Below are 118,911 nucleotides of genomic sequence, written 5' to 3'. Positions count from 1 at the left end.
CAAGGGCAAGTCTGGGCAGAGAGGGGAGGTCTTTTAGGCAGTCATTTCTGGTGGACTATTTTGGACGTGCAGGAATGTTACCTGATGTATCCAGGGGTCTTGGAGACCCAATTCCTGTCTCTAACTGCCTGCCTTATGTCCCCCTTGAGTGATGTGATCCCCATAAATCTCTATGGGAAGTTGAGGGACAGGAGATCTCTTCTTCTGTATCTGCTTCCTGCTGAATGTGGCAGTTGTCCCGACCTACTGGGGATTCACACGACTCTCATTCTATCTGATCTTAGATAAGGGGGAGGGGTCTCAGGATGATCCAACTAGAGGACCATGTTGACCGACTTGGTCAGGAAGTCTTGGTGGGGCATCGCTTGTATCCCCACCACCCCTAGATGAGAAAAGACAGATTTTAAACTGAGTTAGAAGTGTTGGCCCAAGAAGCAGGATTCAAAGCCACTGACACAGGGTGATTGCGGGGTGAAAAATTATTCAGCTTCATGGAGCCTGGCCTTTCTTCTGGTTTAACCGGTCATTCAGTTATCGTTCACCTGGGAGCTAGGCCTGGAAAGAGTGCTGTGATACAATGCCTGTAGTCAACAGACATTAATCACAAGCTTTAGAGTAATTACCTAAAGCAGGGGGTAGGAGAGTTCTATGATTCAGGTTAAAAACAATCTATTATTTATGATTAAGAAACTGATTTGATAAATGATTATAACCAGGGACTATAGAGCCAAAACACTAGTGAAAAGAAAACAGAGTTTCTATAGTGAGAAGCCCTTTCATTTGGCATGTATCAAAACCATTTTAAAAAATTTAGCAAAACCAGGAAAAACATATAGGAAAAAGTTCACCTGCAAGCCAAAAACTCAGAGATAACCACCAATATTTGGTGAATTAATCTCCACTTTGTTTTTCTGTTGATTTTTGCCCCGCACCAATATGTCCGTTTCCTTAGTTGTGATCTTGCTGTTGATATAGATTTGATTCATACTTTTTTAAAAATTAGTTTCAGGTGAACAAAGCAACATAATAGTTAGACATGTAAACCCCTCATAAAGTGGTAACCCCCCTCTCCCAAGCTACTACCCCTCTGACATCTTATATAGCTGTTACAATACCACATAGACTATCTTCCTTATATTATACTCCACATCCCGTGACTATATATACCTATATATTTAGTTGTACTTAACATTTAATATTCTTCTTCAGCTCTTCAGGTGTATAGCACATTGGTCAGGCATCTACACAGTCTATGACGTGATCCCCCTGATAAGCCCAGTGCTCATCTGGCACCTTACATGATCTTTACAACATTGTTGATTATATTTCCCATACTGTATTAACTATCAATTTGTGTTTCTTAATATCTTCACCTTTTTCACCCTGTCCCCAACCCCATTCCCATCTATCACCCTGATAGATCTAGTACCTATCTGGCACCATACCTAGTTATTACAATATTGTTGACTATATTCCTTATGGTATACCTTACATCCCCATGACTACTTTATAACAACCAATTTGTACTTCTTAATCCCTTCCCCTTTCACCCATCCTTAACTCCCCTCCCCCCCATCTTAAAGAATCCCTCTAAGATTCCTTGTATTACTGGTTTGGTGGTGATGAACTCCTTCAGCTTTTTCTTATCTGGGAAGCTCCTTTTCTGTCCTTCAATTCTAAATGACAGCCTTGCTGGGTAGAGCAATCTTGGTTGTACGTCATTGCTTTTCATCACTTGGAATATTTCCTGCCACTCCCTTCTTGCCTGCAAAGTTTCTGTTGAGAAATCAGCTGACAGTCTTATGGGGGCTCCCTTTTAGGTAACTAACTGCTTTTCTCTTGCTGCTTTTAAGCTTCTTTTTTTGTCTTTAAGTTTTGGCATTTTAATTATGATGTGTCTTGGTGTTGGCCTCTTTGGCCTCTTTGGGTTTGTCTTGTTTGGGACTCTGTGTGCTTCCTGGGCTTGTATGTCCATTTCCTTCACCAGGTTAGGGAAGTTTTCTGTCATTATTTCTTCAAATAGGTTTTCAATTCCTTGCTCTCTCTCTCTTCTCCTTCTGGTACCCCTATAATGCGAATGTTGGTACGCTTGATATTGTCCCGGAGGCCCCTTAAACTCTCCTCAAATTTTTGGATTCTTTTTTTCTTTTTTGCTGTTGTGGTTGAGTGTTTTCCACTCCCTTATCTTCTACATCGCTGGTTGTGTTGGGTCGGGTTTTCCTGCAGGCCCCCCGCTAAGAGCTCCATTCCCCCTTATTGGAGCTGTCTCTCTCCATCCCCTTATCGGAGATGTCTCCACGGGCAGTATCGTTAGAGGCCTCCCTGTCAAAACAGTGTTGAAGAAACACAGCTGTTAGGGACGGACATCCTAGCACCCTGGCCAGATTTAACCAATCCCTAGTGTCGCAATGGCAATAGCGCAAATCTCCCCCAAACCCGGAGGCCTAACTCTATAAAACAAAGCGCCTGACCCCGGGAAGTGCTCAGTTCTTTGGGAACAATCCCGCTGAGCCCGCCAGCGTAATAAAGCTGTGTTCTCCCTGATCTCTGCGTGCCGCTTGAGTCTCTGGGTCCTCGTCATTTTTCCGCAACAGTTGGATCCTCTGCTTCATCTAGTCTACTGTTGATTTCCTGTAATATATTCTTTGTTTCCATAATTTCCTTTATTTCTGACTGTAATATATTCTTTGTTTCCTTTATTTCTGACTGGTTCTTTTTTACGGTTTCCATCTCCATTTTTATGAGATCATTGAGCATTCTTATAACCAGTGTTTGGAACTCTGCGTTTGATAGATTGCTTTTCTCCGTTTCCCTTAGTTCTTTTTTCTGGAGCTTTGTTCCATTCTTTCATTTAGGACATGTTTCTTTGTCTCCTCATTTTGGCTGCCTCCCTGTGTTTGTTTCTATGTATTAGGTAGGACTGATATGTCTTCTGGTCTTAGTAAAGTGGCCTTATGTAGTAGGTTTGATGTGGGGTTCAGTCTTTCTGGTCACCTGAGCCACGCATTCCAGGTGTGTTTCTTGTGTGGGTTGTGTGTGCTCTCCTCTTGTAGTTGAGCCGTGATTGATAATTACACATCAATGTGAGGGGCTGCCCCTCGGGCTCACTGGTTGTGAGGACTGGCCTTGACTACAGTGGAAGAATTGTTGTGCAGGGGCTGACCCTACAGAGCAGGATCTGCCTCAGCAGGACTCTGGTGTCTGCCCAATCGCCCCTTGGCTGTGTCGTACTTGTAGGTGGCTACGTGATGCTCTAGCTCATTTTGAAGCTGGCCACCACTAGGGGTGCCAGCCCCAGGACCACCTTGGAGGGGATCCACTGTAGGTCAAGTTCAGCCACAGCCCGTGCCCCACCCGGGGCCACCTAGTGGGAGGAGCACCTGTGAGTGCAACCGCACTGTCTCACTCAGTCAAAATCTCTGCTGTTTTTCACAACCAAAAATTATGGGGACTTCTCTCCCCAGCACTGGAATCCTGGGCTGGGGTGGGGCTGGTATCTCTCACTCCTTTAGGGGATGGGGGAAACCCCACAGCTGAAACAGACCTCCCGATCTTTAATGGTCACACATGGGTGTGGGACCAACCCGTTCCGAGTCTCTGACCTTCCTACCAGTCTGGAGGTGGCTTCTTCTGCACATCCTTAGTTGAAAGGCTTCAGCTCAGCTTGATTTTAGGTGATTCTCAATAATGGTTGTTTGACAGATTAGTTGTAATTTTGATGCGGTTGTGAGAGAAGGTAAACACAGCATTTACCTACTGTGCACACTCTTTGGTTGTCTCTGAATCAAATTTTTTTTTTTTTTTTTTTTTTAAAGATTTTATTGAAGGGAACAGGACTTTATTCCAAGTCAAGTTGTCCTTTCAACCTTAGTTGTGGAGGGTGCCGTTCAGCTTCAAGTTGTTGAACTTTCAGTCTTAGTTGTGGAGGTCGTAGCTCAGCTCCAGGTCTAGTTGCCATTTCTAGTTGCAGGGGACACAGCCCACCATCCCTTGCGGAAGTCCAACCGGCAACCTTGTGGTTGAGAGGACGCGCTCCAACCAACTGAGCCATCCGGGGAGCCATCTGGGAGCTCCATGGCAGCTCAGCTCAAGGTGCCCTGTTCAATTTTAGTTGCAGGGGGCTGCCCACCATAAGGGACTTGAGGAATCGAACCGGCAACCTTGTGGTTGAGAAGCCCACTGGCCCATGTGGGAATCGAACCGGCAGCCTTCAGAATTAGGAGCATGGAGCTCTAACTGCCTGAGCCACCGGGCTGGCCCTGAACCATACTTTCTAAACTTAGATTTTTGTGGACGAAACAGGGGCCACATACTAAACCTGACAAGCTCAGGGGAGGCCTGCATGGTAGGACCTACAAACTCAGAGACCAAAATTAACCACATAGGATGGTCTGAACATGAAAATTCCTAACTAGAAGTGGGTCAAGGCCAGTAGTCACATCATTGACCTGTAACTTCCTTGACAAAGGTCAATCTTTACTTTAAGTGAGACTGCCTACTGTATTTTTTGCATCTAAGATAACATGCCCTTGGAATGTCAGAGTAATCCCTTTTTCTGGACCCCACAGGATACAACCTGTCACACCAGAGCAGGAAACTACAGAATCCCTCAGTGTTATTCTTGTCCCCTGATTACCATCTCTTTGTGCTGTAAAATGCTAACTATTAACTACCCTGTACCTACCAATGTAAAGAAAGTATCTATCTCTCCAATTTACTTTTTATCCAATCCCAGAGATTTCCTCACTTAGCTTTCTTCCACCCCCTTAGTCCACCACCAATGGATTTCATGTAACCCTCTTCCTTTGATTCTAATGTATAAAATAATTTGTAAAACCACCATTTTCTGGAGCATTTTCTCAATCCTTTGAGATTTTGCTTCCTGGCAATTGTCATCAGTTTGGCTCAAATAAACTTTTATACATTTTCTCTTAGGCTGGATTTTTTGGTCAACAATTTTATGTCATTAAACCTTCACAAACCCTATTTGAATAGCTGGCTCAAATTCTAGAAGACCAAAGTAGTCTGATTTGTGTCCTTCGGGCCCTGACTTTGAATGCGAGGTTGGAAGACAGCAGGGTACCCAGTGCTAGAGTAGGGCACACTGGGGTTACCACTGTACCCTGGTACATTCTTGCTGCTTAGTTTCTCAACGTAAAGATTGCTGGGTGATTCTTATAACTATCTCTAGCTGTCTGTTTTTAAGCCAATGTGTGTGTCTTTCAGGCCTCATGGGCCTGCAGAGATGGCCTCATGCTGAATATTTTGTGTTTTAATCACAGGACGCCACACTCCATTATTTTGATTGTATGACCTTCCACACAGCTATCTCTGCCACTGTAACAGTGATCCTATACCTTTCATTTTGAGATTTAAACCTCTGATGTAATTCGATTTGACAGTATTGAATCAAAAGTCCCAGAAAGGCTTGGGACTCTTTGAAAGTTTCTTTTCTTCTTCTCTTTGCTCCCCCATCACAAACTCTGTTTGCTATGTATTTACTATGCACACCCATCAGTTCCAATGGTTCTGTTTACTTCAGGCTGAGTGCATGCTAGGCCTGGTGACTTGGGAGAGGTTTTTGCATTTGTATGGGATCCGCTCCTAACCCTGAAGCATACCAGACTCTGGGAAGGGCCTTTCCTTCCTGCCTGACCAACTTCTCCTTTCCTTGGTTCTGCCCCTCCTTACTGCCTATAAAACCTGTTGGCGGTATTAAGAGCCGGAAGGTAGTCTTTGTGATAAGGAGTCCATTGTCTTCCCTTAATGCTGGCATGTTGGAATAAACCTGCTTTTCTTTCCACCAACCTCGGCCGAGTTTTGGCTTTTGTGCAGTGAGCAGCCAGACCTTTTGCCTGGTAACATTAGGACTCCCTACTTGTGTGTTTAGACACTTAAAAATTACTCCATTAATATATACTTACTATAGACAAATTAGGCATAAGAAGAAAAATGAGCATAAATAAGCATAAATGAAATGAAATTCATCCTTAAGCATGCCACCCATATTGTTAATATTTTGCTTTAGAGTTTTCCAGACTCTTTCAATGCTCATTTTAAAATCTGCACTGTTTTAGCAAAGCTACTTTGCATTGTGTTTTGTAACTCGCTTTGTAAAAATACTCAACAAATATAATTATCATACTCGCATGTCAATAAATTCCTTCCGTATAATTCCCTCCACTTTCTGGACTTTTAAACCAAGAGCAATAAATAGGCCACAGGGGTGGTGTAGAGGTAGCCTTTAAGAAATAAACCAAAGAAACTCATTTAAACATAGTTTTGGTGGTTGCCCAGAACTCCTTCTAAGAAACGTCAGATGGCTTTAAAAGAGCCTTTTACTTGTACCCATAGAAGGCAGTCTAAGGAATTACTGCAACCACTTAAAATGAGGGGCTGTGTGAAGGGTCAAGGAATAGCTCCCAGACTCGTTGAGAATGTCCATCAGTGTGACAGAGCCCAATCAGTGGGCTGATTTTCTTACTTACTTATTTTCAGTTACAGTTGACATTCAGTATTACTTTATATTAATTTTCTGTGTACAGCATAGTGGTTACTCATTTGTATAATCAGTGATCTCCCTGATTAGTCTAGTACCCACCTGGCACCATACATAGTTATTACAATATTATTGATGATATTTCCTATGCTTTACTTTACATCCCTGTGACTATTTTGTAACTACCAATTTGTATTTCTTAATCTCTTCACTTTTTCACTCAGCCCCCCAACCCCACTCTCCTCTGGCAGCCATCAGTTTTTTTCTGTATCAATGAGTCTGTTTCTGTTTTGTTTGTTCATTGATTTTGTTCTTTAGATTCCACTGGCAGATTTTCTTGAATAAAAGCAAATGTAGGATTTATAAAAGAAAGAGAAGAGAAAGCCAGTTTTGAAACAGTGAGTCTTTTTTCTCCTGGGTAAGCTGCTCGGCTGGAGGCTGTCACAAGCGTAGGTCTGGGGTCTTCATTGGATGGTGGGCTGAGCCCATCAGGAAACGATCCAGTCATTTCTGGTTTCTCCAAAAAATCTGTGAGCCAGGAAGCATGCTGTAACTCTGTAATACTTGCAAAATTCGGGTGTGTCAGCACAGTTTTCCTCATCACAATTCTTCAGAAATAGTATGTAACCTTTTGCTTTTCACTCAAGTTGACAATCAAAGCAATAGAACAGTGTGAACAAAAAAGGGGATATGCAATAAAACTGACAAGTTCAGGGGACTACATGGTCAGTCCGACAAACTCAGTGACAGAAAGTAACCATACAGGGTTGTCTGATCACAAAATCCTAAGTGGGCAGGCTACCGTGGGTAGTCATGCCCCAGCCCTATATCTTCTGTAGCAAAGGTCAGTGTTTACCTCAAGTGAGCTCTCTCCATTGTCTTTGTGCATCTAGGATAGCACACTTTGACATATCAGAGTAATCTTCTCCAGATCCCTGGAAGGGGCAACCTCTAGCACTAGATCAGGAGACCATCAGAGCACGAAACCACAAGAGACCCTCATTGTTATCTCTTCCCACATACCATATCCATGTGCTGTAAATGTTAATTATTGAGGGAGGCTGGTTAGCTCAATTGATTAGAGTGAGATGCTCGCAACACTAGGTTGCTGGTTCGATCCCCACATGGTCCAGCTGCGCCCTCCACAACTAAATTGAAACAACTATTTGACTTGGAGCTGATGGGTCCTGGAAAAACACACTTAAAATAAATAAAAGTTAACAAAAATGTTGATTATTAACTATCCTATACCCACCAACGTCAACATAAAAGTATGTCTCTCTCCACTTTGCTTTTTATCCAATCCTGGAGATCCCCTGCTTTATTTTCTCTCGACCCCTTAATCTACCCTTAAGGGTAATCAATGATTCCCCTTAATGGAATCAGTGAATTCCATGCACTTCCTTTGATTCTAACGTATAAAATAAACTGCAAAACTGCCATTCTCTGGAGCATTTGAGATCTTGCTCCCCAGGATATGTCATCAGTTTGGCTCAAATAAACTCATAAAAATTCTCTATAGGTTTGGATGTTTCTTATGTCAGCAACAGAATTCATCAGTTTCTTTTGTTTCTTACAAACAAAACAATTTCAAATTGTAGAAATACAATTTATTTTAGCATATTGATCTTGTATCTTGCAATCTTGCTAAACTCACTTAACAGTTCTAGTAGTTTATTTTGTAGAGTCCATTGGATTTTCCCCACAGATATCATGTCATTGTGAATAATGAAAATATTACTTCTTCCTTGGCAAGCTTGATTACTTTTCTGACCTTGTTGCACTGGCTAGAACCTCTAGTACAATGCTGACTACAAGTGGTGACAGTGGACATCCCTGAGTAGACATCCTTGTTCCTGATCTTTGGAGGAAAGCTTTCAGTCTCATCACACATTGAGTGTGATGGTAGCCCTTCATAGGGTTAAGTCACTTCTCTTCCTAGTTTCCTGAGAGTTGTATTTTTTTTTAAATCAAGAATGGATATTAGATTTTGTCAAATGCTTCTTCTGCATCTACTGGGATGATCATATGGTTTTTCTTTTTAGTCTATTGATATGACAAATTACATTGATTGATTTTTCAAATGTTGACCTGGCCTTTATCAGTACCATGTTTCCCCGAAAATAAGACCTAGCTGGACAATCAGCTCTAATGCGTCTTTTGGAGCAAAAATTAATATAAGATATAATATAATATAATATAATATAATAAATACCGGATCTTGTAGTAAAATAAGACCGGGTCTTATATTAATTTTTGCTCCAAAAGATGCATTAGAGCTGATTGTCCGGCTAGGTCTTATTTTCGGGGAAACATGGTAGCTGAAGTCATCTGGGCCACTTATTGGTTTCCTTTTTAATTGCCTGGCTCTCCCTTGTGTGTAAACTTTTGGGTCCCTAGGCCACACAGAGAGTGCTGCTCCATAACCCAGCTCCCACACCCCAGCTTTATTAAGGTATGATAGACAATTAAAAGTTGTATATATTTAAGGTACATTGTGATGTTTTGATATATGCATACAATGTGAAATAATCACCATAATCAAGCTAATTAACACCTCCATCACCTCACATAGTTACGTGTGTGTGGTGAGAACACTTAAGATCTAGTCTCTTAGCAAACTTCAAGTATACAATACAGTATTATTAACTATAGTCACTATGCTACATCTTATAACTGGAAGTTTGTATTCTTTGAGCAATCTCCCTCCACTTACCCTACCCTCAGCACCCGGCAAGCACTCTCTGCTTCTGAGGTGACTTTTTTAGATTCAACACATAAGTGAGAACATTTAGTATTTGTCTTCTGCGTCTGACTTATTCCACTTAGCACAATGTCCTCCAGGTTCATCAATGTCACAAATGGCAAGATTTTCTTCTTCTTCTTTTTTTTTAAGGAGAGCACAGCTCAGTGGCTTATGCGGGGATCGAACCGGAAACCTTGGTGTTGTGAGCACCACACTCTAACCACATGAGTTAACTGGCCACCCAAGATTTTCTTATTTTAAAAGGCTGAATAATATTCCGTTATATGCAGATCACATTTTCTTTATCCATTCATCTATTGATAGACACTTAGGTTGTTTACGTATCGTGGTTATTGTGAATAATGCTGTAATGAACTTGGGAGTGAAGATATCTTTGAGATACTGATTATGCTTCCTCTGGGTATATACCTGGATGTGGGATCATAAGCCGGCTTCAGGCAGAGCCAAGGTAGCTGTGTCACTGTTGGATGATGAGTGAATTGCCCAACACAGCTCTCATTGTGGTCACCAGTGACCTCCATGCAGCTAAAGCCATATGGGTACTTTTCAGTCCTCATCTTTCTCTGAAGCATTAACACACTGGACTTGAATTATAATACCACATCCGGTTCCCTCCCACCTCCTGAGCCTTGGTGTTTGTTTGACTCTCCTCCTCTGCTTCCAACTACAGGGCCTGGGCCTGTTTTTCTCATACCCAGTCTCTCCCTATGTCACTCCACCCACTGCCATAGTTGTGATAAGAAAACAAAATTCTGATGTGTTCTAAACAAAATTACAGCGGGCATGAAAGTAAGAGAAAGAGACAGAGCAGCTTGCCTGTTAATAGCTGGGGCACCTGACAAGACTGCTGACACTCCTGAATGTGTGCTGGAGCTTTGAATTGTTACAGGAGTCTTGGTTCTTCTTGCTGACGCAGTGAAGAATCAATGGTCAGCAAGCTGATTAATATGCAAGTGAGACAGATTAGTTAGCATGTTATTAGGTAGACAGGAAGGTCCCTGTTAGAATAAGCAAAAGGCAGCCATATTCTGAAACTCCAGCTTCTGGAATGTCTCCTTCACTACAGGACAAAGATACGAAAATACGCCTTGAGGTTAATAAATTATCTCAAATCCCTTTTGGCCAGACAAAGGAGCAGATCTGATAGATAGGAATGGGTTATTTCATTAATCCCTAAAGGGTGGGCAAACAGGACAAACCTGATAGATGAATTCCATTAGAAGTGTCTAGCCCCCTTCCCCAAGCAGGCAAGGGAAGGTGTAAAAGTAAGAACTTTTGCTTCAGAACCGGTCGAGACTCCCTCTCATTCCGAGAGCTGTGACTCTTTACTCTTTACTTTTAATAAACTACCCTCTTTTAAAATTCCTTGCCTCTCCTTAGTCCATGTGTCCATTTTTCAGCTTCATGAGACACGATCCTCGCACTCACTCACTCAAATATCCCCTACATCATTTGGGGACTCACAGAGAAATATTCCTACAACACAAGCAGGGTTTATTATATGCTCTCAGGGAAGAGAACGGTATCTAGCCAAGGTTGAAGAGAGAGGTCTAAGCCTCCGGTATTAGTGATATGTTCTCAGGGAAGAGACTGGGTCTAGCTGATGTAGGGGAGAAGGAAAGAGAGAGAGAGAGAGGGAGAGAGAGGGAGAGAGAGAGAGAAAGGGGGGGAGAGTGAGGTCCAGAGTGCTCAAGGGCCAGAGAGAAAGATAGAGCCCTTGTCCCAAGGGCTTACAGTTTGCTGGGTAGGGGAGGGAGTTACACATTGAATTGGCTAGAAAAGCTGGTACATGCTCTTCAGCGGGAGGGCATGATCTCCTAAGATGGGTGGAGGTCTGTTGACTCAGATCCTTATCTTGCTCCAGACCACCTCTTGTCATCTGTTATTGTAAAGCAGTTAATCTGTTGTCATCTGTTGTTGGAGGCAGTTAATCAAAGCTAGTTATGAGCTTTTTCTGTAGGCACTATGGACCCCCTCCCACCCCTCCTCCTCCTATATTTTCTAACTTCTACCAACAGAATCATCCTTCAGACATCTATTAAGTGACCACTAGATGGGCCTGCCATCCTGCATGTGCGTGAACTTTCAGGACTGTTGCCTGTAACCAATCCAAAGTGTAAGGGTGACACTGTATCTTCTATTTTGAGATTTAAACCTGTAGTGTAATTCAATTTAACAGTGTAGTTTAATTTGGGACTTTTTGAAAGTTTTTCTTTTCTTTGCTCTTCTTCCCACCAAACCTTAATGACTCTGTTTACTATACATTTTCTATGCACACCAGTTTCAGTGGTTTTGTTTACTCCATACCAGTTTGGGATGATTCCAGATCATATGCATACCAGGCTCAAGGACACTGGTTCCTCAAGGAAACCTGTGGGACACTGACTTGAAAGAAGCTTTTACATATGCATAAGATCTACTCCTAAACTTGAAACAAACCAGCCTCTGGCAAGCGCCTTATTCCAGGAATTACTTGACCAACTTCTCTTTCCCTTGGTTCTGCCCCTCCTTACTGCCTAGAAAACCTTTGTTCAGTACTAAGAGCGGGAAGGCAATGTTTGTGATTAAGGAGTCCACTGTCTTCCCTTAATGCTGGCATTCTGGAATAAACCTGCTTTTCTTTCTACCAACCTGATTTTTGGCCTAGTGCACGTGCAGCCAGATCCTGTTTGTCACGGTAACAAAGTAATAAAGATTTCTTCCTTATGGACTCTGCAACTATCCTAGAACTGCCCTTGTACCCTTCACCTTTGCACCCTTCACCTTATCCCATCCCTCCCTGATCTGTAGCCAGTATAAATTCTTCCAAAACAACTTAAACGTTTCTTCCCACTACTTGATGTATAAAAGAATCCATCAACTCCAGGACGGTGGAAGTGTTGTCTTCTCATCTAGCGCTGCTACTGGTGGTACGGGCTGTATGCCCCAGGACTTGGTCCTACATGGCCCAATAAACCCTTTTGTTTAAAAATGCTTTCAGCCATGGAAGTAAAGCTTTTGGTTTAACAGCTGCAAATACGATGAACACCTTTCGTTTTTATCTCCAGACCACATCTCTCACGTGGCTTCTTCTTTCATGTCCACTCCTTGTCTCTCCCGCCCACAAGCTCCAGTTGTAACCTCAACGCATGCCCTCCAGATTGCCCAATCAGCTCCCCCGGGGTCCTGTTTCTCAGGCTCTCAGGAAATGGTGCCAGCATGTTCCTGGCTGTTCAACCCACATGCTGTTCCCCCCCCCCCCCCCCCCCCCCCCCGCAGCTACAGACACCACCATTCTTGCCATCACCTCTCCGATGGATAGCGGACGCGCACCATCTGGTCAGGACCCCTGTGTCCCCTCCAGCCAGCACCAGAAAGAAGTCTGTTTCTTCTGTGCTTACTCTGTTGCAGAAACACGGCAAGGACAGAGAAACTCAAGCGGCACGCAGAGATCAGGGAGAACACAGCTTTATTACGCCAGCGGGCTCAGCGGAATCCTTCCCAAAAGACTGAGTTCCTAGCAAGGTTTTGAGCAGGTTTTTATGGGTTGGGGACTTCCTGGAGTTGGGCAAGGGGTAGGTGTCGTCTGGTGATTGGCTCAAGGTGTGGCTTCGAGGGGGTTATGCGGAAGTGGGCTGGGACTTAGGCTGGGGACTTCTTTCTCCGCTGGGGCCACCATTGTAGCTCAGTTCCACATGGCAGGGAACCATTTTAGGTCAGTTTCTTCATCATGTCCCCCCTATTGATGATCGTAAGTAGTAACAACTTAGAGATCATCTATTAGCTAAGAGGACGATAACCCCATAGGGCAAGGATCAGGGCTGTAGCCCGATGGGTGACGGAGGTCTCTATGAAAAGTAAGTACGAGAAGGTTGGGTGGCCAGCGAATTTTTCCCAGCAGCCTGAGGGACAGGAAAGGGAGGTCGTGACTCCTTCTCGGGGAAGAGATAATATGAGAAAAAGCCAAATCATGGTTGCTGACTAAGACAGGTTAGAGAGAGGAGGCAAGCATCCCAGAACAGAAAGTAGAGCCCTAACAGTCCCTTTTCCAGTGGTGACAAGCTCAGGGGGAAGGATGCAATGAGACCAGCAAAGGGTAGAAACAACAGGAGTCCAATAGCAGAGAAGACGGAGGCAGGGCAGACGACGGCGAGGCTCATCTGGGCTGTTTCTTGAGGATCAGACGCAGTGGACAGGCCAGACAGTCCAGGCGTCAGTCTCTGGCTGGACTCCTTTAACCTCGGTGTGATGGATCCACGGGACAATGCCTGAAACTTTAAGAGCGGTGGGAGTAACAAGTACGACAGTGTGAGGGCCTGTCCACTGGGGTCGGAGGAGCTCACGCTTCCAATCTTTGACCCAGACTTGGTCTCCCGGGGTAAAGGGGTGTACCGGGGCCCCGAGAGAAATGGGGGCCCTTTCCAGAATGTAAGCACGTACATCTTGCCTAGCGCAGCCATCTGGTTTTGGAGGCTAGAGAACCCCAGCTGGCGAATGTTGCCAGGGAGACGTGTTAGCAGGGGAGGGGGCCACCTGAACATAATTTCGAAGGGAGAGAATCCAGATTTGCCAGGGGTGCAGCGCACCTGAAGGATGGCTAGCGGTAGGAGGTCCACCCACCCTAGGGAGGTCCCCTGATGGAGTTTAGCCAATGTCTCCTTGAGGGAGTTCATGTGTTCAACTTTCCCTGAGCTTTGTGGTCTGTAAGCTGTATGGAGCCTCCAGTTGATGCCCGTAGCTCTGGCTACCATCTGGAGAAGCCCTGCTATGAAGGTTGGCCCATTGTCACTGTGTATGGAAAGTGGAATCCCATAACGGGGAATAATTTCCCTGAGGAGGACCTTAGCTACTTCATGGCTTTTTTCAGTCCGAGTGGGGAAAGCTTCGACCCACCCAGAGTAGGTACAGACCAAGACCAGTAAATATCTTGTCATGTCGGTGAAGTCGACTTCGAGGTCCTCAAAAGGTGCGGCACCGCTTCTCTGAATCCCAGGGATGGGGTTCTTTGCACAAGTGAGGCAGTTACTTGAGGACCTAGCAGGGCTGGGATGAAGAGTCTTCCATCAGGCAGTTGTCATCACCCTTGTGGCAATCTGGTGGCCCCTTCTGACTTTTCCCATCTGAGTTTTTCTTTTGTGTACTGTGGGAGGGACGTGGTGGTACTGTCAGTGACCAAGAGTAGCTCACTAAGGCTTCCCATCGCCACTGATTTGGCTGTGGTGTTGGTGAGCCTGTTCCCGACTGCTGAGGGCTCATTGCCCCGCTGGTGGCCCCGACAATGGATAACCGCAACCTGTTGGGGAAGCCAAATGGCTTATAGGAGTTTAAGGATTTGTTTATTTTTAATAGTGTTTCACTGCGCGGTCAGAAGGCCTCTTTCTTTGTATATAGCCCCATGGATATGGACAGTAGCAAAGGCATACCGAGAGTCAGTGTAGACGTTGACTTTTCGGCCCTTGGATAGAGTAAGGGCTCTTATTAGTGCCCATAGTTCTGCCCGTTGGGTCGACCATCCCGATGGAAGTGCCCCTGCCTCGAGTACCTTGTCTGTGGTGGTTATTGTGTAACCCGCGTTACGTTTTCTGTCCCTCAGGAAGCTGCTGCTGTCAGTATACAGAGTAAGGTCCGGGTTAGGGTGTGGGCTGTCCCGGAGGTCGGGTCTGGTGGCATAGACCTTGTTGATAACTTCTATACAGTCATGTTTTGGATCCCCTTTCTCGGTTGGCAAGAAAGTGGCTGGGTTCAGGGCGTGCACAGTTTCTAACGAGATCCGAGGGTTTTCCAGGAGTAGCCCCTGATACTGAGTCAGCCGTGCATTTGACAGCCATCAGGGTCCTTGACTGTTCATTAAGGTGGTGACCTAGTGGTGTACTTTAACTATGAGTCTTTGGCCTAAGGTGTCTCTGCAGAGCTGGGCTTTCTTCCAGGAGACTCTATATCCCATTTCAGCTAAGTGGGACAGGAGTGTCTGCGTTGTGGTTTGGCACTTGGTCTCGGTGGCACAGGCTAGGAGCAGATCATCCACATATTGCAATAGAGTGCAGCGGTATTCTTCTTGAGGGAAGGTGGCTAAATCTGAGGCTAGCACTTCCCCAAAGAGGGTTGGGGAGTTTTTGAAGCCCTGTGGGAGCCGAGTCCATGTCAGCTGGAGCTGCTGGCCAGTATCAGGTTCAGTCCATTCAAAGGTGAGCAGTGATTGGCTCTGGGGTGCCAACCGAATGCAGAAAAATGCATCTTTCAGGTCCAGGCAGGTGAACCATCCGGACTCTGGGGGCAGCTGACTGAGGAGAGTATACGGATTTGGGACTACGGGGTGTAGGGAGACTGTGGCTTGGTTTACCACTCTTAAATCTTGTACTGGCCTGTGTTCTCCATTAGGCTTCCTTACCAGCAGGAGGGGCATATTCCATGGCGACTGGCACTCTACAAGTATCCCTGCTGCTCTGAGATGGGCGAGGTGTTTTTGAATCCCTGCCTGAGCTTCCCTGGAGATGGGGTATTGGCGTAGCCATTGGCGTTGAGCCCCAGATCTCAGTTCCACCAAAACTGGGGCCTTATGTTTTGCTAGCCCAGGAGGGTTATCTTCAGCCCAAACCTCCAGGAAATCGGCCCTGTATGCTTCCGGGTTCTGTTCTACACTGCCGGTCCCGTAAAGCCTCTATCCTTTTTCCCTCGGGATGGTGATAGACAGAATAAATCCTTCCACTGGAGGCTGCAGAGACATGGTGGCTTGGCCTGATGGTTCGAAGGAGATTTGGGCCCCTAATTTGGTAAGGAGGTCATGCCCCAGGAGGGGAATTGGACAGTCCGGTAAATAGAGGAACTCATGTGACACAGTGTGTCCTCCCAATTTACAAGTCCGAGCCTGGCAGTATGGTTGGCTCTTAGCTTGATCCCCGCTGGCTCCCATTATGGTGACTCTGCGATCCCTGAGCGGTGCCACTGGCGTGGTGACTACTGAGAGTTCTGCTCCAGTATCTACCATAAAAGTCACTGTTTGGCCCCTACATCTAAGTCAACTGTGGGCTCGTGAGGGCTGAGTTCGAACGAGCCCTATCCTCTTTAGTCCGCCTCAATTCCCGCTAATCCTATGAAGCCAGGCTCTGGGCTGATTGGGTTGAGACCACGGGGAGGCCGGGGCTGGAAGCAGAGTGTCTGGAAGCGGCGGGGCCGCGCCAGCCATTGGCCATGTTGCGTAGGGAGGTAGTGGTGGCTTTTTGTTGGGGTCCCCCTGGTAAATGGCCTTAGCCATGTCTTTCTGGGCGTGGCCTCTTGGGTTCCGTGCAATGTAGATCCTGGACTGTCCCTTACTATTGAAGCAGAACTGTACCCAAGGAGGAAAGTTTTGGGCTATTTCCAACCACGAGTTAATGTAAGGGAACTGGTCTGGATGTCCTGGGGTCCCGGTGACAACTACGTAGACTCAGCGAATCGTGGGGAGGTCAAGAATGCCTTCTGGGAGCCATCTCACGTCAAAACCTGGCCACTCCATCTCACATAAAGCGCAGAAACGTCTGGGGGTCATTTTGACCCCATAGTCGCCTCTGAAACCTTTTCTGAAATTCTTTAACATGCAACCTAGAACTGTGGGCTTCCTGTGTTTCCCTCCCATGATGTTCGGTGTTGCGCGGACAAGGGAAGGGTTTCAATCAGGCGCCCACCTGGCCGTTTCCCTTGTGGGAGTTTAGGGTGCATCTTGGCTAAGGTGTGCCTGTATAAACCCCGGGCCAGGTCGCACCCAGAGAGTGTGAATCACCGTTATGCCTGACGACGCTACCACCGAAACACAGGTTGTGGCTCACTCGGGTTCTGTAGCCGACAGGCCATGGATCCACACAGAATCCTATTTGGGACCAAGCACACACACACTCATTCAGGGAGGAAAGACGCCCTCCCCCGGAACGGCCCCAACTGGAGTCCGAAGTGGGACTCAGCAGGAGGTCATCAGGCTCCCCTTCTGTCACATGGGAAAAGACTGACTTGGACAGTGGCCCCGGGGCTTACCTGGTCTGATGGGAGGATCCGGCTGGTTGTCTCCTGTCCCTCTCAGCAGGTCCAGCTGGGGAGGCGCGGGCTGCGGTCACCCGGGGAAGATCCGGTTCGGGGTCCGCCGAAATCAGCGGGGCGCGCCTATACCCTTCTCGGGTTCCCTGTCGCTCCGCGGCCTGCCTCTTGCCCCACACCGGTGGCACAAGGGGCCAACGCGGTTGGGTTTCCCAGTCAGGGAACCAAATGTTGCAGAAAAACGGCAAGGACCGAGAAACTCAAGCAGCACACAGAGATCAGGGAGAACACAGCTTTATTACGCCAGCAGGCTCAGCGGAATCCTACCCAAAAGACTGAGCCCCTAGCAAGGTTTTGAGCAGGTTTTTATGGGTTGGGCACTTCCTGGAGTTGGGGAAGGGGTAGGTGTCCTCTGGTGATTGGCTCAAGTTGTGGCTTGGAGGGGGTTATGTGGAAGTGGGCTGGGGCTTAGGCTGGGGACTTCTCTCTCCGCTGGGGCCACCATTTTAGCTCAGTTCCATGTGGCAGGGAACCAATTTAAGGTCAGTTTCCCCATCAATGCCACTAACAAAGCCCAAAGGGACATGTGGACAAAGCCCAGAATTTGCAGTGAGAAATAAAACAGAATAGACGTTCGTGGTGGGTGCTAGGCAACAAGGGGAAACCAGAAGGTAATAAATAGGTAAGCACCCACCCTTTGGGACCTCTCGCCTGGATTTTTGCAAGAGGGTGTGTGGACACTTAGTCCCTCCACACCTAGTGGGCAATTTCCTAGCTCAAAAACATTTTTCATAATACACAGTCAATCATTTAGATTAAAGCATTCTTAGTTATGCTTATAATATAGTTATGTTCATAACATGGTCATGACCGAATCACACAGGCTCTGCAGTCGCAACTTGAGGGCTTTACCTAATTCTGAGGGTTCTACCCAATTCTACTGCGGTCAGGCTGAGGGAGCCTTTGCTGTTTGGCGCCCTCTCCTGCCAACAGGCTGTGGTTGCAACCTTGGAACTGAGGCGGGAAGGTTCTCTTTCCCTGGGGTTAGTGAATAACAGTTAGGGGGGCTGTGAACCTGGATGGGAAAAAATAACAGAACTAATCATTTTCCTAATCACTAATGGAAATTGAGTCTTTATGAATACAGGAGAATTAATGGATCCTGTGACTTCATTGCTAATAGAAACCACAGATGTTTTTACAACACATCATAGTTGTAGATAATTTTTACTATCATTTATGTGCCTTTGTCCTTAAAAATTATAGTAATTATTAGATAAGCTGTTAGATCTTGTTATTTAGTGAGTTAATAAAATAGCACATTGATTGTGATATGGCAAATTGATTTATAAAAAAAATTTGGTAACTATTTCAATAGAATTTGATTCATTTTTAATCTTATGTATTTGGTACTTACAAAAACATTATTCTGAATGGGTTACTCGCTTTTGCCAGATTGCCCAAGGGACCTATGGCCCCCAAAGTGTAGAGACTCTTGGAAATTGTGCAACAGATTTATGGGTCAAAGGTGGAACAGGGCCGCAGGGAAAAAAGGAAGGAAGAAATGAGGGAAAACAGAGAGAAGATGAAATCATTCTTAACAAAAGGTGCAGCTACAGCTAATTGTAATGGATTATAACATTATTAGCATTGCAGGCAGGGAAAAATCTCCACCCCCTGTGTCACCATGTGTATAGAGCATATAAAATGTATTTATATATATATATATATGTTGGATTGAGGTTTGCAAAACAAGTTGTTTACTAGTAGGGACAGGACTATGGCCACATACGTGTGAGACTGATAAAAGTGAAAGTAAACGCGTTTATGTTTACAGCATATACCTAGAAGTAAACATTTATATTTATGTGTGAAACTGAGCATAACAAAATTGAGTGGTAAATACGTTCACCAAAACAACTTCTGGTTATCTCCTAAGAGGTAAACAAGTCCAAGGAAAAGAGGATAAAAGCAGAACTCCAGAAAAAAGCCGTGAGAAGTCTGACTGGGCACCAGGGCTAAGACCCTCTGCGAGGTGCAAACCATGATGATACTCCAGGACTCTCCGAAGCTCTTCCTTGCAAGACCCACTTGCCTCAGACCCATTGTTGGGCCCTGTCGTCTCTCCCAGACAAGGGACCTTCTCCATCCTGACTGACTCTGGGACTCGGTTCGTTATTCAATTCTATTCTATTCTGTGTAACCTTCTGTACTGACCAGAGCATTGGCCTCTGGAGGGACATTAGTTCCCAAACAGAGCTGTTGTTACTCACTCTATCTGAACCTGTGTGTCAGGACTTTGTTCCCTACTCATGTCATGAGTACCACACAGGGACGTAGGGCCCTGCTGAGGGGTTAATGTCCCCTAGAATTTCAGGAAGAGACTGAAATATGGTGACTGACCTTACAGACGTTTGCAATACCATGACAGTTCCTGCAAGGGAATCCCACCTCCTCATGGGAAGGAGTCGTTATCAACAGCTAGGACCAGTCCTGGGAACACCTATGACACCATCCCTGAATATTTTGAGCCCTTATTCATATATAGTCCTAAATTTTCTTTGTTCTGGGGTGCAGTCGCTCTCTTCCTGGCCCTGTTCAATCCTGCATATTGGGAATACAGGTCTCACAATTTGCTAACTTTTTGCAACGATGTTGCTACAAGGGATTATTCATTATGAATTTGTACCAGCTGGATAAACAGTTAACCAAGTTTATTACTTGGAAGTGCTAGAAAGTCTGCATGAAAAAGTTAGATGGACCTGAACTTTTCACGAACTATTCATGGCTCTTTCATCATGACAATGCACCAGCTCCGATGGCACTGTCTGTGAAGGAGTTTTTAGCCAGTAAACAAATAACTGTATTGGAACACCCTCCCTACTCACCTGATCTGGCCCCCAATGACTTCTTTCTTTACCCAAAGATAAAGGAAATATTGAAAGGAAGACCTTTTAATGACATTCAGGACATCAAGGGTAATACAACAACAGCTCTGATGGCCATTCCAGAAAAAGAGTTCCAAAATTGCTTTGAAGGGTAGACTAGGCGCTGTCGTCAGTGCATAGCTTCCCAAGGGTGGTACTTCGAAGGTGATTCTAATTATATTCAACAATGAGGTATGTAGCACTTTTTCTAGGATGAGTTCTCAAACTTAATTGGCAGGCCTCATATACCACATTTTGTTTACCCATTCATCAGTTGATGCACATGTGGGTTGTTTCCACTTTTGGGCTATTATGAATAGTACTACTGTGACCATTTTGTGTACAAGTTTTTATATGAACATATGTTTTCAGTTCTCTTGGATGTGTACCTAGGAGTGGAAACTTAAGGAGTGGAATTGCTGGGGTGTAGCTTTTTGGTATAGCAAAGTCAAACTTACAACCTAGCAATTGCACTCTTACTATTTATTTATATGAAATTTCCAGAAAAGGCACATCAATAGAGACAGAAAGCAGAAAAGTGGTTATCTGGGCCTGAGGGAAAGCCCGGATTGACTGCAAATGGGCATGCAGGAACATTTCATGTTAATAGAACTGTTCTAAAAGTGGATTGTGGTTATGGCTGCAGAACTGTACATTGACTAAAAAAATCATTGAACTATATACTTACAATAAGTGAATTTTATTGCCTGTAAATTATATTTCAAAAAAGCTGTTATAAAATGCTAAAACATAAAAACACGATACAGCAAAGAGACAGTGTTTTCCAGGGAATGACACCGGTGACAATTGCAGTGTGCAAAATTATTCCAGTGACCCAGAGGCATACTTAATGTTTGTGTGATTTTAATATAGCGTTAGAGATATGTATGTAACCTGCACCTTTTGATAGTATTACTTGCAATGAAGCTAACAGTTATTTATGTAATAAAGATGTGGGTATGTTTAAAGACATGTCAAGTAGATGAAGGAGGTAAGAGACTATGGAAAGATGGGAGAAGCTGAGCTGGGAGTGATGGAAGTCACCCAATCCAAAATTGCCAAAATGGAGAACATGTCAAGGGATAGGCTGAAAAACAAATGAAATGCGCATATCACAGAAATGATGATGCATAAAACGATCCACTTTGTGATGGAAATAATTGCACCCTCCCAATAATGTGTCTGCATGAAGTGCCCATGTATGTTGGTGTATTCGTGTGTGATGTGTGAAGTATTGGGGGAGGACTTGGGGAGAACTTTCACCTTTTATTTTCTATGTATCTGTCTTGTTACATAATAAAATAAACACGGTTGTTATGAGCACTCAGGGTTGCAGAACAGTTGCTGCACTAAGAGTGTGTGTGTGACTCCCTGGCAGCGCCACCTTGGGCGAGACCAGCCCCGCACGCACTGTGGGAATATCTCAAGTTGGGCATCACCCAGAGGTCCCAGGGGCCTCATCTGTCGTGTGGATGATGGTGGTGCCTTCCTTACTGCGCGGTGAGGACGGTTAGAGGAATGAGTACATATGAGGGTTGTTGAAAGGCTTACGGAACCAGCAGGTGCTCCAGGGCAGGCTGTTTGAGACCCTGGGGACAAGCAGGAAGGGAAGGAAAAAGAAGGACCCTGCTTTCCAGCACTGAAGGTCAGAGAGGGCGGCGGGGATGAGGAGCAACCGGAAGACACAATGTGCAGCCCAACAAGGATGGAGAGCGCAGTGATGGAGGGGGCGGGGAGGACACCTGGGGTCTGACCGCAGGAAGCACCGGGAGGAGCAAGATGACAGTGGAAGGCAAAAGGTGGACGTGGGGGGTGGCGGGGAGGGGCGCGGCGGCCAGAACCAGGGGAGGCTGGGCTGACGTTGGTGTATATCATCAGCAACAATGACAGTAAGGAAAAAATACAAAATACGAGTGCTGGGCGTTGGCCCGTTTCCCGCAGCCTAAGCTTCTGTTTTTCTGTGAACTGATAGAGCATATGTAACGCAGATGGCCTACAGCCCCGCACCCTGGAGGCTGTTTTGGAAGCTCCCTAGGTGGGACGCGGCCGGGGATAGTTGAGGTCATCCAGATTCCTTCCGGAACCGGCTGCTCAGGCCTCAGGCTCCCCGCCCAGCGCCTCCCTCCAGGGCTCGTTAACGCGAAAGTTTCTAACGAGCAAGCTGCCCGAGGAGGCGCAAGTCCCTCGGGTCCTCAGGTCACTCCGGCAAGCAGGCGAGCTGGTTGGCTGCTCTGGGGAGAGGCCCCGAGCGCCGGCGGGCTTGGAGCCAGGTAGGTGTCCTCGGCGACGGCTCCGGGGAGACCTGCCAGGGCTCGGGCGCCGCTGTCCCCACTGCAGGAGCAGGAACTGCCCCTTTCTGCTGGCCCCTTCCTCTGCTGGATCGACGTTCCTTCAGGAAAGCCTGCTTGGCCCGGCGCCCTCCTCCAGCACTTCTCCCCTGGATGGACTATGTAACTGGGTCGCTACCCAGGTCATCTCCTTTCAGGGCTGTCTGGGGATGGTCTTGGCGTATTCTGTTGGTCCCCCAAACCTACCTGTATGTAAATACTCTGTGCCGTATAGGGCAGGATGAAGCCATGTCAAGAGAAGGACAGAGGGTGCTGAGGGGGTTGGGGGTGGTGGTGGTAATGTTTTCCACCTGGGGACTCTAGGCAGCTTTCTGGAGAAGGTTTCAGACCAGCTCCCCATATACCCACTTCATCTGATCCAAGGCATGCGGTTCCTTGCAATTTCTTTTGGGCAAGGGCCATTGTGAGAAGGACCTGAGAGGGCTGAGGTCTCCTGTGGAAAGCCTTTAGCTTAGCACAGAGGCAGCGCCCCAGCCTTGGAGGTTTCACAGGTCGCCTCCTGTGTCAGGCCCCCCAGGGAACCAGGTTGGCTTGGTCTCTGCCCATCTGGAAATCCTGTGGATTAAGACCCAAGGCTGCATGGGCTTAGCAGGCCGTGAGGACCAGCCCTGAGCATGGTGTGGGGACCTGCTCAGTAGCCTGAGCCACCCATGGCCATCTGGCTGAGCCTGTTGTCACATCTGTAACATGAGAGGGTGGAATGAGGTGCTCTCCGAAGGTCCCTTCTGGCTCTGAAATCCCCCACTGTCATGGTGTTTCTAATGTCCTTGCTGAGTATCTGCCCATCATTACAGTGAGTTAAGGCCGAGATAAAGAGCCCGTTTTCTGGACTTCCCTTAGTACAGTTGGAGGTGGCCCCTGTGTCATGTAAGGAGGTGCCCACCACCAAATGCCTCCCAAGTACCCCTTATAGCATTGTTCTCCTTCCCACCGAGTTGACCCTTGAGCAGGAGTTCAGAGAAGGAGCTGCCTGTCATCAGAGCTGTTCCAAACAATGGCTCCCGTGCCTGGGTTGGGACAAAGCCAGCGATTGTCTCAGAAGGACCCACAGGAGCGTCCCTGAAACAGGGAGGACCGGAGGAGACTGCATCCCACCCACTCCAGTCAGGACAGAATCGAGGTCAGTTTACTAGAAAAGTCCTTCTCATCAGCCAGTCCTCAAAGGCAAGAATTCAAGGAGCGGAAGCGCAGATGAATGGTGTAAAGTGCCGTGGTGGACAGGAAGGGGCTCGGATGTTGTGTTTCCGATACCCAGTGGGGACGGCCTCCAGTTTTCACACGCTGGGCTGACCATGGACCACCTCCCTCCTCCAGTTTCAGGGGGCTTCTTTTCTGGATTTTATCTTGATGTCTTTCCTTCCTGAACACCTGCCTCCAGGCCCTGGTTAAAAAACACACGCTTGGGACTTCAGGACTTCAGGCCCAGAGCTAATCAGACTCTGCTAATCAGACTCCTCAGTTCATTTCTGTTCGGGATTGGCCCTTCCCTAGTCTTTAAATTTATTCATTTCATTAAGTTCAATTATTTGTTCTCTGGTAGGCCTATGGCCCACTTACTTCCCTTTCCATTTCTTTCTTTCTTTTCCTTTTTATTGGGGAAGGGGAACAGGACTTGTTTTCTTTAATTGAGGAACAGTGTGTACTTCCAGGATTTTCTCCAAGTCAAGGTGTTATCCTTTCAATCGTAGTTGTGGAGGGCGCAGCTCAGCTCCAGGTCCAGTTGCTGTTGTTAGTTGCAGGGGCCGGAGCCCACCATCCCTTGCGGGAGTCGAGGAGTCGAACCGGCAACCTTGTGGTTGACAGCCCACTGGCCCATGTGGGAATCCAACCAGCAGCCTTCGGCATTAGGAGCAGGGAGCTCTGACCGCCTGAGCCCCCGGGCGGCCACCCCCGTTCCACTTCTGATGTGTTAGCAGGAGTGTCCGCTGGCCCAGGGAGCCAGGATTTGGACCGTGTGAATGGCGTTGCGCCTTCAGCCTCATCCCCTTTCCCTCTTCCCTGTCTGTGTCTTCCCACTCATCCATGTGGCTGTCCCCCCGAAGTGTCGCTGAACATCCTGGCCTGCCCCACCCTGGAGGATTTCTTGGGGCTGTGTACCCAAGAGAGAGCTTGCTGGTGTTGGCTGCCCTCTCCTCGCTGCCTATGATGAAGTCCTAGGCCACGCTTATTCTTCCAGACCTGACTTTCCAACATCTGGTTCCAGCCCTCGGTCCCAGTAGGCCGTGTCTCCCACACATTCAGAACCTCAGCCGACTGGTCACGCACCTCTCACCTCACCATTCCCCTGCACAGCATTCCCTAGAATGCTGCCACCTGTCGGGCCCCTCATATGTGATTGGCCAAAGCCTCTAGCCCTTCTGAGCTCAGGGACTCTCAGAGACCAAAGCCTTTGTCAACTCCCCTCACACCATCACCCGGCTGCAGTGGTCTTCCTGGGCTGGAGAGTATGAGATGCTGACGGCAAGAATAATACTCACTTAATTTTGTTGTATAATATGTAAAGTGTAGTGTGGGAGCCTCAGGTGCCAGCTCAGGACCACACACAGAAAGAACCAACCAAATGAGACTTTTCTGGATGACCCTGTAGGTGGGTGCTGCTGGGAGTTTAATTTGCCTGCTCCATTGAAACACCCAGAGTTGTCCCACCCAGGTGGTCCTAGGTGCAGGTCCCCAGTCCTGTGGACCTCTGACAGCTACCTCAGTGGGTTTTCAGGAGGTACGTGGACACACCACAGTCCTAGGCCACTCAAGAATGGTGGTGGCTGTTGGGTAGAGAGGAGTACCTCACTCAGTCTGTTAGTGCACCCTGGGTCACCTTTGGCAGCTTCCCCATTCCAGCCCCCTCCTTGCCAGCTTACCCTGGCCAGGCTTTGGTCTGGTGTTCGAGGTCCACATAATCGCAACATTCTCTCTGCCTACACATGTTCTTCACTACCCTCCAAGCCCCACCACACCCCTCCTCATCAGTGTGCCTTCGCTCAGATTACTACCAACCGCAAGAACTAACCCCTAGTCATGCTGCGTGAGGGTTCTGTGCTTCACAGACTTTACTTATTTTACTGTCACAACAACTTTCTGAAGTAGGTACTATCATCCCATTTACAGATGAGGACACTGAGGCTCAGAGAGGCTAGGACACTTGTCAAGGGCAGCACATAGGAAGAATAGAACAGTCTGGACTCCCTTCTCTTCTCTGTCCCATTAGATCTATTTGGATCTCTTTTTCCAGGCCCAGCTCAAATCTCTATGAAAATTTCCCTGGCCATTTCAGACCAACGTGATGGCACAATGTCACATTTTAATAATAGCTAAAGCCACCACCATCGTCCTATTTTTTGTGTCTAATCTTACCTTCACCTTTTTGAGGAAATGGCCCATGCCTTATATTTCTTTCTTTTTTTTTAAATGGAATGTATTTGACATATAACATTGTGTGAATTTAAGCTGTACAACCTGTTAATTTAACACATATTTATATTTTGCAATATGTATATTGTAATACAATTGCCGTTATAGCTATAATAAGCACCTCTGTCACGTTACATTATTATGATTTCTTTTTAGTGGTTAGAATAATTAAGTTCTAGTTTCTTAGCAAGTTTGAGGATTGTACTGTTAACACAATATTGTTGTCTATATTCACTATACTGTGAATTAGCTCTTTAGGACTTTTTCACTACTCGCTGCAAGTTTGTGCTCTCAAACAACATCAGTCTTATTCAATGCTTCCCACCCCACAACGTGGTAAGAAAAACATGGGGTTTTATAAAACGAGAGAGTCATTGAGGAAAGGTGGAAGCAGGACTTACTTTAGACTGTGTGAGAGCAAGGTGATCTTTTGTGGGAAGCCCCTTAGCCATTTTGGCGAACACAAAAGGGCGGGGCATTTCTTAAATATTCCTGTTTTTAGGCAATGGAAGGCTCAAGGCTCCTGAACTATCTCATCTAGTCAGTCTCAGGGATTTAAAGGGCATCTGGACTCTGAGTTAAAAAAAATTAACCCAAATTTGGAAAGTAAAGCTGGAGGCTGAATGACATCCTTTTGATGTCATTGTTCCACAGACTCACCCAAGGATTATAAATACTCTAGAGTCTAGAATATATCTATGTGTGACTTTGCTATTTACTCATTGATTAGAGCCTAGGCGCTGTGAGTTTCCATCATTAATATGTAAATTTCTGTCTGATGACAAAAATAATCCCCAAGATTTAATGTATTGCCTGCAGGACAGTAAACAGTTCTGTTCCTGACCTACCATGTTTCCCCAAAAATAAGACCTAGTCAGGCAATCAGCTCTAATGCGTCTTTTGGAGCAAAAATTAACATAAGACCCAGTCTTAGTTTACTATAACACCAGGTCTTTATAATATAATATAGTATAATATATATAATATTATATAATACTGGGTCTTATATTAATTTTTTGCTCCAATAGATGCATTAGAGCTGATTGTCCGGCTAGGTCTTATTTTCGGGGAAACACGGTAGCAGTCTTTTTTTCTTATCATGTTTGATAGCAGCTTCTTTTATTGGTTACAAAACCTAAGCCCATATATAAAATTAGGAACACATTTAGATGACTCTTTTGAAAGAATGTTTTAGTCTTTTTTAACTGAGTTAAATAAAAATAAAAAACAATGCAATTTTTCAACACTCTTTTGAAAACTTAAAAGTGCAGCTATGTACTTAGTTTCCTTTATCTATGAAATGGCGCAATTCCAATTCCAAACTGATGAGGTTCCAACAAGTTGAATCCAACAAATGCACACATACTTTTGCAGGACTTGATGCTAACCTTCACCTATGTTAGTTTGCGCTTAAAACAAAAGGAAATGGGAATCGGCATAAGGGAGGCCCAATTTAATCTCAATGTTTGCAAAAATTAAAATGTAACTGTCAGTAAGTGTGAGGAGTCCAAAAAAACTAAACTGGAAGGGGTACAGTTCACAATATCAAGATTTGGAATTTAAGGGTTTCACTGAAGTTTGTGACCTCAATAATCTTTGACTTTGTTATCCCTATTTTTAGTGAACGCCACATAGTTTCAAAAATTTAGATGACAGTGTCTAAACAGGATGCAGTTACATATAAAATTTTAACTCAAAATTTGAATAAAGAACAAAAGGTTCCATGCACTTTAACTCAATTTTATGTGTGCAAGAGTTGAAACATCTGAGCCACCTTAAAGACAAATTGATTCTAAAATTTATAAAACCCATAAATATTCAGAGGCCAAACCGCTATATTAAAACAGATTCTCTAGCAAGTAAAAATCTTGCAGTTTAAATATATGCTTCCATCCACTTTAGATATAAGACAAAAGTCACTCTTTAAAGTGGCTCCACCTTGGCAGGTATATCTGTAATGAACGCACACTTGCTACGTGTTGTTTGTCAGCGAAAATGCCCCAGCTGATTCACAAAGCTCTCATATCACCTGTCTCATCTTCATCACAGTAAATACACCCCCTCTCAGATAACTATGCTAGTTTAGATTTTCTATCTCTTAACATCAATGCACTGGAAAATTATACCCAGTAAACAATAGCAACAAAACCATTTCTGTCATAGCACAAGTTATTCAGCTTAAAAAACAGCAAATTCATGTTCTTTCAATAATAACTGGGTCAGAGAATTTACCCAAAGCAGTGACTACAACTACATAACAATACCAGATTTTGCAGAAGTGCTTAAAGACCACTGCAAATCAGGTTTATGTGAAATGACTGCATATGCCTTGTCAGAATCTCTTAATATGTGAATATGCGTTTAGAGTAAGAGCTGAATTAACTTTCCCAATACTCAAGGAAGTTTTATGATGCTTCTAAATAGTGCTGGTTTGTTGGTAACCACGTTATCAAAAGCATGGGTTACTAAGTAAAAAACATTTTGAGCCTAAATTACAGTAAATGTGAAAGCTCCACAGTTTAAACCCAATAGAAATCAACCATATCCAATTATCAATTTAAAATGAAAAATATTAACTCCTGAAAACTAAAATCAAGATTTTCTTTTTTTAACACCACCACAGGGTACTTTAGACCTTGCTTTTTGTTGCTGTTGTTATTGTTGTTTTGTTTTTTCCTTTATAGTCAGGGACTCTCGCTTTCAACTTAAACAGAAGTTCAAGTCCGTAACAGGTTGCAGTGCAGGCAAAATACCATGCACAACATTTGATTATTTCAGAACAGCAGGAACACACAGGCTGAAGTGTGTGGTCAAATTGGGCTTGCCATTCTCAAAAATTAGGTATTACAGCGAACAATTGCCATCCACAGCTAAACTTCTTCCTCCAACCCTGGTTTCTGAGGCAGATAAGAAACAGATCAATTCCTGGTACAGTTTTTATTTTTATTTTTTAAAGATTTTACTGGGGAAAGGGAACAGGACTTTATTGGGGAACAGTGTACACTTCCAGGTCTTTTTCCAAGTCAAGTTGTTGTCCTTTCAATCTTAGTTGTGGAGGGCACAGCTCAGCTCCAGGTGCAGTTGCCATTGTTAATTGCAGGGGGCACAGCCCACCATCCCTTTGCGGGAGTCGAACTGGCAACCTTGTGGTTAAGAGCCAGCGCTCCAACCAACTGAGCCATCCAGGAGCTCAGCAGCAGCTCAGCTCAAGGTGCTGTGTTCAATCTTAGTTGCAGGGGTCACTGCCCACCATCCCTGTGGGACTCGAGGAGTTGAACTGGCAACCTTGTGGTTGAGAGCCCACTGGCCCATGTGGGAATCAAACATCAGTCTTCGGAGTTAGGAGCACAGAGCTACAACTGCCTGAGCAACGGGGCCAGCCCTAATGAGTCCTTCTTAATCCCTTCCCTGTTTACCTATCCTTAACCCCCCTCCCATCTTAAAGAATTCCTCTAAGATTCCTTGTAATACTGGTTTGGTGGTGATGAACTCCTTCAGCCTTTTCTTGTCTGGGAAGCTCCTTATCTGTCCTTCAATTCTAAATAACAGCCTTGCTGGGTAGCGCAATCTCGGTTGTACGTTGTTGCTTTTCATCACTTGGAATATTTCCTGCCACTCCCTTCTTGCCTGCAAAGTTTCTGTTGAGAAATCAGATGACAGTCTTATGGGAACTCCTTTGTAGGTAACTAACTGCTTTTCTCTTGCTGCTTTTAAGATTCTTTCTTTGTCTTTAAGCTTGGGCATATTAATTATGATGTGTCTTGGTGTTGGCCTCTTTGGGTTTATCTTATTTGGGACTCTGTGTGCCTTCCTAGGCTTGTATGTCCATTTTCTTCACCAGGTTAGGGAAGTTTTCTGTCATTATTTCTTCAAATAGGTTTTCAATTCCTTGCTCTCTCTCTCTTCTCCTTCTGGTACCCCTATACTGAGAACGTTGGTATGCTTGATAGTGTCCCAGAGGCCTCTAAGGCAGTTTTTGAAGGTGGTAAACTGCTGCCTTCTCAGACCACTGGTGCTCTGACAATAAACGCTTATTCTATGATTCGACTCCTGTGTTGGTCTATTGGCTAAGCGGCTCAGGCAGCATGAGCCCCAGACTCGGTTGTTCTTCGGTTTCAGCCCCACCCAGATCCATGACCAGGGGTGTGAGCCGCTTGAGTTGTGTCCCTAGAGGAGGGAGCACAGCTGACTCGTGCCTGACAAGACATGCCCAAGTGTCCTTGTCACCAATAAAACCCAGGTATGATGTTGAGAAGGTTTTCTACAGGAACAAATTGCTGTTCCTATGGCCTTCAGTCCATCTTGGCCATATCAAGACTCAACCAAACCACTGAACAAGTCAATTTGTTAGCATTAAGTGTCAGAGTGAACATCTAATGGATGACAGGAAGTGGAGCCCAGCCAGTGATTGGGAGCCTTGTGCTCAGTTGATGCCGTGTACTTTTCTGTACTCAATCATTGCTTTTCTTTTGTTCCTTCAACAAATAGTGACTGAGCCCTGTGGAAATAAATGAAGACCAGCAAATGAGAAAAGCAAAGTCCATTTATTCAGAGCTTGCTCTAGCAAGCGAGCCAGTCACTGTCACTGGCATTTTGCCAGACTCAAAGGCAGGCACAGGAGTGGGAAAGCTTTAGAGTGGAAAAAAGGGAAGCTTCAGGCATGCCCTGATTGAGGCAGTTGGTATGGGGAAACAGAGGTGAGCTAGCTAAAAGTGGGGTGATCTATTAGGGTTCATATTTGTACATATTTGACTTTCTCTGGTTGGTTCTAAATTGAAATTGGGGACAAAAATTAGGGAAGCTGTTAGTAACCAAGTCCTGGCCATTTGGGGCCTATTATTACAGAAGTTATTGTTTAGCTTCCTAGATTGTTACTAAAAATAGCACTCTGACTTCCTACAAATTTGACTTGGAGCAGGCTGGCTTCCTGGGCTGTTTATTGTAGGTAAACAGCTTGCTGCAGGTGGTGGGTCAGAATTCTGTGTTTGCACATAGCCATCCATTGCCTGTATATTCAGTCTCTCAGCGCCTATAAATGTGAATATCACACTGCTGATGACATATATGAGAGTTCCTAAGAGAGCAGATCCTAAGAGTTCTCATAACAAGGAAAATAGTTTTTTCTTTTTCTTTTGTATCTATATGAGATGATAGATGTTAACTAAACATATTGTGGTAATCATTTCACCATATATGGAAATAAAATCATTATGCTGTACACCTTAAAGTTATATAGTAGTATATGTCAACTATATCTCAATACAACTGGAAAAAAGAACACTGGTCATAAAGAAGTTTCTCAAAACACTAAAAAGAAAGAAAGAAAATGTGGTTATGTATACACAATGGAATACTATTCAGCCATTTAAAAAGAAGGAAATCCTGTCATTTGTGACAATGTGAATGAACCTTAAGAGTATTATGCTAAGTGAAGTAATTCAGACAGAGGAAGACAAATACCGTATGATCTCACTTATATGTGGAATCTAAAAAAAATTAAACTCATAGAGAAGAGATCAGATTTATAGTTGACAGAGGTTGGGGGTGGCGGGTGGGGGACCTGGGTGAAGGTGTTCAAAAATTATACGATAAATGAGTTATGGGGATGCAATGTATATGTTGACTATAGTTAACAACACTGTTATATTTGTTATATAGTTCAATATAGTTATAATTGAAAGTTGCTAAGAGAATAGACTTTAAGAGTTCTCATGACAAAGAAAAAAACCGTACTGTGAGGTGATAGATGTTAACTAAACATTGTGGTAATCATTTCTCAATATAGACATGTGTTCAATCATGTTGTATGCTAGAAACTTATACAATGTTGTATGTCAATTATATCTCAATAAAACTGGAAAAAAAGAAAAATGAAAAAGATTAAAGAAATAGAGTTTCAAAAATATGTGAATATAAATGACTGACTTTTGAATGGTCAAATACTATACATCCTTGGAATAAACTCCACTATTTGTGATGGATTTTCCTTCTATATTGCTGGATTCTATTTGCTAACATTTTGTTTAGGATTTCTACTTCTGTTCATGTGGGAACGTGGCCTGTAGTTTGTCTTTCTTGTAATATCCTTGTCAGATTATTATATCATGGTGAAGTTGGTCTAATAAAATGAGTTGGGTAGCGTTTTATCTTTTTTTTTATTGTCTGAAAGATTTTGTTTGAGATTGGTATTATAAACGTCTGGAAGAATCACCAGTGAAAATTTCTGTGCCTTTCTAATACATGCTTTCAATGCTATAAAATTTCTTCTAGAGCAGGCCCCGTGCCTCAGGTGGTTGGAGCTCCGTGCTTCTAACTCCAAAGGCAGCCAGTTCGATTCCCACATGGGCCAGTGGGCTCTCAACCACAAGGTTGTTGGTTCAACTTCTCGAGTCCCACAAGGGATGATGGGCAGCGCCACCTGCAACTAAGATTGAATATGGCACCTTGAGCTGAGCTGCCGCTGAGCTCCCGGATAGCTCAGTTGGTTGGAGTGCGTCCTCTCAACCACAAGGTTGGTGGTTGGACTCCCACAAGGGATGGTGGGCTGCGTCCCCTGCAACTAGCAACGGCAACTGGACCTGGAGCTGAGCTGCGCCCTCCACAACTAAGACTGTAGGGACAACGGCTTGACTTGGGAAAAAGTCCTGGAAGTGCACACTGTTTCCCAATAAAGTCCTGTTCCCTTTCCCCAATAAAAAATTCATTAAAAAAAAAAAGTATTAAAAAAAATTTCTTTTAAGTGCAATGATTGCTGCCTTTTACCAATGTAGTTTTTTTTTTTTTTTTTTTTGTCATTTGGTCAAAAATAACTTCCATTGTAGTTTCTTCTTTGACCATGGGTTATTTCAAACTGTAATCCTTAAATTTCCAATTAACCAATTATCTTCTAGGTGTTTCATTGCTATTAGTGAGGGTCCCCAAATTAGAAAGGGACCTCCATTTGAGGGTTGGCCTGGGTGAACTGAAGCTGACACATAACATCTTACGCATCCACACCTGTGAGGCGGTAAGATCGGAGGAGGGGAGAGGAGAAGCATGCTATAGGTCAAGCCAGACAGAAGGGGCAGGAAGCTCCTTACCCTGGATGCTGAGCAGCAAAGCCAGTCTGGTCAACCCTGGTCATGCTTAGTATGAGCTCTTTGAGATGGGTGTCTGCTCAGATATTAGCTTAGTGCTCCAGGCTAGTGAGGACACCAAATCCTGTGCTATCACCAGGGTAATTAATGCCTCCAGTGGCTCTACAGGATAGACTTGGCTGAGTCATGAAGTCTGTATATATTGCCTTTCAAGTCCGTGAAAACCTCCCCCACAGTTACCAGTTTAACTGAGTCACCATCTCCACTAACCTGTACAATTTCAGTAGCTTCCCACTTGGTTATTCTCCTTCACCCCCTGCCTTTTTTGCCCCTTGCCAATCCATGTTGCCACACTGCAGCCATGTTGATATTTTAAAAATGAAGATCAGACCCTATCATGCCCTCAGGTATACTATTATCTCATTGCTGTTATAATAGATTACCACATACTTGATGACTTAACACAACACGTATTTATTCTCTTACAGTTCTGGAGGTCAGAAGTCCATAATTAGTTTAATTGGTTTAAAGTCACGATGTCAGCAGGCTGTATGGAGACTCTGAGAATCCTTGCCTTTTCCATCTTCTAATGGCCACCACATTTTTTTGGTTCATGGCCCCTTCCTCCATCTTCAAAGCCAGCAGCATAGCGTCTTCATATGGCTCTCTGCTTCCATTGTCTTATCTCCTTCTTTTATAGTCAAATCTCCCTTTTCCCTCTCATGATTCTGTTTAGAACCCAGGATAATCTCCTCATCTCATAATCCTTATCTTAAGCAACATCTTCAATGTCCTCTTTGCTATTTATATTAGTTTCCTGGGGAAAAAGTAGCATGAACTAAGGCAGCTTAAATGACAGATGTTATTTGTGTCAGTTCTGGACTGACACCAAAATCAAGGTGTCTGAGGGCCATGAGGAAGACTGTTCCAGGTTTTTCCCCTGGCTTCTGATAGATTCAGGCATTTTTTGGCTTTTAGGTGGTGTTTCCCAGGTGTCTCTTCACATCATCTTCCCTCTGAGTATGTCTGTTTCTGTGTCCAAATTTCCCTTTTTGATAAGGATATCAGTTATATTGGATAAAGTCTTGCTCTGTGACCTCATCTTAACTTATGTATCATCTACAAAGACCCTATTTCCCAGTTAAGTTCACATTCACAGGGATTGGGGGTGCTTCAACATATCTTCTTCATGATTTTGTTTATAAGAACATAGTCAAAAGAACATATTTACAAAAGGTTCAATAAACTTAAGTAGAAGACACACATAAGAATACCTAGTAAATAAGACAACGTAATGAAGAATTTGTTCATAAAAATGTTTTATGTTCAATAATCCATTCCTGGGCGGCCGGATGACTCAGTTGGTTAGAGCACAAGCTCTGAGCAACAGGATTGCCAGTTCAATTCCCACATGGGCCAGTGAGCTGCGCCCTCCACAACTAGATTGAAGACAACAACTTGAGCTGAGCAGCCACTGAGCTGTCAAGGGGCGGCTGGATGGCTCAGTTGGTTAGAATGCGTGCTCTTAATAACAAGGTTGCCGGTTCGATGGTGGGCTGTGCCCCCTGCAACTAGATTGAAAATGGCGACTGGACTTGGAGCTGAGCTGTGCCCTGCACAACTAAGATTGAAAGACAACAACTTGACTTGGAGCTGATGGGTCCTGGGAAAAACACACTGTTCCTCTTCCCCAATAAAATCTTAAAAAGAAAAATCCATTCCTTTGAATCTATTCTTCTATGTTTCAGTCACCCTTCTATCCTTCAGTGTCTAATGCTATAGTTGGGGGCTGAAGCAAAAGCACAGTAAACTTTCTTCAAATGTCACAGTTACCGGAAGTATAAATTTATCATTGCAGATGTAAAATGCTGGAAAGATGATTTCAGAAGCTGTTAATTTATATACAAAAATAATTGCTATGAACTTTTAAATAGTGAAATGACAGTGAAAATAAATGGATAGTTAATATGAATATTAACAGAAAATATTAGAGTGTTCATTATCTACTTAATATTAGAAGAACATTCTATATTTTTCTTTAGTTTCTAAAATTACTTTTTAAATTTATTTTTCAGTTACAGTTGACATACAATATTATATTAATTTGAGACATAATGATTAGACATTTATATACCTTAGAAAGTAATCACCCCAATAAGCCTAGTATCCATTTGGCACCACACATAATTATTACAATATTATTGACTGTATTCCCTATGCTATAATTTACATCCCCGTGACTGTTTTTAATTTGTACTTCTTAATCCTTTTACCTTTCCCACCATCTCCCTAATCACCATCCCATCTGGCAAATGTTCAGTTTTTAGAACATTCTATATTTTCCACAAGTATTTATAAATATTTAAGTACAAGGGAGGAAAATAAAGATTAGCATTTATAACATTATGCAAAATAAACTTTACTGTGTTTAATATTTAATTGTTTAATGTCATTTAGGCTGTGAATCATTCAAAAAAGAAGCCTATTTGGGAATTTTCTTCATCTCCCAAGAATTCTTGAACTCACTCACTTCACCTCACTCTCCAGGCTACCTCACTCATCTCAGCCACCATCAAGGGTGAATTTAACTAAAAAATAAATTTCCAGAAGTGGAATTTCTGGGCCTAGCAATGCATTTTTTCATTTGGGGAGATAGTGCCAAATTACTACAAAGGATGTGAGGGCACCTGTTTCTCCAGCAGAGCCCAGACAGAGCAGTCACCTGGGGCAGGGCAGTCACCCAAGGTGAGGATGGGGTGAGGGGCATGTGATGCTTCCTCTGTGGGACTCCAAGATCTGTGCAGCACATAAGTGTCTGGGGACTTCGACGTCTGCCATGCTCCACTGGAACTGAGGCTGCAGCTTCACCATAGGGGGGTAGTCCCATAGGCAGAGAGGTTTATGGATTTATTTATGGGAGATCAGGTGGGGATTAATGCATCAAGTGATTTTCAGGGGCCAAGTACCATGGGAAACTCCCTAATATTCCTTGTCTGATATCACCTCTGTCTTGGCAGGAGTGATGATCAGAGTGGTAAGAATTACGGTTCTCCATTCACCCCCTTTTTATTTCTCAGGTCTGGACACCGTTCCCTCTAGTCAGGGCAAGACATCAGCATTGGAAGACCCTAGAGAAGTCCAGGTTTTGGTCATGGACAGATCTCTGAGCACAAACTATGTGTATAGAGGGGAGGAGTGGGGACTCAGGAGTGGGTGAAGGGAAATTCATATTGTTTATACACGTTTTAAAAAAATAAGCCTCATATGACCTCAAGTGTTTCTTTATTACATGTCACAATCTTGTAGGTGTCTGTTGTCACCAGGGCAAAAGAGTAGAGAGCTGGAAAGTTCAGCTCTTCTTTGGTAATCAAGTCTTTCTTCCTCAGTTATATTAGTCCCAAGAGCTAAAGGTGGACCTCAATCCTGTTTCCACTCACAGAAAACTCTGAAAACAGGCTTATATGTCTGATGCAAAATCAACACTGCAGAAGACCCAAATCCTCAAAGAAGAGAAAGATCTCCCTTCTTAGTCCCAAGCCTTTAGGGAAAATTCAGAGCCACCACAACAACTGGCCAGAGGAGATCCACAAAATTACACAAGATGTTTTAAAAAATGAGCACTGGAAAAATTTGAAAATCCCCTTCTCCTATCCTGAAAATTGAAAATGGGTGACTAAATTCATACTGCAAATCAAGTGTGTACCCAAGTCCAGGAACAGATGGTCCTGTTCACAGGTATGGCAGGGGTTTTGGAGAGTTACTGCAAATCGGGATTGTGTCACTTCTCAGCCAGCAAACTTGAGCAAGTTGCCCAACCTCTCTGAGCCTCAGTTTCCCTTGTCTGTTAAATAGGGAGAAAGACTTTACAGAACTGGTAGTAAGGTTAAACGAAATAGGTGTGAAATGATTGGCATGCAACAGGTGGTCAAACCAATGGGAGCCTTCTATTCTCTGTTCCTTTCCCTCTACTTCTGACAATAGTCATGCCAGAGACATTATTCACCTATTTGGGTTATAATACAATTTCCTTACCTACGAAATTGGGATAACAACCTATAGATCATAGGGTATTTTTGATGAGTATGTGAGATGAGATAAGTAAAGCACCAGGCAGTGTTTTTTATTCAAATTATTGAACAAAAGTCAGAAATTATAAAACATGCAAAAAAAGCAAGAAAAAAAATAAAATAAAATGTGACCTGCCAACAGAAAACACCATCAATACAGACAGACCTGTAGATGACTCAGGTTTAGAATTAGAGGACAAGAACTTTTAAGTAGGTTAAATAATGTAGGGGTTAAGAATTTCAGAATGAGTAAAAGATGGAGATTTGCAGCAGAGAAATGGAAGTCCCAAGAAAGAACAAAATTGAAATTCTAAACCTGAAAAAATATAGTATCTGTAATAAAGAAATAATTGGGTGGGATGAATAGCATTTTGGACATAGCAGAAGGAAAAGATAAGTGACCTAGAACAGAGGTTGGCAAACTTTTCTAAAGGGCAGATGGTAAATTTTATAGGCTTTGCAAGCCGTATGATCTCTGTCACAATTAAACTCTACTGTTCTAGTACAAAAGCAGCCTTAGACAATTAGTAAATGAGTGAGTGTGGCTTTGTTCCAGAAAGACTATAAAAACAACCAGTGAACCAGATTTTGCCTATAAGACATAGTGACCCCTGAACTATCAGACATCTTTATCCATTAATCTATCAGGGGATACTTCAGGTTGCTTCCATATTTTGGGTATTGTGAATAATGCTACAATGAACACACTGGTACCCTTATCTTTTTGAATTAGTGTTTTCATTTTCTTTGGGTAGATACCCAGAAAAGAATTTCTGGGTCATATGGTAGTTCTAATTATAGTGTTTTGAGGAGTCTCCATACTGTTTTCCATAATGGCTGCACCAGTTTGCGACCCCACTGCAGTATATGAGGGATCCTTTTTCTCCACACTCTTGCCAACACAGGGTTCAAAATTTGCTGCAAGGACCCACAGAACACATTAAAGCAATTATACTCATGGCTGTGGTTTAATACAGCAAGTGATACAGATTACAATCCACAGAAGGTAAAGGCACATAGGGCGGGGTCCAGCTGAGTTCCAAGCACAGAGCTTCCAGTTGTTCGCTCCCAGTGAAGTTGTGCAGACAGTGTTAACTTTTCTCAGCAATTATGTGTGAGAATACACATGGGGCATTGCCAACCAGAAGCTCACTTGAGCCTGATGTCCAGAGTTTTTATTGGGGTTTGGTCACATAGACATGGATGACCACCCGCACAGCTGACCTTACTCTCCAAACTAAGCTGATTCTGTGTGGCCTGAAGCCCCTCATATAGTTAGCATGGATTTTTCTACTGTGGCCCCAAACCCCCATTATCATTCACATTGTTTGCATAGACACTCTCATCAGGGGGACATTTCATCAGGTCAATTCAAGAAGAGAATATAACAATTGTAAATATCTACACAGTCAACATAGGAGTACCTAAATATGTAAAGCCAATATTAATGTCCTCAAAGGAAGAAATTCATAGTAATGCAATGATAGCAGAAGGTTTTAATACCCTACTTACACTAATAGATATGTCATCTAGACAGAAAATTAATAGGGAAATAATGGCCTTAAATATTACATTAAACCAAATCCAGTTAATAGATATTTATAGAACATTTCATCCCAAAACTGCAGAATACACATTTTTTCAAGTGTACATGGAAAATTTTCCAAAATACATAACCTATTAAGCCATGAAACAAACCTCAATAAATTCAAGAAGATTGAAACTATATCACACATATTTTTCTAACTACTATGGCATGAGAGTAGAAATCAATAACAGGAAGAAAAGCAGCAAAACCACAAATACACAGAGACTAAACAACATGCTATCAATCAACAAATGGATCAAAAAGGAAATCAAGCGGGAAATCAAAACCACCTTGAGACAAATGAAAAAGAAAACACCCAACATGACAAAATTTATGCACTGTAACAAAAGCAGTTCTAAGAGAGAAGTTTTTAGCTATACAGTCCTACCTCAAGAAGCAGGAAAAATCCCACCCCCAAAAATCCAACTTTATATCTAAAGGAACTAGAAAAAGAAGAACAAACAGAACCCATAGTCAGTAGAAGGAAGGAAATAGTAAAGATCAGAGCAGAAATAGAGACTATAAAAACAACAGAAAAGATAAGTGAAACTAAGAGATGGTTCTTTGAAAGAATAAATAAAATTGACAAACCTGTAGCAATACTCTTCAAGAAAAAAGAGAGAGCTAAAATAAAATCATGAATGCTAGAGGACAGATTACAACTGTCACCACAAAAATATAAAGGATCATTAAAGAATACTGTGAACAATTATATGCCAACATATTGGACAACTTAGAAGACATGGATACATTTTTAGAAACATAAAACCTTCCTAGACCAAAACAGGAAGAAATAGAGAATCTGAACAGACTGATTACAAGCAATAAAATTGAAGCAATAATAATAAAAAATTCCAACAACAAAAAAGCCCAAGACCAGAGGGCTTCACAGGTGAATTCTACCAAATATTTAAAGAAGAATTAATACCCATCCTTCTCAAACTGTTCCAGAAACTTGAAGAGGAAGGAACACTCTCAAACTCATTCCATGAGGCTAGCATTATCCTGATACCGAAACAACAAAGACTCTCTGTCTGTCTGTCTGTCTGTCTGTCTGCTGTCTGTCTCTCCCTCCCTCCCTCCCTCCCTCCCTCCCTCCCTCCCTTCCTCTTTCTCTCTCTCTCTCTCTCTCTCTCTCTCTCTCTCTCTCTCTCTCTCTCTCTCACACACACACACACACACACACACACACACACACACACACACACCATTACAGGCCAATATCCCTGGGGAATTTAGATGCAAAATTTCTAAACAAAGTACTATCAAACCAAGTTCAATCGTACATTAAAAGGATTATACATCATGATCAAGTGGGATTTATTCCTGGGATGCAAGGTTGGTTCAATATCCACAAATCAATTACCATGATACACCAACCACATAAACAAAATGAAAGATAAAAATCATATGATCATATTAATACGTGCAGAAAAAAGTGTTTGACAAAATCCAGCATACATTTTTGATAAAAACTCATAGCAAAGTGAGAATAGAGGGAACATATCTCAACATATAAAGGTCATATATGACAACCCCCAGGTTAACATCATATTCAACAGGCTAAATCAAAAAGCATTTCCTCTAAGATCAGGAACACGACAAGGATACCCACTTTCACTACTTTTATTCAATATAGTATTGGAAATCCTATCTATGACAATCAGACAAGAAAAAGAAATAAAAAGCATCCAAATTGGAAAGGAAATAAAAAACTGTCACTATTTGCAGAAGACATGATTCTATATATAGAAAACCCTAAAGAATCCATCAAAAATTAATAAAATTAAGTGAATTCTTTAAAGTAGTAGGATAGAAAATTAATGTACATAAATCCATCATGTTTCTGTACACTAAAAATGAATAATCAGAAAGAGAAATCAAGAAAACAATCCAATTTTTAATTGCATCAAAAAGAATAAAATACCTAGGAATAAACTTAACCAGAAGGTTTAAGAACTTTACTCCAAAAACTATAAGACACTGAAGAAACAAATTGAAGAGGACACAAATAAATGGAAGGCTATACCATGCTCATGGATTGGAAGGATTTATATTGTCAAAATGGCCATACCACCCAAAGCAATCTACAGATTCAAACCAATCCCTGTCAAAATACCAATGGCATTCTTCTCAGAACAACTAATCCTAAAATTTATATGGAACAACAAAAACCCCAAATAGCCAAAAAAACCTTGAAACAGAAGAAAATGGGAGGTATCATGCTCCCTGATTTCAAAATATACCACAAAGCTACAAGAATCAAAACAGTATAATGGCATAAAAACAGATATATAGATCAATAGAATAGAGATTCCAGAATAAATCCTTGCTTATATGGTCAATTAATCTACCACAAAAAAGGTAAGCGTATATAATGTGGAAAGCCAGTCTCTTCAATAATTGGTGTCGGGAAAACAAATTAGTTGTTGAGTTTTTAAAAACGTCAGTAGCTAATTACACTTCCAGATATATTTTATCAATATTGGGTTCCCTCTGGTATCTCTCATTAACCATAACTACAATCATGACCATAACCACAACCATGGCCATATTCCATAACCTTCCCTCTATGTTCCATTTCCTTGTCACTGGAGCACATCCTTCAATAGTTCTTTTCAGTGGGAATCTGGGCAGTAAACACCAACTCTGCTTTTATTTGTCTGAAAATGCCTATTGTTTCCATTTTTAAATGACAGTGTGACTAAATTATAACTTCCAGGTAAGTTTTTTTTCTGCAGATGCCACCCCACTGTGTTTTGTTTTTAATTGTCATGATGAGGAATCTGACTGTCAATCATTTCTTGTTAAACCTTTCTTTTTCGGGTAGCTTTTTAAGATTTTGTCTTTATCCTTGATGGCTGCAGTTTGCTACAGTATATCTGAGTGTAGCTTTATTTTTATTTATTCTGAAAAAACATTTTCATTCTGAGAACTTGGGTCTTTCTTCAATTTGCAGGAATTTCTTCTTCAAATGCCACTTATCCAAAATCCATCCCCTCTATTCTCCTTGCTAGAACTCCTGTTGGGCTGATTTGAAGCCTCTCAGTTTATATTCTAGGATTCTTAAGGGATTCGTCATAGTTTTATAACCTATTCTTCTTTATGATTAATTCTGAGAGTGCCTTCGTACCAGCTTTCAATTTATCAATTTTCTCTTAAGCCGGCTCCTGTCTAAGTTTATTCCAACTACTGCATTATCAAAATTTTAATGCAGTATTTATCCCACATATTTTTCATTGATTGTTTTTTACTGTCACCATTCATAGTTCATTTCTGACTATTTTTCTTTACTATTTTGCATTCTATTTTGGTAGAAGATACACTTTCACTTGTCCCTTCATACACCTTCAACATACTATTTTAATTTTTTGTGTAATTCTTCTATGATATGAATTTCATCTTGAGTAAATTAGAATGTTGATTTGACTTATGTTTTGTTTTTTGTTTGTTTTCAGGCTCTGTTTGAAGGGGAGATTTAAATTTTATATTTTATTATTGTCATTTTTTTGTTTTTATCATGCATAGCCCCATGCAAAAATGTGTGCCCACATCCCTGCTTTGCTCAGTGGTTGGTGATTACTTATTTCTAGGTAGCTGGGTGCCACATCCTGAAGCAAGTTTCAGGGTGAGAAATCACAGTTGCTGCCCACTGATGTTGGCACAATGATAGAGATAATTGGCTTTTCACTTGAAGATCTGAGAGTCATCTTCATGGACATCGCAGAGAAGTTGGACACACGTCAATGCCCTTCTTCTATGTCTGGGTCCTACTGTGCACACCTCTCTGTCCTCTCCTTTGCTCTGCCCAGTACTTGGTGCTGTCCTCTGGGTTCCCAGGACCCAATTGTAAGGCCCATCTATGGTTGCTCCTCCAGCATATACCCAACTTTCACTTAATCTCCTGCTCAACTCAAAGCTCACCTCCCCTATGTGGAGCACAGGAGCTGAGTGACATTAGTCAAAGAGTGAGTATCCCATCTGGCCCTATTCTTACCAGATGGCTCCTTTCATTGTCACCTTCTGTCTAGGTCTGAGGGCATTTGAGTTTTTAATTACTGCATTAAACCTGTCTTAGGTATCTCCATGACATCATTTCTGACCTCTCCCTAACACCAACCATGCAATGGGGCCCTGAGATTTCCATGTGTCACAGGTCAGGTTTCCTGGAAGTAGACTGCCACATGCTTTGGATGCAGGAGGTTTATTGGAGAGTGCTCTCACGATTGAAACATATTGTGGCAAAAGGGAGGCAAGGAAGCACAATTAGATGCAGGGAGAAGTTGCCTGTGATGCCTCCTGCAGGGAGATTGGAGCTGGGATGGCCATATAGGGTCAAACTGAGGCAAGGCGGCCAGGCCTTTATATCCTACATTGACCAGTCATAGGATTTAGGCATCCCCTCAAAGCGAAGCATGACCTTGGGCACAGTGCATTCTCCTCAGTCATGGGCAATTCCTACAGAAGGACACAGTTGAGACCTGGCGCCTGCCAACTCTCCCGGCAGCTGTGGAGTAAAGACACTGTGTCTTTCATTTTTTGTAGGCCCGTAGGTCCAGGCTTCCTTCCACATTGCCCACACTCAGCATGGACACGATGGATTAAATTGACGTGCTAATATGATGAATTCTCTGGTCAGAGAATGCCTTTTATTTTCAGTAGGGTACATTTGTTTCTCCTCCAATTGAACCACAATGGACTAATCCAGGTTCCCCGGCCCCAGGGCCCACATCTGCAGGAGCCAGTGACAACCTACTCCTGCCCCCCCACCACAAGGACATCTCCCCAGGAGTTTCCTGGGAGCCCCAGCCACTTCCTTGTTCCTCAGGCTGTAGATAAGTGGGTTGAGCATAGGGGTGATCATGGTATAGAAGGCAGAGATCACTTTGTCCTGCTTGGAGGAGTGGTAGATCTGGGGCCGCATGTAGGTGATCATGGCGGCCCCATAGAAGAGGGAGACCACTGCCATGTGGGAGGAGCAGGTAGCAAAGGCCTTCTGCCGACCTTCCGCAGAGCGCATGCGGAGAACGGCCATCAGGATCCACAGGTAGGAGGCAGAGATGACAGAGAAGGGCAGGAGCAGCATGAGGACACAGCAGACATAGATCATGGTCTCATAGACGGAGGTGTCAGCCCAGGCCAGCTTGAGCACGGCGGGGACCTCACAGAAAAAGTGGTCGATTTCCTGGGAGCCACAGTAGGCGAAGCGCAGGTTGAAGACAGCCTAGATCAGCCCGTCTTTCAGGCCAGACAGCCAGGACCCTCCCACCATGAGCCAGCAGACCCGGTGGCTCCTGACCACCGAGTACCTCAATGGGTTGCTGATGGCCACATAGTGGTTGTAGGCCATGAAGGCCAGCAGGAAGCACTCATCCCCCAGGAGGGTGAGAAAGAAGAGGATCTGGAGCCCACAACCTGTGAAAGAGATGGAGCCCTGGCCCAGGAGGAAGTCGGCAGCCATCCAAGGCACAATGGTGGAGATGAGCATGACATCCATGAGTGACAGCCAGCCGAGGAAGAAGTACATGGGGTTGTGTAGGCGGGAGTCCACATTGATGAGGAGGATCATGAGCCCCTTGCCAGAGAGGGCCACCAGAAACATGACCATGATGATAGAGAAGAGCAAGTGGTACAGTGGTGTGTAGGTGAAGAGGCCCAGGGACGAAGTGGGAGATGAGAGTCTGGTTTCCCATCCAGGCCATTGTTCCTGCAGAGGGATGTGCCATGGGAGGGTTGGGGTCTGGAAGCAGGAGGGTTATGTTTAGTGCCGTAATTATGAGGATACCACAACTTTGCCCAATGTGTTGTTGCCTACTTTTAATGTTATTTGGTTTAGGATAATAGGCCTGGCCCCTTTTAGAAAAACAATCTCTAACAAAGATGTAAACTGTTGGTGTTGTTTTAACTTCTAGGAGTTTCTGCATATAGTTGAAAAGCAAATTTTAAGCTCTTTATTGCTAAAGTGGATACTGCTTTTGCCTCTGCTAGGAATTGGTCTGTTCTCCAGGCCTCATATTTGCTTCTCCTACAAAACTCCAAGCCAGCCTCACCCAAGGATTGGCTTAATCAGGAAAAAGTACTAAAGCAGCAAAGACATTTACCAACTGTGTGAACTGGGTACTTACATAACCTTTCGGAACCTCAGTTTCCTTATATTAAATAAGGATAACAATACCATTTTATAGAGTGACATTAAATTGAAGTTTATAACAACCAATGCCTAGTAGGTTAGAAGTGATAATGGCTGACATTACTTGAGCATTTCTCATGTGCCAGGCACCATGATGATTACTCCTCACATTTAATCTTCATAAATGCCCTGAAAGATTGATAATTACCCATTTCACAAGTTGGGAAACTGAGACAGAGGAAGGTTAATTAATTTTGTGCTTTTTCAGATATGAAAGCTTAAAGTGTTTCCTGAGAAACTTGGTAAATGAGAAACTAGAGGCAACTGAAATGCCCAACCCAAAGGAATAACTAAGAAAGTTATGGTACAATCACATAATAAAGGAATATGTAGTCATTGAGATATTTATGACATTTTAAAAGATATTGAGCAAAAATTTATATCTACTGAGTTTTTTTAAGAGTGGGAGTAAATATGCCAAGATATTAAGAGTGTGGTTTCTTCTAGGGAGTGGGATTAAGGATTATGTCTCCCCAAGTTATTTGCATTTTACACATTTTTATAAGGAATGTGAAAATATAATTTTTAAAGCAAAGTTATATATAATATCAACATGCAAACTAGCAGTTTTCTCATTTTTATACCACCAACCAATAAGTAAAAGTAGTAGAAAAAACAAATATATCTTATTCACAATTGCAACAAATCCTGTAAAGTACCTAGGAAAGAACTCTAAGGGTAACAATGATGAAACATTTGGAAGGCATGAAAGAAGGCCTGAAGAAAGCTATGCATATTCTTGCTTACGTAGGCTCAACACTGTAAGGATGTAAATTCTCTCCAAAACAAATCTGTAAAATCATGTGATCCCAACTAAAACCCAAAGGACACTTGTAGTTTGAAGATGGCAGTGTAGAAGTGTAGATGTTACCCAAAACAGTAAGGAGAGCCAGAGCAGAAGCACAGTCCATGTTGAACGAAGTTAGGATGGCTGAAAGCTGAATCCACAAGACAAAATTGGGAAGAACAGCAAAAGGAGTAGAAACTGAGAAGAGTGAAGGAGAAAATGGAAAAAGGACACCTGTGAACATAAACCACAAAGTAACCTCTGCAAAGATAGGGACAAAACCAAAATCACTAGGTGGTGCCAGTGGAAGCAAGGAACTGGTTTGAGGAAGCCTTGGGATGCAACTTATTGCAAGGAGCAGAGGAGAAGGAATTGAACAAGCAATCCTGCAAACCAGTTGTACTTGGAGGAAGAATTCTGTCTGATGGCCTGGAGAGAAGAGAGAGTGTATTAGGAATAGTCCTCCAGTTTTCCATCTAAGTAGCCTGAGAATAACTAAAGGTTATATTGAACACACAGCATCTGGAGAACCATGATATACAAAGGACACCACCTCTAGGCTAAAATGGCCGATTGAGCACACAGTTCCTGTTCCCTCTGAAAACCCCCCCAGCAGGAAAGTGCCCACAAACACAGTGAGGAGAAGACAGAATACAACAGCAACATTCTTTGTAACTGGAAGCAGGTGGGTGGGTGGTAACCTGCAGACCTGAGAAGGCAGAGGCACTGATTAAGTTGTGCTGAAGGTGAAACTGAGACCAGGCCTTGCTCGAAAGTCCACAACAGAAGCACAGATCCCTCCCGACTCCACACAGATGGGCCCTGCCCTTCCCTCAGCCTGGCAGAAAGTAGAAAACTAATTCTCCAGGGCAGTTGAGGCTGGGGGGTCCTGCATGAGGTGAGTCTGTTGTCAACGCAAAGTGATATGTGACCAAAGGAGGGTCACTGACCTCATCATCCACTCAGCTCTGGGAAGCTCTCTGCCCTAATCCAGGAATCTGACAGTACAGGAAACATCTAAAGATACTGATGTCTGAGTTTTTAAAAAAATAACATAAAAACCCTATCATCTCACCCAGAGTGAAACCACTACTGACATGCCACATCCATGTGCTTGGAGCACCCAACTTGTTTTTATTACCCCACATTTTAATATTAGCAGACAATTGAGGATCAGTAGACATCTGAAAAAAGTTGTCACCCTCATAAGAAAAGAAAACCAACAAAACAATATGAATGAATGGAAAGACTCTTCAGGGAAATAAAAAGTTTTAAAATTCTCACAATCAACATTGGGTGAGATACATAAAGATAATATAAACATAAAACAAGAATAAGATCTTAACAAAAAAGGAGCATTCATGGAATGGAGTTTTAAAAAACAAAAATACCTTTTGATTAAGCAGGTCTATTTACAAGAATACATTACAGGTGTATTGCATATATGTAAAATGATGCCTAGACAATAAGATTTGGTGTAGATTTGTTTGTAGTAGAAAAAAGATTGCAAACAATCTAAATATCCATCAATAGAGGAAAGAGTCAACGAACCATGGAATAATATGCAAATAAGAAACAGAATAGGTTGCTTTTGAGTGTTGATATAGAATTCTCTCCAATTTATACTGTTGAGTGAAAAAGGCACAGAACAGAGTAGTATATAGTATAATTGTACATACAACATATCACGTACTGTATAATTTTGTCATAATTATATTACATATTATAGAAACTATGTGTTACATGTTATAGTCATATAATTATACTCTATTATATATCATATAATATATAATATTATGTAATATTATATAATATTACATTTTACATATACAGGTATAAAGAAGAAATGTGTGTGTGTATGTATATACTATAAGTAAAAGCTCTGGAATGAAACAAGAAACAAGTAACACTTTTGCTTCAGATGAAAGAATCAGAAGAATCAGATTGCTGAGATCTAAGCTTGAGAAGAGAGTCTTTACGGTATATGATTTTGTGCCTCTTGAATTTGACTTTTTGTGAGACAATAATATACTTTAAATAACCACATAAACATAATGTTGATGTGAACCCAAAAAGCATTTGTCATGGAAATTGACCAAGTGAGAACCAACATGCATGCACAGCATGTTGCAGAAACTTGAGAAATATTTGTTGAAAAAATAGCCAAAATAATTTTGCAAAAGTTAAACAATGTCCAACAGTTCAGAGTGAAAAGTAAAACTGCCTCATCAGTTATCAAAATATAAAGAGTCTGGTATTGGTGAAGGAAGAAGCAAATTGGCCAAAAGAACAGAATAAATCCAGAATCACACACATATATAGGTGAAAATTTACAATCTGATTTAAATAATAAAATTTAAAATCTCTGAAAAAAGAAGTGCTATTCAATAAATGGTTGAGACAATTGCTCACGTGTTTTGGAAAAAGATTAGATCCCTACTTCATCCCACACACATAAATGAACTCCTGGCAGATTGAGGAACCAAATGGAAAAACTTATAACATTATTAGAAGAAATATAGGAGAATGTGTTTATGACCTTTGAATAGGAATGACCTCATTAAATAAGGCACAAAGAATGAACATAATATATCTAATATATCTAATAATAAATATTTATAATACTCTTTAAAACACATACTACTAGAAAAGGATCACTCCTTTTCATATTTAAAATATATAAATACCCACAAATCTATAGGAAAATGATAAATAAAATGAGCAGTAATTCTCAGAAAAAAAATCCAAATGCACATTATCAGACAGCTTATTTCATTAGTACCTAGAGAAATTAAACTTAAGACAGATACAACTTTTTGCCCATCAAGTTGGCAGAAAGTTTAGTGATATTAAGTATGGGGAGGCAAGAACAAGAGAAACACGCACACACAAAGTACTGAAGGATGCAGAGTATGATAACAGTGGTTACCTTTGGAGAAAGGGTTAGGGTCGGGTGGGGATCATGGTCAAGGAGGGACTCTAGCTTGACCTGTTTGAATTTTTGACAAGCATGTGTTTATGTATTCCTTGAAATACATATTGTCCTGAGCAGGTAACAGATGTATCTGGAAGATCTTTTCTCTTTAAGCTTCCTTTGTAGCATAACATTCTTAAATACATAAAATAAGTAACAATTTAGAAATTTTTTGGAAAAAAGTAAAAATAATGAATTCATATTTTAACATGTATTTTAGAGAGAAGGTAACATCAACTGGATACCATTTTCAATGTCTCCTCCAGGTGTTGTGGGGAATTCTTTGTTGCCAAATCTACCTGGCCAGACACACCATGGTCACAGCACATAGGAGCAAATTGAGAAGCACATCCCAGAAAATGACAGTAACTCTCATAGAGCGACAGCACACAATGCAAGGAGGCCCAAGAGAAAGTGGGTGAGCAGCCAGAAAGGAGAGAAATGAGGAGAAACATTAACAATAGACCCAGAGAGGAATGGAGATATGAAAGGAATAATGGGAAAATGTCAAGGAAAAGGGAGAAAAGATAAACTGCTGTGATACAATGGAGAAACATAAAGAAGGAAAATGTTAGAATATCAGAAATGTTATCTCCCCAGAAGAGATGAAAAGTCAGAAAACAGACACAATGCAATAGATAAGAGGAAGTAGACATGTGTAGTCACACAGCAGCCTAGCCAACTGTCCCCCCGTGTCTTTCCTTAAGGAAAGAAGAGTCTGTGAGACTGTGACTTTCTGGGACTCTGTTCTATCCTTGTGTTTAAACCTTATGTCTCTCTATCTGGTCTCCACAAGATGGTTTACAGCCAAGGACGGGTAAGATAACTCACGGGAGATACAACCCAAGCCAGGCGGAACCGAGTGGAGATGCCCGATGAGCTGCCTTAGAAAAATACGGGAAGGGGCCTTGCCTCCCCTTCCCCCTGCCAAGGAAAAGCCACTGCTGGCTCTGGCTTTTCTCTCGTACCTGTTTGTGAGAGAAGTCATGAAGACAATAAAGATCAGTTCTCTCCACTTATCTCAACGGAACTGTTACAGTATGAAAGACTTGACCCTGAGAGGGTACATATGGTAGTTAAGACATCATGGGACCTTGTGCTTTGGCTGTTTACAGACAAAGGGTGATTGGAGTACACATTTTTCTGCTATGATGTATGAGTCTCACAGACTGTGTAAAAATCAATGTTACTTTCTTGTATTTGTATGTCTATCAATAAAAACCTCCAGTCGGCCTTATTCTGGGCTCCAGTCCTCTGAGACTGCGAGACCCCTGGCCTTCGGAGAGATTTAACTGCATTAAGTTTCTGTTTGTTTCTTTCTTAAAAACTTAACCCAAACCATCCCTTCTCGCACCCTTACTGCCCTTGTTGCGCTGGACGCGACAAACCTGGTGAGAAAGGAGAACTCAGATGGTAGGAGAGAAGGATCAGGACAAAGACACCAGCACAGAAGGGACAAGTCACAGGAAGAGAAGGGACACCTGAATGAAGTGGGCAGCCAGGCAGGGGACAGAGCACTCCCATTACCAATGCCATAATGAGCTCCCTGGGACTCAGGGGCTGTGAGGACCCAGTGTCTTCTCTCCCGGTCCTGTTGGGAAGGGTGTTGGAGCAGACTGCATTGCCTTCAATCCCCTCCAGCTCACTTGGGCATCCCCTGCCCACTTCAGGGTCTTCTCATACTTGCCCTTGGCGCCTCAGGCACCAGATCAGCTGCTTCCAATCTGGACAGAAACACCAGTTATGGCCTCACCCTTCCCAGGTTCCTCCCCCATTGTTGTTCAAGAGCCTGTCCTCTTTCAGGTGACCAAGGCTCCACGTAGCCTGCAAGACGAAATCAGCAGATCCAGACATTCCAGGCCTCTCCCTTCAGTCCCAGCTTTCCTCTCTATCTCAATAAACCGAAGTCCAACCATGTCTGTATTGGTCAGACTGTGTGCTTGTATTCACATCATCCCATTTGCTTGGAATGCCTTCCCTGACACTTCATTCATCCAGCAGACATTTATCGAGCACCTACTATGTGCCAGGCACTGCCCTAGTGCTGAGAATACACTGAACAAGGACTCCAGCCTCTTCCTGGGAGCTGACACTCCAGTTGGCCCTCTCCTCCCATCCCTAAAGCCTTCACTTTTCCATCAATTCCCTCCTCCTCCTTCTTAGTGATCACTCCTCTTTCTCAAAGCATTTGGTGTCCAGAATCAGTAAGTTCCTGATTGATCAAGTGTTGCCTTGGTGACCAACAGAACATGAAATGTTCCTAATATGGGGGTCTATGAACCCTGAAATTGTGTGCAAAATCTTACATGCATAGTTCAGTACAGAAAGTCCATCGTTTTATTTATTCTTTAAAAAAGTGAAAAGACCCCACCTTTTATTGTTTAATTGAAATTTTTTATCTGGTGGTGGTGTTTGCATGTTCAAGAATGGATTTCTCCAACCTTATGTGTGTTTACTGAGCACAAAGGCTTTGTGTGTAGTCTCTGTGTGAGCTACCCAAGTGCATGTAGCTCTCAGGAGAGGCGGCAATTTGACAGGTGCCATGACGCACTATCCCTGCCCTTAAGGGTTCTGGGGAGGAAATTGTCATTTGTTTGGTGGAATCGGGAGAGGTCTTCTGGATCCTGAAGAATAATTGGAATACCTGAGGCTAAGCAGAAGCCGATCAAATATTTCAGGCAGAGGGAAGAGGCAGAGACGTAAAAGCAGTGTTGATGGAGAAGAAAGTTAGGCCCATCATCTGAGTATGGGGTCCACTCAGGAGAATAGTGGAGGGAGCCTGGTCAGGTTGAGACCTTAGGCATCACTGGGTCATAGTTAGGAGCTAGGATTCGGCTAATTATTAGCTTTGGGAAAGTGCTCACTGGATCTTTTACCTCATCTGCAAAATGAAGATAAGAATAATCACCGTTCAGTGTTGTTATAAAGATGAAATGTTTTCATGTGTTCAAAAGCACCAGGCTCTTGCCTGGTTCACACAGAAAAGACTCGATAAATTGTGGCCATTGTTGATTGTGGAGCAAAGGAGCAGGTCAAAGCCTGTTTACAGGATGGCAGAGAGATGGGTTACCAGGGAGGGAAAGAAGTGCCAGGAATCAGCCGTGATGGTCCAAGAAGGAGATGGCCACCAGCTGTGTGATCTTGGGCAGGTTTCTTAACTGTTCTGAGCCCTGGTTTCATCATCTATGATGGCTGTGAGGATAAATAGAATAATGTATGTAAAAGTGCCTACTATAGAGTCTGGCACATAGTAAGTGCTCGATACAGAGTGGCAGCTATGATGATATCCACAACCTGTGTCACTTGTTATGCTCTGGACAAGGTGGTGGCAAGAGGAACATAAATGAGAAGGGACTTTTTTTTTTCTAAAAAAAATCCAGTGCATTGCATTGGATATCAGAATTTTCACATCAAGAGGAAACTTGGACACTGTTTACTCTGACTCTTATCAGATGAATCAACTGATTTCCAATAAATGCTTTTTAGTCAATTGATCAGAGAAGCTAATCTCTTATGTAGGAGGTCCCACTTCAATCTAAGTCCTTGCCACCAACTAAGATGTAAATGTCTCCTGACAAAGCCTTCCCAGATAGTACAACACACAGTTTCAGTTGGGCAACAGCAGAAAGTGTTTTAGGGTAGGAATGCCTTCCTGCACCCCTCATATCAGACTTGCAAGAGCCCCAAGCCATGCATAACAGACTCCTGTAAAGGTGTACCTGGGAATTTTCTCAGACAGCCCTGCAGCAGAAAGAGGAGACAGAACCATGGGACGGCTCTTGTAAAGAGAAAGGAAATTTCAGGGTGGAAAAGAAGGGAGCAGACACACCAAAGCTTGTCTTCCCGAATAATATTATAGCCCTGACTGTCTTTTGACAGGAAGGTATATATGAGACAATATCCAAATAAACATTTGGATCAGCATATATGTGGGGGAGCACAGCAACTAGGAACTTGTTTCTGAGAGTTAGAAATATAGGCACATGTGGTTTTGGTAGGAGAGAACTTTATCACTGTATTTCAAAATCTAACAGCCAAATTTCATCAGACAGAGACAGCTCTCTCAGTACCCTGAAGGGGTCAGTTTAGGCCTGTAGCCATTGTCATATCTTCCCTAGACTTGAAAAGACAAAATAGTGCTGACCCTTTCTAAAACCTGTAGTGAAACCTTGAGGAAGCCACTTCTTTCCTCTGGGTCTCAGTCTCCTAAACTGTAAAATGACAGGTTGGATGAAACAGTCCTCATGTCTTCTCTAGTTCTACCTACAGAATAAGGAATTAGGGGAGAAAACCAAAAGTTTTTAGAAACCAAATCCCACCACACAAGTGTTCTCTACCTCAAAGAGAAATAGTAAGCAGGAGAATGGCAGGGACAGTTGTGGGGTGAACAAACATTTTAAGCATTTGAGAACAGATAGAGGATATACAAGACACAGAGAGGAAGAACCTTACCTGAAACCACGTAATCAGTGACACCAGGAAGGACTGGGGATTGAGGAGGGCAGATACCAGTCTCCACCACCCATGGAGGGCTGCTCTGATCACTCAGTTGGTTCTGCACTGGGGTCTCTGTCAGTGAAGGTCAATGGGGTCACCTCATCTCCTTGAAGGAAATGGGCCTGAATTGACAGCAGGAGGGACCTAAGAAAGGCAGGGAAGAGAAATTTCCAGGCTTAAAAAGGCTTATGTGATCAGAACTCCTCTAGAATCTCCTCCTAACCTGTAAAAATGGGAGTTGACTGAGGTGATTGGGACACTTCCCATCCACAGGCGGGAAATATCTGATGACATACATGGTGGTTGTGGAAAGGTTTTTAAAGGAATGCATTGGTTAAAATGGAAAAAAAAAAAAAAAGGATTCTGAAAGAAGGAACACAAAAGAATCTGGGAGAGCTTTTTGCTAAAACCCTGGCAGATTTTTAAATGGTTACTAAAAAGCCTTCCAGAAGTAAAAATTATATCATGCAGCTACTATACACTCCTCATCCAAAAGGAAAGTAAGGTGGGTGTGTGCTGCATCAGGAGGAGGAGGCTTCTTTCTGGGAGCAGCACACACCCTGTTACCTGTGGAAGAAACCCCTCCCTGGATCAGGTCCAGCAGCCAGCTGAGATGTTTTATTCCCTGCCACTCCTCACTGCAACCCATTGTTCTCCCCTCTGCTGTTTCTTTTTCACAAATCCTTGGAGACCCCTCTTCTGCCACAACTCTGTCCCAAGTCTCTGGCAATTAAACCTCCCAGGGAAGGAAGCCTCCTAAAAAGTTTTCTGCTCATCTCAGATGCACCTACAAACAAACTCTCTCCCAGGGGGAGGTGGAGATAAATTGGGGAAAGTTTCTATTGATCAACCTGGGGGAATTTGCTCTCCTTCCATTCTGAAAGGGCATGGCTAATGTTGCCTTTTGTTTTGTGTTGTCTACCTTGGAAATGGCCACTAAATAATGTGTGTAGGCAAAGCCAATGTGTCATCTTTCAGTCTTCTAGACTGTTACGGTATTCTTCTGCATTCTTCTGTCTCCTCTCTTTACTTAGGTTAAGTGTGGAGTCTCCCATCCAAGATCACATTGACCTTTCTGACTTCAGAGCTCAATTCCACTGGAGCTTAACTCTAGTCTCCAAGAGATCAAGGATTCAACAAACACTTGGCTATTACCAAGAGGTCATCTCTCCCTGGCAATAGCCACCTCCTGCCTACTGTTCTGTCAGCTCCCACTCAGTTAAGTTTCTCTTATATTATGAATTTTCCTAAAATAAAGGTAGCATAGCACAGGCACTTGACCTTGAAGTCAGACAGATCTGGATGGGAATCTAAATAAGATTCCCATCTTAGGAGAGAGGGCCAATAGAAACCAAATTTTCCTCATCTGTAAAGTAAGAATAATGATGTTCACTACAAATATTTGTTGTGAGAATTAAATTAGGCAACCTAAAGTCATCTGCCTGCTATATGTTCTAAGAATTATAGTTACCAGTGTCACTGCCCTCTGTTTTTTCTAAAGCCTGAAAGCTGAGACAAAAATACAGACTTTATAAAAATAGTTTATAAAACTCACTAAACAAATAACTAAAGCCTATAGCAAGTAACAAAACCAAATGCTGAGGAGGGGGAAGGATCTGTTTTGCAGAGTTAACATGTTATAATATTCAAAATGCCTACTTTTCAACAAAATATTAAAGAGCATAAAAAGAAATAAGAAAGTTTGATCCATTCACAGAAGAAATAAACAGAAATTGTTCTTGAGAAAGCACAGACATAGTATTACCAGAAAAGACTTTAAATTAACTGATTTTAAACATTCTCAACAAGGAAAGACACCATGGACAAAGAGCTAAAGAAAATTAGGAGATCAATGTATGACTAAATACAGAATATCAGCAAATAGATAGAAATTACAAAACAGACACACAAACAGAAATTCTGAAAAGTACAATAAGTGAAATGAAAAAGTCAGTAGAGGTTATCAATAGCAGATTTAAGAATGCAGAAGAAAAAAAATCATTGAACTTCATAGGTTAATTCAGATTATCATGTTTACACAACAGAGAAAAAAAGAATGAAGAATAATAAAGAGAGCCTATGAAATCTGTGAGACACCATGAAGCACAGCAACACAGGCATTTGGAAATTCAAGAAAGAGAGGATACAAAGCTGCAATAAGAATATTTAAAGAAACAATTGTTGTAAATTGTTCAATTTTTTTTTTGAGGGGAACAGGATTTATTGGGGAACAGTGTGTACTTCCAGGGCTTTTTCCAGTCAAGTTGTTGTCCTTTTCAATCTTAGTTGTGAAGGGTGAAGCTCAGCTCCAGGTCCAGTTGCTGTTGTTAGTTGCAGGGGGCGCAGCCCACCATCTCTTGGGGGAGTCCAACTGGCAACCTTGTGGTTGAGACGACAGGCTCCAACCAACCGAGCCATCAAGAAGCTCAGCTGCAGCTCAGCGCAAGGTGCTATATTAAATATTAGTTGCAGGGGGCGCAGCTGTGGGAGTCAAGGAATCAAACTGGCAACAAGGAATCCCACTGGCCCATGTGGGAATCGAACTGGCAGCCTTTGGCATTAGAAGCATGGAGCTCCAACTGCCTGAGCCACCGGGCCGGCCGCTAAATTGTTCAAATTTGATAAATGATATCAATCAACTATTTAAGAAATTTATTGAAGTCCAAGAAGCAGAAATACAAAGATCCATACAGAGGCACATTATAATAAAATTGTTAGAAGCCAAGAACAAAGAGAGACTTTTGAAAGCAACAAGAGAACAACAACTCATCATGTACATGGGCTTGGTGAGATTAACAGCAGAGTTCTTATCAGAAACCATGGAGATCAGAAGGAAGTGGGCTGACTACTGAAAGAAAAAAAAACTGTCAACTAAGAATTCTATATCTGGCAAAACTATCTTCTAAAGTGAAGGAGAAATCAAGACATTTGTAACCAAATAAAAGCTGAGGGAGTTCGTTGTTAGTAGACCTACTCTAGAAGAAATGCTAAAGGGAGTCATTGAGCCTGAAATGAAAGGACTCTAGATGGTAACTTAAGGCCATATGAAGAAAAAACTCTGGTAAAAATAACGTAGGTAAATATAAAAGTCAGTATTATCATGTTTTTGGTTTGTGACTTTATTTCCTACACGATTAAAAGATAAATGCATTAAATAATTACAAACCTATGTAAATTGGCACACAGTGTAGAAAGATGTAATATTTGCAGCAACAACAACATAAAAGGGGACAGTGCTTCTTTTTGTTTTAAGATTTTTTTTTTAATTGGGGAAGGGGAACAGGACTTTATTGGGGAACAGTGGGTACTTCCAGGACTTTTTTTTTTCCCCAAGTCAAGTTGTTGTCCTTTCAATCTTAGTTCAGCTTCAAGTTGTTGTCCTTTCAGTCTTAGTTGTGGAGGGCGCAGCTCAGCTCCAGTTGCTGTTGCTAGTTGCAGGGGGTGCAGCCCACCATCCCTTGAGGGAGTCGAACCGGCACCCTTGTGGTTGAGAGGATGCGCTCCAACCAATTAAGCCATTCAGGAGCTCAGTGACAGCTCAGCTCAAGGTGTCATGTTCAATCTTAGTTGCAGGGGCTGGAGCCCATCATCCCTTGCTGGACTCGAGGAATTGAACTGGCAACCTTGTGGTTGAGAGCCCAGTGGCCCATGTGGGAATCGAACTGGAAGCCTTCGGAGTTAGGAACATGGAGCTCTAACCACCTGAGGCACCAGGCCGGCCCCTGTATTTGTATGCTATAAAAGCTAAATTTGTATTAATTTAAATTAGATTATTATAAGTTTAGGATATGAATTGTAATCCTTATGGCAAATACTAAGGAAATATCTTTAAAGTATATACAAAAAGAAGTGAGAAGGGAATCAAAAGAGTACACTACCCCCCAAAATCAATTATGCACAAAAAAGGCAGTAATAAAAGAAATGAGAAAGTAAAAAATATAAAACATGTTGGAAATAAATATCAAAATGGCAAAAGTGTCTGTTCTTATAAGTAATTACTTTAAATTTCAATGGCTTAAACGCTCCAATTAAAAGGCAAAGATGGGCAGAATAGATTTTTAAAAAACATGATTCAACTATATGTTGTCTACAAGAGATTTATTTAGATCCAAAGACACAAATATTAAAATAAAAAGATGGAAAAAGGATGCTCCATGCAAATATAGTCAAAAAGGAGCTGGGGTGGCAATACTAATATCAGAAAAAAATATTTTGAGAAAAAAGCTTACAAGAGACAAAGTAAATTATATATTGATAAAGAGTCCATTTATCAAGAATTTTTAACATTATAACATACGTGCATGAAACTGAGCCCCAAATATATGAAGCAAACTTTGACAGATTTTTAAGGAAAAACAGACAGTTTTGTAATAATAGTGGGAGACTTAATACTTTCATTAATGTATAGAACATCTAGACAAAAGATTAATGAGGAAATAGAGGATATGAACAATATTACAATATACTAAACATTTACTAAACATTTACAGGACACTTTAACCCAACAACAAGAGGATTCATATTTTTCTTAAGGGCACAAAAAACATTCTTTAGGATAAACCATATGTTAGGCCACAAAATAGCTCTTGATAAATTTAAAATATTAAAGTAATAGAGTGTTTTCTATTACCAGAATATAATGAAACAAGAAAATAGTAAAAGGAGAAAAACTGGAAAATTAAAAATATATATGGAAATTAAACAACACAACTCTTAGCCCATGGATCAAAGAAGAAATCACAGGAGAAATTAGAAAAATCTTCAGACAAATGAAAATGAAAACACAATATGCCAAAATATGAGATGTAGGGAAAGAAATGCTCAGAGGCAATTTTATAGCTGTATATTTACAGCCTACATATAAAGGATGAGTTCAAAACATAACTTATTTATACTTTAAAGAACTAGAAAAAGAGCAAACTAAACCCAAAGCTAGCAGAATGAAGAAAATAAAGATTAGACTGGAGATACACTAAATAGAGAATAGAAATACAGCAAAGAAAATCAACTAAACCAAAAGTTGTTTTTTGAAGATCAAAGAAACAAAATTTACAAACTTTTAGCTAGACTGAAACACAAAAAGAGAGAGAAGACAATAACTAAAAATCAGAAGTGAAATAAGGACATTATTAGAACTTAGAGGAATAAAAAGATTATAAGAAAATACAATGAACAATTTTACACAAATAAAAAGTAGATAAATGAAATAAAAATCATCAAATTCCTAGAAATACACAAACTAGCAAAACTGACTCAAGAAGAAATAGAAAATGTAAAGTTATAATATATATATATATATATATATATATATATATATATATAATAGAGAGAGAGAGAGAGAGAGAGAGAGAGAGAGAAAGAGAGAATGATAAAAGTGTACAGTGTTTTCATTTATACAAGAAAATAAGTTCTGGAGATTTAATGTCCAGCATGGTAATTATAGTTAATAATATTGTGTTGTAAATCTTTCAGAGATCTCACCACAAAAAAAAGGTAAGAAGGTGGTGAAGTCAAGATGGTGGAGTAGGTAAACTCTGAGCTCACCTTCTCCAATGATCACATCAAAATTACAGCTGAATTATAGAACAACCATTACTGAGAACCATCTGAAGACTAGCTAACCAGAATTCTTATAACAAGGGTAATAAAGAAGAAGTCACATTAAGATGGGTAGGAGGGACAGAGATATGAACTGGGTAAGTTCACTCCTGTTGTGCAGTGATTAAGAAGCAGGGGGGATAGATCAGGTATGGAGGTTCCCCCTGAGGAACAAGGGGTCCCAACCCAACATCGGGTCCCCCAGCTTGAGGTACCAGTGCCAGGAAGAGGAGTCCCCATAAAATCTGGCCTTGAGAACCAGCAAAGATTGCATTCCAGAGAGACAAAGGGCTGCAGGAGATGCTTCTCTTAAAGGGTTATCACACAGACTCACTTGCTTAAACTCCAGCACAGGGGTAGCACCTTGAAAAGCACCAGGGATATAGGGGAAAAAAACAAAATTTACTAACTTCAGGGTGACCAATCGGAGCAATTCTCTCAGGGGATGGAAGTGCTGGCAAGTGCCATTGTTCCTTTGTGAGGCACTCCTAATACTGGCTCAGAGCAGGCAGGTGCAAAATCTGTGCTCTCTGTTAACCTGGTTAACACCATTTGCCCCACACTGGTGATTACCTGACATCTTGCCCTACACAACTCATTCCCTCGCCAAGTCCTGTTCCAGTGGCTCCTCCACACAACTGTCTGCTTCAGCTTGTGCTGTGGAATTTCCCCCAAATCTGAAAACCTCTCATGAGTGACGGCTGCCCTTGACTTGCACTGGAGACTCTCTCAAAGGTCTACAAACCCAAAACAAGCAGCAGCTAGCCTCAGTATACATTGTAACTCCTGCCAAGTGGCCCCAAGTCCAGCAAAAGTGGCCCCAAGTCCAGTCAAATTGCATTTAACTCCCATCAGGAGGCCCCAACCCTGGCATAAGTGATGACCAGTCTTGGCCTGTAGCTATGCTCCAACTTAGCCACCACAAGCCTGGCACAAGTGTCAGCTGGCCTCAGTTCACAGCATAGCTCTCTCAAGTGCCCCCAAGGCCAGAACAAGTGGGAAAATGACCACAGATGACTCTGTAACTCCTACCAAATGGCCCCAAGACCAACACAAGTGGTGACTGAACTTGACCAGTACCACAGTCTCTCCCTATGGGCTCCAGATACAATAAACCTGTCCCTGGCTTCAGACCACACCACAGCCCCACTCAACCAGCTTCAAATCTAACACACCAGACAAGAGGACTCAGCTGGTACAGAACAATGACTCCTGCTCCAAGGGATCAACCCCCACCCAACAGCTTTGCTCTGTATTAGCAACAGGGCCTTAACAGTCAGTCAACCTGAGGATCAGCCCATTCACTGACATGCCAGTAGCAATCAAGGCACAACCTGCACAGAGAACATCCTTGGAGCACCTGGCTCCTGTGACAAGAGAGACTGTGCAACTGGACCCCACAGGACACCTTCTTCATAAGACCACTGTTTTAAGACCAGAAAAAATAACAGATCCAGTTAATACTGGATACAACAAAGCGAGGTCAGACAAAATGAAGAGACAAAAATACATGTCCCAGGGTAAGGGGGATCAAATATATGGTGATGGAAGGAGAACTGATTCTGGGTGGTGAGCACACAATGGGATTTATAGATGATGTAATACAGAATTGTACACCTGAAATCTATGTAATTTTACTAACAATTGTCACCCCCAATAAATTAAAAAAAAAATACATGTCCCAATGAAAGAACAGGACAAAACTGAAAAGAAAGAAAGAACAAACAAAACAGAAATAAGCAATCTACGAATAAAGAGTTCAAAATACTGGTTATAAGGATGCTTAATGAACTTGGAAGGAGAATAGATGAACTCAATGAGAACTTCAACAAAAAGATAGAAAACATAAAAAATAGCCAATCAGGGGTGGCTGGCTGGCTCAGTTGGTTAGAGCGCAGTGCTCATAACACCAAGGTTGCCGGTTTGATTCCCACATGGGCCAGTGAGCTGCACCCTCCACAACTAGATTGAAAACAATGACTTGCTTGGAGCTGATGGATCCTGGAAAAACACACTGTTCCCCAATATTTCCACTAAAAATTAAAAAAAAGCCAGTCAGACATGAAGAATATAATAACTGAAATGAAGACTACACTAGAAAGAATCAACTGCAGATTAGATGAAGCAGAAATCAAATCAGTGATCTGGAAGGCAAAGTAGTGGGAAACACCCAATCAGAACAGCAGGAAGAAAAAAGAATTTTTAAAAATGAGAATGTTTTAAGAGACCTCTACAACAACATCAAGCATACTGACATTCACATCATAGGGGTACCAGAAGGAGAAGAGAGAAAGAGAACAAGGGAAACCTATTTGAAGAAATAATCACTGAAAATTTCCCTAACTTGGCAAAGGAAATAGACATACAAGTCCAGGAAGTACAGAGTCCCAAACAAGATGAACCCAAAGAGGTCCACACTAAGACACGTCATAATTAAAATGCCCAAATTTAAATACAAAGAGAGAATCCTAAAGCAGCAAGACAAAAACAGTTAGTTATGTACAAGGAAGTTCCCATAAGACTATCAGCTGTTTTTCCAACAAACTTTGCAGGCCAGAAGGGATTAGAACAAAATATTTAAAATGATGAAAGGCAAAAGTCTAGAACCAAGATTATTCTATTCAGCAAGGTTATCATTTAGAATTGAAGGAAGGATAAAGAGTTTCCAAGACAAGAAAAAACTAAAGGAGTTCATCACCACTAAATCAGCATCACAATAAATGTTAAGGGGACATTTTGAAGTAGAAAAGAAAAGATCAAAAATAAAAAGAAGGGGGAGGCCAGATGGCTCATTTGGTTAGAGTGTGAGCTCTGAACAGCAGGGTTGCTGGCTTGATTCCCACATGGGCCAGTGAGCTGTGCCTTCCACAACTAGATTGAAAGACAATGACTTGGAACTCATGAGCCCTGGAGAAACACACTGTTCCCCAATTAAAAAAATAAATTAAAAAAATAAAAATAAATATAAGAAAATATAGGAAAGAAAAAAATCTCACTGACAAATGAAAACAGTAAAAGCAGAGGATCAACCAACTATAAAACTAGTACAAAGGTTAAAAGACAAAAGTAGGAAGATCATGTGTGATTGCACAATAAAGTAAGGGATACACACACACAAGATGTAAAAATAATGACAAAAACATAAACATGGGAGGATGAGTAAAAATTGTGATTTTAGAATGTATTCAAACTTAAGTGACCATCAACTTAAAATAGACTGCTATAAACATAGCTTGGTATATAGGAAGCACATGGTAACCACAAACCAAAAATGTATAAGAGATGTACAAGAAATAAAAAGAAAGGAATCCAATCATAAAGCTATAGAAAGTCATCAACATACAAGGGAAGAGATGGGTCTGAGACAGCTGGAGGCAGTGGTGGTTACTGGAATAACTCTACAAAATTCAACATATTTTGCATTTGTCCTCTCTGCTAGAAATGGCTAACGTGCTCTGTAACAGAGGCAGACTGGTTTCCTGTCTCCCAGGATTTTATTCTTTAGTTAAAAGAGTTGTAAATCCCAAAGCCTTTTCAACTGCAGGATCTTCAGGTCCTGATGAGTCTCACGTGGCCACTGCACCTCCCGATATATGCTCTTGAACAGCATGGTGTGAAGAAACTATGGGACCATTTGGATCTCAGGATCAGAGATTCCAGCTTCCTGGGAACATAGGTTTTGATCGTCACCTCAAAGGGACCATGTCACAGAAGAAAATCCAGGTTTCTTAAAACTTTGCCTGATATTCTGGTAGAACCTTTACCAAGCGAAAGACATGAGTTTGCGATGACTCAATATGTGAATGAATTTCAGGGTAATGATACACCTATTGAACGAGAAATTAACAGTGCAGAAACTTACTTTGAAGTGCCAAAGTAGACTGTGCAATCTAAACATGTCCAGAATTGCTCTGAAGAGATTTCAACCACTGTTTCTAGAAATGGCCACCAATAAACTAATGATTCTGATTGTAACACAGAAAACTAAGAATGATATCATGGGAGCGAGGAGGTAGAAAATGAAAGAGAAATGCCTTTAGAAAAGTTCATCAGTTGTTGCTGAGGAAATATACTACACTCTTGAAGCTGAAGGCTATTGGGCTGGCTTTATTGACCCATCATCTGGTTTGGCATTTTTTGGACCATATACCAACAAGACTCTTTTGAAACAGATGAATGTTACCAACATTTAAGATTCTCTGTTGTTGATCTTGGTGGCTGTAAAAAGCTTTGTCACAGTCCGGGGTGCCCATGTGATTGTAGGAAGTATCTACAAATGCAACACCAGACAGCCATATTATGAAAAACTTAAGTGGAAACTAGCAGTAGATGTGAATTTATTTACTGTACTATTTGTACTTAACATTTGGGTTGATTTATAAAGACTGTCAAAGGCTTCAGTTTATAAAATTTACTTGTTTCTAGGTATTTACTTAAACATTTATTAATTTACAACATTGGCAAGTGGTTTATAATTTTTAAATCTCAAATGTTCATTCATATGTCATTGAATACATGTTAAGCACATCCACATTATACAGAATGTGATAATTAACGTGTAACAATCCTATTGTTATTTCTTCCTTTATTGGAAAAACCCCAGTTTTAATTATTTTTCTCCAAAAATAAATCATGTATTTGGTTACGATAATATGTGTTTTTTTTTCATTGCACTACTTTAAAAATGTGGTTCTTAAAGACTCCTAAGACACTAAAATATTAATATTTTAAAGTGCTTTTTAAAATAAATGCAATTGAGAATTCTAGATTTAGTGTAGACTTAACTTTTTCTTATTTTCCTTTTCTGTATTACCTGTTAAGTGTTCTTGCATCCGTCTGAGTATTACTTTGAAATAATGTATGTGCAGGAAAAGAAGAATAAGGATAATACTCCATCTTTATGTACAAAAGCATATGAACTTAATCCTTATACATACTAAAAAAATAATTCTTGCTTTTCCGCAAGACTCGGCGGCGGGAACGGACGCGCCCCCCATTTGCCGGCCGGTCCCGGGATGGCCCCCAAACTTGCCAACTCTGTGGAGGGGCTCCGCGCCGCCGGCAACCAGAGCTTCCGCAACGGCCAGTTCGCCGAGGCTGCCACCTTCTACAGCCGCGCGCTGCGAGTGATGCAGGCGCAAGGTTCTTCGGACCCTGAAGAAGAAAGTGTTCTCTACTCCAACCGAGCAGCGTGCCACTTGAAAGATGGAAACTGCGGAGACTGCATCAAAGATTGCACGTCAGCTCTGGCCTTAGTTCCTTTCGGCATAAAGCCCTTGCTGCGGCGAGCATCGGCCTACGAGGCTCTGGAGAAGTATCCCCAGGCCTCCGTCGACTACAAGACCGCGCTGCAGGTTGATGGCAGTGTGACGTCAGCCGTGGAAGGCCTCAACAGGATGACCAGAGCGCTTATGGACTCACTTGGGCCTGAGTGGCGCCTGAAGCTGCCCTCCATCCCCTTGGTACCTGTTTCAGCTCAGAAGAGGTGGAATTCCTTGCCTCCGGAAAACCACAAGGAGACAGCTAAAAGCAAATCCAAAGAAACCAGAAGTACAAAGAGCAAAGTGCCTTCTGCTGAGGATGTGGAGAGAGCCAGAGTTCTGAAGGAAGAAGGCAATGAGCTTGTAAAGAAGGGAAACCATAAGAAAGCTATTGAGAAGTACAGTGAAAGCCTCTCGTTTAGTAACCTGGAATCCGCCACGTACAGCAATAGGGCGCTCTGCTATTTGGTCCTGAAGCAGTACAAGGAAGCGGTGAAGGATTGCACAGAAGCCCTCAAGCTGGATGGAAAAAACGTGAAGGCATTTTACAGACGGGCTCAAGCCTACAAGGCATTAAAGGACTATAAATCCAGCTTTGCAGACATCAACAGCCTCCTGCAAATTGAGCCCAGGAACGGTCCTGCACAGAAGTTGCAGCAGGAAATTAACCAGAACTTAAACTAAAACTCCCAAAGAGCAGCAGGAAACCTCTGTCCGACGACCTTCCTCTGTGCCTGCTCCTGATACCCAGAATGCCCCAGACTGAGCTCTGAGGCGCCGCCTCTGCCCCTCAGAGATGATGGCCTTCCACCCCTTACAAGGCTTGTGTTTGTTCAAATGAAGCTCAGTGTAGCCAAAAACCAGGTATTGTTTTGCTGGAAAGGTTTCCTGCTAGAGCTGAAGCCCTGTTCTCCATTGCCCCTGCCTCGGACGGCTAGCGGATCGCAGAGTGCCTGTCAGCAGAGCACTCGGCTGGCTGCTCCTGCCCCACGCATGCTCCAGACTGCATGCTGCCCCTCAGACTTCACCAGACCCCTCACTGGTTCATTGCAAACTGAGCTGGGAGTAGGGAAAGGGGGGCCACAGGACTAGAAAACCGTGGCCCACCGCGCCACCCAAAGCAGCCTGTTGAGCTGGCTCTCAGGGCTGCCGTCCCTGTGCTGTGCTTGGCATTGTCCTGTGTTCTGAGCTGCAGCCCTTTTGGCCAGGCCCCACTTGGGTGAGGGTGCAGAACCCTGACCCTTGGGCTTAGGTGCCTAAGCTGTTTCGAGAGCCCAGAGGTGTGGCCGCTTGTCCTGAAGGTGGGTGGGGTAGGCGAGGTCTCCTTGGAGTCTCCTTCATTCTGGGCAGGGGTTTGTCTTGCGGCCCCGACAGTGGTCCCCTCCAGACTTCTTGGCTCATTGTTATACGAAGTTAATTTGAACCGAACTGATTCCGATTTTGTTGAGCTGTTTAAGTGATTGTATTAAACGTCTTTCTTCTGTATAAAAAAGAAAAAAATTCTTAACTCCTGGGTTGTAATAAATAGATGTAGATTATTTTCAAACAAACAAACAAACAAAAACATACAAAGGAGGAGAACAAGAGATAAAACAAGAAAAAGAGAAAAATTAGAAAAACAGAAAACAATAAATTGACAATAACTACATATATACCTATCAATAACAACTTTAAATGTAATGGACTAAAAGCTCCAATCAAAAGACAAGGATGGCTGAATGCATAAAAAATCAAGACCCATGCATATATTGTCTACAAGACACCCACTTCAGATCAAAAGACAAAAACAGACTGAAAGTAAAGGAATGGAAAATGATTATTTCATACAAATAGAAATGGAAAAATAAGCTGAAATAGCAATACTTATATCAGACAAAATAGATTTTAAAACAAAAGTTGTAATAAGAGACAAAGAGGGCGTTTCATAATGATAAAGGGATCAATCCACCAAGAGGGTGTAAGTCTTGTAAATATCTATTTTAGATATTTTATGCCAGCACAAAAGAACAGCACCTAAATGTATAAAGCAAATACTGACTGATATAAAGGAAGAAATTGACAGTAATACAATAATTGCAAGGAACTTTAACACTCCACTGACATCAATTGACAGATCACCCAGACAGAAAATCAATAAGGAAACAGTGGTCTAAATGACACATTAGATCAGATGGACTTAGTAGATATTTTTAGAATATTTCATTACAAGGAAAAAAATATATATTCTTTTCAAGTACACATGGAACAGTTTCCATGATAGACCACATGTTAGGCCACAAAACAAGTCTCAGTAAATTTAGAAGATTGAAATCACAACAAGCATCTTCTCCAATCACAATGGTATAAAACTAGAAATCAATTACCAAAAGAAAACTGAAAAAAATATGCAAACACATGGAGGCTAAACAACATGCTACTAAACAATGAATGAGTTAACGGTGAGATCAAGGAAGAAATCAGAAGATACTTTGAAACAAATGAAAATGAAAACACAATAACTGAAAAACTATGAGACACAAAGTAGTTCTAAGAAGGAAATTCATATAGATACAGGCTTACCTCAAGAGACAAGAATAATCCCAAATAAACAATTTAGTCTTACACCTAAATGAACTAGAAAAAGAACAAATAAAGTCCAAAGTGAGTAGAAGGAAGAAAATGATAAAGATCAGAGTGGACATAAACAAAATAAAGACAAAAAATAGAAAAGAACAGTGAAAACAAGTGGTGATTTTTTGTGTGTGTGTGTTTTTTTTTATTATTTTTTAAATTTATTGGGGTGACAATTGTTAGTAAAATTACATAGATTTCAGGTGTACAATTCTGTATCACATCATCTATAAATTACATTGTGTGTTCACCACCCAGAGTCAGTTCTCCTTCCATCACCATATGTTTGATCCCCCTTACCCTCATCTCCCACCCTCCAAGCCCGTTACCCTCTGGTAACCACTAAATTATGTTCCCCAGATTAATTTTCAAACCCCGTGGCCATCGACTGCCCTCCAATCCCCTCACCCTCCCCTCCACCCCCACCCCCCCGCCCATCTAGCAACCCTCAGTTTTTCCTCTTTGTCTCCAAAACTGTTTCTGATTAGTTCATTCACTTATTCTTTTCTTTAGATTCCGCAAATAAGTGAGATCATATGGTACTTATCTTTCTCTGTCTGACTTATTTCACTTAATATAATGTTCTCTAGGTCCATCCATGTTGTTGCAAATGGTAAGATTTCTTTCTTCTTTATGGCTGCGTAATACTCCATTGTATAAATGTACCACAGTTTCTTAATCCAGTCATCTACCGATGGGCATTTTGGTTGTTTCCATGTCTTAGCTATTGTGTATAGTGCTGCAATAACATAGGAGTGCATAAAGATTTTTGAATTGGAGTTTTGGATTTCTCCGGATAGATACCTAGGAGTGGAATTACTGGATCATAGGGTAGTTCCATTTTCAGATTTTTGAGATACCTCCATACTGTTTTCCATAGTGGCTGCACCAATCTGCAATCCCACCAACAGTGCACAAGCGTTCCCTTTTCTCCACATCCGCGCCAGCACTTGTTGTTTGTTGATTTATTGATGATAGCCATTTTGACTGGGGTGAGGTGGTATCTCATTGTGGTTTTTATTTGCATTTCTCTGATGGTTAGTGAGGTTGAGCATTTCCTCATATGTCTGTTTGCCATCTGTATGTCCTTTTTAGAAAAATGTCTCTTCAAGTCCTCTGCCCATTTTTAATTGGGTCGTTTGTTTTTTTGGAGTTGAGTTGAGTGAGTTTTTCATAGATTTGTGATATTAATCCCTTATCAGATATATCATTGGCAAATATCTTTTCCCATTCAGTAGGATCCCCTTTTGTTTTATTGATGGTTTCCTTTGCTGTGAAAAAACTTTTAGTTTGATATAATTCCACATGTTTATTTTTCTCTTACTTCCCTCGAGCGAGGGTATATATCAGTAAAAATCTTACTCCGGGGTAATGTCTGAGAAGTTTCTTCCTATATTTTCCTCTAGGTATTTTATGGTTTCAGATCTCACATTTAAGTCTTTAAGCCATTTTGAATTTATTTTTGTATATGGTGTAACGAGGTGGTACAGCTTCATTTTTTTTGCATGTGTCTGTCCAGGTTTCCCAGCACCATTTATTGAATAGACTGTCTTTACCCCAGCGTACATTCTTGCTTCCATTGTCGTAGATTAAATGGCCATATAGGCATGGATTTATTTCTGGACTCTCTATTCTGTTCCATTGATCTATGTGTCTGTTTTTATGCCAGTACCATGCTGTTTTGATTACTGTAGCCTTGTAGTATAATTTGAAGTCAGGTATTGTTATACCTCCCACTTTGTTCTTATTTCTCAAGATTGCCTTTGCTACTCGGGGTCTTTTATGGTCCCATATAAATTTTAGGATTATACGTCTATTTCTGTGAAAAACGACGTTGGTAGTTTGATAGGAATTGCGTTGAATATGTATATTGCCTTAGGCAGTATGGACATTTTAACTATATGAATTCTTCCTATCCATGAACATGATATGTGTTTCCATCTATTTATATCTTCCTTCATTCCTTTCTTCAGTGTCTTATAATTTTCTGAGTACAGATCTTTTACTTCTTTGGTTAAATTTATTCCCAGGTATTTTATAGTCTTTGGAGCGATTGTAAATGGGATTGTTTTTTTAATTTCTCCTTCTGATGTTTTATTATTGGTATATACAAATGCCACTGATTTCTGAATATTAATTTTGTATCCTGCTACTTTACTAAATTCATCTATCAGCTCTAATAGCTTCTTGGTGGAGTCTTTAGGGTTCTCTATATATAGTATCATATCATCTGCATACAATGATAATTTTACTTCCTCCTTACCAATTTGGATGCCTTTTATTTCTTTTTCTTGTCTGATTGCTGTGGCTAGAACTTCTAGCACTATGTTGAATAGAAGCGGAGATAGTGGGCAACCTTGCCTTGTTCCTGATCTTAGGGGGAATGGTTTTAGGTTTTCCCATTGAGTATGATGTTAGCTGTGGGTTTGTCATATATGGCCTTTATTATGTTGAGATATGATCCCTCTATTCCCACTTTCTTAAGGGTTTTTATCATAAATGGCTGTTGGATTTTATCAAATGCTTTTTCGGCATCTATTGATATGATCATGTGATTTTTATTTTTCATTTTGTTAATGTAGTGTATCACATTAATTGATTTGCGGATGTTGAACCACCCTTGCATACCAGGGATGAATCCCACTTGATCATGGTGTATGATCTTTTTAATGTAGTGCTGAATTCTGTTCGCTAATATTTTGTTGAGGATTTTTGCATCTATGTTCATTAGAGATATTGGCCTGTAGTTTTCTTTTTTTGTGGTGTCTTTGTCTGATTTTGGGATCAGGGTGATAGTGGCTTCGTAAAAAGTGTTTGGGAGTCTTCCTTCCTTCTGGATTTTATGGAACAGCTTGAGGAGAATAGGTGATAATTCTTTTTTGAATGTTTTGTAAAATTCACCTGTAAAGCCATCTGATCCAGCGCTTTTGTTTGTTGGTAGAGTGTTGATTACTGATTCAATTTCCCTGGTGGTAATCAGTCTATTCAGGTTTTCCGTTTCTTCTTGAGTTAGCCTTGGAAGGTTGTAGCCTTCTAGAAAATTGTCCATCTCTTCCAGATTGTCAAATTTGTTGGCATATAGTTGCTCATAGTAATTTCTTAAAATTTTTTGTATTTCTGTGGTGTCTGTTGTCACTTCTCCTCTTTCATTTCTGATTTTATTAATTTGGGTCCTCTCTTTTCTTTGAGGAGTCTGGCTAAAGGTTTGTCAATTTTGTTTATATTCTCTAAAAACCAACTCTTGGATTCATTGATGTTTTGTATTGTTTTTCTGATTTCTGTTTCATTTATTTCCACTCTGATCTTTATTATCTCCTTCATTGTATTCCCTTTGGGCTTATTTTGCTGTTCTTTTTCCAAATCCCTTAAGTGTGAAAATAAACTGTTGATTAGTGATTTTTCTTGTTTCTTTAGGTAGGCCTGCAATGCTATGAATTTTCCTGTTAGGACTGCTTTCGTTGCATCCCATAGATTTTGGGTCGTCATGTTTTCATTTTCGTTTGTCTCGAGACATCTTTTGATTTCTTCCTTGATTTCATGGTTGACCCATTCGTTATTTAGTAACATGTTATTCAGCCTCCATGAATTGGTGTTACCTCCCTTCCTTCCAGTTTTTTTCCTGTAGTTCATTTCTAATTTCATAGCACTGTGGTCAGAGAAGACAATTGGTATGATTTCAATTTTCTTAAATTTATCAAGACTTGTTTTGTGGCCTAACATATGGTCTATCTTGGAAAATGTTCCATGTGCGCTTGAGAAGAACATGTATTCTACAGCTTTAGGGTGAAATGCTCTGAATATATCGATTAAATCCAAGTGGTCCAATGTGTCATTTAAGGCTGTTATTTCCATATTGATTTTTCATCTGGAAGACCTGTCCCTTGTTGTCAGAGGTGTGTTGAAGTCCCCTACTATGATAGTGTTACTGTTGATCTCTGTCTTTATGTCAGTCAATATCTGTTTTATATATTTAGGTGCTCCTCTGTTGGGTGCATAGATGTTTACTAGGGTTATGTCCTCTTGTCGGATCGATCCCCTTATTATTATATAGTGTCCATCTTTGTCTTTTAATATATTCTTCATTTTAAAGTCTGTTTTGTCAGATATAAGTATTTCATCTCCAGCTTTTTTTCTCATTTTCATTTGCATGAAGGGTCTTACTCCAACCCTTCACTTTCAGCCTGTTTGTGTGTCTTTTGATCTGAGTTGAGTCTCTTGTATACAGCATATACAACAAGGGTCTTGCCTTCTAATGCACTCAGCCACACTATGTCCTTTGATTGGAGCATTTAATCCATTTACATTTAAAGTGATTATTGATAGGTACATAGTTATTGCCATTTTTTAAATTTGTAGTTAGATTGTTTTCATCTTTCTTCTCTTTACAAAAGCCCTTTTAATATTTCCTGCAATTCTGGCTTGGTAGTAATAAATTCCGTTAGCTTATTCTTTTGAAGCTCGTTATCTTTTCTTCAATTTTAAATGGTAGCCTTACTGGATAAAGCAATCTATGTTGTAGGCCTTTGTTTACCATCACTTTGAGTATCTCCTGCCACTCCCTCCTGGCCTTCAATGTTTCTGTAGAAAAGTCATTTGATAGTCTTATGGGAGTTCCCTTGTATGTAACCCTCTGTCTTTCTCTTACTGCTTTTAGGATTCTCTCTTTGTCTTTAAGCTTTGCCATTTTAACTACAATGTGTCTTGGTGTGGACCTGTTTGGGTTTATCCGGTTGGAACTCTCTGCACTTCCTGGGCTTGTATCTCGGTTTCCTTCACCAGGTTAGGAAAGTTTTCAGACATTATTACCTCAAATATGTTCTCAATCCTTTGCTTCCTCTCTTCACCTGCTGGTATTCCTATGATACACATGTTGCTGCGCTTGATGTTATCCAGAGGTCTCTTAAACCATCTTCATTGTTTTTTTATTATTTTTATTTTTGTTGTTCCATTTGGGTGATCTCTGCTAACTTGTCTTCTAAGTTGCTGATTCGATCCTCTGCTTCATCTAACCTGCTGGTAATTCCTTCAAGTGTGTTCTTCATTTCAGTTATTGTATTCTTTAGTTCTAACTGGTTGCTCATTATGCTTTCTCTATCCTTCTTTATGTCATCACTAAACTCCTTAAACATTCTTTTTCTCTTTTTTTAAAAAAGATTTTATTGGGGAGGGGAAACAGGACTTTATTGGGGAACAGTGTGTACTTCTAGGACTTTTTTTCCAAGTCAAGTTGTTGTCCTTTCAATCTTAGTTGTGGAGGGCACAGCTCAGCTCCAGGTCCAGTTGCCATTGCTAGTTGCAGAGGGCACAGCCCACTATTCCTTACGGGAGTCGAACTGGTTACCTTTTGGTTGAGAGCCCACTGGCCCATGTGGGAATCGAACCGTCAGCCTTTGGAGTTAGGAACATGGAGCTCTAACCATCTGAGTCACTGGGCCGGCCCTAAACATTCTTATCATCAGTGTTCTGAACTCTGTCTCTGATAGGTTGGTTACTTCTATTTCATTCGGTTCCAATTTTGGAGGTTTGTTCTGTTCTTTTATTTGGGACATGTTTCTTTGTTTCCCCATTCTGACTGACTCTCTGTGTTTGCTAAGATGTATTAGGTAGATACCCTAGGGTTTTTAGTTTTTGCTGGGTTATCTTATGTAGTATGTGTCCTTTATATGTGACTTGCACCACTTCTTTCTTCTCTGTGTGTGCTGTAAAGGTGACTCTTGTGTTGTGTATATTGTCCTGTTAAAGTTGATCTTTAATTGCTTTTGGCTTGTGAGTAGGTGGGATTGACTCCTAGGCTGACTAGTTGTGAGACTTGCCTCTGCCCATAGTGGATATTCTGCTGGGTGAGGGTTGAACACTTAAATGAGGCTTGGCCTCTATGGGCTCTTGTGCCTGTAGAGAATTCCCTCTGGGTGTGTCACTTGTAGGTCAAACCCAGTAGTGCTCTGGTTTGGTCTGGAGTCGGCCTCTGGGTGTGTTGAAGCTTGTGCCTCCTGAGCTGGGCCCTTCAAGTAATCCTCGTACGAGTCTCTTAGCTGTTCTGTGTGATGAGCAGGGAATCCTTTGATGGGTTGTAGACGTTCAATTTGTGGAAAGTTCCAGAGGAGAAGTCAAGCAGTCCACCTCGCTGCCGCCATTCCTATGATGTCACTCTATTTGTAATTTTAATGTGGTCACTCTGCATTCGTCTTGGTCTCTTCCTCCAGTGGCTCCAGACTGGACTTTCCTTCCATGGGGGGAACTGGATACTTTAGGACCTGCCTCTGGTCACAAAGCTCAAGCTCTTCCTGCAGCCTCCGGGCGTCATCACCTGCACTGTGCACTGGATGGGAGCTGCCTGGGATTGAAACTAAAAATCTTTTGTACAGCAAAGGAAACCATTAAGAAAATGAAGACAAACTTCTGAATGGGAGAAGATATTTGCAAGTGATAGATCTGATAAGGAGTTAATATAAAAATGTGTAAAGAACTCATAGAACTTAATATAAAAATCGAATTAAAAAAAGGGCAGAGGATTTGAATAGATAGTTCCAAAGAAGGCATACAAATGGCCAACAGACATATAAAAAGGTGCTCAACATCATCAATCATGAGGGAAATGTAAATGAAAACCACAGAGATATCACCTCAAACTTGTAAGAATGGCTATTATAAAAAGTGGACAAATAACAAGTGTTGGCAAGGATGTGGAGATAAAAGGGAACCCTCATGCACTGTTGATAGGATTGCAAATTGGTGAATCACTATGGAAAACAGTATGGAGATTCTTCAAAAAATTAAAAATAGAACTGCCATATGACGCAGCAATTCCACTTCTGGGTATTTATTTGAAATCCAAAACACTAATTTGTAAAGGTATGTGCACCCCTGTATTCACTGCAGCATTATTTATAGTAGCCAAGATACGGAAGTAACCTAAGTGTCCATTGATAGATGATTGGACAAAGAAGAAGTTTATATATTTATGTGTATATATTTATGTGTATATATATATATATATACCCTCTAGTTCCATCCATATGGCGAATTGATTTTTTGATGAGGGTGCTAAGACCATTCAATGAGAGAAGGACAATCTTTTCAACAAATGATACTAGGACAAAGAATATCCACATACAAAAGAATGAAGCTGAACCCCCTACCTCACATGATACAACATTAATTCAACAATTAATTCAACATCGTTCATGATCAAAATATATGAGGTCTGACAATTAAGTTCATAAACTTGTTGCAACGATGTTGCTAACTTTTTTTGATATCAAAAGGATTATTCCTCACAAATTTGTACCAACTGGACAAACAGTTAACCAAGTTTACTATTTGGAAGTGCTGAAAAGGCTGTGTGAAAAAGTTAAACGAACTGGACTTTTCACCAACAATTCACGGCTCTTACATAACGACAATGCACCATCCACAGCACTGTCTGTGAGGGAGTTTTTAGCCAGTAAACCAATAACTGTATTGGAACACCCTCCCTACTCACCTGATCTGGTCCTCAATGACTTCTTTCTTTACCCAAAGATAAAGGAAATATTGAAAGAAAGACATTTTGATGACATTCAAGACATCAAGGGTAATACAATGACAGCTCTGAATACCATTCCAGAAAAAAGAGTTCCAGAATTGCTTTGAAGGTCAACTAGGTGCTGGCATCAGTGCATAGCTTCCCAAGGGGAGCACTTTGAAGGTGACCGTAATGATATTCAGCAATAAGGTATGTTGCACTTTTTCTAGGATGAGTTGGCGAACTTAATTGTCCGACCTCATATGAGCTAAAATCATACTCATAAACTACTCACAAGAAAACATGGGGATCAATCTTTATGGATTTGGCAATGGATTCTTAGTCAGGACACCAAAAGCACAAACAACAAAAGAAAAATATAGATAAAATAGACTTCATAAAAATGTAAAAAGTTTGGGCATCAAAGGACACTATGCCAAAAGGAAAAAGCCAACCCATAGAATAGGAGAAAGTATATGCGTATCACATATTTGATAAGGTCATAAGCTCCAGAATACATAAAGAACTCTTAGAACTCATGAAAAAGACAAAAATACAATTTAAAAAGTGGGCAAAGGACTTGAATAGATGTTTCTCCAAAGAAGATGTAGAAATGGCCAAAAAGCATGTAGAAATGGCCAACAAGCCTGTGAAAAGGTGTTCAATCTTATTAGTCATTAGGGAAATTTAAATTAAAGCCACAGTGAAATACCACCCCACATACACTGGGATGGCTATAATCAAAAATGGAAACTAAAAAGTGTTGAGAAAGATTGAAGAAATTGGAACCCTCATACATTGCTGGTGAGACTGTGAAATGGTGCAGCCACTGTGGAGAAAGTTTGGTGGCTCTGTCATGCAGAGTGTCATGCGGGGTCTCAGCTCCCGTTCCCCACATAAGAACGCAGGATATGGTGAGGCCAAAAAGGAACATCAATGGAGCCATAGATAGGGGAGTTGTACCATTATATTCTCGCTGGAGGCCGGGCGAGGCATATGAAGTAGGATCCACATGATCTACAGCCCGCCGTCTGCTTTTCTGCCTGCCAACCAGCCAACCAACTAGAGCAGCCCTGGCAGTTATATCAGCAGCCAATTGGCCAACTGTCTACAGCCAATGGCCAACCACCACTAGAGCAAGTCACCCCCCACGTGAGGCTGAGAGCCTGGAAACTGCTTTCTGGGACTCTGTCCCCATAGGCTCCTCAAAAAGTTAAACATAGAATTATCACAGGACCATATGGTCCAGCAATTTCACTCAAAAGAATTGAAAACAGGTATTCAGCAAATACTATACACATATGTTCATAGCAGCCAAAGGTGGAAATAATCCAAATACCCATCAACAAATGAATGGATAAACAAACTGTGGTGTATATGTATACAATAGAATATTATTCAGCCATAAAAGGAATGAAATCCTGATACACTCTAAAATGTGGTTGAACCTTGAAAAGATTATGGTTGGGGAAGGAAGCCAGACACAAAAGGCCACATATTGTATGATTTCATTTATGTAAAATATCTAGACTAAGTAAATCCATGGAGACAGAGAGCAGGTTGTGGTTGCCAAATGCTGAGGGGATTGGGTATGGGGAGTCACTGCTTAATGGTGATGGGGTTGCCCTTTGGGGAATAGAACCATTTTGGAAATAGATGGAGGTAGTGGTTGCACATCACTATGAATGTACTGAGTTCCACTGAATTATTCACTTTAAAACAGTTAATTTTGTGTTACTTTGTGAAATTTCACCTCAATAAAAAAATAAGTGACAAGAGATTGAGGAAGAACTTTGGTGGCTGGATACAGGAAAGAACTGAAACTTTTGAGAAGACCCTGTATTAAGCTCACCTACATCAGTTGCCTTGCAAAGAGATGCCTGGTTCTTCGTTATATCCACCCAAAGCACTCTCTTGTTGCCTCTGGACTCAACTAGGCAGATCTCAGCATGCTTCAAGGGGACAAGTATAATGTCTGTCCCAGGAGAAAACAGCTTAGACTTCAAAAGAATTGTAAGATTTTGCTAATTTGTACTTGCAGAAACAATGGAATTGTTTCTGTGGAATTGTCTTCTCAGAGCATTAGACCAAGCAGGACAGAATGTAACTATGAACTTGTTGATATGAAGATGGACTTAATGGGCAAGTTCAAGTAACTGGAAATCCCATCAACAATTTGCTTGATGAGTTAGCTGAAATTTGGACTAATCTGTGCCATACACTCAATGAAGGTTTTTTTTTAATTAATTAATTTATTTTTTAATTTATTGGGGTGACAATTGTCAGTAAAATTACATAGATTTCAGGTGTACAATTCTGTATCAAATCATCTATAAATTACATTGTGTGTTCACCACCCAGAGTCAGTTCTCCTTCCATCACCATATATTTGATCCCCCTTACCCTCATCTCCCACCCCCCACCCCCCTTACCCTCTGGTAACCACTAAATTACGTTCCCCAGATTAATTTTCAAAACCCCGTGGCCATCTTGTGGTTACTGATTGTTTTCTAATCCCCTCACCTACCCCCTTACCCCCATCCCCCCCACCCCTGCCCATCTAGCAACCCACAATGAAGTTTTGAAGTTAAAACTTCCTTGGAGTTATGAGAGACAGAAATCCATAACAGGTGAAGTAGGAATTTTGGAGAAGACATGATATGCAAAACACACACCATCCACTTCACTACATTCCTTGAAAAGGTCCCAAATACATTAGTAAGGGAAAACTGGCTTCCTTAAAAGCTCTTTGGTGGCTGTTCTCTGCAGGCCAAGTATGACGGTGCAAGATGCCACCTAATTTCAGTGAGGATTATGGGATATTGGAGTAACAGGGACCTGGTTACAGTGATGAACTGCCAGATGCAGGTGGATGCAATGTTTATGATGTACATTGGGGATGTACTGGCAAATTGAATGCAGGGATGACTGGTAAATAGAATGCTTTAATCCTGAGAACTTCTGTTGGTGGCTATTTGATCACTGTCTCTTAGAATGAAATGGGAGCCTTGATCTACATATTTGGAGAAAGTCAAGGTCCAGTAGCCAGAAACATGATGTAAATTATTACAATGGTAAATCATGGCCTCTTACCTAGTTTCCAGACCTAAGCTAGTTCACAGACATGGAATCTCCTAAAGAAATTGGGTCCCTTTAGGAAAATTCCTAAAACACTACCAAAAATATATACTGTAAGTCTTCTAAACCTTCAGCCACAAGGATCGGTTGTCATTTACTAGAGTGACCATGCATGGAGAAGAAAACACTCAAACATTTTAGGAATTCAAACTGTTGTCTGTTGATGTCCCCAGAAATAGACTACCAGAATAACCTGCTGACCAAATAAGGCCAAGTTTATTACTTATGTAGTAAAGGTAAACACCATCTTGACAGAAGCTCAGTGTTTCAGGAGGAGATCAAGGGTAGATGTATATAGAGTTTTAGGATGTATATTTGAAGATTTGAAGCAGCTCTTGCAATGCAGAGATCTGACTGGAATTGGCAAAAATTCATGATGCAACACGATTGGTGGACAGAGTGAGCATGAGTTGTAAAGGGATCTTGATGACAAAACAAATATTTGATAAGCAGCAGAGTTTAGTCAATAGAGTCATTTCTTGTCCTGAAAAGAGGGCTGACTGAGAAGTCTATTGCTCAGATAAAACTAATATGAAGTTATGTTCTGATTTACTCGCATAGCCTTATCCTAATGGGCAAGAATTTCCAGAAATAAATAGTACGGTCTTCCTTTTTCACAATGGATTTGCACCAGAACACAGGTGTAGTGAAAACCTCCGCTAAATCTAACCCAAAATGAGAAAGGAAAAGACACACATCAACATCATTGTCATTGGATATGTAGATTTTGGCAAGTCTACCACTACGGGTCATCTGATCTACAAATGTGGTGGGATCAACAAAAGAACTATTGAAAAATTTGAGAAGGAGGCTGCTGAGATGGTAAAGGGCTCCTTCCAGTCTGCCTGGGTCTTGGATAAACTGAAAGCTGAATGTGAATGTGGAATCACCATTCATATCTCCCTGTGGAAATTTGAGACCAGCAAGTATTATGTGACCATTATTGATGTCCCAGGACACAGAAACTTTATAAAAAATATGATTACAGGCACATCTCAGGCCGACTGTGCTGTTCTAATAGTTGCTTCTAGTGCTGGTGAATTTGAAGCAGGTGTCTCCAAAAATGGGCAGACCCGTGAGCATGCCCTTCTGGCTTACACACTGGGTGTGAAACAACTGATTATTGGTGTTAACAAAATGGATTCCACTGAGCCACCCTACAGCCAGAAGAGACAAGAGGAAATTGTTAAGGAAGTCAGCACTTACATTAAGAACATTGGCTACAACCCTGACACAGTAGCATTTGTGCCAATTTCTGGTTGGAATGGTGACCACATGCTGGAGCCAAATACTCCAGCAAGGGATGGAAAGTCACACATAAGATGGCAGTGCCAGTGGAACCATGCTGCTTGAAGCTCTGGACTGCATCCTACCACCAACTTGCCCAACTGACAAGCCTCTGCATCTGCTCCTCCATGTCTACAAAATTGGTGGTATTTGTACCATTGGTAATTTTGTACCACAAAATTGGTGGTACAAAATCTGTCCCTGTGGGCCCAGTGGAGACTGGTGTTATCAGACCCGGCATGGTGGTCACTTTTGCTCCAGTCAGTGTTACAACTGAAGTAAAGTCTGTTGAAATGCACCATGAGTGAAGCTCTTCCTGGGGACAATGTGGGCTTCAATGTCAAGAATGTGTCTCTCAAAGATGTTCATTGTGGCAATGTGGCTGGTGACAGCAAAAATGATCCACCAATGGCTTCATGGCTCAAGGGATTATCCTGAACCATCTAGGCCAAATCAGTGCCGGATATGCCTCTGTGCTTGATTGTCACACAGCTCACATTGCTTGCAAATTTGCTGAGCTGAAGGAGAAGACTGATCGTCGTTCAGGGAAAAAGCTGGAAGATGGCCCCAAGTTTTTGAAATCTGGTAATGCTGCCATCATAGACGTGGTTCCTGGCAAGTCCAGGTGTGTTGAGAGCTTCTCTGATGACCCTCCTCTGGGCCGTTTTGCTGTTCGTGACATGAGACAGACAGTTGCTGTGGTGTCATCAAAGCAGTGGACAAGAAGACAGCTGGAGCTGGCAAGGTCACCAAGTCTGCCCAGAAAGCTCAGAAGGCTAAATGAATATTTATCCCCAATACCTGCCACCTCAGTCTTAATCAGTGGTGGAAGAAAGGTCTCAGAACTGTTTGTCTCAATTGGCCATTTAAGTTTAATAGTAAAAGACTGGTTAATGATTACTTACATCGTAAAACAATGCAATTGTAAAGCAATTACAATACATCGTAAAACCTTCAGAAGGAAAGGAGAATGTTTAGTGGACCATTTGTTTTTGTGTGTGGCAGTTTTTAAATTATTAGTTTTTAAAATCAGTACTTTTTAAATTAAAGTTTGTTGGGGTGACAATTGTTAGTAAAATACATAGATTTCAGGTGTACAATTCTGCATTACATCATCTATAAATCCCATTGTGTGTTCACCACCCGGAGTCAGTTCTCCTTCCATCACCATATATTTGATCCCCCTTACCCTCACCTCCCACCCCCCACCCTCCTTACCCTCTGGTAACCACTAAACTATTGTCTGTGTCTATGAGTTCTTGTTTCTCATTTGTTTGTCTTGTTCTTTTGTTGTTTTTGGTTTATATACCACATATCAGTGAAATCATATGGTTCTCTGCTTTTGCTGTCTGACTTGTTTCGCTTAGCATTATACTCTCAAGATCCATCCATATTGTCACAAATGTTCCTATATCATCTTTTCTTACCGCTGAATAACATTCCATTGTGTATATACCACAACTTCTTTATCCATTCATCTATCTAAGGACATTTTGGTTGTTTCCACGTCTTGGCCACCGTAAACAAAGCTGCAATGAACATTGGAGCACACGTGTCTTTATGTGTAGATGTTTTCAGATTTTTTGGGTAGATACCCAGGAGAGGGATTGCTGGGTCATACGGTAATTCTATTCGTCATTTTTTGAGGAACCTCCACACTGCCTTCCATAATGGCTGCACCAGTCTGAATTCCCACCAACAGTGTATGAGGGTTCCTTTTTCTCCACAGCCTCTCCAACACTTGTTACTATTTGTCTTGATGATAGCCATTCTGACTGGGGTGAGGTGATATCTCATTGTGGTTTTTATTTGCATTTCTCTGATGATTAGTGATGTTGAGCATTTTTTCATATGCCTATTTGCCATTTGTATGTCCTCTTTGGAGAAATGTCTCTTCAGGTCCTCTGCCCATTTTTCAATTGGGTTGTTTGTTTTTTTGTTGTTGAGTTTCATGAGTTTCTTGTATATTTTGGATATTAGCGCCTTATCGGAGGCACTGTTTGCAAAACTCTTCTCCCATTCAGTTGGTTGCCTCTTTATTTTGTTGATGGTTTCTTTTGCTGTGTAGAAGCTTTTAAGTTTCATATAGTCCCATTTGTTTATTTTAGCTTTTACTTCCATTGCCTTTGGAGTCAAATTCATAAAATGCTCTTTGAATCCAAGGTCCATAAGTTTAGTACCTAGGTTTTCTTCTATGCAGTTTATTGTTTCAGGCCTTATGCTTAAGTCTTTGGTCCATTTTGAATTAATTTTGGTACATGGTGACAGATAGCAGTCCTGTTTCGTTCTTTTGCACGTGGCTTTCCAATTCTTCCAGCACCATTTATTGAAGAGGTTGTCTTTCCTCCATTGTATGTTTTTAGCTTCTTTGTCAAAAATTATCTGTCCATATTTGTGTGGTTTTTATTTCTGGGTTCTCAATCCTATTCCATTGATCTATGGGTCTGTTTTTCTGCCAGTACCATGCTGTTTTGATTATTGCAGCCCGGTAGTACAAGCTAAAGTCAGGGAGTGTGATACTTCTAGTATTGCTCTTTTTTCTTAAAATTGCTTTGGCTATTCGAGGTCTTTCGTGGTTCCAAACAAATCTGATGATTTTTTGTTCTATCTCTTTAAAAAATGCCATTGGGATTTTGATGGGGATTGCATTAAATCTGTATATTGCTTTGGGTAATATGGCCATTTTAATTATGTTGATTCTTCTAATCCATGAGCACGGATTGTCTTTCCATTTCTTTGTGTCTTCTTCAATTTCTTTCAAAAATGTCTTATAGTTTTCAGCATATAGGTCCTTCACATCCTTGGTTAAGTTTATTCCTAGGTATTTTATTCTTTTTGCTGCAATTGCAAAAGGAATTGTTTTTTGTATTTCTTTTTCTGAGATTTCATTGTTAGTATATAGGAATGCAATGGACTTTTGTACGTTGATTTTGTAGCCAGCAACTTTACTGTATTTGTTGATTGTTTCTAATGGCTTATTGATGGTGTCTTTAGGGTTTTCTATATATAGCATCATGTCATCTGCAAAGAGTGATAATTTAACTTCCTCATTCCTAATGTGGATGCCTTTTATTTCTTTCTCTTGTCTGATTGCTCTGGCAAGGACTTCCAACACTATGTTGAAAATCAGAGGTGATAGGGTACAGCCCTGTCGTGTTCCTGAACGTAGAGCAAAGGGCTTCAGTTTTTCACCGTTGATTATGAGATTAGCTGAGGGTTTATCATATATGGCCTTTATTATGTTAAGGTATTTTCCCTCTATACCTATTTTGTTAAGAGTTTTAATCATAAATAGATGTTGTATCTTGTCAAATGCTTTTTCTGCATTAATTGATATAATCATATGATTTTTTGTCCTTTATTTTGTTTATGTCATGTATCACATTGATGGATTTGTGTATGTTGAACCATTCTTGTGCCCCTGGGATGAACCCCACTAGGTCGTGATGAATAATCTTTTTAATGCATTGTTGCATTCGATTTGCTAGAAATCTGTTTTGGGGTTTTGCATCTGTATTCATCAGAGATATTGGTCTGTAGTTTTCTTTTTTGTGTGTTGTCCTTACCAGGTTTTGGTATCAGGGTAATGTTGGCCTCATAAAATGAGTTAGGGAGTACTGTCTCTTCTTCAATTTTTTGGAAGAGTTTGAGCAGGATTGGTATTAGATCCTCTCTGAAGGTTTGGTAGAATTCACTAGTGAAACCATCTGGTCCCGGACTTTTGCTTTTGGGAGGTTTTGGATGACTGATTCAATTTCGTTACTGGTGATCAGTCTGTTTAGATTTTCCAGTTCTTCATGGTTCAGCCTAGGAAGGCTATATGTTTCTAAGAACGTGTCCATTTCTTCTAGGTTATTGAATTTGGTGGCATATAGTGCTTCATAGTATTCTTGGACGATCCTTTGTATTTCTGTGGCATCTGTGATAACTTCCCCTTTTTCATTTCCGATTTTGTTTATTAGTGTCTTCTCTCTTTTTATCTTAGTGAGCCTAGCCAAGGGTTTGTCAATTTTGTTAATCTTTTCAAAGAACCAGGTCTTTGTCACATTAACTTTTTCTATTGTCTTTTTGTTCTCAGTTTCATTTAGTTCTGTTCTGATTGTTATTATTTCCTTTCTTCTGCTGACCTTGGGTTTTACTTGTTCTTGTTTTTCTAGTTCTTTAAGGTGTAATGTAAAGTTATTTATTTGGGATTTTTCTTGTTTCTTGAGATAGGCCTATAATGATATAAATTTTCCTCTTAAAACTGCTTTTGCTGCATCCCAAAAATTTGGTAGGATGTATTTTCATTGTCATGTGTTTCTATGTATCTTTTGATCTCTCCTCTAATTTCTTCTTTGACCCGGTCGTTCTTTAAAAGTATGTTGTTTAATCTCCATGTATTTGTGTGGTTTTTTGCAGTTGATATCCAATTTCAAAGCCTTGTGATCAGAGAATATGTTTGGTATGATTTCAATCTTCTTAAATTTACTTAGGTTAGTTTTATGTCTCAATATATGGTCTATCCTTGAGAATGTTCCATGTATACCAGAAAAAAATTGATACTCTGATGTTTAGGATGAAGTGCTCTATAAATGTCAATTATGTCCATTTCATCTAATATGTCATTTAGGGAGGCTATTTCATTATTTATTTTCTGTTTGGATGATCTATCCATAGCTGTCGGTGAGATATTTATGTCCCCTAATATAATTATATTTTGGTCAATTTCTCCCTTTAGTTCTGTTAGTAGTTGCTTGGTATATTTCGGTGCTCCCAGATTGGGGGCATAAATATTGATGGCTGTTGTGTCTTCTTGTTGTATAGTCCCCTTTTCCATTATGAAATGTCCATCTTTGTCTCTTGTTACCTTTTTCATCCTGTAGTCTGTTTCGTCTGATATCAGTATAGCTACACCTGAAAATCAGTACTTTTTAATGGAAGCAACTTGACCAAAAATCTGTCACAGAATTTTGAGACCCATTAAAACAAAGTTTAATGAGAAACCTGTGTGTTCTTTTGGTCAACTCTTTTGGTAACTTCCCATTATATTACTTAGGTAAGAGACTTAGACCTGCCAATAACCTATTTCTGGTATTACATCTGCTGAGACTTTAGAATTTGGTAATTTGAGGTTAACAGTATTATCTGGGTGGGAACTTTGGGTTTTTCACCTCGTGTTAAGGGGAGGAATCATCTGTTTACATAGTAAAAAGCAATAGAAGGGGGTCTGTTAATACAATACCTCATAGGTTAGGACAGATAACAAAGAGTAACCTTGTTGATGTGTAAGCTAGTTTACAAAGGCCAAATTCTGTAATATGAAAGTCCACATGTTGCATATAAAATTTTGTATAGTTACATCAATATTGAGTAAATTTGTTTGTATGTCAAATTTTAATTGTCCAGTTACTAGAATGTGAATTCTCACATGTATAATACTGAGGTAGTTCAAACAACCTAAAATGAGGCTTATGTCATATTGAGCACTGTCTTGTTACAGTTAATTGTATCTAGAATCTAGGAAAAATAAATGATGCTGGAAGTTGAAAAAACAATTCCTAGTTTCTACCTCTGTCTCCTCTCTACATTTCTTCCCTCCTCCTATATGTAACATATTTATTAGATTTTGATTATCCATTTCTTGTTTGATGTTTAAATATAAACAAATCAGTATGTAATTATCCTCCTTTCTTACACAAGAGATAGCATACTATGGACACACTGTTCAGTGCTATATTCTGAAGATCACTCCAGCATAGCACATAGGAATACCTCATGTTCCTTCTTACAGTTATATAGTACTCCATCATGTGGATATATTATAATTTATGCAAATCACATAGCGTGAGATGTTGGAGTTTTGTTATTATGAAAAAATTGAGACATATATGTGAAATCAGAGAGAATAGTATAATACATTTCCATGTACCCATCACCTAGCTTTGGCAATTATTAACTCACGCCCAATATTGTTTCATCTATTCTCCCACCCACTTCTCCTTGCCCCGCCTCATCTCTGGATTATTTAGAAACAAATTTCAGGACTCATATAACTTCATTAGTAAACACTTTAGTGTGTTTCCCTGAAAGAATGAAATTAAAAATAACATTATGATTAACATTTTAAAAGAATTTCTAAAAAGAAACATTAATATTGACATCTCATGGCCATTTATGTGACAGTTACTGTTTCTCACTGTAGTTTTTCAAATTTGGAAATAATTTGAATGCCTGTAGCCACTTTAAAAATTGTTTCTTGGGGCAGCCGGATGGCTCAGTTGGTTAGAATGTGAGCTCTCAACAACAGTGTTGTCAGTTCGATTCTCACATGGGCCAGTGAGCTATGCCCTCCACAACTAGATTGAAGGACGACTACTTGGAGCTGATGGGCCCTGGAGAAACACATTGCTCTCCAGTAAAATTTATTTTAAAAAATTGTTTCTTACAACAGTATTTGTCATAAAAAAAAAAAAGCTTATAATGTAATGGAGACCCAAGTATATAATTAGTAGATCCCTAGCCTGTATCCAATAGTCAGAGAATATGTATTTATATTACAAGAAATAAAGTATATTTTAAAAATTGAAGAAAAAATATTTCTTATAAATTAGACTTACAAATTAAAGTAAAAGAGAATGCTTCTATATATGCAACGTAGTTTTCAAAGTAAGAAAGAAGGGATCCATTCAGACTTCCCAGTAATTTATTTGAGAAAAATAGACATTTCAAAGACTACCTCTACAGACTTTAGAATTATAAAAGATAAACACTACTTGTTATTGACTCTCTTCTCCCTTCCCTGCTGTGAGTCTCCAAGCCCCAAGTTAATCTTGATTTAGGCTGGTCAAGTAGAGAAATACTGAATTGGGTATGAGGGGCAAATTTTGATTTTCAATGACTGGACTTTCGAATAGCTAAATGAGCATTAGTCTTACTAGTCAACTATTTTCTCTGCATGAGATGTCATGAAGAGATGGAGAAGAAAGAAATGAGGTATCATATTTAAAAGTAATGATTTTTACAAAAATAAAGATGTTTCCTTGTTTGTACATAACCAACTTCTGCCTGTTTCATACTATGAATGGTAATATAGGAGACACTCAGGGCAATACAGTATATGTTGCCCAAGGTATAGACAACAAGCCTTCAGGGATTCATGGGAGGCTGAAATCAATGTGGAATTGATTTCAATATGAAATTGAGTATCTTGAGAAGTTTTGAAATGAGAAGACGGGCAAGAACTAAATCTTAGAGAATTAGTAATGACTGAAGAGGAACATAGGAAGAAGACAGAGTCATTTCCAATGGGAAAATTGGCTTGAGCAAAAGTATGAATGTGAGAAAATATCATTTGCATAAAGAGGATAAGAGGAGAAGGATGAAAAAGGAGAGAGTGGTAAATGCTCTAGGTCAAGTCCTCAAAAGCCAATGTGCCTAAAACCAATTTGCTAGGTGACCATTTCACCCTCTCTCTGATCCCTGGTCTTCCTTCCTCTCCCTCTTAGCATCCTTTTTTGCATGTTCCTTGCCTCCAGCTGTGGTAGCTGGAGGCAGGGGCATAGAAAGGAGCACACATGAAAAAAGACTGCAACAAAGACCTAATAAATAAAGAATTAGAAGAAACACGTAAGATTTGGGACTTAGCCATTTGGCAAGTGAATTGCAATGACGTTGGCCAGTAAGAAAATTAACTAGCTTTTGTAGGACATAAAGCCAAAAATATAGTGACCATAAAGCTTACCAACCTGGGACACTCTAAAGGGTAAAGGGAGTGCTACCCATGATTACACTGGAATAACAGGCATAACTGTAGACCACAGCAGACTGTGAAGGGCACTGAGCTTAGAGAAACATCTGACAGTGTTTAAAAAGACACCCACATTCCATGTAACCAGCTGGTTCTTCTTTCCCTTCCACCAGGTTGTAAACTCCTCGGGCCAGGATTGTGTTCAGTCCCCACCTTTGAATCAAGCACATCTCACCCAGTGCTCTGCATATCATGGGCCCTCAGTAGATGCAGGATGGCCTCAGGGGTAGGTAAAGAGCAAGTATGGATTGCAGAGTATGGGGAGAGCCACTGGGGCAGTCACAGGTGGAGACCCCATGAGGCCCCGGGGGTCACTAGGGAAGTGTGGAATGTGTCTGTGGCACAGTAGAGCACCAAGAAACTTGCTCTCCCATTCCTATACTCTGGCTGCCCTGTGGCCTTCCCCTGACCAGGTTTCCTCACACTGTCCCCACTGGCCCTGCTTCTGATTCTGTCCCTAAGCTCCCTTTATGAATTTCTTTAATTGTATTCTTGGGAGCTCCTGTTCCAGGGCTGGAGTTTATTGGCTCCCCTGGGAGGGAACAAATTCACCCTCCTCCATCAGTTTCTGTGTTAAGTACCTGCATGGGCAGTGGAAGACACTTCTACAACCCAGGCTGAGAGGCAGCCCATAGAATGTGGATGGGCATCAGTGGGTGGACATGGATACAAAGGTCCTGGCTGTGACCCCATCTACCCACCACTATCTCCTTGATTAAGTCCCTTTTCTCCCTCTCCCCCTTTTCCTGAGAGGAGACTGTTGTCTCTCTGAGCTAGAGAGTCCACAAGAAGGTTGGGAGGTTGGTAGGAGGCTGAGGACAGTGGTACTCTCTCACCCAGTAGGTGCACACACAGGGAGTGATGATGAAATGATTTTCATCCTAGAAACTCCTTCACAGGGTATTTGCTGATCTTTTTTCCCTCCAGAAAACCCAGCTAAAGGTGAGTACAGATCTTTTTCCTGTCACCCCTCTTGTCTCTTTTTCGTAGTTCCTGTGACTGATTTCTGATTCATTTCTTCATTTCTATTTATTCATCAGCATCTCTTTTTCCTCTTATTGTCTGTTTCTATCAAGGTGTTTTTGTTTGTTTGTTTGTTTTGAGGAGGTGGGTATATGACTTCTAGTGTTATGTCTCTCCTCACTCAGTTTCTAGTCCTCTTCCTTTGATCTACTTCTGTCTTTTTCTTTCCTTAATGTCTCATTAATCTTTCCATTTCCTCCTTTTCTCTCTCTGGATTGGGGGCTCCGTGATGTGTTCCTTGGTAGAAGAGTGGTCTAAATTAGGAAGACAAAGGACAAGTGGGAAGAGGTGAAGGGGAGGAAAGGGAGGGCTGATATGAGACAGAGTCATCCCATCCCTGAAAGAATGTTGTAAAGACTAGGTGGCTTCTTTTATGGGATAGTTTCTGGAAAGAAAAATAAAGCCATTAACTAAACACCCAGAGAAAGGAATAGTTACAGAGTAAAAGAAATGATCATGTGAGATACTAGAATAAGTTCTAGAGTTGTTTTGCATAATACAAGTAATCATTCAACAAACACTTGCTGAGAACAGAATATATGCCAGCACTGTTCTAGGAGCTGGAATCCCACTATGAACAAAAATGTCACCAGGGAACATAGAGTCTAGCTGGGAAAGTAGTAAAAACCAATCCACACGAATAAAATGTAGCATGCCTGAAGGTGCTGAGTGCTATGAGAAACAAGGCAAGAGAGGAATGGGGAGGGAAGAAGGATTTCAAGTCTAAATAGGTGTTGAGAAAGGCCTGGCTGGAAAGGTAAGACACAGGTGATGGGATAATGTGAAGTATATCTGGAAAGAGCCTTCCATGAAGAAAATAGAGTGAGTCCTAAGGCCCCTGAGACTGGTGTCTGTGTGCTGTGTAGGTGGAAACGCAGGAAGCAGATGAGACATGAGTTGAGGGAATTCCAGGGGAAATAGAATGAAAGGGCATCTGGGTGGTGATGAAAAGCTAAATGAGAAAGCCTGGCTTTATTATTGAAGCACTTAGGTTTTTATTCTTGATGAGATGGGTTCACTCTAGTGCTACTGGAAGACAAGTCCAGTTAGGGTCCATTGCCATTATCCAGGGGAACAGTGATGACATGGTGGCCAGGTGGGAGCAGAGAGGATTGAGAAATGGTCAGGGTGGAGATATATTTTTAATCCAAATTAGTTGTGTGAGTGTGTGTGTTAATCAGTTTTTTAAATTTTTTCAATTACAGTTGACATTCAATATTATTTTATATTAGTTTCAGCTGTACAGCATAGTGGTTAGATATTTACATAATTTACAAAATTAGACCCCTGATAAGTCTAGTACCCACCTGGCACCATACAAGGGGTGGATATATTTTGGAGGAAGATCCAGCAGGGGTTTCTGATGGTTGGGACGTGAGAGCAAAGAAAATTCAAGAAGACCCATGAGTTGTGTCCTGGGCAACTGGACAGATCTGCCCTTAATTAAACTGGGAAAAAGGTTAGAAGAGGTGTTTCTCCAAGGGAAACCAAGGACTAAAATTGTCTACTTTAGGTGGAACACGCCCAGTAACCATCCAAGTAGAAATGTTGAGTACACAGCGGTTATAAGAGCTACAGTTCAATGGAGCCACTGAGGAGAGGGAGAGCAATGTCATTAATCAGCCATCCAGTCCTGTAGTACAAGGTAGGGGGAGGGCAGAGGGAGTGCACCTCCTTGAAGGTGCCTGTCGCTGAATGCCTCTGCGCACAGTAGGTAGAACGGAGTGTCCTCAGCACAAGAGGAGGGATTTCTACTCTGCGGTCTGAGGGACTTGATTTGTTCAGTTGGTTAGTTAAGTCTTGATAGGGCCAAGATGGTTTGAAGGCTGTAGGAACAGTGATTGGCTCCTGTAGACTTCTCGCCCTCAATATCACACCTGCATGTTATTAGTTGCAAGGACACCTGGACACATCTTGTGGGGCAGGGGCCTGCTTCCCTGGTTATGGATCTGGGTAGGCACATCCTAGTTTAGGAAATGACCCTAGGTCTTTCCACAGAGAATGTGTTCTGTGAGTCTCCTCATTTCATCTTTGCAGGGAAGTAAGGAAGAAATATCTTCCAAACAAATATCTTCCAGATGTGACTATCACTTATTTGTGTAGAACACTCTTATCTTTTGTAAATACCTGAAGCTATTTCTTACTATATCACTCACTGTCCTTCATAGGAAGGAATCCAGCAGTGAACTCCTGTTTGGGTCAAGAATAAGTTTTCCTGCAATGAAAGGTCCAGGCCATTTGATCTCCGAAATTGAGGTTACAGCTGCATGTAAATTATTGGTTTGTTTTACTCAGCACACATCTATATAGGAACATGAGGCATTTGAGAGAAGTTCTTGTTGACACCAGGAGATCTGAAGTGAAGGGAAGCCATGTGGATAACTGGGGGAGGAACACCACATTGAGAGGGAAGGGTGAAGGTCCTAAGGTAGGTGTGTGTCTGGCCTGCTCCAGGAAAAGATGAAGATCTTGTAACTGAGCACACTGGGGGAGAGGAGAGGTAAGAGCCCAGGTCCCAGCATTGGGTGTGGAAAGGGCAGCCACCATCGTGGGTGGGTCATTTGTGGCTCGGGGCATGTAAGGATTTGGTCTTGCCCTGAATGTGTTAGGAACCAATGGCATAGCTTGAGCACAAGAGTGACGTCATCTGCCTTGAGTTTCAGAAGATGGCTTAACCCTCCTGCTGCTGGGTAGGTGGAGAAACAAGGAGCCCAGTTGGAGGCTGCTGTGAACCACAGCTGCAACCATGGTGAGCATTCTTGGATCAATGAATGTGATGTGCGAAACCACAGGGAGAGGGATCACCTGGCCAGGGGTCAGTTGGGGGGCTCCCCTTCATGGCAGAAGCAGGTTTGAGAGACAACAGCAGGAGTTTGGAGGAAGATACGCTGGGTAAATAGAACAGTATGAGCAAAACCAAACAGCAAGACTGAAGGGGCAAACAGAGGTCATATTTGGCAAGCTGCAAATGTCAGTTCAGGTGGAGTGTAGGGCTTATTTAGAGTGGGTTGAAAAGCTGGAAGAGGAGAGAGGGCCACATGGGTACGTGAATCTCACAGATGTGAAGCTCTGCTCAGTCTTGAGCTGTGAAGTGACTCACAGAGAGACACTCTGTGAGGTGCCGACAGTGTGTAGTGCACAAGGAAGTGCAGTCAAGCCACTGCATGAACACTGGCAAAATGATGATCTTCTGAATACAGTGGTGACACCAGGGATGAAAATAGAGGGCATTGTAAGAAACAAGAGTCTCCATTAAGGGCAAATCAACAGGACCAGGAGAGCATTTGATACAGGATGCGGAGAAGTATCCAAGTGGGTCATGTTGAACTTGAATGATTGGAAAAATAAAATATCAGTTTTAAAAAATAAGATGAGGCTAGGAGGGGCCGGCCTGGTGGTTCAGGCAGTTGGAGCTCCATGCTCCTAACTCCGAAGGCTGCCAGTTCAATTCCCACAGGGGACAGTGTACTCTCAACCACAAGGTTGCCAGCTCTACTCCTCGACTCCCACAAGGGATGGTGGGCAACGCCCCCTGCAACTAGCAACGGCAACTGGACCTGGAGCTGAGCTGCGCCCTCCACAACTAAGATTGAAAGGACAACAATTTGACTTGGAAAAAATCCTGGAAGTACACACTGTTCCCCAATAAAGCCCTGTTCCCTTTCCCCGATAAAATCTTAGAAAAAAAAAAAAGATGAGGATAGGAGATATTACTTTTCTGGGAAATACAGGTAAAAATTACAGCGTAGTTGTTTGCTATTAAGATGTCAGGAAGACATGCAATTACATGTATTCTTCAGGAAACTGGGAATTTAGGACTGAGGCTGGGGATTGGGAGGGGTGTCTGTGATTCAGTGGAGATTCTGGTGTCATCTGGGGAGACAGGCGGGCAGATGGATTCTCTGGCTCCTCCGCCTTGACCTTATGACCATCACCCCGAGGTCTTTTCCAGAGTCTCTCGGGATCAGAAATGTAATTGTAATTTTCATCTAGGTTTAGGGGATTCCATGTATACTAACCAACTCACAAGACAAGAACTTAATAACTATAAGAGATTAAGTATTCATCTGTAATGTTAAAGGTACACTAGACATATTAACTTTTTTTTAAATTTATTTATTTTTTTTTTAATTTATCGGGGTGACAATTGTTAGTAAAATTACATAAATTTCAGGTGTACAATTCTGTATCACATCATCTATAAATTACATTGTGTGTTCACCACCCAGAGTCAGTTCTCCTTCCATCACCATATATTTCATCCCCCTTACCCTCCTCTCCCCCCCCCCCCCCTTACCCTCTGGTAACCACTAAACTATTGTCTGTATCTATGAGTTTTTGTTTGTTTGTTTTCTTGTTTGTTTTTGGTCTTGTTTTTTTTTACTTAGACGTTTATCATTTATATCCCTCACACTGTGGACGCCCCGCCCCCCATCCACTATCTCTCTGACATCACACTGAGCCATCCCATTTCCACTATCTCCATTCCCAATGCTGTACTCTGCCTATTGTAAATGTATACATACCTATATACACATATATATAATATTATAGTTGGCATTCATTATTGTTCAGCTTCAGGTGTACAGTGCAGTGATCAGGCATCTACATCTTCCCTGAGATGGTCTCCCAAATGGGACACGTGTCTATCGGATACCCTACAAAATCTTTACAACATTATTGATTACGTTCCCCAGATTAATTTTCAAAACCCCGTGGCCATCTTGTGGTTACTGATTGTTTTCTAATCCCCTCACCTTCCCCCTTACCCCCACCCACCCGCCCATCTAGCAACCCTCAGTTTTTCCTCTTTGTCTCCAAAACTGTTTCTGATTAGTTCATTCACTTAGTCTTTTCTTTAGATTCCGCATATAAGTGAGATCATATGGTACTTATCTTTCTCTGTCTGACTTATTTCACTTAACATAATGTTCTCTAGGTCCATCCATGTTGTTGCAAATGGTAAGATTTTTTCTTCTTTATGGCTGCATAGTACTCCATTGTGTAAATGTACCACAGTTTCTTAATCCAGTCATGTACCGATGGGCATTTCGGTTGTTTCCATGTCTTGGCTATTGTGTATAGTGCTGCAATAAACGTAGGAGTGCATAAAGATTTTTGAATTGGAGTTTTGGATTTCTCCGGATAGATACCTAGGAGTGGAATTACTGGATCATAGGGTAGTTCCATTTTCAGATTTTTGAGATACCTCCATACTGTTTTCCATAGTGGCTGCACCAATCTGCAATCCCACCAACAGTGCACAAGCGTTCCCTTTTCTCCACATCCGCGCCAGCACTTGTTGTTTGTTGATTTATTGATGATAGCCATTTTGACTGGGGTGAGGTGGTATCTCATTGTGGTTTTTATTTGCATTTCTCTGATGGTTAGTGAGGTTGAGCATTTCCTCATATGTCTGTTTGCCATCTGTATGTCCTTTTCAGAAAAATGTCTCTTCAAGTCCTCTGCCCATTTTTTAATTGGGTCGTTTGTTTTTTTGGAGTTGAGTTGAATGAGTTTTTCATAGATTTGTGATATTAATCCCTTATCAGATATATCATTGGCAAATATCTTTTCCCATTCAGTAGGATCCCCTTTTGTTTTATTGATGGTTTCCTTTGCTGTGAAAAAACTTTTTAGTTTGATATAATCCCACATGTTTATTTTTTCTCTTACTTCCCTCGCGTGAGGGGATATATCAGTAAAAATCTTACTCCGGGTAATGTCTGTGAAGTTTCTTCCTATATTTTCTTCTAGGTATTTTATGGTTTCAAATCTTACATTTAAGTCTTTAAGCCATTTTGAATTTATTTTTGTATATGGTGTAAGGAGGTGGTCCAGCTTCATTTTTTTGCATGTGTCTGTCCAGGTTTCCCAGCATCATTTATTGAATAGACTGTTTTTACCCCATCATACATTGTTGCTTCCATTGTCGTAGATTAAATGGCCATATAGGCATGGATTTATTTCTGGACTCTCTATTCTGTTCCATTGATCTATGTGTCTGTTTTTATGCCAGTACCATGCTGTTTTGATTACTGTAGCCTTGTAGTATAATTTGAAATCAGGTATTGTTATACCTCCCATTTTGTTCTTATTTCTCAAGATTGCTGAGGATATACAGGGTCTTTTACGGGCCCATATAAATTTTAAGATTATATGTTCTATTTCTGTTGAAAACGACGTTGGTAGTTTGATAGGAATTGCGTTGAATATGTATATTGCCTTAGGCAGGATGGACATTTTAACTATATGAATTCTTCCTATCCATGAACATCATATGTGTTTCCATCTATTTATATCTTCTTTCATTCCTTTCTTCAGTGTCTTATAATTTTCTGAGTACAGATCTTTTACTTCTTTGGTTAAATTTATTCCCAGGTATTTTATAGTCTTTGGAGCAATTGTAAATGGGATTGTTTTTTTAATTTCTCCTTCTGATGTTTTATTATTAGTATATACAAATGCAACTGATTTTTGAATATTAATTTTTTATCCTGCTACTTTACTAAGTTCATCTATCAGCTCTAATAACTTCTTGGTGGAGTCTTTAGGGTTCTCTATATATAGTATCATATCATCTGCATATAATGATAATTTTACTTCCTCCTTACCGATTTGGATGCCTTTTATTTCTTTTTCTTGTCTGATTGCTGTGGCTAGAACTTCCAGCACTATGTTGAATAGAAGTGGAGATAGTGGGCAACCTTGCCTTGTTCCTGATCTTAGAGGGAATGGTTTTAGCTTTTCCCCGTTGAGTATGATGTTAGCTGTGGGTTTGTCATAAATGGCCTTTATTATGTTGAGATATGATCCCTCTATTCCCACTTTCTTAAGGGTTTTTATCATAAATGGCTGTTGGATTTTATCAAATGCTTTTCCTGCATCTATTGATATGATCATATGATTTTTATTTTTCATTTTGTTAATGTGGTGTATCACATTATTGATTTGCGGATGTTGAACCACCCTTGCATACCAGGGATGAATCCCACTTGATCATGATGTATGATCTTTTTAATGTATTGCTGAATTCTATTCACTAATATTTTGTTGAGGATTTTTGCATCTAAGTTCATTAGCGATGTTGGCCTGTAGTTTTCTTTCTTTGTGGTGTCTTTGTCTGATTTTGGGATCAGGATGATAGTGGCTTTGTAAAAAGTGTTTGGGAGTCTTCCCTCCTTCTGGATTTTTTGGAACAGCTTGAGGAGAATAGGTGATAATTCTTTTTTGAACGTTTTGTAATATTCACTTGTAAAGCCATCTAGTCCAGGGCTTTTGTTTGTTGGGAGATTGTTGATTACTGATTCCATTTCCCTGGTGGTAATCAATCTATTCAGGTTCTCTGTTTCTTCTTGAGTTAGCCTTGGAAGGTTGTACACCTCTAGAAAATTGTCCATTTCTTCCAGATTGTCAAATTTATTGGCATATAGTTCCTCATAGTAATTTCTTAAATTTTTTTGTATTTCTGCAGTGTCTGTTGTCACTTCTCCTCTTTCATTTCTGATTTTATTAATTTGGGTCCTCTCTTTTTTTTAATGAGTCTGGCTAAAGGTTTGTCAATTTTGTTTATCTTCTCTAAGAACCAACTCTTGGATTCATTGATCTTTTGTATTGTTGTTCTGGTTTCTATTTCATTTATTTCTGCTCTGATCTTTATTATCTCCTTCCTTGTGCTCCCTTTGGGCTTATTTTGCTGTTCTTTTTCCAGATCCCTTAAGTATGAAGATAAACTGTTGATTAGTGATGTTTCTTGTTTCTTTAGGTAGGCCTGCAATGCTATGAATTTCCCTCTTAGGACTGCTTTCGCGGCATCCCATAGATTTTGGGTCGTTGTGTTTTCATTTTCCTTTGTCTCAAGATATCTTTTGATTTCTTCCTTGATCTCCTGCTTGACCCATTCATTATTTAGTAATAAGTTATTCAACTTCCATGAATTGGTGTGTCTTCCAGTTTTTTTCTTGTAGTTCATTTCTAATTTCATAGCATTGTGATCAGAGAAGACAATTGGTATGATTTCAATTTTCTTAAATTTATCAAGACTTGTTTTGTGGCCTAACATATGGTCTATCTTGGAAAATGTTCCATGTGCGCTTGAGAAGAATGTGTATTTTGCAGCATTGGGGTGAAATGCTCTGAAAATATTGATTAAATCCAAGTGGTCCAATGTATCATTTAAGGCTGTTGTTTCCATATTGATTTTCTGTCTGGAAGACCTGTCCCTTGTTGTCAGAGGTGTGTTGAAGTCCCCTACTATGATAGTGTTACTGTTGATCTCTGTCTTTGTGTCAGTCAGTACCTGTTTTATATATTTAGGTTCAGCTATGTTGGGTGCATAGATGTTTACTAGGGTTATGTCCTCTTGTCGGATTGACCCCCTTATTATTATATAGTGCCCATCTTTATCTTTTAATATGTTCTTCATTTTAAAGTCTATTTTGTCAGATATAAGTATTGCAACTCCAGCTTTTTTCTCATTTTCATTTGCATGAAATATCTTACTCCAACCCTTCACTTTCAGCCTGTGTGTGTGTCTTTTGATCTGAGGTGAGTCTCTTGTATACAGCATATACAACGGTCTTGCTTTCTTATCCACTCAGCCCCCCTGTGTCTCTTGATTGGAGCATTTAATCCGTTTACATTTAAAGTGTTTATTGATATGTACATAGTTATTGCCATTTTTACATTTGTAGTTAGATTGTTTTGATCTTTCTTCTATTTACATAAGTCCTTTTAGTACTTGCAATGCTGGCTTGGTGGTAAAAAAAATCTTAGCCAATGATCAAGAGAAAGACCTTTTCATTGTCATGCTCCAAGTAAATTAATTGGAACTTTTATAAGGCAAAGAGTAAATGCTTCATTTAGTTAGAAAGTCAAGTGGAAGGTGTCAGTTAGAAAAAATTTATAAAGAATGCCATTTGATATCTATTGAAGATAACTTAGTAAACAGGTATTACCGGTATGTGTCTATCAGCCAACATCTGCTGAGGCCCTGTTCCTGGATTATTGTAAAAGTTGCCATACAATTGAAAGATTTGGACACAAAAGCATTGCTTCTCCCCATTGACCCTGAGACTTTTTTTCAAACCCAATATAATTGACAACAATGGCATCCAATTGCAACTCTTCCTTTTCATGTGAGGCACTTGAGAGCACTTCCTTTATATATATTGTAAATATAACAGAGGCTAACACGATAAAACACTCAGAACATAGAGAAAGGTATACACTAAAGAGCAACTCATGCTTCATTCCATTCCCTCTCTATAAAACATATAAAGGGTCTCTTGAACTGAATTGTCCAGCCCTTTTAAATATAGTTTAACAAGTCTGTGTGATATCGTAAAAGACACAATATCATATGATAAATCCAAGACTTTGCTTGCAGAACGGTCCTATGACACATAAAATAACCCAGTTTCTACTGTTCTTAGTAAAGATACACACCAATAGAGATACGTGGACCATACTATGAAATAGCAGAGCTCTTATTGAAGTGTCATAGAGTTGTGAAGGAGTGCCCTCTTCATGTCCTGAAGCTCACGTAGTTGAGGCCTCATGGGTTACAAACAAAACAGCTGACTGCAGTTGTGCAATGCAAAGGTCAATAAAGAAATGCCAGTCAATCCAATATTTTTGTCCATATTCTCAGGTGACCAGGAACAACAACTGAGCCATGGAGATATGGTTAAATCAATCATCTGCAGATGGCTTCATCCTCTTGGGCATCTTTTCCCACAGCCCAGCTGACCTTGTCCTCTTCTCTGTGGTGTTGGTGGTGTTCACAGTGGCCCTCTGTGGGAATGTCCTCCTCATCTTCCTCATCTCCGTAGATCCCCAACTTCATACACCCATGTACTTCTTCCTCAGTCAGCTCTCCCTCATGGACCTCATGTTGGTCTGTAACACTGTGCCAAAGATGGCAGTCAACTTCCTGTCTGGCAGGAAGTCCATCTCTTTTGTGGGTTGTGGCCTACAAATTGGCTTTTTTGCGTCTCTTGTGGGATCTGAGGGGCTCTTGCTGGGACTCATGGCTTATGACCGCTATGTGGCCATTAGCCACCCACTTCACTATCCCATCCTCATGAGTCAGAGAGTCTGTTTCCAGATTATTGGGGGTTCCTGGGCCTTTGGGATAATAGATGGTTTGATCCAGATGGTGATAGTAATGGCCTTCCCCTACTGTGGCTTGAGGGAAGTGAACCACTTTTTTTGTGAGATGTTATCCTTGTTGAGGCTGGCCTGTGCAGACACATCCCTTTTTGAGAACGTGATATTTGCTTGCTGTGTCTTCATGTTGTTCCTTCCCTTCTCCATCATCGTAGCCTCCTATTCTTGCATCCTGAGGGCCGTTCTCCCTATGCGCTCTGCTCAGGCTGGTAAAAAGGCTCTGGCCACCTGTTCCTCCCACCTGACAGCTGTCTCCCTCTTCTATGGGGCAGGCATGTTCATCTACCTTAGGCCTAGTCGCTACCGGGCCCCAAGCCATGACAAGGTGGCCTCCATCTTCTACACAGTCCTTACCCCTATGCTCAACCCCCTCATTTATAGCTTGAGGAACCGGGAGGTGATGGGAGCCCTGAGGAAGATGCTGGACCATTTCAGGATTGGCAGCCAACACTGAAGGGCCAAGGTATCCTGTGCCTAATGCCACAAACTTTTGGTTGCATAATGTTGGTATGGTAAGTCACTCACCATTCATTAGTGTCTGTTTCCTTACAAATAAATGGGAATAATGACACCTGCCCTACCTCACAGGAATTTTGTATGGATCACTACTTGTAACTCAAAAGTCCCATGAAGAAGCAACACATTGCTATTGTTGTCACTAATCGTGATTTATAAAGTCCTTGAAATAATTTCACTCTATTTCTTAATAGTTCTTGGTGTTTTATTGAGTGCTTACTAAATTCTGGCCACTGTCCTATTCCGTTTACATACCTCTATATTATTTAATTGAAGATTCAGTACAAAAAAAAAACGGATATCTTAAATAAAAATCCTGTAAATGGAAGACATTGTCTCTATCGTTCTTCTTTGGTAGGTCTTATCCTACTCCCATGTTCCACTGGATGCTTTAAAGCTCCAGTTAAGAAATAAAAATATATCCTTACTATTTAGAAGTTATCCCTGCAGGTGTAATTTCTTATTTATTTGCATATTACCAGTACCTGGTCTTGTGCCTTATAAACAACAGTTGTTCAATAAAACCTTATTAAATGAATGCAAGAAGAAAACATCAAATGAGATAAAACATAGAAAACATATTTTAAATGACTTTATTTACATGCCAAATTTTCTGTAGCAAATTGTGATTCATTTCAGTACTTCAAATTCTACATAGTAAAACTATATTTCTTTGGAGGATGAAGATTAGAAGAGAAATAAAGATGAACTTTGAGACATTATTTTCAAATATATCAGTCAGAATCCATTGAAGAATAAAACCACATCAGATATTTTAACAGAGAAAATATAATATAAAAAGTTTCTAACCATATATTTGAAAACTGAAATAGCACAACAGAAACACTAAAGAGTGCAGAGAAAGGAAAAAAAAGAAGCTACTATTCCTATACTTGGGAATGTAAAGGGAGAGGTTAGAATTCTTAAAACCTGAAGTCTCGGTGCCCACATATCTGAGGAGAAGGCACTGACCAGCTATGCAGGGTCTCCCAGACCTCTGAGAAGCTTGCCCTGCCCTGACTTATGGTGGTTCATCAAGGCCCAGAGGAAGAAGAGGAGCTTGCAGAGCTGAATCCCAGACCTCTGACAAGTGGGTGCTGTGCAGTTGGTTCTGGTACCCCAGGAGTTCATAGGACATTCTCTGTCCCCAGATTGCTGAGGGGTAATAGGTTGCTTGTCCTCTGAATGACAGGATGAGACTAGTTACAGAAGTGCGAGAATAAAATCTGCAAAGTGAAACCAACTGCCAGAATGAAGAAGCATTGGTGGGATGATTTTGAAAAGAAATCATGAAGGAGTTTGTTTTTTTGTCCCCTCTTCCTGGCTTATAGTCTCCTTCTACTGCCCCTATTTACAGATTCTAATGTGAATTTTGATGACAAAGCAGCCCCAGCATCACAAATTGGAGTGCAGGGTGTGGGTTTGGAGTTAAAGCAACAGCTTAACAACTGGCACAGTTCACCTCTTTGGCTGAGCAGCATCTTAATCATTTTATCCACATTTGAACTTCCATAAAGAGCAACAGCAACTAGCCTGGTCAAGATGGAGGAGGAGGTAAACACTGCACTTGCCTCCTCTCATGACCACATAAAAATTACAACTAAAGCATAGAACAACCATCATTGAGTATCACCTGAACTCTAGCTGAACAGAAGTCCTATAACTAAGTATATCAAAAGAAGCCATGTCGAGACTAGACAGAGGGACAGAGACACAGGATGATCCCACACCCATGTGTGGTGGTTAAAAATTGAGAGGGTTATCTTAAATGCAGGGTTCACCCCTGAGGAGTTAGGGATCCCAGCCCCACACCAAGATCTCCAGCCCAGGGTTCCAGTGCCAGAAAAAGAAGTCCCCATATCTTATGGATGTGAAAACTAATGGTAATAGCTGAGTGGGACTCGGGTCAGCTGTAGTCTCAGGAATTTTTCTTAAAGGGCCCATGCACAGACATTCTCGCTGACAGACTCACTTGCTCTGAGCTCCAGCACTGGGGCAGCAGCTCAAAAGGCACAAGGACATACAGAGAGAAACTGAATTGTCGGGTTGCCCAGGTGAGGGCTGGAAGGGCAGCTTTTTCCCAGACAGAAGTGCTGGCAGACGCTACTGTTCCTTTGTTGAGCTCCCCACCCACCCACCCAGCCTGCATGCAAAGGTGGGCGCCATATCTGAGTCTCCATCAATCTCACTAACACAGTTTGTCGCACCCTGGTGATTCTCTGAAACTATGCCCCACCCAACTTGTGGGCCCACCCAAGATGCTGCCACTGGCTTTTCCACACAAAATGCCTATCTTGGCTCATGCTGTGAACTTCCCTAAAATCTCTCAAAGGTTCACAAACCCCAAACAAGCAGCATCTGGCCTCAACATGCCCCGTACCTCTTGCTAAGCAGCCTCAAGCCCAACACTAGCAGCAGCCAGCCTCAGTTTGCAACTTAGCCTCTCTGAGTCACCTCCAAGCCCAGAACAAGTGGCAACCATCTGCAGACCACTTTGTGGCCCCAGACAGAGCACAGGCAGTGGCTAACCTTGGCCTGCAACAAAGCCCCTCTCAAGAGATTCAAGAACCAACAAACCCAGTGGCTAGCTTCAGACCACCCAATCTCCTCCACAAAAGCACACACCAAAAAGGCAGACTCAGCAGGTGCCAGAGCTTTGCTAAAGCAAATCCTGCTCTACAGGTTTAGTCCCTGCCCCACAACTCTTCCACTGTAGTCATAGCCACTTCTCACTATGAATCAGCTTGAGGTTCAATCTCTCCCATTTACATGCAAACAGCAACCAAGGCTCAACTACAACAGGAGGGCACACACAAGGGACACACCTGAGTACCTGGCTCAGGGGACTAGGAAAACTGTACCATTAGGCCCCACAGGACACCTAATACATAAGAACACTCTACCAAGACTGGGAGACATAGTCGCTCTACCTGATACATAGAAACAGAGACACAGGGAGGCAGCCCAAATGGGGAGACAAAGAAACAGGTCCCAAATAAATGAACAGAACAAAGTACCAAAAAAAAAAAAAAAAAAAAAAAAAACTAAACAAAATGGAGATAAGCAATCTGACAGATGCAGAGTTCAAAGCACTGGTTATAAAGATGCTCAATAATCTCAGCAAAAAGGTAGATAACATGAAAAATAACCAATCAGAAATGAAAGATACAATAACTGAAATCAAGAATACAGTAGAGGGAATCAACAGTACATGAAATGAAGCAGAGGGTTGAATCAGCAATTTGGAAGATGAGGTAGCAGAAAACACCCAATCAGAACAACAAAAAGAAAAAGGAATCCAAAAAAAAAATGAGGACAGTTTAAGGGACCTCTGGGACAACATTAAATGTATCAACATTTGCATCGTAGGGGTACCAGAAGAAGAGAGCAAGGAATTATAAACCTATCTGAAGAAATAACGATAAAAATTTCCCTAACATGGTGAAGAAAATAGACTATTTCCTGAGATAAGGAGTTCTTTGAGGCATCTATAAGTACTTCCATGTCCAAGAGTAAAAGGTAATGAAAATGTATAGCAACTAACCAAATGCAATACCATTGAGGATTCAGACCTTTTTGAAATAAATATGTAGATTATATCACCAGATAAATTACCCCAAACAAATGAGGTTCTGGATGAGGAGGGCAAAGGAAAGAGGAAATGGGGAGTGGAAGAAGAAAGTTATAAATATCAAATATGGCATCATGATCAATTGGTGTGTGTGTGTGTGTGTGTGTGTGTGTATGTGTGTGTGTACATGTATATAAGCTAATTTGTTCTTCTTTATCCTCCTTTTATTACTTATATACTGACTCTTGGTGATAGCTAATATTCAGAGATGAAATATAAATAACTTTGCCCACAGATGGCCACTATGACTAATGAAGATACCAGTGTATAACAATAGTTGCATGTTGTTACATTGCTGTTGCTCTTTTCTTAAATATTTTTTTATTTATCAATTACAGTTGACATATATTATATTAATTTCATGTGTACAACACTGTGTTTAGACATTTATATAACTTATGAAGTGACTACCCTAATAAATCCAGTATCCATCTAGCACCACTTGTTATTATTAATACAATATTACTTACTATAATATTCCTTATGCTATACTCTATATCCCCATGACTATTTTGTAACTACCAATTTGTACCTCTTAATCCCCTCACCGTTTCACCTCCATACAGCAACCACCAATATCCTCTATGTATCTATGAGTTTGTTTCGGTTTTGTTGGCTCATTTATCCTGTTCTTTAGATTACATATACAATAAGTGAAATCATATATTTGTCTTTATTTGTCGGACTTACACCACTCAGGACAGTACCATCTAGGTCCACCCATGTTGTTGAAGATGGCAAGATTTTCATTCTTTTATTTTATGGCTGAGTAATGTTTCACTGTATGCATGTACCACCTCTTCTTTATCCATTCATCTGTTGATGGACACTTGGGTTGTCTCCATATCTTGGTGATCATAAATAATGCAGCAAAGAACATATGGATGCACATGTCCCTTTGAAGTAGTGTTTTGTGGCTTTATTTTTGGATAAATACCCAGAGTGGGAATACCGGGTCCTTCTTTGTCTCTTGTTATAGCCTTTGTTTTAAAGTCTATTTTGCCTGGTATAAGCATTGCTACCCCAGGTTTTTTTGTGTGTTTTATTTGTTTCCATTTTCATGAAATATTTTTTCCATCCCTTTACTTTCACTTTGTGTGTGTCTCTCAATTTGATGTGAGTCTCTTGTAGGCAGCATATGTAAGAGTCTTATTTTTCGCATATTCAGTCACCCTATGTCTTTTGATTGGAGCATTTAAACTATTTACATTTAAAGTAATTGCTGATAGACATATAGTTGTTGCCATTTTATTATTCATACTTTTAATCTTTATTTCTCTTTGTCTCCTTTAACATTTCTTGTAATACTGGTTTGTTGGTGATGAACTCCTGTAGCTTTTTCTTGTTTGGGAAGCTCTTTACCTGTCCTTTGATTCTAAGTGATAGCTTTGCTGGGTAGAGTAATCTTGGCTGCAAGTCCTTGCTTTTTATCACTTTGAATATTTTATGCCAATCCCATCTAGCCTGTAAAGTTTTTGTTGAGAAATCTGCTGACAGTCCCTTGTAAGTAACTAACTGCTTTTTCTGCTGCTTTTAAGATTTTCTCCTTGTCTTTAACCTTTGGCATTTTAATTATGATGTGTTTTGGTGTGGGCCACTTTGGGTTCTTCTGGTTGGGACTCTCTGCACTTCCTGGGCTTGTATGTCTATTTTCTTCACCATGTTAGGGAAATTTTTATCGTTATTTCTTCAGATAGGTTTATAATTCCTTGCTCTCTTCTTCTGGTACCCCTACGATGCAAATGTTGATACATTTAATGTTGTCCCAGAGGTCCCTTAAACTGTCCTCATTTTTTTTTTGGATTCCTTTTTCTTTTTGTTGTTCTGATTGGGTGTTTTCTGCTACCTCATCTTCCAAATTGCTGATTCAACCCTCTGCTTCATTTCATGTACTGTTGATTCCCTCTACTGTATTCTTGATTTCAGTTATTGTATCTTTCATTTCTGATTGGTTATTTTTCATGTTATCTACCTTTTTGCTGAGATTATTGAGCATCTTTATAACCAGTGCTTTGAACTCTGCATCTGTCAGATTGCTTATCTCCATTTTGTTTAGTTTTTTTTTTTTTTTTTTTTTTTTTGGTACTTTGTTCTGTTCATTTATTTGGGACCTGTTTCTTTGTCTCCCCATTTGGGCTGCCTCCCTGTGTCTCTGTTTCTATGTATCAGGTAGAGCGACTATGTCTCCCAGTCTTGGTAGAGTGTTCTTATGTATTAGGTGTCCTGTGGGGCCTAATGGTACAGTTTTCCTAGTCCCCTGAGCCAGGTACTCAGGTGTGTCCCTTGTGTGTGCCCTCCTGTTGTAGTTGAGCCTTGGTTGCTGTTTGCATGTAAATGGGAGAGATTGAACCTCAAGCTGATTCATAGTGAGAAGTGGCTATGACTACAGTGGAAGAGTTGTGGGGCAGGGACTAAACCTGTAGAGCAGGATTTGCTTTAGCAAAGCTCTGGCACCTGCTGAGTCTGCCTTTTTGGTGTGTGCTTTTGTGGAGGAGATTGGGTGGTCTGAAGCTAGCCACTGGGTTTGTTGGTTCTTGAATCTCTTGAGAGGGGCTTTGTTGCAGGCCAAGGTTAGCCACTGCCTGTGCTCTGTCTGGGGCCACAAAGTGGTCTGCAGATGGTTGCCACTTGTTCTGGGCTTGGAGGTGACTCAGAGAGGCTAAGTTGCAAACTGAGGCTGGCTGCTGCTAGTGTTGGGCTTGAGGCTGCTTAGCAAGAGGTACGGGGCATGTTGAGGCCAGATGCTGCTTGTTTGGGGTTTGTGAACCTTTGAGAGATTTTAGGGAAGTTCACAGCATGAGCCAAGATAGGCATTTTGTGTGGAAAAGCCAGTGGCAGCATCTTGGGTGGGCCCACAAGTTGGGTGGGGCATAGTTTCAGAGAATCACCAGGGTGCGACAAACTGTGTTAGTGAGATTGATGGAGACTCAGATATGGCGCCCACCTTTGCATGCAGGCTGGGTGGGTGGGTGGGGAGCTCAACAAAGGAACAGTAGCGTCTGCCAGCACTTCTGTCTGGGAAAAAGCTGCCCTTCCAGCCCTCACCTGGGCAACCCGACAATTCAGTTTCTCTCTGTATGTCCTTGTGCCTTTTGAGCTGCTGCCCCAGTGCTGGAGCTCAGAGCAAGTGAGTCTGTCAGCGAGAATGTCTGTGCATGGGCCCTTTAAGAAAAATTCCTGAGACTACAGCTGACCCGAGTCCCACTCAGCTATTACCATTAGTTTTCACATCCATAAGATATGGGGACTTCTTTTTCTGGCACTGGAACCCTGGGCTGGAGATCTTGGTGTGGGGCTGGGATCCCTAACTCCTCAGGGGTGAACCCTGCATTTAAGATAACCCTCTCAATTTTTAACCACCACACATGGGTGTGGGATCATCCTGTGTCTCTGTCCCTCTGTCTAGTCTCGACATGGCTTCTTTTGATATACTTAGTTATAGGACTTCTGTTCAGCTAGAGTTCAGGTGATACTCAATGATGGTTGTTCTATGCTTTAGTTGTAATTTTTATGTGGTCATGAGAGGAGGCAAGTGCAGTGTTTACCTCCTCCTCCATCTTGACCAGGCTAGTTGCTGTTGCTCTTTATGGAAGTTCAAATGTGGATAAAATGATTAAGATGCTGCTCAGCCAAAGAGGTGAACTGTGCCAGTTGTTAAGCTGTTGCCTTAACTCCAAACCCACACCCTGCACTCCAATTTGTGATGCTGGGGCTGCTTTGTCATCAAAATTCACATTAGAATCTGTAAATAGGGGCAGTAGAAGGAGACTATAAGCCAGGAAGAGGGGACAAAAAAACAAACTCCTTCATGATTTCTTTTCAAAATCATCCCACCAATGCTTCTTCATTCTGGCAGTTGGTTTCACTTTGCAGATTTTATTCTCGCACTTCTGTAACTAGTCTCATCCTGTCATTCAGAGGACAAGCAACCTATTACCCCTCAGCAATCTGGGGACAGAGAATGTCCTATGAACTCCTGGGGTACCAGAACCAACTGCACAGCACCCACTTGTCAGAGGTCTGGGATTCAGCTCTGCAAGCTCCTCTTCTTCCTCTGGGCCTTGATGAACCACCATAAGTCAGGGCAGGGCAAGCTTCTCAGAGGTCTGGGAGACCCTGCATAGCTGGTCAGTGCCTTCTCCTCAGATATGTGGGCACCGAGACTTCAGGTTTTAAGAATTCTAACCTCTCCCTTTACATTCCCAAGTATAGGAATAGTAGCTTCTTTTTTTTCCTTTCTCTGCACTCTTTAGTGTTTCTGTTGTGCTATTTCAGTTTTCAAATTTATGGTTAGAAACTTTTTATATTATATTTTCTCTGTTAAAATATCTGAAGTGGTTTTATTCTTCAATGGATTCTGACTGATATATTTGAAAATAATGTCTCAAAGTCCATCTTTATTTCTCTTCTAATCTTCATCCTCCAAAGAAATATAGTTTTACTATGTAGAATTTGAAGTACTGAAATGAATCACAATTTGCTACAGAAAATTTGGCATGTAAATAAAGTCATTTAAAATATGTTTTCTATGTTTTATCTCATTTGATGTTTTCTTCTTGCATTCATTTAATAAGGTTTTATTGAACAACTATTGTTTATAAGGCACAAGACCAGGTACTGGTAATATGCAAATAAATAAGAAATTACACCTGCAGGGATAACTTCTAAATAGTAAGGATATATTTTTATTTCTTAACTGGAGCTTTAAAGCATCCAGTGGAACATGGGAGTAGGATAAGACCTATCAAAGAAGAACGATAGAGACAATGTCTTCCATTTACAGGATTTTTATTTAAGATATCCGTTGTTTTTTTTGTACTGAATCTTCAATTAAATAATATAGAGGTATGTAAACGGAATAGGACAGTGCCCAGAATTTAGTAAGCACTCAATAAAAGACCAAGAAAAATTAAGAAATAGAGTGAAATTATTTCAAGGACTTTATAAATCATGATTAGTGACAACAATAGCAATGTGTTGCTTCTTCATGGGACTTTTGAGTTACAAGTAGTGATCCATACAAAATTCCTGTGAGGTAGGGCAGGTGTCATCATTCCCATTTATTTGTAAGGAAACAGACACTGATGAATGGTGAGTGACTTACCATACCAACATTATGCAACCAAAAGTTTGTGGCATTAGGCACAGGATACCTTGGCCCTTCAGCACTAGATGCCAATCCTGAAATGGTCCAGCACCTTCCTCAGGGCTCCCATCACCTCCCGGTTCCTCAAGCTATAAATGAGGGGGTTGAGCATAGGGGTAAGGACTGTGTAGAAGATGGAGACCACCTTGTCATGACTTGGGGCCCGGTAGTGACTTGGCCTCAGGTAGATGAACATGGCTGCCCCATAGAAGAGGGAGACAGCTGTCAGGTGGGAGGAACAGGTGGCCAGAGCCTTTTTACCAGCCTGAGCAGAGCGCATAAGGAGAACGGCCCTCAGGATGCAGGAATAGGAGGCCACGATGATGGAGAAGGGAAGGAACAACATGAAGACACAGCAAGCAAATATCACGTTCTCAAAAAGGGATGTGTCTGCACAGGCCAGCCTCAACAAGGATAACATCTCACAAAAAAAGTGGTTCACTTCCCTCAAGCCACAGTAGGGGAAGGCCATTACTATCACCATCTGGATCAAACCATCTATTACCCCAAAGGCCCAGGAACCCCCAATAATCTGGAAACAGACTCTCTGACTCATGAGGATGGGATAGTGAAGTGGGTGGCTAATGGCCACATAGCGGTCATAAGCCATGAGTCCCAGCAAGAGCCCCTCAGATCCCACAAGAGACACAAAAAAGCCAATTTGTAGGCCACAACCCACAAAAGAGATGGACTTCCTGCCAGACAGGAAGTTGACTGCCATCTTTGGCACAGTGTTACAGACCAACATGAGGTCCATGAGGGAGAGCTGACTGAGGAAGAAGTACATGGGTGTATGAAGTTGGGGATCTACGGAGATGAGGAAGATGAGGAGGACATTCCCACAGAGGGCCACTGTGAACACCACCAACACCACAGAGAAGAGGACAAGGTCAGCTGGGCTGTGGGAAAAGATGCCCAAGAGGATGAAGCCATCTGCAGATGATTGATTTAACCATATCTCCATGGCTCAGTTGTTGTTCCTGGTCACCTGAGAATATGGACAAAAATATTGGATTGACTGGCATTTCTTTATTGACCTTTGCATTGCACAACTGCAGTCAGCTGTTTTGTTTGTAACCCATGAGGCCTCAACTACGTGAGCTTCAGGACATGAAGAGGGCACTCCTTCACAACTCTATGACACTTCAATAAGAGCTCTGCTATTTCATAGTATGGTCCACGTATCTCTATTGGTGTGTATCTTTACTAAGAACAGTAGAAACTGGGTTATTTTATGTGTCATAGGACCGTTCTGCAAGCAAAGTCTTGGATTTATCATATGACATTGTGTCTTTTACGATATCACACAGACTTGTTAAACTATATTTAAAAGGGCTGGACAATTCAGTTCAAGAGACCCTTTATATGTTTTATAGAGAGGGAATGGAATGAAGCATGAGTTGCTCTTTAGTGTATATCTTTCTCTATGTTCTGAGTGTTTTATCGTGCTAGCCTCTGTTATATTTACAACACATATAAAGGAAGTGCTCTCAAGTGCCTCACATGAAAAGGAAGAGTTGCAATTGGATGCCATTGTTGTCAATTATATTGGGTTTGAAAGAAAGTCTCAGGGTCAATGGGGAGAAGCAATGCTTTTGTGTCCAAATCTTTCAATTGTATGGCAACTTTTACAATAATCCAGGAACAGGGCCTCAGCAGATGTTGGCTGATAGACACATACCAGTAATACCTGCTTACTAAGTTATCTTCAATAGAAATCAAATGGCATTCTTTATAAATTTTTTCTAACTGACATCTTCCACTTGACTTTCTAACTAAATGAAGCATTTACTCTTTGCCTTATAAAAGTTCCAATTAATTTACTTGGAGCATGACAATGAAAAGGTGTTTCACTTGATCATTGGCTAAGATTTTTTTACCACCAAGCCAGCATTGCAAGAAATACTAAAAGGACTTCTGTAAATAGAAGAAAGATCAAAACAATCTAACTACAAATGTAAAAATGGCAATAACTATGTACATATCAATAATCACTTTAAATGTAAACGGATTAAATGCTCCAATCAAGAGACACAGGGGGGCTGAGTGGATAAGAAAGCAAGACCGTTGTATATGCTGTATACAAGAGACTCACCTCAGATCAAAAGACACACACACAGGCTGAAAATGAAGGGTTGGAGTAAGATATTTCATGCAAATGGAAATGAGAAAAAAGCTGGAGTTGCAATACTTATATCTGACAAAATAGACTTTAAAATGAAGAACATATTAAAAGATAAAGATGGGCACTATATAATAATAAGGGGATCGATCCGACAGGAGGACATAACCCTAGTAAACATCTATGCACCCAACATAGCAGCACCTAAATATATAAAACAGGTACTGACTTACACAAAGACAGAGATCAACAGTAACATGATCATAGTAGGGGACTTCAACACACCTCTGACAACAAGGGACAGGTCTTCCAGACAGAAAATCAATATGGAAACAACAGCCTTAAATGATACATTGGACCACTTGGATTTAATCGATATTTTCAGAGCATTTCACCCCAATGCTGCAAAATACACATTCTTCTCAAGCGCACATGGAACATTTTCCAAGATAGACCATATGTTAGGCCACAAAACAAGTCTTGATAAATTTAAGAAAATTGAAATCATACCAATTGTCTTCTCTGATCACAATGCTATGAAATTAGAAATGAACTACAAGAAAAAAACTGGAAGACACACCAATTCATGGAGGTTGAATAACATATTACTAAATAATGAATGGGTCAAGCAGGAGATCAAGGAAGAAATCAAAAGATATCTTGAGACAAAGGAAAATGAAAACACAACGACCCAAAATCTATGGGATGCCGTGAAAGCAGTCCTAAGAGGGAAATTCATAGCATTGCAGGCCTACGTAAAGAAACAAGAAACATCACTAATCAACAGTTTATCTTCATACTTAAGGGATCTGGAAAAAGAACAGCAAAATAAGCCCAAAGGGAGCACAAGGAAGGAGATAATAAAGATCAGAGCAGAAATAAATGAAATAGAAACCAGAACAACAATACAAAAGATCAATGAATCCAAGAGTTGGTTCTTAAAGATAAACAAAATCGACAAACCTTTAGCCAGACTCATTAAAAAAAAGAGAGGACCCAAATTAATAAAATCAGAAATGAAAGAGGAGAAATGACAACAGACACCGCAGAAATAGAAAAAAATTTAAGAAATTACTATGAGGAACTATATGCCAAAAATTTGACAATCTGGAAGAAATGGACAATTTTCTAGAAGCATACAACCTTCCAAGCCTTGCTCAAGAAGAAACAGAGAACCTGAATAAATTGATTACCACCAGGGAAATGGAATCAGTAATCAACAATCTCCCAACAAACAAAAGCCCTGGACTAGATGGCTTTACAGGTGAATATTACAAAATGTTCAAAAAAGAATTATCACCTATTCTCCTCAAGCTGTTCCAAAAAATCCAGAAGGAGGGAAGACTCCCAAACACTTTTTACGAAGCCACTATCATCCTGATCCCAAAATCAGACAAAGACACCACAAAAAAAGAAAACTACAGGCTGATATCTCTAATGAACATAGATGCAAAAATCCTCAACAAAATATTAGTGAATAGAATTCAGCAATACATTAAAAAGATCATACATCATGATCAAGTGGGATTCATCCCTGGTATGCAAGGGTGGTTCAACATCCGCAAATCAATTAATGTGATACACCACATTCACAAAATGAAAAATAAAAATCACATGATCATATCAATAGATGCAGAAAAAGCGTTTGATAAAATCCAACAGCCATTTATGATAAAAACCCTTAAGAAAGTGGGAATAGAGGGATCATATCTCAACATAATAAAGGCCATTTATGATAAACCCACAGCTAACATCATACTCAACGGGGAAAAGCTAAAACCATTCTGCCTAAGATCAGGAACAAGGCAAGGTTGCCCACTATCTCCGCTTCTATTCAACATAGTGCTGGAAGTTCTAGCCACAGCAATCAGACAAGAAAAAGAAATAAAAGGCATCCAAATTGGTAAGGAGGAAGTAAAATTATCATTATATGCAGATGATATGATACTATATAGAGAGAACCCTAAAGACTCCACCAAGAAGCTATTAGAGCTGATAGATGAATTTAGTAAAGTAGCAGGATACAAAATTAATATTCAAAAATCAGTTGCATTTGTATATACTAATAATAAAACATCAGAAGGAGAAATTAAAAAAACAATCCCATTTACAATTGCTCCAAAGACTATAAAATACCTGGGAATAAATTTAACCAAAGAAGTAAAAGATCTGTATTCAGAAAATTATAAGACACTGAAGAAAGGAATGAAAGAAGATATAAATAGATGGAAACACATATCATGTTCATGGATACGAAGAATTCATATAGTTAAAATGTCCATACTGCCTAAGGCAATATACATATTCAACGCAATTCCTATCAAACTACCAACGACGTTTTCAACAGAAATAGAACATATAATCTTAAAATTTATAAGGGCCCATAAAAGACCTCGTATATCCTCAGCAATCTTGAGAAATAAGAACAAAGTGGGAGGTATAACAATACCTGATTTCAAATTATACTACAAGTCTACAGTAATCAAAACAGCATGGTACTGGCATAAAAACAGACACATAGATCAATGGAACAGAATAGAGAGTCCAGAAATAAATCCATGCCTATATGGCCATTTAATCTACGACAATGGAAGCAAGAATGTACGATGGGGTCAAGACAGTCTATTCAATAAATGGTGCTGGGAAACCTGGACAGACACATGCAAAAAAATGAAGCTGGACCACCTCCTTACACCATATACAAAAATAAATTCAAAATGGCTTAAAGACTTAAATGTAAGATTTGAAACCATAAAATACCTAGAAGAAAATATAGGAAGAAACTTCACAGACATTACCCGGAGTAAGATTTTTACTGATATATCCCCTCACGCGAGGGAAGAAAGAGAAAAAATAAACATGTGGGATTATATCAAACTAAAAAGTTTTTTCACAGCAAAGGAAACCATCAATAAAACAAAAGGGGATCCTACTGAATGGGAAAAGATATTTGCCAATGATATATCTGATAAGGGATTAATATCACAAATCTATAAAAAACTCACTCAACTCAACTCCAAAAAAACAAACGACCGAAGTATAAAATGGGCAGAGGACATGAAGAGACATTTTTCTAAAAAGGGCATACAGAAGACAAACAGACATATGAAGAAATGCTAAACCTCACTAACCATCAGAGAAAAGCAAATAAAAACCACAATGAGATACCACCTCACCCCAGTCAAAATGGCTATCATCAATAAATCAACAAACAACAAGTGCTGACGCGGATGTGGAGAAAAGGGAACGCTTGTGCACTGTTGGTGGGATTGCAGATTGGTGCAGCCACTATGGAAAACAGTATGGAGGTATCTCAAAAATCTGAAAATGGAACTACCCTATGATCCAGTAATTCCACTCCTAGGTATCTATCCGGAGAAATCCAAAACTCCAATTCAAAAATCTTTATGCACCCCTATGTTTATTGCAGCACTATACACAATAGCCAAGACATGGAAACAACCGAAATGCCCATCGGTAGATGACTGGATTAAGAAAATGTGGTACATTTATACAATGGAGTACTACGCAGCCATAAAGAAGAAAGAAATCTTACCATTTGCAACAACATGGATGGACCTAGAGAACATTATGTTAAGTGAAATAAGTCAGACAGAGAAAGATAAGTACCATATGATCTCACTTATATGCGGAATCTAAAGAAAAGACTAAGTGAATGAACTAATCAGAAACAGTTTTGGAGACAAAGAGGAAAAACTGAGGGTTGCTAGATGGGCGGGTGGGTGTGGGTAAGGGGGAAGATGAGGGGATTAGAAAACAATCAGTAACCACAAGATGGCCACGGGGTTTGAAAATTAATCTGGGGAACGTAATCAATAATGTTGTAAAGATTTTGTAGGGTATCCGATAGACACGTGTCCCATTTGGGAGACCATCTCAGGGAAGATGTAGATGCCTGATCACTGCACTGTACACCTGAAGCTGAACGATAATGAATGCCAACTATAATATTATATATATGTATATATAGGTATGTATACATTTACAATAGGCAGAGTACAGCATTGGGAATGGAGATAGTGGAAATGGGATGGCTCAGTGTGATGTCAGAGAGATAGTGGATGGGGGGCGGGGCGTCCACAGTGTGAGGGATATAAATGATAAACGTCTAAGTAAAAAAAAAACAAGACCAAAAACAAACAAGAAAACAAACAAACAAAAACTCATAGATACAGACAATAGTTTAGTGGTTACCAGAGGGTAAGGGGGGGGGGTGGGAGATGAGGGTAAGGGGGATGAAATATATGGTGATGGAAGGAGAACTGACTCTGGGTGGTGAACACACAATGTAATTTATAGATGATGTGATACAGAATTGTACACCTGAAATTTATGTAATTTTACTAACAATTGTCACCCCGATAAATTAAAAAAAAATAAATAAATTTAAAAAAAAGTTAATATGTCTAGTGTACCTTTAACATTACAGATGAATACTTAATCTCTTATAGTTATTAAGTTCTTGTCTTGTGAGTTGGTTAGTATACATGGAATCCCCTAAACCTAGATGAAAATTACAATTACATTTCTGATCCCGAGAGACTCTGGAAAAGACCTCGGGGTGATGGTCATAAGGTCAAGGCGGAGGAGCCAGAGAATCCATCTGCCCGCCTGTCTCCCCAGATGACACCAGAATCTCCACTGAATCACAGACACCCCTCCCAATCCCCAGCCTCAGTCCTAAATTCCCAGTTTCCTGAAGAATACATGTAATTGCATGTCTTCCTGACATCTTAATAGCAAACAACTAAGCTGTAATTTTTACCTGTATTTCCCAGAAAAGTAATATCTCCTATCCTCATCTTTTTTTTTTTTCTAAGATTTTATCGGGGAAAGGGAACAGGGCTTTATTGGGGAACAGTGTGTACTTCCAGGATTTTTTCCAAGTCAAATTGTTGTCCTTTCAATCTTAGTTGTGGAGGGCGCAGCTCAGCTCCAGGTCCAGTTGCCGTTGCTAGTTGCAGGGGGCGTTGCCCACCATCCCTTGTGGGAGTCGAGGAGTAGAGCTGGCAACCTTGTGGTTGAGAGTACACTGTCCCCTGTGGGAATTGAACTGGCAGCCTTCGGAGTTAGGAGCATGGAGCTCCAACTGCCTGAACCACCAGGCCGGCCCCTCCTAGCCTCATCTTATTTTTTAAAACTGATATTTTATTTTTCCAATCATTCAAGTTCAACATGACCCACTTGGATACTTCTCCGCATCCTGTATCAAATGCTCTCCTGGTCCTGTTGATTTGCCCTTAATGGAGACTCTTGTTTCTTACAATGCCCTCTATTTTCATCCCTGGTGTCACCACTGTATTCAGAAGATCATCATTTTGCCAGTGTTCATGCAGTGGCTTGACTGCACTTCCTTGTGCACTACACACTGTCGGCACCTCACAGAGTGTCTCTCTGTGAGTCACTTCACAGCTCAAGACTGAGCAGAGCTTCACATCTGTGAGATTCACGTACCCATGTGGCCCTCTCTCCTCTTCCAGCTTTTCAACCCACTCTAAATAAGCCCTACACTCCACCTGAACTGACATTTGCAGCTTGCCAAATATGACCTCTGTTTGCCCCTTCAGTCTTGCTGTTTGGTTTTGCTCATACTGTTCTATTTACCCAGCGTATCTTCCTCCAAACTCCTGCTGTTGTCTCTCAAACCTGCTTCTGCCATGAAGGGGAGCCCCCCAACTGACCCCTGGCCAGGTGATCCCTCTCCCTGTGGTTTCGCACATCACATTCATTGATCCAAGAATGCTCACCATGGTTGCAGCTGTGGTTCACAGCAGCCTCCAACTGGGCTCCTTGTTTCTCCACCTACCCAGCAGCAGGAGGGTTAAGCCATCTTCTGAAACTCAAGGCAGATGACGTCACTCTTGTGCTCAAGCTATGCCATTGGTTCCTAACACATTCAGGGCAAGACCAAATCCTTACATGCCCCCGAGCCACAAATGACCCACCCACGATGGTGGCTGCCCTTTCCACACCCAATGCTGGGACCTGGGCTCTTACCTCTCCTCTCCCCCAGTGTGCTCAGTTACAAGATCTTCATCTTTTCCTGGAGCAGGCCAGACACACACCTACCTTAGGACCTTTACCCTTCCCTCTCAATGTGGTGTTCCTCCCCCAGTTATCCACATGGCTTCCCTTCACTTCAGATCTCCTGGTGTCAACAAGAACTTCTCTCAAATGCCTCATGTTCCTATATAGATGTGTGCTGAGTAAAACAAACCAATAATTTACATGCAGCTGTAACCTCAATTTCGGAGATCAAATGGCCTGGACCTTTCATTGCAGGAAAACTTATTCTTGACCCAAACAGAAGTTCATTGCTGGATTCCTTCCTATGAAGGACAGTGAGTGATATAGTAAGAAATAGCTTCAGGTATTTACAAAAGATAAGAGTGTTCTACACAAATAAGTGATAGTCACATCTGGAAGATATTTGTTTGGAAGATATTTCTCCCTTACTTCCCTGCAAAGATGAAATGAGGAGACTCACAGAACACATTCTCTGTGGAAAGACCCAGGGTCATTTCCTAAACTAGGATGTACCTACCCAGATCCATAACCAGGGAAGCAGGCCCCTGCCCCACAAGATGTGTCCAGGTGTCCTTGCAACTAATAACATGCAGGTGTGATATTGGGGGCGAGAAGTCTACAGGAGCCAATCACTGTTCCTACAGCCTTCAAACCATCTTGGCCCTATCAAGACTTAACTAACCAACTGAACAAATCAAGTCCCTCGGACCGCAGAGTAGAAATCCCTCCTCTTGTGCTGAGGACACTCTGTTCTACCTACTGTGCTCAGAGGCATTCAGCGGCAGGCACCTTCAAGGAGGTACACTCCCTCTGCCCTCCCCTACCTTGTACTACAGGACTGGATGGCTGATTAATGACATTGCTCTCCCTCTCCTCAGTGGCTCCATTGAACTGTAGCTCTTATAACCGCTGTGTACTCAACATTTCTACTTGGATGGTTACTGGGCGTGTTCCACCTAAAGTAGACAATTTTAGTCCTTGGTTTCCCTTGGAGAAACACCTCTTCTAACCTTCTTCCCAGTTTAATTAAGGGCAGATCTGTCCAGTTGCCCAGGACACAACTCATGGGTCTTCTTGAATTTTCTTCGCTCTCACGTCCCAACCATCAGAAATCCCTGCTGGATCTTCCTCCAAAATATATCCAAAATATATACCTTGTATGGTGCCAGGTGGGTACTAGACTTATCAGGGGTCTAATTTTGTAAATTATGTAAATATCTAACCACTATGCTGTACAGCTGAAACTAATATAAAATAATATTGAATGTCAACTGTAATTGAAAAAATTTAAAAAACTGATTAACACACACACTCACACAACTAATTTGGATTAAAAATATATCTCCACCCTGACCATTTCTCAATCCTCTCTGCTCCCACCTGGCCACCATGTCATCACTGTTCCCCTGGATAATGGCAATGGACCCTAACTGGACTTGCCTTCCAGTAGCACTAGAGTGAACCCATCTCATCAAGAATAAAAACCTAAGTGCTTCAATAATAAAGCCAGCCTTTCTCATTTAGCTTTTCATCACCACCCAGATGCCTTTTCATTCTATTTCCCCTGGAATTCCCTCAACTCATGTCTCATCTGCTTCCTGCGTTTCCACCTACACAGCACACAGACACCAGTCTCAGGGGCCTTAGGACTCACTCTATTTTCTTCATGGACGGCTCTTTCCAGATATACTTCACATTATCCCATCACCTGTGTCTTACCTTTTCAGCCAGGCCTTTCTCAACACCTATTTAGACTTGAAATCCTTCTTCCCTCCCCATTCCTCTCTTGCCTTGTTTCTCATAGCACTCAGCACCTTCAGGCATGCTACATTTTATTCGTGTGGATTGGTTTTACTACTTTCCCAGCTAGACTCTATGTTCCCTGGTGACATTTTTGTTCATAGTGGGATTCCAGCTCCTAGAACAGTGCTGGCATATATTCTGTTCTCAGCAAGTGTTTGTTGAATGATTACTTGTATTATGCAAAACAACTCTAGAACTTATTCTAGTATCTCACATGATCATTTCTTTTACTCTGTAACTATTTCTTTCTCTGGGTGTTTAGTTAATGGCTTTGTTTTTCTTTCCAGAAACTATCCCATAAAAGAAGCCACCTAGTCTTTACAACATTCTTTCAGGGATGGGATGACTCTGTCTCATATCAGCCCTCCCTTTCCTCCCCTTCACCTCTTCCCACTTGTCCTTTGTCTTCCTAATTTAGACCACTCTTCTACCAAGGAACACATCACGGAGCCCCCAATCCAGAGAGAGAAAAGGAGGAAATGGAAAGATTAATGAGACATTAAGGAAAGAAAAAGACAGAAGTAGATCAAAGGAAGAGGACTAGAAACTGAGTGAGGAGAGACATAACACTAGAAGTCATATACCCACCTCCTCAAAACAAACAAACAAACAAAAACACCTTGATAGAAACAGACAATAAGAGGAAGAAGAGATGCTGATGAATAAATAGAAATGAAGAAATGAATCAGAAATCAGTAACAGGAACTACGAAAAAGAGACAAGAGGGGTGACAGGAAAAAGATCTGTACTCACCTTTAGCTGGGTTTTCTGGAGGGAAAAAAGATCAGCAAATACCCTGTGAAGGAGTTTCTAGGATGAAAATCATTTCATCATCACTCCCTGTGTGTGCACCTACTGGGTGAGAGAGTACCACTGTCCTCAGCCTCCTACCAACCTCCCAACCTTCTTGTGGACTCTCTAGCTCAGAGAGACAACAGTCTCCTCTCAGGAAAAGGGGGAGAGGGAGAAAAGGGACTTAATCAAGGAGATAGTGGTGGGTAGATGGGGTCACAGCCAGGACCTTTGTATCCATGTCCACCCACTGATGCCCATCCACATTCTATGGGCTGCCTCTCAGCCTGGGTTGTAGAAGTGTCTTCCACTGCCCATGCAGGTACTTAACACAGAAACTGATGGAGGAGGGTGAATTTGTTCCCTCCCAGGGGAGCCAATAAACTCCAGCCCTGGAACAGGAGCTCCCAAGAATACAATTAAAGAAATTCATTAAGGGAGCTTAGGGACAGAATCAGAAGCAGGGCCAGTGGGGACAGTGTGAGGAAACCTGGTCAGGGGAGGGCCACTGGGCAGCCAGAGTATAGGAATGGGAGAGCAAGTTTCTTGGTGCTCTACTGTGCCACAGACACATTCCACACTTCCCTAGTGACCCCCGGGGCCTCAGGGGGTCTCCACCTGTGACTGCCCCAGTGGCTCTCCCCATACTCTGCAATCCATACGTGCTCTTTACCTACCCCTGAGGCCATCCTACATCTACTGAGGGCCCATGATATGCAGAGCACTGGGTGAGATGTGCTTGATTCAAAGGTGGGGACTGAACACAATCCTGGCCCGAGGAGTTTACAACCTGGTGGAAGGGAAAGAAGAACCAGCTGGTTACATGGAATGTGGGTGTCTTTTTAAACACTGTCAGATGTTTCTCTAAGCTCAGTGCCCTTCACAGTCTGCTGTGGTCTACAGTTATGCCTGTTATTCCAGTGTAATCATGGGTAGCACTCCCTTTACCCTTTAGAGTGTCCCAGGTTGGTAAGCTTTATGGTCACTATATTTTTGGCTTTATGTCCTACAAAAGCTAGTTAATTTTCTTACTGGCCAACGTCATTGCAATTCACTTGCCAAATGGCTAAGTCCCAAATCTTACGTGTTTCTTCTAATTCTTTATTTATTAGGTCTTTGTTGCAGTCTTTTTTCATGTGTGCTCCTTTCTATGCCCCTGCCTCCAGCTACCACAGCTGGAGGCAAGGAACATGCAAAAAAGGATGCTAAGAGGGAGAGGAAGGAAGACCAGGGATCAGAGAGAGGGTGAAATGGTCACCTAGCAAATTGGTTTTAGGCACATTGGCTTTTGAGGACTTGACCTAGAGCATTTACCACTCTCTCCTTTTTCATCCTTCTCCTCTTATCCTCTTTATGCAAATG

The 118,911-nt window shown here is 41.3% G+C and overlaps 4 protein-coding genes and 2 pseudogenes across 4 annotated transcripts; 4 read left to right on the top strand and 2 right to left on the bottom strand.

Moving 5' to 3' along the window:
* Positions 1–43,362: 43,362 nt before the first annotated feature.
* LOC117017033 (olfactory receptor 56-like) lies at positions 43,363–59,289 on the bottom strand. The gene is given in 3 exon segments (XM_033096927.1): positions 43,363–44,403; positions 59,044–59,072; positions 59,283–59,289. Coding segments are annotated over 3 exon segments (1,077 nt in total).
* A 2,861-nt stretch (positions 59,290–62,150) lies between these two features.
* LOC117017083 (methylmalonic aciduria and homocystinuria type D homolog, mitochondrial-like) lies at positions 62,151–63,032 on the top strand (annotated as a pseudogene).
* A 637-nt stretch (positions 63,033–63,669) lies between these two features.
* Positions 63,670–65,314, top strand: LOC117016465 (mitochondrial import receptor subunit TOM34-like). The gene has a single exon (XM_033095720.1). It carries the CDS (start codon positions 63,725–63,727, stop codon positions 64,652–64,654), a length of 930 nt encoding a protein of 309 aa, XP_032951611.1. The 5' UTR covers positions 63,670–63,724; the 3' UTR covers positions 64,655–65,314.
* Positions 65,315–77,897: 12,583 nt separating this feature from the next.
* Positions 77,898–79,293, top strand: LOC117016803 (elongation factor 1-alpha 1-like; annotated as a pseudogene).
* Positions 79,294–96,997: 17,704 nt separating this feature from the next.
* Positions 96,998–97,945, top strand: LOC117016945 (olfactory receptor 2V2-like). Its single transcript, XM_033096786.1, has one exon. The coding sequence runs from the start codon at positions 96,998–97,000 to the stop codon at positions 97,943–97,945; it is 948 nt and encodes a 315-aa protein (XP_032952677.1).
* Positions 97,946–106,806: 8,861 nt separating this feature from the next.
* LOC117017032 (olfactory receptor 2V2) lies at positions 106,807–107,748 on the bottom strand. Its single transcript, XM_033096926.1, has one exon. It carries the CDS (start codon positions 107,746–107,748, stop codon positions 106,807–106,809), a length of 942 nt encoding a protein of 313 aa, XP_032952817.1.
* Between the last annotated feature and the right edge of the window lie 11,163 nt (positions 107,749–118,911).

Source organism: Rhinolophus ferrumequinum, chromosome 24 (assembly GCF_004115265.2).
Source record: "Rhinolophus ferrumequinum isolate MPI-CBG mRhiFer1 chromosome 24, mRhiFer1_v1.p, whole genome shotgun sequence".
In the NCBI taxonomy this organism is placed as follows: domain Eukaryota; kingdom Metazoa; phylum Chordata; class Mammalia; order Chiroptera; family Rhinolophidae; genus Rhinolophus; species Rhinolophus ferrumequinum.
This window is presented reverse-complemented; position numbering and strand designations above follow the sequence as displayed.

What these genes read in the sequence shown, in the direction of transcription:
- LOC117016465 (XM_033095720.1), top strand. Translation starts at nt 63,725, where the DNA reads ATGGCCCCCAAACTTGCCAACTCTGTGGAGGGGCTCCGCGCCGCCGGC.
- LOC117016945 (XM_033096786.1), top strand. Translation starts at nt 96,998, where the DNA reads ATGGAGATATGGTTAAATCAATCATCTGCAGATGGCTTCATCCTCTTG.
- LOC117017032 (XM_033096926.1), bottom strand. Translation starts at nt 107,748, where the DNA reads ATGGAGATATGGTTAAATCAATCATCTGCAGATGGCTTCATCCTCTTG.